Genomic DNA, 142,543 nt, shown 5'->3' on the forward strand with positions numbered 1-142,543 from the left:
AGGTCATATGGTCAGATGCTTCAGAATCAATTATCCAAGTATTGCCACAAGTAAAGCTAGAAATTTTTAAAGGAATTCCAATCTTACCATTACCACCGCGACTTACTGATGCGGTATCCTTACCAACCAAGTTGGTGTGATCTGGTTCTGTCACCGCATAGTAATCTTGGTCTTGAACAAGATGAACGACAACCTTTCCCTTGGGTTTGTTGTCTTGAGGTCGGGGCCTAACAAATTAGCCTGCTGGAAAACCAACCAACTTGTAACAATTTTCTTTGATGTGGCCTGGATTCTTGCAGTAGTTACAAGTCAGATTTGAGGAGAACTCGGAAGGAGGACCTTGAGGAGAGGGACGCAGAAAGAAGGAGGTCGAGAAGGACGCAGAGAAGGAGGCCGATTGCCTGAGAGTGATAGATTACTTGAGGGATTGGATGGCTTCGATTGTATTTCAAGGCCTGCAACTTCTGAAGTAACTGCTCTAGTTCCAGCCCTCTAGGTCTCATCTTTGCAAATATAAGTAAAGGCTTGCTGCAAGGTTGGTGTGGTAGTCCGGTGAAGTAATTCACTCCTTGCATTCTCAAATATTGGATCTAGGCCTGCTCCTCCTTTATAATCTTGACATCATCCGGGCACTTCATGCAACATGGACGCATCTGATCAATTTCTTGTCAAATCCCCTTTAGTTTTGCAAAATACATGGCAACTGGTTTTCCATCTTGTGTCATACGGGAGGCTTGAGTGCTCAACTCATAAACCTCAGCAAAATCCGTTCCGTTAAAGTAGATCTCCTTAAGGCTTTCCCAGATTTCTTCAACTGTATTACATCCCATAATCATCTGTGAAACATCTTCAGTCATGGATTTGTAAGGAATAGAGGTTACCGAGCCATTTGTAATCTTCCATTTTGAATAATTGTTGGCTGCAATTGGTGGTTCAGTAATTGAACCATCAACATAGCCCACCTTATCAATTCCACAGAGGTGAGCCTCCATCATCTTCTTCCAGGTTCAGTAATTAGAGCCATTGAGCTTGACACCTCCATAACTTCTAGTTGAATCATCTTTAACGGAGACAGAAATTTGGTTGGAACCATGAGACGTCTCACCATCTCCATCTTGCTTGATCACGGTCGAAACGTCTTGATCTTTAGGCATGGTGAATACGCAGCGGAAGGAAAAACAACAAAGTACTTGGAAATATAAGAAGGCAACGGTGATGAAAGGATCAAAGGACAAGGAACAAATCCAAGCACAAAGAACAAGGGTCGAGGATCAAAGAACAATGAGTCAGAGTCCATGATCGGATCTCTGCTCTGATACCAAGTCAAAATATAACGAAAAACTAGAGACAATTTTGGCTGAATAATTCTTTATTTCATTCACCTTACAAGAAAGAATTATATACAAATTACAATTGTGCGCCTAATAAGACAAGTACTATTCATAAGGCAAGTAGTAAATTAAATAACACTATAGATATTATAGAATATTACAGATCATAGAATATTACAGAATATCTACATAAAGTCACGCCAACAGTTCTATCCTGCAATATGTATTTGCTTACATGTAAAACAAGATAGCATTATTCAACTTCTTTATGGTATTGCTACACGACGTTGTGGAGTTTCTGTGAAGTCTTCTTTGGTAATGAACATTTGAGCGTTTCTATCCCTCAAAAATTTCATATGAAGTATCAGGGCTTGTCATCTCTGTCCCCATTTCATGATTCAAGCAGACAAGATCCGCGATATGTGAAGAGGACTCACCCCGGGAGTTGTAGGTTTCTAAATTCTCTCTGGGTTGGAGTCTTGTCATGAAAGATATATGCTGAAAGGGAATGCACTAAATGTTTGTGCCATTCCTTCTGTAAAACAAACCAATTAATTGTTTCTTGCATCGGAAGTATGAGCATGAAACTCTTCACAGCCTTAGCACGATGAAGGGACCAGAGAAGAAGAAAATTTGATTTTCTTTTCAGTTGGGTTTGCTTTTCTGTTTTCAAAAGACATCATTCTGCGAATGAAACGAGACTCGCCGGATTTAGTGATTTGAAGACATCCATTTGCCGGATTTAGTGATTTGAAGACATCCAATTTTAAGATGGTCAAACCCACTTATTCAAATGCATGAAAGGTTGCGAATGTTGGTAATACACAACTCTTTAAACCTTGTGCGTCTCCAAAGTAGTACTCTTAATTAGTGCTTCGCAAATGAAAATTGCAACCCTTAAAATAACAACATCAAATTTCATGTAAAATAAGACTACCCGTGTTAGGGCAAATATCAAATTTGAACCATTGATCTTTCAAAACATTCTCTTTGTGATGTTAATAGGGTTTTCTTCTGCTTGTAACATTTCATGTTACCCCTGTTGGATGTTTTGAGATTTGATATGCCTCCTGGTTTCAAAACACGATGTGGGGATTGTGGCCCTTGTGGGTTGTGGTGCAGAATGAGTAAAACCTCAGTATAATAATATAGCTTATCTTCCTCGAAGAAATTTCTAGCTCTTTCAATAATACTCGGGCTGTCTTCACCAAACAATAAAGGCACGTGCTTTTTATGTAAGGAGGGGGTTTAGCTTGTATTGTTATTATCATAGTACAAAATATATTCACTCTTAAATTCATATATATACTATTTCAAAAAAAAATTCAGATATATACTTGGGGAGTTGGGGTTGTGCTACTGCTATATTATCTTTGTAATATTTTCAAGGTTGGTGCTCAAGCCCTACTGGTTCAGCTTTTGTTGCCGCTGAGTCTCCCATTATGTTTCCACGATTGCATATTGAAGAATATGCAGGGAGTTGATATGAACTATTTGACAAAATTTTCACATGGTTCGACTACTACCACCATCACTCAAACTTTGGAGTTCTTAGTTGTTATTCTTATCGATCGAGATGTGGAGATGTGGTGGTTCGACTTTATATCTATCACCGTAGAATTGCAATGAGTGCTGTCGAGAATTCTAAATTTGTGTACCAAATTATGCATGTCATAATGTGTGTTTCATTTTTTTTCTTCTTTTGTTTGAATAGGAGCAACTTAAAGTATTTATTTCCCACAAGCTTTGCCGCATCATTAGATAGTTGCGAGAATGATTGTTGTTATTGACACTTAAAGTTATGGATTAATTTCAGTTTACCTACTCCAACTTTAGACCAATCTTTATGTTAGTCCCTATTCCTCTAAGAGAAAATTAGAAAGAAAAAAAACCCAAAAAATGAAGCTCCTATTAAGAAAAACTCATTTCTATATTTTCTTTTAATCTACACCCATTCACATAATTAAACCTTCCTTATAGGTTTTAAGTCTATAATTAAGTTTTTTCACGTTTTTTTAGTTTGACTATTTTACCCTTCTGATTAAATAAGGAAAATATTCCTCAAATATAGCTGTTTTTTTTTTTTGAATTTAAATATGGCATCAGTTATAAACACAAATTAGAATTTAATACAATCAATTTATTTTCTCTTATTTAAAAACGATTAATTGCCTTAATTATTGCATATCTCTCTTTCTGATTTGATCTATATATTTGCATTTTTAGTAAATATGTTTGTGTAGATATTCCATATCTCAATGTGATTAATCGCCTTAATTATAGTATATAACATTATAACTGATGTCATATTTTAGTAGATATGTTTGTGTAGATATTCCTTATTTAAAAAGATTAATTGCCTTAATTATTGTATATCTCTTCCTTTCAGATTTGATCTATATATTTGCTATTTTTTAGTAGATATGTTTGTGTAGATATTCCTATTAGATTTCGTAGATTTCTCAACGTGATTAAACATCCTTTTGTGGAGATATTCCTATTATTAGATAGCACCTAAACTCTATGTGGGAGTATTCTTTAGCCATCAAAGAACTTGTAGAATCTATTGAGAAACAATAAGAGGAAAAAGAAACATGCAATCAAGAACTTGTAGAGTTTATTATACCTATTCAATAGCATAAACCCTGAAAAATCACAAAACAAATACCTCTTCGTCAGGAAGACACACAGCTATTGAATAGGTAGCAAACACAATGCTCATCAACCGTGCCAATCAGATTAAAGGGATATGCAGTTGAACAAAGGCAACTCACCAACCTCTGATTGTGCGATGCATTTATATCATAATCACAATTTGAAATCAAAAACATAATCACATGATTGTGGAGGAGGTCGCACCTAAACTCTAGGTGGGAGTATTCTTTAGCCATCAAGAGCTTGTAGAACTTATAGAGAAACAATAAGAGGAAAAAGAAACATGCAATCAAGAACTTGTAGAGTCTATTATACCTATTCAATATCATAAACCCTGAAAAATCACAAAACAAATACCTCTTCGTCAGGAAGACACACACCTATTGAATAGGTAGCAAACACAATGCTCATCAACCGTGCCAATCAGATTAAAGGGATATTGCAGTTGAACAAAGGCAACCCACCAACCTCTGATTGTGCGATCCATTTATATCACAATCACAATTTGAAATCAAAAACATAATCGCATGATTGTGGAGATATTGATACCGGCTTTGAATGTAGAGATTAGGCTTTTGAATGTAGAGACTACATAACCACCAACCCAGAGGAAAGTTTTCAATTGTTGGAATCAAGGGTTGAGTAATTACAGGCAACGTCTATGGGCAGCCGTTTCATGACTTCCATCGGCAGCAAGTATTAATCCTATTTAATAGGTGAATGGGGAATTTGATAGTGGCAGCTTTGGTAATTCTTAACAACATTGGATTTTAATATTTATCCTATTTAATAGATTTTTTTTATTTTGAATAAACCTAATTAATTGGTTTGGGTGTATATTAATACACTCTTATGGATGGGTTTATTTTAAAAGAGGTGTGTGAATTTGGGTGTAGAATCAAATTCCCCTTCTTCTAATTTCATTAAGATTACCCCTGTGCTCTCAATTTTGATCAGCCGTGTCCAATTCTCGAAGCTCTGTCCAAATCTTTCTTCAAGTGATGACGTGGCAAGAGACAGAATTGGAAAATTCATATACTACCCCTTGTTAAACCTGAATAAATAAATAAAACTCTTCATTCCTTATGCCCAAGGTCGTCGACATCGACCCCTCCCGCCTTGGCTTCTTCCTTCTCTCCGAGGAGTCCCTCCTCCAGGTCCTCGTCGAGATCCAGCAGAACCCTTAGCTTTGCATCTTGGACTCCCACTACATCACCCACCTCTTCAACTTCTGCTCCCTCTCTCCTTCGCCCCGCTCCACCTTCAACTAGTCTTATCCTGTCTCCGCCCCCAACGAGTACAGCCTCTTCTTCTCCAATTGCGCCCCCGAGACCACCGTCACCATGGATGTCATCACTGAGGTCTAAAATCTCGACCCCGACGGCTCACGTGACTACCTTTCCTGCCTCAACCACCTCCATTCTCTCTTCTCCGTCTTCTCCATCGCCTATCTCACCTTCCTAGGGTTCTAGACCTACATCTGCTACACCAACAAGCTCTCCACCCATCGGATCCACATCCTCATGACGGGTCTTTTCCTCATGAAGGCCTTGAATCTGATCTCCGCTGCCAAGGACAAGCATTATGTCAAGGTCACTGGCACCGCGCACGGCTGGGATGTGTTGTTCTATATCTCTTACTTCCAAATCTTGATCTCTCCCATCCCAAACGAATGGCAGCCCGGCAAGAAGACTATAAACAACCTCAAATTCGTGGCTGAGTCGCTCTATGTAGACGGCTCCGATTCCAAGATTTCATACGGCTTCAATCTCCAGCAAAGAGCCCAAATCTAGGAGATGGTGCTTCATAAATTGAAACAGGAATTGAAGGTGCTGCCGGAGATTAGGGGGATGGAGGAGTCTGATGAGAATCTGGTGGAGGGATTCGGTGCGGCTTTGCTCGCCGGGTATGGGTGGCAACCAGGACAAGGAGTCGGCAAGAACGCAAAGGAAGATGTCGGTGAGGAACTGAGGAAATTGAAAAGATTACATTTTTTTTTTTCCTCATTTGGGTTTGACAAGGGGTAGTATATGAATTTTGCAATTCTATCTCTTGCCATATCATCACTTGACGGAAAATTTGGATGAGCTTCGAGAATTGGACACGGCTGATTAAAATTAAGAGCACAACGGTAGTCTTGATGAAATTAGAAGAATGTGAACTAATATGAAGATTGGTTTAAAGTTGGAGTAAGTAAATTAAAATTAATCTTAAAGCTATTCATTCAACACTCAGAATTCAATGTTTTATCGTTTCCAAATACTGCGATAAGAAGTGCATGCAAAGAATTGAGAGGAGTGCAATTTAACTTTCTAAACGTGGCAATAACATTATTGAATATATATGCTAGCTCGACTAGGGTAAGAGACCACCAAGCCACCATCACAAACGTACGGACGGCACGCATGCTTAAAAAATCAGTGGCAGTGGAAATGCATGCAATGGTAATTGTTGTAGAACACGATGGAAAACCACTAGGTAGCTATATATATATATATATATATTTATGCTCCGACCGTACAAGGAAGTGTAAAGGGGAGGGAAGCTGTAATTTCATACATGAAAACAAACAGAAGTGAGTCAAGTGACTGAATGATGGCTAAACATAAAGCTAGATATGACAGATTTGTAGATGCATATGAATGAGAGGGAAGGGCCACTAACAATGAAGCTAGTGTGTATTGGGGTAGTAGTAGTAGTAGTACTGCTCCAGAAATGAGATCTTTTTGTAAGCTTAGTGCATGCTGCAGATAGCAGATCATCCATTAATGGAGCACTGCTTTTAGTGAGGGTTGTACTTGGTGAGGGTTCTTTGTAACTACTAAAACTAAATCTTCCTCTAACCACATTCCAAACATGAGTGATTAAAGCCACTTTAAATCACTCTGATGACTCACTTGAGTACGTACTTGATCGAGTGGGAAATGCTACTCAGATTTCACTTTTTTCATGATATCAATCACTCGTATAGTCACTTGTGGCGGGGTGATGGAGGTTATCAGTATTCAGTGGTACGTAGGATATCGAAGTACTGTAAATTGCGAATGACCTAAACCCAGCAGAACGAGAAAGATATAATTATATCTAGTATTGTCGACTCGGCTTTTATGCAACATTAGACCCAATATATACTTCTATATTCTTCCTTTAATTGTAAATTTTTTTCTTAGGTGGAAAATTCTTCTTTTAATTGTAGAGATATATATTGAACTTAATGAAAAAAAAAAAAACTAAATCCCCCGGAGAACATGACTGGAGGCAGCTGGAGAAAAGTTAATGCGATTGATATCATCAGTACGTTTGACTTTACTGCTTGACGAGATGAGATTAGATTAGATAACTATAGCTAGCTTAGTGTATCTAGTTCAACCAAACAACACTTGACAAGATGATTGTATTGTTTGAATAAGTAATGTGCACATATAGTCAATCACTGATATTATTTCACTTCTCTTGTTTATGGAGGGCCAGGCTAGTAGTTGCTAGTGGAAAAATATAATGCAATAATGTTATAATTTATCTCTTGAAATTCATTCATACCCAATATATATAGATAGTGAGTACATGGAAACCCTTGCTCTATCTTTGTTTCGATGATAGGATTATACAGCAAGTGACAAGAGGTGGATGACCTTATATAGTTTAAGGCAAGAAATTAACGTGATCAATGCAGGTGGATATTGAGAAATTAAAAAGAGTGCCAAGAGAGATAAAGTACTGTTTAATAAATTATCTGTCTCAAGGAGATTAGAATTTAAACAAAATTCACTGAATATGTAAGACAAACTAAAATACATAACTTCTTTATTGTCTCACTGAAAGAAAAAAAAAAATTTCTTGAATCCATCTCTGTATATTATTATTTATCTATAGCTGTCTATACACTATCTATATATTACGGATTTTTTTTTTCTGTTATTAAAAATGATCAAAGGGTTTCACTCCTGCCCCTCACGGTAACTCGAAAAAGAGTGCCAAGAGAGATAAAGGGTTTCCTGTTTTTACGGATGTTTCTATATATATGCACATGTGTATGGTCCCTATTTTGGTAAGTGCAAAACTTAAAAGTGCATATTAGAATAAGTAAATGGACCACATATATGTAATGCTAAATTTGGCTCTTGCAGTAGCGAGAGAGACCATTCAACTTTCTCAATTCCTTATAGCCAAAGATTGGGTGATCTAGCTAGCTGAGATATATATGAGAATAATAAGATACCAAAGATGATTGTTTTGTCTTGTATGTAAACATGTTGGCAAACAAACTAGCTAAGCTAAGTTTACTCCATAAACAAAATGTCAATTCATTAGATTAGCTACCAAAAGCATTTATAAGCAAAGCATGTATGGAATTTCTAAGTCAAAGAAAGCCCAATTTTCCTTTTCATTGGGAATTTTTCGGGCTCAAAACCAATTCCATCTCTCCATCTGTATCCCAAAAACAATCCCTTTAATTTGTGAATATCAACCTCAAAACCCAATTCTCCTACTACTAATTGACATTCTCATCTATCCATATTTGGAATCATTCATTCTGCTATAAATTCTGCAATTAGTTAACATCTATAATGTTGATGATCTCCTACTCTTATCTTAGTAGAAGGATAAGTTGATAACTACAAACTCGATCGATCTCAATGGCAACAGCAAATCCAGTTGTGGACCATGAAAAATATGCCTTCTCAGTCCACTGCTACCATGAGATTCAGATGACTGACAATTAGGCCGGGTACGTAGAAGCATCAACATATATATCATTAAACTAATTAATATGCATTGCTTCACGGCAATGTAGGGGATGGATCGATCTGTCCTTCTTTGGTCCCCGGCGGTCCTCTTTTAAGTTAATGGATCGAGAGCTGGCCAATCACTTTGTGGTGGGGAACATATTCTGCATCATTTTCACAGAGAGCAACGTTTAGATGCTACTAGCTACGAACAAACTCTCTTAATCCGACATACGTACATACCTACATACGTACGTCGAACTTAGTTGATAGCTAACACCCTTTTTCGTGTGCTTATACCATCCATTGCATGACTAGGACTCTAGGAGGTTAATTTCAAACCGTAAGATCTTTTGCAACGAAAGCTCAAATTCTATCTTAAGAGATCACTGATTTCAAGTTTAGAGGTTAGAAAATGGGTTGATAAACATGTATATTGCTAGATAGTTCGGTTAACCTTACATAATTAACATGCACTTATACTTTCGCAACTTAATGTGTTTTAGATGTTCCAAAACCTTTGGTAGGTGAGCTAGTTAAGTTGCTATAATCGTTATCGGCGTTCTAGTCAATGTGGACCATAGTTGAAGGCTACGTGCAATCATAACCATGCCATGAGGTCCATGATCTTCCTAAATTGAACTCTGAAGATCTTTAGATTTTCCTTTGACGTAGATGATGATGATATAGATTGGCTGCTAAATGATTATGGTCGAAACACAGCCACTTCAGTATATAGCCAAAAACTTTAGGCTGATCCAACATCTAAGAGTGACAAATTAAATTAAATATTTTATGAATCAATGTCATATTCAGTCGGCCAAACTTTATAGTCATGATCTGCATTGGCGTACTATTAATTAATCCTAATTAGTGGAGCAGTCATTTCAACTTGCATGCGGATAACTTATTTATCGTATTAGACAATCAACGAACTCTAAAAAATCTATACCATCGAAAATTGACTATACGTACAATGCATTGGACGACTCTTTCATATACAAACGTACTGGTAAGAAATGAAAATCCATGTGTGTGGTCGACATCTGATTCCCAGTTAGTAGGCGAGTCGTGGAGCGGACCTTTTTCTTTTGCACATATCAGTTTTACGACTACAGGCGTGGTAATGTAGTTTCATACTTGAATTACGTCTTTTTTCGTTCGGCTATCATCCTTTCAATAAGTTAGTCATGTCAAAACCTGTTTCGTTGCCAATATGGATAAAGTGGAATGAAAATACCAGTAATTAATTAAATGGCTAATGATTTCTGATTAAAGGACATTGTTGAAGAAAAGCCTTAGAAAAGAATACTTTCGATCATTAAATTAACTGCATGCTTTGTGAAAATTGCTCAAGAATACAAGTTTTATTTTATTTAATGGACTGACACCCTTTTGCTAAGGAAAGAATACAGGTTTTCTATGTATGAACCCTTTCTGTGTCAGAATTTTAGGCAAGCATGCATCTTACCTAAATTGGGCATAATGCTGGAAAGTTCAATAACCCTTGTTTTCAAGGAGGGCTTTTATACGCAGTTAAGGACCCCATAAAAGCATGTATGTTGATGGAGAAACTTCAAGTATGTATAGCAATCTCATCATGAGCCATCATTTTACCTAAATCAAGGACCACCCTAATTTGCCCAAAATTTTGGCCACTGCCCGTGGCCTCCCAACCATCACGAGAACCAACTTCTTTCTCATCTCCTTTTGCTTTCCGAGTTTTCTTCATTTTTCAGCTCTATAAGACATATCAATATATATGACCTATATATTGTCCACAAAGCATGTGTGGTTGCAAAAAAGTACATTTTTGTTTATCAAGGTCACATGATCAATCAAGTTAAAATCATTAATTGGTGGCCATTCAATTTCTCTTCTTATTAAGAAGTTCACATGCACTAATACCAAATGTTAATTAGCTGCATAACCCTAATTTAAACAATAAGTGAGAATGAGAGGACGAAGTTCCGGATCAATAATATTTTTCGAACGATAGTTAGCTCTTATATCATATTAGATAATTAGATTCCCATCATCTTCTTATATGAATTTATTTCTTTCAATTAAATTTACATAATATAAAATGTTTAATCATTGCTTAGAAGTTTAAACCTTAGAAATAACATGATACCAGAATTTAATTTACACCAATTCTTATATTAGTCATTTTTGTGACTCATGAGAACTATTGAAGTTGGTTAGACATGATTATCAAGTAAACCCAACATATTAGGGTTTACTTTAATAATTGCTATTATTTTCTTCACAACATTCATGACCCAATATCCACCTTTTTCTTGTGTGAGAGGGAAAGAAAGATACAAAGGTGCATTGCATAGTCATTGTCATTCGGGCTCCCCAGAAACAAGGAGGTCCTATGGGAACATTACTAATCCCCTAACAAATTAACAATTTTGTAAGAGTGGTAGGGTTTCTGCATAATGAGAACGATTCAACACCCAAAACACGCACGTGGATCACGTGCCATCTCAGTACTGCTGAATAATGGGCTGCTTCAAAGTTCAAACCAAGCTTAGCTCCTCAATCAGAATTGCCAATAATCACATCATCATTAATTCCTTAATTCAAAGACAATGACTAATTAAAACAAAACTCACCACTTATATATTATATGCAGCTTCTTAATTAATCAGGGAGATAATTATGATTATTTTGAAGACAAATGCATAAATAGGTTGTCTCTTTAACCCTAATTAAACTCTGTTGTTGTTGACAACGTCTTCCCTGAATAAAAACAAAACCAACATCCCATATGCAACGTTGGGCATCTTGCGCGGGGGGGGGGACTCGAATGTTTAGCACTTAGATTTCATGGAGCCAGCAAATCTCTGCATTATGTATACGATGGAAATTTAATCATGGGGTTCTAACTCGAAAAACCATTAGTAATTTTGACATCGGTTATTAGTAAAACCCTTTTCGGGGTCATGATTGATCCAGAAACATTAACAAGCTGCATATGCAAAGGAAAGCCACAAGTTAAAGGAGTAGTCGGTGAAATGAAAACCGTGTTGTGCTAGCAGCTGCAAAGTACGTACAGACGGGTCAAAAGCAAATTGGAAAAGAGAGTAAGATAGAGTTGGGATACATCAAATATGTATATATGGCACCAATCCATTTCATAGTTTTATGGCTCTGATTGAGTTTCCATATAAAAACAACCTCAGCAGTCAAGCTCTCGTAGCCTCTTTATATCAGGAAGGTGATGAAGATTGAAGGGAGCTGATATAATGGATGAGTTAATAATAAAAAGCTAGAGCTATATTTTTGTTTGGAGGGATTTTGCAGTGTCATCACCTCTAAAACAGCCTCCTACTGGTCCACGTGGCGTCCATATATTGAACTTCACCAAGATCATCCTCAGGTCCGTGTCTCACATTTTGAAATGAAATGAAATGAAAATACACAACCAAAACCGATGTTTTGCTTAAACCCAAATGAAGTCTTATGTCTCCCTTGCTCATGAGTCTGCTGTAGTTTTGGCCATACCTGTTGCACAACTACTACTCCACATGGATTTCAATAATGGATCTCCCACCACCCCAACTTTACTGAACCAGAAATGTGCCATTACCATCTTCAGTTTATTGCTCTCTTCCAGTACTGAAGAACTTGTCTGCAGCTGCATTACAGAAATTAAGCTGCCCATGTCTGCCACTCTTTGTGCTCGCGCAACTTGTTCTTCCCGTGTCCATTCCCCCCTTCTTTCTTACCTTTCTTGCTTAAACAAGATAGAAAGTCTCCTTTCTACTTTTTTTACTACATCCGTAACCACCCACTATAGTCCTGCATAGTTAAGCTTCCAGCATATTCTTTTCGAAGTCACAAGCGTGATACGAAAAAGGTACAGAAGATTAAGGACTCCTAAACCGTGTGCTCACCGAAGCCAGTTGGCATACTATTAATACCCCCTTCTTAGTACACTAAACCAACCAAGAAAAAATCTTACATCCCTTTACTGTAGTTCTTCTGAAGATCAATTCAGAAACACAAAGATGTCAGTTTCCTGCACAAAGAATTTCTTCAGGAGGTTTTGTATTGATGAATACCAAATAGATAGTGTTGCTCAGAGCAGCTTCTTCTCTAGTGATCTATTGCCATCTCTTGGAGCCAGAATCAACCAATCAACCAAGCTCCGAAAATACATTATATCGCCTTACAATCCTCGTTATAGGTGATCATCATTGCCACAGCACTTCCCTACTTCTACATAATGTTACTTGCTTAATTATAGTGATGATCATTGCCATAACTTCACTTCATTTTCAGGGCTTGGGAGATGTTACTCATTGTTCTCGTCATTTACTCCGCCTGGATTTGCCCATTCGAGTTTGCATTCTTGACTTACAAGCAAGATGCTCTTTTTGTCATCGACAACATTGTCAACGGTTTCTTTGCCATTGACATCTTCCTCACTTTCTTTGTTGCATATCTCGACAGCCAGTCTTATCTTCTTGTTGACAATCCCAAGCAAATTGCAATGAGGTGTGTAAGCCTTACAGCCTTTATGGTAGCTTCATTCTGCAGATACAACAATATAGTAACTCTAGAAGAAAAAACTCATTTTTCTTGCATACAACATACAGGTACATATCAACCTGGTTTATTTTCGATGTGTGTTCCACTGCCCCATTCCAGCCTATTATTAGCCTCTTTTTTACAAATCATGGCAGCAAACTTGGCTTTAAAGTACTGAACATGCTCCGGCTGTGGCGCCTCAGACGAGTGAGCTCCCTGTTTGCAAGGTCCAATATCAGTAATCCCTGACCAATATGTCTTTCTTTCTTCAAAATTTCCTACAGTTGGAAGTTTCAGAATACAGAATACTTACTAGCAGCTTTGCTTTCCCTTCAGACTTGAGAAGGACATTCGATTCAATTACTTCTGGACTCGGTGCACAAAGCTCATTTCTGTCAGTCCCTAAAAATCCACATACTTTGTATCTTCTTGTCCTTTTAGACATCATCTATATCTTGTCACTTTGAAATCTCACCATATAAGTTCTGTCAAATTACAGGTGACCCTTTTCGCAGTACATTGTGCTGGTTGCTTTTACTATCTGATAGCAGACAGATACCCCGATTCAAAACAAACATGGATCGGTGCAGTGTACCCAAATTTCAAAGAGGATAGTCTTTGGAACAGATATGTCACTGCAATGTACTGGTCTATCACAACACTCACAACCACTGGCTATGGAGACTTGCATGCTGAGAACCCAAGGGAGATGCTGTTCGATATTTTCTACATGCTGTTCAACTTGGGATTGACAGCTTACCTCATCGGAAACATGACAAACCTTGTGGTTCATTCGACCAGCAGAACCAGAATCTTTGTAAGTACTTGGTTCTTCTATAGCTCAAACTAAATGGACCAGAATAAATTTCCAGTCGCAATCAAAATAAACGGTCCACACAGCATATAACACCTGCATAAGACTTGAAAGGCTAGCTTCCTTTATATGTTATGAAAATGTCTTCTCTACCCCACATTTTGACGGTCACAATTCAAATACAGAATAGCCATCTCAGATATTAATTATATGAGGATATATACTCAGCTCTACTAGCTCTTCATAATACTCAAATTGAAACAGAAAAGTTCCTATTTTTGTTCCTCAGAAGAAAGTATTAATGCAAGAAGCTTGGTTTTGGTGTTAATAGAGGGACACGGTGCGAGCTGCTTCAGAATTTGCAGCAAGAAATGACTTGCCGCCAAGAATACAGGACCAAATGTTGTCACACATATGCCTCAAGTTCAGAACAGAAGGGTTGAAGCAGCAAGAGACCTTGAATGTTCTCCCCAAAGCGCTTCGTTCAAGCATTGCTCAGCATCTCTTCTTCCCCATTATTCAAAAGGTCGATATCTTCCAAGGAGTTTCATATGACTTCCTTTTCCAATTGGTAAAGCATCACATTGTCTTTTCTTTTCAAGTCAGTAACGTACCTTTCAGTTCACATTATCATTCAAATTTCTCACAAGCAGCTAAAACCATTTATTGTTTTCACAAAGGTATCAGAAATAGATGCCGAGTACTTTCCACCCAAAGAAGAAGTCATTCTGCAAAATGAGGCCCCAACGGATCTTTACATACTGGTCTCAGGTGCAGTAGTTTTAATATCCAATCTTGATGGGCAAGAGCAAGTAAGTCACAGTTATATGCATGTATTATTCAGTCGGATCACTATAAAATTCGAGGTAATATCTGACTGTAAATGCTCCACACAGGTTGTAGGAAAGGCAAATTCCGGGGATACTTTGGGCGAAATAGGAGTATTATGTCAGAGGCCACAGCCTTACACAGTTCGGACAACTGAACTTTCCCAAATATTACGACTCCGCAGAAATTCACTGATGACCACTATACAAACAAATAAGGAAGACGAGCAGATTATCATGAACAACATTTTTATGGTACTGAAACAATTATCATAAACAAAAAAGTTCAGCTACATGCAGATCACCCTTGTTTTTCAAAGACTGACAATCTGTACTGCATTTACAGAAACTGAAAGGGGAAGATGGCTCAGGCTTTGAATATCCACATACAAATCCAGGCTTAATGCTTGACAATTGTCCTGGAGGAGGACAGAGAGGAGGATGCAAAGATAGCTCACATGAAGATGCAGCAATGCAGGAAGCAAGGAACAATTGCTTTACAGCTTCGCAGGCTAGGAAGAAGAGTGAAATAGGGAAAGCTCAAATGACAGGTGAGAATGGCCAAACTGAAATTCAAGCTGCTGTTTGCCAGGGCCATCTGGAAAAGGTAAAAATTGTGGTTGAAGGAGGAGCAGATGTCAACAAACCGGAAGCTAGAGGATGGATGCCAAAAGGAGACAAGGACATACATGACCTCTTATTAAGTTATGAAAATAGAAGAGAAATGGATGAACATAGAATAGAGTTCATTGAGCCAGAAACATCTGGAAGCACCAGCAATTGTGAAGGAAATTGTAAAACACAGGAAGACCACCAACGTATTCATTCTCACTTGAGAAAGGTAGCCATGAAGTCATATCAGTGCCCGTCTAGCCCTGCAAGTGACAGAGAACAAAGGATCAGATCATACAGCAAGAGAGTAACTATCCACATGCATTCTAAAAGTGAAAATGTGTCGGAAAGGCATCTTGCAAAATTAATAATTCTACCTGATTCCATAGACGAGCTGCTCAGAGTTGCCAGTAAGCTTTCTTTGTTTAACCTCAGAAACATCACTTTCAGACAAACCTGAAAATTGCAATCATGAATTTTTAAGTTACTGACAAACTAAAAAAATTAAACAAAGTGAAGTCAGAGTTTAAAGGAGAAAACAAACATTTTAACAGGATCAGCATAGTTTTGACCTCAGACTTCGTGACATTGCAGGTGATAAGTTTGGAGGCTACAGACCTACAAAAGTCGTGAATGCAGAGAATGCAGAAATAGAAGACATGAGCGTCGTTAGAGACGGTGATCATCTGTTTCTTCTTCATAATGATTGTCAAAATTTGTACTCTGATGTGACCTAATGTTGTTCGAAGATGTGAAGGTAACTTGTAACATTTAATAAGAATTAACATAAGTTTTGATGTGACCACCCAACATTGGGGTTCTCAAAAGCCAGTAATACTACTGGAGAAAAGAAGTCGCTTACAAAATATGGCACTTTATACTTTCAATGGGTAAAACACCCTTCATCTAATAATCAAAATTCGTAAAATAGCAAGAAATTGTCATTATATTTTGCTCCACAAGTGTAGCGACGTCCAGGAAGATTCCCCTTCTTTAGGCTTTTGACGGTAATGTAGAAGAACGCATATTGAATCACCAGTGAATGAAGCGAGAAGAGAAACAACTAAAGCCGCCTCTAAAACCTCAACTAGAGTTTACTGTTTACACCTGCTATCATATGATCTGTCCATACATGATTTCTTCTTAAATGATACTGTATACTGTGAAGTGTTACACCCTCTTGGTAGTTCCTTCAATTGGAATAGGATGAGCTTCAGTGTTAAAAACATATTTATCCAAAGGAACAAGAGAAGTATCTCCAAACAGCAAGTACAGATACTTTAGAGTCTCTCCCAAAAAAAACGTCTCCATCTTGTCTCTTGTATGAGGAGGAATTTTAGTTACATCATCCAAAGAACTGTATCCACCAGTATCAATCCTTGTATATTTCTCAAATGCTTCAAAAATCTGCCAACCCCATTCACGATATCTGTAATGTGCAAGTATATAAGTGAGAGATAACAAAGAGGATATAAATTATCATCTCTTTGTGCGAGTGTCTCTGCATGTGCATCTCAGGGTATACAAGTAACGAACGCAATAGAAAGAAAGAAAGAGCATACTTTGGATCTTCTGTAATACGGTACAAGACAAACAATGATTCAACAGTTTCAGGACGCAAGAGATTATGTCGATCCGCACGTTTGATGATTATGTCATTCAAATATTTTGAACTCTTGTTACCGCCATCAAGACCTCCATCAGAAAATTCCTGCTTCAATTGGAGAAGAATTTAAGGCCCCATAAAACATAGCAATTCAAAAATCAAAATGCTTAAAAGCTATTAGTTTAATAACAATTTTGGTGCCCATACATATCTGGTGGTGGAATTCCTAAACAGCACATGTAAATAACAGAATACAAAACTAACCTCTGTATGAAAGTAAGCAATTTCTGGAGCAAGACCAGTAGATGTTACTGAATACATCTCAAAGCATGTTTTAGCCAGATCTTCTGCAAGTTTCAAATTTTCAAGATCTTCAAAATTTAGCAAATTATCTCTCATTGCTTTTTCCTTGGTAATGCCTTTGGTGGCACCAAGTGCAAGAGTACCAGCCAAGAAACATACCTGAAAAAGGCAATACAAAGTGTCATATTATGAAGTATGAACCATTTTCCAAAAGAGAAAGGATGAGCTTGATCATCATGCTTGATCATCATTCTAGACACAGGTAATGACATTTATCTCTGCTCTGGTGTCCAATTAGACAACCTTTTGCTTAGACAACCTTTTGCTTCTCCACTTTAGGAAACTTAAAGGAACCACAGCATAGACTAGTAACTTATAAGCTGTCAAAATGCCAAAGAGTTGGATGAGTACTGCATACCAGATGATCCATTTTTGGACTAAAATCACCATCAGATCCATAAGGCAATTCCCCTACAAAAACCAATCCATTTGGTATTGATTTCCTAACAAGACGATGCCTAACACCTTTCATTGCTTCCTCATACATATCATAGAGATATGTCAAATTACTTTCTCGATTTGGTCCCTTCTGAAGCCAAACTTTCAGTAGGTATTCATAGTAGCTGTCGCCACGAGATCCCAGTCTTATATTTTCTCCACTAAATTCACCAGTGTTAGGGCTGCATGCAGTATGAAGAAAACATTAACAAATAAATAGATAATAAATACATAATACAGGTAGCAAGTTCTTTGCCGAAACATAATACAGGTAGCAAGTTTAATTCTAGAACTGAGTAAAAATTTAGATATCAACCAATATTTATATCCAAGAAAGAAGAGAAACCAAGCCAATAATGAGAACCTTTCAGCACCCACCTCAAAAAGAATAAACACATTGACCACAGATCACAAAAATACAAAAGAAAAGACAACAGATAATTTAGATAGTTCTTTTACTGAAGTTATCAAGTGTATCTAATGAACAGCCAAAAAATTCCATCTAAGGGTACAGCCACTAGTTGAACAATAGAGTTTCTTGAAAATGAGAGTTAGAGGTACAACTCCTCCACCTTTACTCAGCCAACAGTATTTTGTACCAAACCTATATATATATATATATATATATATATATATATTTTTTTTTTTTTTTTTTTTTTTTTTTTTTTTTTTTGGTAAGACCCAACTATATATGTAAGTTTTTGTAAACCATACATGACACTGGAAAATAATGCAGATAATCAAATAGTCATCATTCAAAGTACAATGGAAATTATCTGCTTTAACCTTTATTGTCATAATGACATTCCTCAATACAAGGAAAATATCAATAAGAAGCTTAGCTTATAAGCAAGAACTAAGAAGAAAAGCATAATGGTAAGACACATACTTTATAAATATAGGAACCAGCCCTTCCACCTTTGGTAGAGTCTTCATGTGTTCTAAGACCTTCATAGCTGCCACAGTGTATTTTGGATCACCAGAAACGGAACTGAGATAGTTGAACTCAAGCTGTAAGGTAGAAACTTCTGAAGTACTGCTAAGACCATCCGGAGCTGGATGCGCTGAAGGATCACGAAGAACAACATCACCATAGGGAATAGCAGTTGGACTTGAAGTAAAACCAGATAGCAGACGATCGGCCAAGTTCTTAGCAGTTTCTAGATAAACAGCCGGCTCAGGTCCTGTATGTGTTGAGTTTGTCCCTTGGTTCACAGAACTGAGATGATATGCACTTAACAGACCACCCAAAACACGTATTGTTGTTTCAAATAAATTAACTTGGCCTTTCTCACTAATCCTATTCGAAAGGTGCTTCTCAATCCATAAGCCTGCTTCAGAAACAACTTCATCAACACCCATTATCATGGCAGTATCAAGGGCATCCACAACAGTTGCACCAAGACCTCCTAACCCATCAACTCCCTGCTTGCTTAAGGGCTTCAACTCATCAAAACCCATTGCATACCTTTTATACCCGGACCATGCATGAATAAAAGCTTTCTTCACATTTTCTTGCCTATCTACCCAATTTGGTCCAAGTTTGCCGCCACTTCCTATTTGGTCAGGCGTTAGTTGAGGAGGAAGCCTTGGTGCTCGTCTGAAAAGATTTGGAAACCTAATGCCACCGCTTATATTGTGCTCATATGTACCATTCCCACTACCATTCACTAAACCGTTCGAAACAGAACCGGGGGAACTTGTATGTGTCAGCAGAAGACACGCTATACCGAATATCATTAGCAACACTAGAAACTTTCCTGTACTACAACTCGTACAATGATGCTTTACGTTACTGGTGAGTAAGGTCTGATTTATCACCTGGTCAGCAACATACAGAAATTCAATACAGATAACAATGCCCGATCAAGTTACTACATCCAAACAGGTAAAAAAAAAAAAATTCAAGTGAAGGAAGAATAATTTAGGTCAATTATTGATTTTGATTTATAATTTGGCGTCCAATTCATACTGTTGATGCTTCAGATTATCAAGTTCAAACTGTTGAGAGTTGATTTCCAATCCATATGAAATCGATATCAGAACAAATGTGAGCAAAAATTCAAATTCAGCTATATGAAAAAACAAGAAACTCAATGAAATTTGCAGAATTGGGATGAGTAATCAATCAAAGTGATCAGAATCAAAATGAGAGAGATCTGAGTGCAGAATGGAGGACCTTGAAGACGGAGCGTTGGCGGAACTTGGCGTTGTCGTAGTGGATATCTTTGTTGGAGTAAGGAAGAGTCTTTGACGACATGATCGGCGATCCGATCGCCGCACGCCGGGGTCACTGCTGAGCCGGAGCTCCGTCTCTGGCTCGGATCGGAATCTGAGAGAGATTCCGGTCAGATTCCCGGTTAAGTGATCGAAACGGTTTCGATTTCGGGTTCGGGCGGTGGAATTGGATTCGCGGGAAGACTGTGAAGGGAGGAGGATTGGGGAATGGCGACGTTGGAGTTGAGGGAAGGGACCTGAAGACTGAGAAGGCTTTTGGTTTTTGAGCAACGATACGGCGTCGTAGGGGAGCCTGTGCACGTTATTTGTTTAAGTATTGACTTTTGTGAGAGACGCGGAAGAGAGTTTGACTAATACTTGCGCTAACTAGTGAGTCCACGTGCTTTTTAGACAAGTTGGTTCATTTTAAGAATATTCATAAGTGCTGATGATTTGATCTAAAGGATTTTTTTTTATAAGGGATTAGATGATATTAGCTCATTTAAGGTAAATAATATAGAGAACATATCCAAACCTCAAATCCGAAATCAGAGAGTCTAACTCACTCTAGAAACCCACCGCCTGTCCTTTTAAATCGTAAACTCTAAGTTGGAGGAGAATAAATCGTGATAAAGCAGTAAAGTACAATCTACTTGTAAAGTAGTCATAAATGTATATGAAAACAAAAAAGAAATTTTTTTTTTTTTTTTTTTTTTTGGATTAGAGAAATTATTAGAACTGTTAACCTATTAGTACTTTTGTTGTGATGCTGTTTAATATAAAGTTAGACTCTTGCAAAGAGTTAAAATACTTTTGGATTCAATTTCTTGTGGAGGGAATCAATGGTTGTTTTTTTAAATCACCCTAAAATCCCAACATTTCTGATACCAGTAAAATTCAAAGCCGTGACCTTACATTTACAGTGTGTTAGCACCAACAAGTCATTTTTTAAATTATTAAACGAGTATTGCCACAATTCTTAGAAGGTACTTAATGGAAAAATCCCCTAAAACTAAAATCCTCTAAAGCTTTGCTAGCCCACTAATCCATTGGGCTTCCGCTAATTTATAAAATTTAACCCGGGCCCGCAAAAGAGATTTCAATCCCTGACCCGCGGAATAATCACCTTAATTAATCCCTAGCTATCCAAGCTGACTCTCCCTGTTCTTGGGATTAATAACGGTACACCTCTCATTACTCTCGGGAAATTTCCTCAAGACTGTAACACTTTCTGCACCAGAAACCAAAACCACTCTCTCTCTCTCTCTCTCTCATGGGTACTTTCCTCAAGTACTTCATCCTCTTCTTCTGCACCTTCCTCTTCTTCGCCTTCCCCACTTCTTCTTCATCACCCGACGATCAAACCCGTTCCTCCTCCTCCTACACCGCCACCACTACCACCCAGTACCAAGTGTTCTACGTCAAGAACACGACGCCGTTTCTCCTCGACCGCCAACAACGCCGATTAACCAAGAACCACAAGAAACGGGCCCGTAAGAGAAACAAGAATCCGACCAAGAAGTTCAAGAACAACGGGCCTTTCTCCGTCATGCTTCCAAAGGGCTTCGTCCCTCCTTCTGGCTCGTCGCCTTGCCACAACGGAAACCCCAACGCCGCCGTCGTCTTCTGCGACCTAGCTAAACCCTAGATCACCGATTTGTTCATGCGGTAATGGATTACTTTTTGTGATCGCTGATTTGTTTGTTTTGTACTTTCTTTATATATGAGCTTCTTGGTGGGTTTTGTTTAACTCGACCGGATCTTTTCCGGGCCATCTTTTTGTTTTGTTTTTGTTTCATCGGAAAGGTGGCATGAGAATTGTAAACACCATTTTCTTGATTAGTCATGTAATAGACGATTATAATAACCAGTGGTAGATATATATAGTAAAACTATACTATGAAAGAATAAAAATCATCAGATAGAGTTTCTCTCGGTTTTTCCTTTCATGTCATTCCGAGTCATTTAATTAATATATATCAGTTGCTATGAGATGTATCATGTATGGATCAGTACGTAGATTTGGGTATATATCTTTCTTAAATGAGTTTTGAACTCAAAAAAGTCAATGCATTGGTAAACTTCTCTGATCAGTGTGATTGACTAATTGTGGAGCCGGAAAATAGGAAGAAAGGCATGTGAATTTGCATTGGAGCCCCAATTTTTGGTGCATGGGTTGGGTTGAGATCTGTTTTCGTAGCGTGCACTCCATATATATGCATGGAATGGAATGGGAATGGTATGGCTCTCGATCTTTGCGATGTGCATTGGTGCGTGTAAACCTATATATCTACACATCCATCCATATTCCCTTGCATACAGATCAATAGTTCATATATGTTCATTAGTACAGATATGTTCATTATGTCGATTGAATAAGTTGTTCTGCAATACACAACGTGCGTAGCCTATCAATATATTACATACCGTTCAAACGTATTAGATTTAGATTTAACTTCTTTGAGTAATGAGAAGTGATAACTTTTATTCCAAATAAATCTCGATTTTTTAATTGAATGTCTAACGGTCTATTTTCAATGTATGTGAAACTTGTTTTTATTATTATTATCATCCATTGAGTTGATCATTATCATTCTTTTGAAATTTTGATTCACATTCGATTAGGACAGTCATGGGTCTAGGCGTCTAGCTCGCTGTACTAGGCAATTGCTATTATAATTTATTCTATCAGAATTTTGTTTCGGTCTCCGACCTCCTTTATGTTTTCTAGGATTTTCCTTCAAAACTTGCGGGTCTGCATATCCGGGGGTGGTGGGTGGTTCCACGTTATTATTTGGCCCAGTACCAGGAGAGGAAGGCAAAGCCCTACAATCCTACATCATAGTATTTCAATCATTAAAATCCAAAAGTCCTGCATTCATCAAGAGCCAAGCCACTTATTAAGGGTTCTATCAGCACATTGTAGTTCTCCACAAAATGCCCTGTATCGTCTGACTTGCCCCATAAGTAAGTAGCCCGGGTACTAGAGCAACTAGAAGTATTTTTATACTGTAATTTCAATGAGGATTGAGGGAGAAGCAATTTGTAGATATTTTTGCTGAAAGAAGTAGCACACCATTGTCCCCGGCCTTGACCATTCTCCGGGCAACTAGCTTTAGCCAACAAGTCCTTATTCACAGTTGCGGTCTTATCGATACCTCGACCTAGGGATGATATTTTCAACCGAGACAAACCAACCAACCGAATCCGAGCCGAACTAAAGAAGTTGGTAACCGACACTGTCGGTAACCGAACTCTTGGTACGGTACAACCGTACCGACTCCACATACATGGTACAGTAATGGTTTCAATTTTTGTATATACATGGTATACCGTACCAACCGAACTAATATATAATTAATTAATTACTCATGTTTTTTTAATTTTTTATTCTTCTTACTTCTTCTTTTCTCTTCTCTTTCTTCTTTCTTCTAGTTTTTTATTCTCTCTCCTTCTTCCTGGACGGTCACTTCTTCTTCTCTCTCATCTTTCTTCTTTCTTCTAGTTTTTTATTCTTCTCTCTTCTTCTTTCTGGACCCTCTCTTATTACTCTCTCTTTCCTTTCTTCTTTCTTCTAATTTTTTATTTTTCTCTCTTCTCTTTCTTCTTCTTCTTTCTGGAGACACTCTTCTTCTTCTCTCTTTCTCGTTCTACTTTCTTTTTTCTTCTTTCTTCTTTCTGGACTCTCTCTCTCTCTCTCTCTCTCTCTCTCTCTCTCTCTCTCTCTCTCTCTCTCTCTCTCTCTCTCTCTCTCTCTCTCTCTCTCTCTCTCTCTCCGGCACGGGCCCTCAATTCTCAGCCTCTCAATTTCTGGGTTTTGGATTCAGTGATTCTTTAACTCTTCACTCTTGTTAGAAACTCGATTGGAGGACCAACCAACCGATACCAACTGAGCTTCTCGGTATACCGATATGTTGGTATACCGACTTCTGTGGTAATGGGAGAAGATTTTGTATACCAAACTAGTTCGGTACGGTAGCTGGTTTTGGACTTGCAGTTCCGGTACCGAACCGAACCCAGCCCTACCTCTACCACCATATATAAGAGTCATTTTAATGATGATCACTATAATGAGAACTAGTTGAAAACTTTCTAATTAATGGTTTGGGAGACCCACTTTTCTATTACATTACGGCAAATCAACAGTTAGATATTTACGTATATATGAGTAGATCACTTCTGAAAATTTTCTTTCAAATTACTAATCGTTAAGGTATCGAAGTAGATCAAATCAATGAACGAACCAAATCTGTCAAACATGAACTGTTCATTTTCATAATTGATAAATCATGATTATGAATGTCTTAATGATTTTCAATTTGGTTGAAAAATTGCATATGATCTACATAAATATCTAAACATCTAATAGTTGATTTGCAAATTTTTTTTCGAAAAGTGAATCTCACAAATAAGTCCTCAACTATTTCTCATTTTAGTAGTCCTCATTAGAAGCTCTCCTCACCATATACTTATAGCTTGGCTATATATGTTAACCTATATACATTTATGGTGATTGAATGAGTTGTTATTCAATACACGTAAAGACGCGTAGTCACAGAATTAGTGATGTTGAGTTGAAACTTGAAACAAACATACTAAACCACTGTGAAAGGTGAGAAGTGACAACATTATTGTTGCGGAGACTTACTAGTTTACATGAAGTATCTCATGATTGAACGTATGTTCTCATGTATGTGGAGATTTTATTTACCACGAACGGTGTTTTGTTTTTGTTGAACCACACAATCCCAACAGTAACTACTTTAGTTAAATGTACCAATTCTCATCCCTTGAGTCGTAGCATCATCATCAATTTTTTAAACTTCTATTCACTTTGACTTAGGAATTCAGGATCGTCATAAGTCTAACTCACTCCACTTAACTTTTCAGTAATTCTAACTCTTAAGTTACCGTGCGGATGATGATAATTTTGTTTTAGTCTCCGTGCTTCTTTACATCTCTAGGAATTTTCTTCAAAATTTTTGGGTGCATATTTCAGAGATGGCTAAGATTTGGAGTCTGTTCCATGTTATTCTCATATTCTTCCTAGACCTCCACCCATAAGACTTTAGGGATGCTGAATTTGGCCCACCACCTGGAGAGGAAGGCAAAGCCCCGAGCATTGTTATATCCGAACCATATATGAAAACCCTAAAAACCCGAACATGCATGCATTTTAGGGTCAACAATATATTAGGATCAAGACTTCAAGAGCCAAGCTACTTAAGAGATCGATGATCCATTCACAGATCATTAGTCATTCTCAACAAAATGGCCTGTCTCATAAGACTTGTTTCATAAATAACTAGCTAGTCCGGGTACTAGAAAGATTATTATACTTAGGGGTCATCATGGGCCGGGTTAGGGTCGGCCCGACCCTAAGCCCTAAAAATTTAGGGTAGGGCCGGCCCGACTTTGACCAAGTCAACAAAACTTAGGGCCGGGCCGGGTTGAAGCTTCAATATGTAAACCCTTACCCGCCCTTAAGGCCCATTTCGCAAGGGTCGAAAAGGCCAGGCCGGGCCTTTCTCTGTTTAACACTTTTTAACTCAAACTCTCAAAGTGAAATCTAAACAAGGAATAACATCAAATTTGAATAACTGAAATCACTGAATGTCTTCAATATTGTAGTCTGAAATCTCCATATCATCAATTACAATATTACATAAACTAAAGTTACTAAATGATGTAGCCTACATCAGTCCAAGAAAAAAAAAAATAGGAAACGTGTCATTCTTGAACACTTCCGTGGTCAAGATCCAATAATCCTCTCTTCCCATGAGTCTGTTAAAACACAATACAAAAATATGTTAAAAAACAATAAATTAAACCATCTATAAACCATCTACAGCAGACCATCATTACTTATGCACATAAACCCATCTATAAGAACCGTAATGTGCAGTTCAAAACAATACACCAACCTCTACTCAATATTTGTGATTGACTCGTTCACAGCTGAGTTTGATTGAGCACGTTCAAGGGCAAGCATCCATTCCTGTCCTGCTAACTGTGCATTTCGTATCTCTTTAGCTCGCTGCTCATCTTGCTCCCTGTCTTGTTGTCTAGCTTCTGCTAGCTTCCAATCTTTTACACAAATCAATGCTTCAATTGTGTTTTGGGCTCAAATTTGCTCTCTTCTCCGATACGACACCCCCCCGCGGCACTAAAAGCTGATTCTAATGCTACCGTTGAAGCTGGAATGGACAGTAGGTCACGAGCTATCACATATAGGACATGATACACTTCTTCATGAGATCTCCACTAACCTAAAAGGTTAAATTCCTGTCCATAAGCAATTTCAAGTGGAGGCATATCAATATAATATTGTAAATCAGAATTTAATGAAGAGCTGGAAGTAGAACTTGCTGTCTTAGCCTTTTTTAAGACCTCCTCAGCAAAGTCCTCATCTTCATCAATAGGTAAAACCAGAAAATCAGAAGAAGATACAGATAATTGAGAGGTTATACTACAGGTTGGAACCGAAGGCACTATATTTTCCTTGTACATATCATGTAATTCAACTGATTGATGCTTTAGAGAAGATATAGTAGTTTTGATTTCCCAATCCTCAACATTCATACTTTTCATCCATTAACCAATTGCAAAAAACGTATACCTAGGATTCATAGCAGCAGCAAGACAAAATACAGTAGGAAATGTTTTCCAATACTTAGCAAATTTTGCCTTCATGGCAGTCAAAGCAGCATCAATTACAGCATATCGAGAATATTTATTAAAAGCTGCATTAATACTTACTAAGCAAGGAATAACACGACATGATGTCGGATAATACACACCACACAAGTTTTTTGTTGAAGAATTTTTTTTTTTTTTAAAAACGACACACAATTGTAGCTATTAACCAATCTTCATCAGTGGGAGGTACTAAAGTGGAATGACGAGTAGATTGGTTTAGTTTTTGAACATATCGATTCAAAACTAAATTATACCTTTCAGCTAATTGCAACAGATCATATGTGGAATTCCACCTATGAGGAACATCAGGGCCGGTCCTAAGTTTTTTAAGGCCCTGGGCAAAAAATAACATAACTTGTATATTCATCAATAAAATGAAATGAAAAAAAAAGTTTTCAATAATTGAGATCTCTAAAGAGAAGCCAAATATAAGTCCGCTAAACTTTGAATGTAAATACTTGCATAGAACAATAAAACATGGAATCAACTTTGTTCCTTCTTGTTTTTCCTTTTCTGATCGAGATCGACTTGCAACTCCAACTTCCAATTGCACCTAATATTGAAAATTGAAAACGAATTAGCAGGTTGTTAGAAATCAATAGAACTTAAAAATCAAGTAACCCACTATCAAAATTGAAAAACACCCAATACCTATTTTGATTTATATATACTTCAGCCTACATTGATGGAAAGTTGAAGAATTCGTATGAACACCGTAGAAGAACAGAAGCATAGAGAAGAGAAAGAGTGGGTGATGATAAATGATGAAAAGAAATTGAAGGATTGAATAACCAATGAAACCAATTTAAAGAGAATTTTCTTGATTTCAAGGTTTGGGAGAGAGTTAGAGACACTGGAATAATGATGTCGTGCGTGCAGTTGGAAGAAGAAGAAAAGATGCAGATTGTGTCTAGAAATCTATGTTTTTTTTTTAAACGTTCTGTACTTATCTTTCTATATATATATATATATATATATATTAAAGGATTAAATTCTGTTTACTACCCTGTACTTTCAAGGGTTCGTCAATTCAGTCCCTGCACTTTTAATTTAATCAGAAAAGTCCTTGCACTCTCCAATTTCATCAAATCGATCCATTCCGTCACTATTCCGTCAATTTTCTTTGTTAAGGTGCTGACGTGGCACTTTTTCACAGGGAAATTCCCAAAATACCCCTACAAGTATAAACACAAACTCTCCTTCTTCTTCCAACTCTTCTCCTTTGAGCTCACTTCCTCTTCTGACAAACCCTCTCTGCCACCCTCAGACCCAAGTCCCTCAAATCCCCCTCTCTGGATTCCTCACTTCCCTCCAAGCCCACCTCCCAATTAATTTCACAGTAAACATACTGAGACCAAGATAACAATATCACCTTCCAGCACAACAAGTTTTGCCTTTAATCAATTTGTTCTAACCTCTTTGCTATACAGAGTTCAAAGTCTAATTAACAAACTTGACCCGAACTCAAAGTTCAAATGTAAATCACCCACTTCAGTAGCAAAATTCAAGATTTCACTGCCAAGAACAATCATAACATATTTAGAATTCCAAAGCCAATTCAATGTAATTACATATCAGTCCGTACTCAATTTTCCAATCAGTTTCCATCCAACCAAACTTTCAACAAGAAATCTCTTGAAGAACAGTTTCATTCCAAGAACTTAGATTTACCTTTGACAATCAATTTGAATATCAATTCCTGTTCTGTGACTAAGCCAGCACCATAATCGAACCAAAAATCCGGAGATGCCGCCGTGAATAGTAACCTCAGAGGAGACCAACAATACCCAACTCCTCATTTCAGCAACTCTTCTCTTCTTCTTCTCCTTCTTCCAACTCTTCTCCTTCTTCACCTCCTTACTTCCTCTTCCAACAAATCCTCTCTGCCACCCTCAGACCTAATTCCCTCAAATCCTCCTCTCCGGATTTCTCACTTCCCTCCAAGCCCAACTCCTCATTTCGGCAACTCTTCTCCAAACCTCATCACACCCATCATCAACACACAATTACAATGAACCCAGAACCTTGTGAATCAGATTCTCCAACTTCGTCCGGTCCAACAACGCCAAACCCAAAACGGAGTCGGCGACAGAGTGCTCTAAGGTGGAGCAGCTCTCTGGAGCTCAGATTCGAACCCAAAATCGAGGCCAAGAAAGAAGATGATCCAATCCAGGGAGAAGCTGATCCGATCTAGGGAGAAGACAACGAACGAGCTCCGATGGGCTTGGGGATGTTCTTCGGTGGCGGCTGAGCGAAGACGACGTCGGCGGCGGTGGTGTTGTCAATGGCGGATTAGAAAAGGGCGCGGGAGGCTAAGTTGGAGAAATGAGTTTTGGAGAGAGAGGCGGTGGGCTTGTTCTGATTTGGGTGGTTACTAAGGGTGAGGGAAGGACGGAGAAGAAGTGGGAGAGAGAGGTAGAGAGAGGTGCTTCTGCAGGAAGAGGCTTTGAGTAAGGGTATTTTGGGAATTTCCCTGTGAAAAAGTGCCACGTCAGCACCTTAACAGAGAAAATTGACGGAATAGTGACGGAATGGATCGATTTGATGAAATTGGAGAGTGCGAGGATTTTTCTGATTAAATTAAAAGTGCAGGGACTGAATTGAGGAACCCTTGAAAGTACAGGGTAGTAAACAGAATTTAATCCTATATTAAATCTTATTTAAAAAATATGGTGCCCTCTTCTCTATTGTGCCATGTGCGGTCGCCAACGCTGCCCAGCAGCAAGGCCGGCCCTGAGGAACATCATCGATATTCCTCTTTGGCATATTCAAGTCATTACAACAATTAACCCATAACTCATGCCTCTTAATAGATGAATTCATGCTACGAACAATATTTGTGATTTTCTCAATTGATGGAGATAACAAAGTCAAACCATCTTGAACAATTAAATTTAAAATATGAGCACTACATCGCACATGAAATATCTTCTTAAAGGCAGAATTCAGCATAAGAAACTCAGGGAGTAATTCAGCGACAACATCATTATTGGTGGCATTATCTAAAGATATTGAAAGAATTTTTCTATGAATGCGCCAACAAATCAGCTCCTCATTTATGTGATTAGCAAGTGATTCACCAGTGTGTGGGTACTCTATCATTTTAAAAGTAATAATTCTCTTATTCAAATTCCAATTTTTATCAATAAAATGGGCAGTAAGACACATATATCCCATCTTTTGACGCGACGACCAGCAATCAGAAGTCAAACAAATTTTTCCTTGAAAACTTTCAAACAATTTCAGCAACTCTTTTTTTCCTTCAACAAAAAACTTCATGATATCCCTTTTGCAAGTAGAAGCTGACGTTCCCACAAATTGAGGACAAAATGCTCTTTGTATCAGTCCCTTAAAATCATGTTTGTCTACAAATGTAAAAGGTTGTTCAACCCTAATGACATAGTCTACAACTTCCTTTCTAGCAACATCCTTGTCATAAGACCAATTAAACACATTCCCACTAGAATCTGATCCTAATTGCATTTGAGTCCTAATATCAACTGATTGACTACTAATATGACCCTCCTAATGCCTACGTAAATGGCTAGTGCCATAACTTCCTCCACGTACCATCAATTGAGAGCAAATACTACATTTAGCATATTTCACAGCAACATTACCCTCAGTGACTTCAACCTTTTCATAGAAGTTCTAAACAGTTTCCTTTTTATCTATTTGCTTTCTTTGTAAAGGAGGTTTTTCGAAGTTTGTTGATTAGGTAAAGGAGGTTGTGAATTTGTTGGGTCTATGGAAGCAACATTTATTGAACTAGTTACTGATTCAGCCATTTCCTCCATCACACTCGGGAGAAATCTTAAGTTAACAAAACGACACTAAGTGGAACAACAATACAACTAGACGTCTAGACTCACACACAATACAACAACAAGTGCACTGAACTATAGAAAGGTTAGAGTTTACTGGAAACTTTTATAACAAATTGAAGAGACACTCGAAAGCTTGAACATAATACACAAAGCCCTCCCCATCCTCCTTGCAAGTCTGCTAGTGCTCCATCTGTTCCACTGTAAAATACACACACACACAAAAAAACTTGATAAGGATACTGAATACTAAATTGTAATCAAGAGAAAAATAGGTTAATTGAAAATACTGATACTCTTACTAGTAGTTCAGAGCTGGATACTAAATTGATGTTTATGTTTGGAATATCAAAATAAGTTGACGTTTATGTTTATTTATAGAGATCAGACAAGGAAAAGAGGATTGCAACGACCATATTCTGTCTAACGGTAACTTAATTTTTTTTTTTTATTTTTTAGAATGACGGTAACTTAATATTTACGGGTGTGTGAACAACAGTAAAAAAAATCTCTATATAGACTAACCCACTGTCCCACGGACCCACTTCATACAAATTGGCTAGTAATTCATGTTTCAACCACCAAATATAAAGAAATTTGCATGGAACAGAAAAAAGAATAAACGCTAAATTCACCATATTAGTCTTATTCTGTTGCTGGCATCTGAGAGCTAAACCCAACCACAGAGTCTTCTTCTTAAAATATGGGAGTCTTCTTCTTCCGTCTCTCTCTCAACCCAAATAGAAAACCAGAAAACACCAACAAGTAGGTCATCAAATTTGAACCGTAACTAGAAAAATTCTTTGTAAAACCAAAGGAAATGTTAAATTGAGTAGCTAATTGGCGTACCTAGACAAACAATCGGGTGATTTCACTACCCACAGTTGTGAAACTCGAAAGCTTCAGTCTTTATTCTTCAATCTCCATCATCATGCTACCCAAAAGCAAAAGCCTCAGTCTTTATTCTCGAATCAGTCGAATGCTTGCGCTTTATATTGGTAAAGGCGTCGGGGAAGGGGGGCGACTGGGTCTCGGGATCGGCGAAGGGCGGTGACTGGGTCTCGAAGTCGGCGAAGGGCTGCGACGGGTCGGACTGCAGGCGGAGGAGGATAGCCATAGGGGTCGGGGAAGGAGGATGGGTCTCGAGGTCTGCAATGGGTTGAACTGCAGGTGGAGGAGGATGGGTTTACAGATCGGAGAAGAAGGATGGGTCTCGGGATTGGCAAAACGAATCGGGGAAGGAGGATGGGTCTCGAGGTCTGCGATGGATTGGAGTGCAGGCGGAGGAAGAGGGCTTTACGGATCGGAGAAGGAGGATGGGTTGCCAGATCGGCGAAGGGCTGTGACGGGGTCTCAGGGTCGGCGAAGGGCGGCTACGGATCGGACTGCACCGTCGCCTACCTCTCTCTCTCTCTCTCTCTCAAATGGATAAGATATGGCTGATATGTGAATTGGGAAGTGTTTAGGACTTTAGGTCGAGTGACTCTAGTCAATGACCTAGTTGACAACACTTTGGGTTTTGGGTTCAGTATAGGCAAAACGGGCCTCATAAATCAATTGGGTTTGGCCATTTAGGACAGAAGACAGAATATTACCCATTCTCTAAAATAGCAGATTTCTTATTTCCTTTCTATGTAAATATGTAATAGAGAAAATAAATATAAATAAAATATAAATTTTAGGGTTAAGCTGGGCCGGGACGGGACGGGCAGCAGGGTAGGGTCGGGCCGGGCCACAAGGTAGGGCCGGGCTTCACTTGCATAACTCATACCCTACCCTATTTTAAAAAAGGTTGGGCCGGCCCGCCCTAATGCAAGGGCCGAGTAGGGCTTTGGCCCTACGGGCCGGGCGGGTTTAGGGCCAAATGGTGAGGCCTAATTATACTTTTTGAGTCAATGAGGAAGAGACATTTTGGAGATACTTTTGCTGAAAGAAGTCGCACAACAGTCCCTGGCCTCGACCATTCTCCGACCAACTAGCTGTAGCCAAGATGACCTTTTCAATCTCCACATATACCTAGCTTTAACCTATAGATTGTGAATAAGTGAGATCAATTGAGTCTTCCTCCTTTCATTAGTTACTCCCCTTAAAAACATTTTTATTGAGTTTATCAGGTTTCTCACAAGGACGCATAAGAATTTGGCTGTTTGTATTGCATACACAAGCATAGAGGATGTTATGACCGGCAAGAGAGTTACTGTATCAACTTTGCTTTATGTTTTACTTTTCCAGCCAGTCAATCTTCCGTGAACGTTGTTAAACAGACTAATATATCAACGGCATCACTTGAATAGGGTAAATTTATCATGTAATTTTTTTGTTACCCTTTGTAAGTGTCTATATATATCTTATCTTAATTTCGACACACATGCATTGTCTAAGAATTTTACTTGATTCACGTCTTCTGAAGTGATTTAAATTTATTACTCGAGTAAGAAGAGAGTTGTAAATGAGATGGTAAATATTTGTGGACTGATCTAGCTAGGCTACTGTGGAAATCAACTCTATATGGTTTCAGGGTTTAGGTTTTAAAGAGACAAGTTTTAAAATTAATCCATGCGTAATGAACCAATTCATCTTAGCAAAATGACAACTTGTTAATTACGTACAGAAGTTGTACTGGGTACTCTTAGTAATTCATTGTTATTGTATATAAACCATGGATTTTGGAAGGCCCTTGTCGGAACTTGGGACATACTTTAGAAACTACTCTCTTACTCTTTCACAAAATATACAAAAACAGAGGTAGCTTTGGAAACTAATTTACAGCCAGCTAGAGCATTCAAGAATTGTTGGCTACCTCTTTACTCTTGGATCCCCAGAAAAAAAAAAAAACAAAGCAGCCAACAATTATAAGATAAATGGAGAGTATGGAATGCAAATAAATCTTCCAGTTGTGTAAATCCTAAAAGCAAGAAAATTTGAAGTTTGTACAAATCGTTAGTCCCTAGCTAGTACTGATCTTCTGATACTCTGATATTCTCAATAAAGACAAAGATATGAAGTAATCATTAGCTATAGCTAGCTACCTAGCTAGCTTGGTCCCAAGCCGTAAGTTTTAAAAGACTGAAATGATATCATGATACGAATCAGAGATGTATCGTCTGTTCATAATTCCCTAGCCAGCTTAAATACCGATCTCTCTTTCATTCTGTTTCTCTGCGGTGGTTTTTAATTTGAGTTCTCAGAGTTCGCAGGGTTCAGAGAGAGAGAGAGAGTTTTAAAGTGAAGCCGATCGGGGAGCAATGATGCTCTCTCGCCAGTTAGGTAGGAGGATACTTGGCACATTACTAACCGTCCCACGCGCTTGACCCACTATGCGCGCCAAGACTTTCCTTTTTTGGACAAAAGTAAGCTTCGGTGGGGACTGGGTACGGTAGGTCATCATGTGTTTTTTTCTATTATAAAAAATAATTTTTCTTAAATTAGATTTATTTATGAACTTTTTACCATTAACTACAAAAAGACCCTATTATTTATCAATGACAGACTCTAAAATCAATATCCCGTGCGGCAGACCATTGTAAAGACAAAAACTCAAATATTAAGAAAATTATTAAATATGCCACTGAGATTCACAAAACTAATTTCTCTTAAAATTAGAACGGTTCCAAAATCGAAACCGTTCCAAAAATCCAGATCCTCCCTAAATCGATCTAGGGCTCCAGCGAAGCAGCCGACAAAGCGAGCTGCGAAGCATTCGATGAAGCGAGACTGCGAAGCTAGGCCTCCGACGAAGCAGCGGGAGAAGCGAGGGCACAACCTCGGTGGCAAGGATTCTGTGAAGCTAGGGCTAGCTTGAAGGTTAGTAGAGAAATTTGTAGTTGCTGAAGGTCAGTAGCTATAGTCTGATTATGCATTCAACACTGTTGAAATTTGATAATGCTTAGTAGCTTTAGCTGAGAAATTTTGGTTGAGAAATTCTGAGGGTCAGTAACTTCAGCCTCGTGTTGTCACAGGTTTTGGGTAAGCTATAATGGACTGTGTGCTATTTATTTGTTTTGCAATTTGGTGGAGCTGTACTGATCTTAATTTATTTTTTATTTCTGCAGGACTCAGCAACATTTCATTTGCAGGTCAGTAGCTATAGTCTGATTATCAGTTTTGTATTGAGGGTCAATAGCTTTAGTTTTGTGTTTATGTTACTTTCTTATTGGATTGGTGGTGTTGTGTAATGCTTTAGTTTTGTGTTTATGTTAGTTTGACCAAAAATTTGTTACTTTTTTTTTGTTCTGTGTTCTTGCAAGTTCATGCATTAGTTGCAAAATTTGCTGCTTGAATCATCTACTTCCTTTTATTTTTTCTTTTTCATTTTTTATCTTGGAAAGAAATGGAAGAAACTATAGAGATTAGGCTCCAAGTTTAGTGATAGTTCTTATGTGTTTGAATGCTATGATTTTTGAAGAGAAAGGATTAGAGTTGTTTCAACATATTTGAAGATAAATGATTAGAGTTGTAATCACCAAAGCATTTTTGGGCACACTTTGTCATCCCTTATGCTCTGTGTTGCAAATTGACTTGCAGGATAGAGCTAATGAAAGCAATGCTAAAGTGAGCAAACGCGAGAAGGCCAGGCTAGTATACTACTTGGGGTCAAAATACTACTAGGGATCAGTACACTACTGAGGGTTAGTATAGTACTGGGGCTAGTATACTACTAGGGGTCAATATAGTACTAAGGGTCAATACTCCAGGAAATCCAGCTGGAGAAGCTTCTCACCATGAGAAGAGGTGAAATTCAAAGCAACTTATATGTGAAAGCAACAAAGCTCGAGATAAATGATATAGTGTTTAAGTTTCATACTGTAATATGTATAAATAGTTTTTGGGATTATTAAATAAATGAGTTGTTTCTAAGAAAAACAAAGATGGAATGTAGAAATATTCTTTCTTCATAATGCTACTGACATTTAACAGTGTTAATCCACATTATCGAAACAACAAGGGCAGTTTTGTAATTTATTTGTCAATAGAAACAATTTAAAAATAGAAGGAATCTGACTACAAGGTGTAATACCTTGCGCATGGGCCTTGCACAGTAGCACATGGGAATTCAAAAGGCAGGTCTGCTGATGGTAATATTTTTTTTTTTAAAGGGGTTTGGAATCTAGCTTAGCTGGGAGGCTCAGCCCCATGCCCGGTTCCATTTATTAAATTAATATTAAGATTTTGCATCGGGGGGACATAAAACCTGAACCCCGAGCTATAGTAGAACTATTACAATAATCCTCGTAGAGTACATCTTGAATAATAGCAGGAGTCCATCTAACCAAACATCATCAATAAAAGATAAACTAGCAAGGTGTGCAAGCCTATGTGCAACACCATTTGCTTCACGGTAAATATGTCGAATTTCCACAGATTGAAAAGCAGTTTAGTACTCCTTACAATCATCAAAAACCCGACTTACCTCCGAGAAATTCTTCTCCTCATTCTTGAGTATGGCAATCAGGAGGGCAGAGTCACTTTTAATTTCTACTTCCGTCCAACCTTGGTGTATACCAAGAAGAAGACCAACTCTACACGCCTCAGCCTCCATTTTAATAGCCGAGTGTGCATGCAGAAAAGGTCTAGCAATGACTAATAGTAATTTATGGACTAAGAATGTAGGTAGTGGTAATTTGCTATTTATTTATAATGCTCCTACTTCCTAGCACTTGTAATAAGACCGCGCCCAGAGTGCGGCTGCATTGAGCCTCTCATTGGCTCACTTGAATCGTAGTAGAAGAGTCGTAGTCATTTTTATTATTGGTGTGATTATTTTATTTTTTTAGATCTTAACGAGGTCATGTTGTCCTTTAGATTTTTATTAATGTATGGAATCTTTCCAATTAAAAACCCAAAAAAAAAAAAAAAAATTATCCTTTTATACTAACATCATTACCTACCGAGGCTTTCATTTTTCTATTATAAACGGTAAAACAAAAATTTGAGACAACTATAACATTTGGTGGAAGTTTTACTATATATGTTTACGGATCACTTAAACACAATTCCGTTTATTATGATAAGTCATGTATAGATCTAATTTGATTATCGGACATCCACATTATGCACAACTTTGGACCCATAAGACTTGGTTTTGCTACGTGAAACAGGTTATTGTATCACTTGATCACTCTCACGATAAGTAGCGCACTTATGAGATCAACTAATGTGAAGCTACTACAGGTCTACTGTCCAATAATCTGATAAATAGTCTTCTCTATTTAACCGTCCTCTGTTTCAACATAAGCATTGACCTTAATACATACGACGGTCACTAAGAATATTGCTGTGTGTTTGTGTGTGTATATAAATGGTCCATGTTACCATGTACTTTGATCTTTCATTGGCACGCAGTTGAAGTAGGAGGAATTGTTAACGAGTGTACTTGAAGAATGAAGAGACGGCATTTCTGATTCTCTTGAAGATAAGGGATTAGCAAACAAGAACTAATTGTGTTCCCATGCGAGTAACAATGAGATTAATTCTTCCTTGGAAAGAGACTGGAAATTAACTATGGTTTTAGGTTTTGAGGTTTAAACAAGGCATGCCCGACCTCGCTTGAACTCTGGAGTTCTTCTTGCAATAACTAAAATCTTCTCGAGTGCAAGTACTGTTTCTAGAAGTTATTTAATTTAAACATATATGCGCAAAAGATACAAAACAGAGGTAGCTTTTGAAAGTAATTAATCAGCATCCATCGATCTCTAGGATCCCCAGAACATAGTAGCCAAGAATTAAAAACACATGATTACTATGGAACTCAAACAAATTGTGATGTTGCACAAATCCTAAACCCCAAAAGCAAGAGAATTTGATGCAATTACAAATAAGTCTTTAATATCTTTTACTGAACTTCTGATAAACTGATCTTCTGATCTTCTTATTAAACACAAAGATATGGGAGTAACTAACAGCAAGCTACCTAACTTGGTCCTAATAAACCTAGCTATATATATCAATTTGATTTTTGAAAACTGAAATGGCATTCACTGCGGACGCAGAAATGTTTCATTATGAGTTAGATGAAAAGACATAAATGAATCCCTTACTTTCCCTTGCTATTTAAGCAAGGCACTCTCCTAGAGCCAGGTATGTTTTGGGAAGTGAAGTGTGAGCAGGTTCCTAGCTAGCTCATTTCTCTTGGCTTCCTCATTAGTATTTGTATCTGTATGTGTTTTTTTGATATCTAAATACATTTCTCTTGTGTTCATAATTCCGAAATTACTGATCTCTTTCTGTTTCGCTGTTTTTAGAGCGAGATGTCGAAGCTTTTGAAGTCCATGTCATGCAAATTGAGCACGGCTGCAATTGAGGGCATCGTCAACAAGGAGGCTTCCACCAGCAAGAAGGGGAAGGAAAAAGTAATTGTTGACGTCGACGAGTACAGGAACACACCACAGCTTAGAATGAGAAAGAAGAAGAAGGAGAAGGAGAAGGCAAAGCCGGTACTGAAAAGGGAGGTGGCCACGGGCAAAAAGAAGAAGGAGATTTACGCTTATTGGAAGAAGCTTGCTGCCAACATTAATGTTGTAGGGAAGAAGAAGCCGAAAGTCAAGGTTTCGAGGACTGGTACTTCTACTACCACTGCTATTCAAACTGTTGGGGATGATGATCAGTTCAATGATCCTGTGCAAGAGCAAGAGGCACGTTATGGTAGCAGCTCCTCCGTCACTGTTCCTGGAGCGGCTTCTGCGGCGACTGATGAGCTGGCTCCAACATCTGGGAACACTACTCCTGCTGCTACTTCATCACGGAGCACCACTCCGTCATCATCAGCTGCTCCATCTCCTCGTCGTGGAAGACGCTGCAAGGTTGACCGTCACGGCAACCCGATCCCACCAAGGTCAGTAGTTGAGAGGTGGTTTTTCCCCCATTAAGTGTTAATGATCTGGTAATTAGCAGAAATCGACTGGCAGGAGGATTAATTTACATCTTTTATGATATAGCATCTCTCTAGTTTAGTTAATGTTGTGGTGGATCCATGTTCATCACTTCATCTGAGTAGCTATGTTCTTTATGTTTCGAATTGATTAGGTTCTGTAGTAGTTGGTTGTATGCTCTTTATGACACTCTAATGATGAAGGCATTTAAAGAAAATAATAACTGTGCGTTAAATTGTTAAAGAGTTTCAGAACGATTCTCCATTTCTGCATCGTTCAGTCAAAGTCATTGTCAAGAAGGGTAAAAACCAAATGGAATGTGTTTGAGCCCAAAATAACATTTTTTCCGGCATGGGGGACTTGAAGAAGACCGGGCTAATAGCGGTGACCCAAGCTATATATTTTCGATAAGCTCGGAATATATTGTTTAGAGGCTAAATAAAGCCTACTTGGAGGCCAAGCAATCTTGGAGCAAATCTGAATATTCTTTGATTTATTATTAATTATCAAGATATCTGATAATTAATGGTGATTTGTTTGCTTGATTGCCAAGTACTGTGCAAGCGAGCAGATTGGGTTGATCAATCAAGAAAGGAAACAATGATCCTTCGTTGTCCTTTAGTACCAATATACATGCAAATAGTTAAGATTCTCATGCAATTGATGGCATGGTGGACGTGTATAAGGAGCATGCAATGGCAATAATCAAGGAATATATATACAAGCTACATGAATCAAGGCCAATACGTGGCTATTTCACATATATACACATGCATGGTAGAAGACAATCAAGGAAGAGATAGCATGGTGGGCCATCAACTATTTGCAGCCAATAAGATGCAAGGAACCAAGTTTTCCCATGTAGTCAAGCAATTAAGGTGGACATGAAACACTTCAAGGGGATTGCAATAAATAAGGGTGATATAATTATGCATGATTGCATGGCTACAGAGTCCCTGCGAGAACATATACATATAATTAATGCATATCCTGCCGCATCCAAGAGGAAGATTACGTCCAGGACTCACAGAGGCAATTAATCCTTGCCTATATTCTAGCGGCGATAGAGGCGGATAATTATTAATTATCGCCTACGATAATATCAAAACTATTAAGAGTTTTGATTTGATTCAAGGCCAATAACTGTGGCCTAAAATATAGTATTTCATTCCTTTAAGGAAGGTGAATCTACAAACAGCCTATATATAGAGGCTAAAGACGATACAGAAAAGGACCTCTCTCTTTCAGCAATCAATCCTAGCGATTACAAAGCCTCCCCAGAGCAAACCCTCAACCTCGTTGAAACCCGGTGACCGCCCGCCAGTCCTAGTCTCCTCGCGAGCCGACTGTCAGCCTCACCAGATCAACTCGGCGACCGTACTTCCAGTCCCAGTCTCCCCAGGAGCCGACTGCGAGCACAACCGCCACTGTTACTTCCAGCGAAGCAAGGGTAACGCCCTCGCAACCCAGCGAAGCTAAAGTCACGCTTTAGCAAACCCGTGTTCCTCTCAAATTTCCCAGTGATTGCTCTGCTCAGCTTTCAAGTTGAGTATCGATACGGTGAAAGAAAAGAGACCACAACCAAAGCCCTTACCCGCGTAAGGCAAGAAGTCCTTCTCCGGAAGGCAAGAAAAGAACCCTGTGACGAGGTTGGTGCTCTCCTCGTCCACAGCGCTTGAAGAAGAAGTCCGGTCACGGGACTACCCCAACGACTGCACCCCGCGGTGCTGGCACGCCTGCGCAACCACTCGCCCAAAAGAGACTGTTTGCACACCAGCTGGTTTTGGAGCCAAACAGAATGTGTTTTGGCCATGGTTATCATCTGCCACAAATTAGTATCGCAAAAGTGAAAAACCAAAACAGATTGCTGATACACTGCTGGTTTCGCTCTATGACGAATCTTTTGTTTCATACCAGGAAAACAATCATACATGCATTTCCTTGTCCAGTTTTCAGAAAAAGAATTTAAGGTCATGTACATGTGAGACTGGATTCCTTTGCTGAGGACTAAGCTAACAAATAGGGTTTGTAAGTTTTTGAACATAATAAAAAAGAGGAAAATTTTGAACCTTTCTTGAAATATAAGAAACCCACAGGCAAATGACACTCGGTCAGTTTCTGTTTAATATTTACTTTTGATCTCTCTGTTTCAGTTCCCAATCACATCCAAAAAAACATATTAACTCAAGACTCATTTCTACAGCCTTTTACAACCACAGTAGTAACTAAACTCCCTACTAATGAAGTAATGATGAAGATAACTCCACCACTAACTTATCTGGCCATTTAGGATAATATTGTCACTCATTTTCTAAATGAGCATCATATAACACAATTTAGACACGCAAAGCTTGAAGATTCATTGTCACTTCACTGGTCCTTTTGATCCTCCTAACCTTCTTCGCTTGGCTCTTCTTTTTCATCCTCTGGACACGGGGTGCAGGAGGCACATCATAAGCTATACAGTCTTCCACAATCTTCCTTATCGTCTTTAATCCATGAAGTGAACCCAGGACAGCAATAGTGTTTCCCTGTTCATTCAGAGGCATATTATAATTCATAAACAATAATTTTAGTTCACATGCAGGCCAGAAGGGGAGGACCAGAAAAGGATATGTCAGACATAAGGTTAAAAATAACATTAACACTAACCTTGAGAAAAATACCACAATCCGTCAGATCAACTAGTCCCTGCATCCCATTATATGTGAAAAGTTAGAGAATAATCATAATAGCATCAATAGAATGGGAAGATAGAACAAAGCATGATTTAATTTAGATCACAATATGCACCTTCATGACGCCACCCATGAGAAGTGCTCTCCGTGCAAGAAATTGCTCCTGCAGACAATAGAAGAAATCAGAAAGGCCACAAATTGAGCTTTTGCATATCTAGCACTACAAAGAGGTTTGAGGCAGACTCAAGTCACTCAACAGGCTCATGCACATATTACCTTCACAGCGATTCATGTTTCACTGAACCCTTTCTAACATCAAACAACACCAAGTTCAACTCATACCCTTATATTGTATTATCTTCACAAATTGTTTTCTAAACCTTTGCATAATCAAAGAGAAGAGAAGCTTTATGTATACATTGCCAAAACATATAGGAATCCTTATATTAATCATTATATCTTTTCAAAGAGTGTGGTTACTCTTGACCTTCCTTAAATCAAACAAAAGCTATAATAGTTTTCACTCCATTTTGTAACACTTTGATTCTTCTTTAACTTCTACTGGATTTCTATCCAAAAATACTATTCTTTTCAAAAGAACCGCCACAACATCTTCCCTATAGAATTTTGTACAACACATTTCCTATTTAGATGAGAGTGTAAGGGTTAGTTTTGGAAAGAAGAGTACCAAGGTATATTAAAAAGCATATGGAAGAAAGGAGTTTACAAGTCAGATTTTGCTTTCTGAACCCAAAAAAAGCATTTGGAATAAAGTAATTTAATAAGTCAGATCTCTTACAGCATGAAATGGGAGACAACTGCTACAGGGCCACAGGGGAAAAAAAAGAAGAAAAAAAGATGGAATAAAAGCTATGCAATACCAACCTTAATGATCCCAAATATCCTGCAAAGACCGTCTTCTTGATTCCCAATCTTAATGATGTCATGTTGGCAACTGCAATCTAGAATCTTTATTGCCTGAAATTAAAAGGTTTATACAAAATAGCTCGTCAGCTCAAACTAACAAATTAAGGAGACTGATAATCAGTTCCATGCAGTTTCTGAGTAATCTTAAGTTGAGGTAGATAATGAGTATAATAAAAACATATATAGCCGATCAGGATTCCTTCTGCAACCATTTTTTGCGGTTTCCTTAAGAGAAAAATAAATAAAGAATCCTCTACCAGTGCTACATTAGCAACTACACCAAATCATTTGAACATATAGAATAGCTCATTAATCATAAGTTAAGAAAAAAACAAAAAACAAAGAAGTTGCCATTATTACCCAATCTGCTGGAACACTTCTTGACAAAAGTTCAAGAATATCAATAGCTGTGAATATAAAATCTGGATCTGAAGCCATTTTGGTTGTGGACACTCTCATATAACCCTTCACCTGACAGAAATACAACAATTTAGTATGTGCATATCAAATCAAAACCCCTTTTTACAACACACACACACACACATTTGTGTAAAGAAAAAGAAAAAGAAAAACCAGTGATGAATCCAGAGAAAATTTAACAATGATTGTCAATTAATATACTGAAATTTGCAGGATAGTTTTCATATACCAGATCTATTATGACACTTACCAGATCCAGAGTGCACGAAAGGCCATACTCTTCTAAGGCGGATTCCACAATAGGCCATGTTCTTTGCAGCAAATCTGTGTCTGCACAACACAATTCAAAGGCTCATAATCAATAAATGGAGCTTTCCACTCCTATATAATGAACTGACTATCTGAAAAAACGCATATAGAAGGATGAATGTGCATAGGCATTCATTCAGTAACTCGAGGCTCGTGTCAAACAACTAAAACTTCAAAATAATAAAGCAAAAATTTTGTTTCCCTGAATTTAAGCATAATATAATAAAACAGCTGGGCATGCCCAACCTATACTATTCCACAATGAGATTACCAAAGAGACATTACAATGAGACACAACATTTCCAAATTTTACAATTCCATTTAACACACTTCCATCAAATTCTGCTTCTATTTTACACTTTTCTGTTTCACAATGATGAATGTGATCATATTTATTCAGTAAACCAAGGCTAATGTCAAATAAATACCGATACAAACAAATATCTGATTGACTGGAATTGAACCATTAGTTTAAGGAGAAAATCTTGTGTAACGAAGCAAGGAAGAAGAAGAAGGAGAAGGAGAGGAAGGTAGGTACCTAGAAATTCATCGTAGAAGAGAGTGTAAGAGACGAGTTCAAAGTCAGTCTGGAGCTTCGGAATGTCAGACTCCTCGATTTCCATAGCATCGTCGTGTGGATCCTCCTCCAACGGCATCTCGCTGCGGTGGTTTTGAAACCCTAGAGAGAGAGAGGGTCAGGTAAACAGTGTTTTCTGGTCCGAAAGAGTAAAGTTATGATGAGGCCGAACCAGTTTGGAGCGTTGGGGAGGTTTTTATAGGAGGAGCAGCGATGACTCTCTCTCCTTACTTAGGTAGGACTAGGTGGATACTGTTCTAACTGTGCCACGCGCTTGACCTATTATATTATTAGTACGCGCCAAGAATTTCCTTTTTCATTTATAGACGAAAGGAAAATACCAAAACAGTCCAAATAACGTTGGGAAGAAAAAGTAAGGTTTGATTAGGGGACCGGTAAGTATTTTAGATTTGGACTCCTTAGTTATTATAGAGAGCATGTTTAATTTTTTATGAATTTTAGCCATAAAGAACATTAGAGCCCGGTGCCATAAAGAACACACAACCAACCTATTTGAAACAACATTAGCTAGCTAGTAGAGTCCAATAGCTAATTAGATAGGCAGAAACATAAACAACACTAGTACGTGATCAACAACATTAACCGAACACCAAGTCAGTTAAACAGATCAACAGTTAAAAAACGTCCTCCCAACTAATGATCTTGAAGGCCTCGGATTGCCTTGACTGTCATACTTGGGCTTTCTTCCACGACGACTCCCACCAGGAGATGGAGTAACCGATGATGATGGCGTAGCAGGAGATGATGACATTGGGGAAGCAGAAACCACTTAAGCTATCTCCTCCTCTTCCTCCTCTGTCCCGTCGCCGCCGCACCCGTCTTCGACACCGAACTCGTCTTCGAAGACACCTCCAGTACCCCCTCCAGCTGGCTGTTCTGTCTGGACCACAGACATAGCTCTCTTCTCTTTCTTCTTCTTCCTTAGCTATGAGTTTCTTCAACTTATGATGCAGACCTCTTTTCTTAAAGTACTCAGCAAAGGAAAGGCCCTCCTCTTCCTCCGTCATGTCCCGAAGGTCGAACCTTGCTTTGTGTTTTGGGCCGGAATGAAAACCACCGGAGCCCTACTGGTCTGTAACGGAAATGGAACCGCTACCCTTGCATGAAAATGATCTCATAAAGCTGCCTGACATCTTGTTCTGACTCCTGAGAACACACAAACAGAATGAGAGAGAGAGATCAGTAAGTGAGCTAGGAATTTTGAACATTAGCAAAGAAAAACAGCTATAGAAACTAAAGAGATCTTGTTCTGAGAACACACAAACAGAATGAGAGAGAGAGAGAGAGCTAGGAATTTTGAACATTAGCAAAGAAAAACAGCTATAGAAACTAAAGAGATCTTGTTCTGAGAACACACAAACAGAATGAGAGAGAGAGAGAGCTAGGAATTTTGAACATTAGCAAAGAAAAACAGCTATAGAAACTAAAGAGGAAGCTGGAAGAAGAGAAATGAGCTATCTTACCTCCTCACACTTCACTTCTGAAACAGAAACCTAGCTCTAAGGGTGTGGGTTGTTAAATAGCAAGGAGAATTCATTTATGTTTTCATTATGAAGTATATCTGCCTCTCTGCAGAAAGAGCTAGGAATCATGCAATGACAGTAAATGCCACTTAATTCGATTATATATCAAAATCAATCAATTCATATATCTGCTGCATTTTTACAGATCAGAGAACAAATCAGTTCATCTATTAACTGATCTATACCTACGTTTTCTTAGGACCAATCTATATGGTAGTTACTCAAATATCTTGGCTTTCAGTAATAAGATCAGAAGATCAACTGATGAGAAGTTCAGTAATAGACATTTAAGACTATATATATATAATCTGTTCTCGCATCAAATTTCTTGCTTTTAGGGTTTATAATTTGTGCAACATTAAAATTAGTTTGGATTCCGTAGTTTCTATGCATGTATATTTAAATTGTTGGCTACTTTTTATGTTATGGGGATCCAAGCAGCTATAAATTAGTTTCCCGAAGCTACCCCCGGATGTTTTGTATCTTTTGCGGTAGCATGTATATTCAAAACAGATTCCATAACATTACTTACACTCGGAGAAGATTTTAGTTAATGCAAGAAAAAGCGAGGTCCGGCATGCCTTATTCAAGACCTAAACCCTAAAACCATAGTTAATTTTCAGTCTCTTTGCAGGGAAGAATTAATCTCATTGTTTGTCGCATGACATTAATCCCTTGTCTTCAAGAGAATCGATCAGCAAGGCCGTCTCTTCATTCATCAAGTTCACTCCTTAATCTAAAGCCTGCTACTTCAATTGCCATTGAAAGATCAAAGTATACATGGACTTTTTATATACCAGTACTCTTAATGCCTATTAGTGTATTAAGGTCAAGGCAACGAATATGCCGAAACAGAGGATGTTTAAATAGAGAAAGGGACATGAGATACCATATCTTCTCATTTATACTTTCTCAGTGAGTTAGGAAAGACTATAATTAATGCTGGTCTCAAGTTTTCTCTTGGTCATCGAAACTGATCCGGTGGAAGTCGATCTTAAGGATCCGCAGTCGTGCACGAATGTGGATGTCGATAATCAAATATATATATATATATATATATATATATGGCTTTTATAATAAATGGAATTGAATTTAAGTGATCCGTAGACAGATCTAGTACACACAGTAAAACTTCCACCAAATATTATAATTTGTCTCAAATTTTTACTCTACTGTCTATGATAGGAAAATGAAAGCCTCGAATAAATCAATTATTTTTGGGGTTTGTTATTGGAAAGATGAATTTCACTAACTGAAATATTAAAAATCTTAGGAACTATAACAACGTGACCTTGTTAAAAAAAATAAAATAAAAAAGAGTAACCGCACCAATAATACAAATTAAAGACTACATCTCTTCTACTATGACTGAAGTGAGCCAAATAGGCTCAATGTAGCCACACCATGCATGGGCGCGGTCTTATTACGAGTGCTAGGAAGTAGTTAAGTTTCTTAGGACCAAGCTAGGTACCTAGTTGTTAATTACTCCCATATCTTTGCTTTTATTAAGAAGATCAGAAGATCAGTTTTTCAGAAGTTCAGTAAAAGACATTAAAGACTTATTTGTAATTGCATCAACTTTTCTTGCTTCTAGGGTTTAGAATTTGTTCAACATCACAATTTATTTGGATTCCATAGTTTCCGTGTGTTTTTAATTGTTCACTACTGTTAATGTTCTGGGGATCCTAGAGATCGATGGATGCTGATTAATTAGTTTCCAAAAGCTCCCTCTGTTTTGTATCTTTTGCGCTAGCTAGCATATATGTTCAAAATCAACCAAAAACATAAGTACTCGCACTTAAGAAGATTTTAGTTGTGGAGGAGGATTCAGTGCACCGACATGCACTTGACATAAATGGATGGTTAGATTATATTAAATACACTCTTAGGTTATTAATAAAAATATTAATTATAAATATCAAGGATTGAGATCATCTTATAAGTATTGGGTCATTTACACCGTTGGTGCATAAAATAATTTCTATTTAGTTATTGCAAGAAAAGCCCTAGAGTTTCGTTTTAACCTCAAAAAAACCATTGTTGATTTCCAGTCTCTTTCCATTGTTGTTACTCGCATGGGAACACAATTAGTTCTTGTTTTCAAGTTCCTTATCTTTAAGAGAATTAGAAAGGCCGTCCCTTCATTCTTCAAGTTCACTCATTAATAATTCCTCCTACTTCAACTGCATGCCATTGAAAGATCAAAGTACATGTTTATCTACACACACACCAATATTCTTAATTCCCGTTGTATGTATCAAGGTCAAAGCTAGAAACGAAAATGTTGAAACGCGGAAGGTTAAATAGAGAAAGGGACATGAGATCCTGTATCTCCTCATTTGTCATCGAAATTGATCCGGTGGAAGTAGATCTTAAGCTAATAACAGATTGTTGAGCAGTAGTAGCTTCACCTTAGTTGATGAAACCGAGCATTGTTTGGCCTAGTGATAGTTGCATAAGTGCGCTACTCATCTTGAGAATGATCAAGTGATACAATAACCCGTTTTAAGTAGCAAAACCAAATCTTATGGGTCCGGAGTTGTGCATAATGTGGACGTCGATAATCAAATTAGATCTATATATATATATATACACGTGACTTTTCATAACAAATGAAATTAAATTTAAGTGATCCTAAACAGATATAGTAAAACTTTCACCGTTGTCTCAAATTTTTGCTTTAGCGTCTATAAGAGCAAGTTCACCGGGCAACCTTATGCCCGGGCACCACGTCAAAAGGAGGCTGGGGGCCTTGATTTTGGACTGTTCATCCTTCCACCGGTGATGGGGCAAGACTACAGGGATCGGCCCAGGGCACCATCTCGGGCACCATGGTGACTGAGCCCGTGACCCATGCTGCCACGCTGGCCCAAGAAGAAGAGGAGAGGGGAGACGCGCGTAGCCGAAGAAGTGAAGGCCAACCGCGTGTCTTCTAGCGGCGACAAGACAGCAGGCGCGTAGCAGCCAGGCTTTTGTCGTGTAGTGGCATGGGGGTGCGACGTGGCGTGTAGCCGTTGGGCTACTTTGCATTTTGAATGCAACGGTCCACAGATCTGGACCGTTGATTTTGAGCCTTAAAGGGATCTGACGGCTTCCATTCTGGTACAAGAGGTTTAAAAAAATAATAATAATAATAATAATAACCGTTAGATTACAACATTAACAAAAAAAATATAACCACAATTTCCTATAAATACCTCACCTCCTATTTTACTTCTCACACCAAAAAAATCATCTTTCTTCCTCAAAAATTTTTGTTCCTTCTCCTCATAGCTTTCATACTCTACAATTTTTTGATTCCAATATGAGTGTACGAGGCAAAACGATTGTCCAACCCGTAGGAGATCCAAGTATTGACGGGACACGTTGGCAGACTATTGAAGACATTCAATTGTGCAAGTCTTGGAGGGCTGTTAGCCAAGATCCGGCAAAGGGTACGGAACGAAGAAAAGATGATCTATGGATAGAGGTACGCCAACACTATGCCGAACATTGGGATGGATATGTCCAATCATTGCAAGCTTTTCAAGGGAGGTGGAAAACCTTGAAAGTCGAACTTTATGCTTGGCATTGTGCGTTAAGGCAAGCGAAAATTTGGTACAAGAGTGGTGCAAATATGATTGATGAGGTATGAATTTGTAGTGTAACACAAATTTTAATTTTTATGATTCTTTTAGTGTATATTACAATTTAATTAGTTGATACATCTTACTTTAAATTATTAATTGAAATATTTTGTTGATAATTATACTTTAAATTATTAGTTCATATATTAAAATTTAGTTGATAATTATACTTCAAATTAGTACTTCATAATCATACTTTATACTTCATTTTATTTAAATTATACATTATACCAATTTATACTTAAATAGTTGATACATTGTACCTCGTTTATATTTGTACTAATAGATTTATACTTTTTTGTTTAAATTAAATAGCGACGTCAAGCACAAGATTTGTGGAGAGCTGCGATGACCAAATCAAAAGGAAAAGAAAAAAAAAGGTGATTTCATTAGTTTAGAATGTTACGAGATTGTTAAGGGGTTTCAACAATTTGATGACATTCCAAACCATTCCTCTTCGGCTGGAGGAACCTCCAGGGGAGGAACTGAACGGATGCACACACAACAATCCGTTCCTGATTCTCATGTCCAGTTGGACATAGATGTAGATGAGGTAAACGCCGATGCAACTCCCAATCCTTCGGTGAGGCCTCAAGGAAAGAAGGCTGCCAAAGAAGCTCTTCGGAAAGGAAAGAAAGCATCTAATGATTCCAGTCCTCTGACAACCACTGTGGAGACTATAGCAACCAACCAAACATCAATGATGTCTGCCAAGGAGAAATGTGATGAGGAATATGCTCGACATCTCCGTGACCAATAACAACAAGATTATATACGCTTGCAATTGGATATTCAAGAGAGGGAAGAGCGTATTATGGAGATAGACACAAGTAAGATGACGCCAACCAAAAAGAATTACTGGCAAAGAAAAAAAAATTGTAGAGAAAGAAGCTGAAGATGCAACCCGTTGATCTAACATCCCACAACCACCATTCCCCGGTGGGTATTATCCACAATCTCCTTTCTCCGGTGGCTATCCACAACCTCCTTTGCTCGGTGGTTAGCCACAACCACCATTCCCCGGTGGATATTATCCACAATCTCCTTTCCCCGGTGGCTTCCCACAACCACCATTCACCGGTAGTATCCCTTCCCCACCTTTCTCTTCGGGTGAATTCACCAACCCCAACCATATGGATGACCCCACAAACACAAATTGGATTCCTAATGAAGATGAGGATTAGGAAAATTAGGGAGTTATATATTTTAAATAATTGTATTGTTATGATTCCAATGCTTGGTTTTTGACTTATGTAATATTAGATTGATGAAATTAAAATTTATTTGAATAATACCCTTACAAATGAAAAGCTAAATGAAACCACACAAACATAATTAAAAACATTAAAACTAAAGTAGAAGCCACACAAACATAATTAAAAACATAAAAACTAATAGAAAACACACACAAATAGCAGATCTAGATACTCCTATTGCCTTGAAATTCCCAAAAGTGTTGAATGAGGTCTTCCTGAAGGTTGGAGTGACTGTGCTCAGATCTAATTTGTTGGTAGCGGTCCATGAATCCGTTCATATGATGAGCATATCTACCAACAGGATCAAAGTCTCTACCGGTTGGTCCCTCCCATACCTCAGCAATCCTGGGCCTCATATTGTTATCCTACTCATCATCGGACTCCAACTTATCATCGCTGTCTTCAGGTCGTTCATTTTCGACAATTATGTTGTGTAATATAATACACGTCAACATAATGTATCGAATGTCCTCTTTATGCCACCCACGAGCAGCTCCTATAACAATACCAAACCGTGACTGTAATATACCAAAACATCTTTCTACACCCTTCCTATACCCCTCTTGAGCCTTTGCAAACTCGATTTCCTTGGGGCATGTAGGATTTCGAACAGTTTTCAAGAAAGTCGCCCATCGAGGATAAGTACCGTCGGCGAGATAGTACCATAGACTGTGAGCTCTATTGTTAACTTGGAATTGGATCAGAGGTGCTCTACCAGCAGTAAGCTCATCAAACAACGGAGACTTTGCCAAGACGTTCAGGTCGTTGCATGCCCCAGGCATTCCAAAGAATGCATGCCAAATCTAGGTGTCGTAAGATGCGACTGATTCCAGGATGATAGTGGGGATCTGTTTCCTACCACTATATTTTCCAACCCAACCTGTCGGACAATTCTTCCATTGCCAATGCATACAGTCGATGCTCCCAATCATTCCTGGAAAACCTCTCCTCTCAGCTTTGGCAAGAAGTCGTCTGAGGTCGGCTGCAATAGGAGCGCGGAGGTATTTTGTTGAGTAAAGATCAACAATTCCTCGTGTAAAGTGCTGAAGGGCTACGACGGAGGTGGATTTCACCATCTGACAATACTGAGCACATTGATTTGCCCCTGCACCTTACGCAAGCATTTGCAAGGCAGCTGTCATCTTCTGCTCCGGAAGCAGTCCGACTTTGCCGGTAGCATCTGACCTTTGAACAAAGTAACGATCATACTGGCAAAGGTCAACAGATATATGCTTGAAGAGATTGAGACTCATCCTATAATGTGTTCGGAACTCCGGATCTTTGAACACTGGCCAGTCGACAAAGTAGTCGGCCAACATACCTTTGCCCCTTTCTTCTCTAAGTCGTTTCTCATTTGGTGCACGACCCGGATGAGAACCGCACCCTCGGTGTTGGTTTGCAAATTCTTCTGCGACTGCAGTGATGACAATGGCTTTGGTGGCCATCATCTCTTCATCATCTTCATCCTGAGACCGTCGAATTTGATCCCACAAATTGTTCATTGCAACGAGGGAAATTTAGGAAATATGTAATGCTAGAGATATGAAAAGGGTGAAGGTTTGTTAAGCTCGGATGGTGTGTGTATGTAGTGAAAACATCATGTCTATTTATTGAAATTTTTCACACATAAAAGTGTCGGTGGGTTATCACTCACTCATTTCAAAAAAATTGTCGGTGGTGTGCATGTGATAAAAGTGTCGGTGGATTTTTAAATTTTTTCACACTTTTCAAAAAACTTGTCGGTGGTGTGCATGTGATAAAAGTGTCAGTGGAGTTAAAAAAAATTTCACACTTTTCAAAAACTTTGTCGGTGGTGTACATGATAAAAGTGTCGGTGGAGTTTTAAATATTTTCACACTTTTCAAAAACTTTGTCGATGGTGTATATATGATAAAAGTGTCGGTGGAGTAAAAAAAAAATTAAAAAAAAAGTGTCGGTGGACATATAATTTGTCTACCAATAAAATTTTCTTTGGTTGCATTTTCAAATTGTTTATCAATACTATTTATTTACATCATACATTTCTCATTTTCCAAAAAAAATAATAATAAAATATTTGATGAACAGTAACTGACTGGTGACCCTGACCTAACGGGTGGAAGCAAAGATCCAGTGGCAGTGAATAGTTTCCTGCCCTGGTGACCCAACGGGTGAACTTGCTCTAATAAAATGAAAGCCTTAGCGGGTACTAATGCGAGTATAAAACAATAAATTTATAAAAAAATTATTAAAAAGATTTAATAAAATAAAATAGAGTATCACACACCAATGATACAAATGACTACGGCTCTTCTACTATGATTCAAGTGAGCCAATAAGGCTCAATGCAGCCACACTATGGGGCGCGGTATTGTTACGAGTGTTAGGAAGTATGTTATTTATCCAAGTATTTTTTTATTTAAAAAGACAAAAAAAAAACACATGGTGACCTACCCTACCAGGTCCCCACCAAATCTTACTTTTGTCCAAAAAAGGAAAGTCTTGGCGCGCATGACTTTACGAACTAGCAAAGTAATGTGCCAAGTATCCTCCTACCTAACTAGCGAGAGAGCATCGAGGAGCATTCACTTTCAGACCAGAACGTACAGATGAACTCTTACGGCTGGCACCAAGCTAGCTACCTAGGTAGCCAGCTAGTTAATTACTTCATATCTTTTGTTTTCATTGAGAATATCAGGACATCAGAAGATCAGTAAAAGTACTCAAGTTGACAAGGACTAACAATTTGTACACACCTACAAATTTTCTTGCTTTTAGGACTTATCTCTCCCGCCTTGAGCTTTTAACGATCATACTGGCAAAGGTCAGTAGATATATGCTTAAAGAGATTGAGACTCATCCTGTAATGTGTTCGGAACTCCGGATCTTTGAACATTGGCCAGTCGACAAAGTAGTTGGCCAACATTCCTTTGCCCCTTTCTTCTCTAAGTCGTTTCTCATTTGGTGCACGACCCGGATGAGAACCGCGCCCTTGGTGTTGGTTTGCAGATTCTTCTGCGATTGCAGCGATGACAATGACTTTGGTGGCCATCATCTCTTCATCATCTTCATCCTGAGACAGTCGAATTTGATCCCACAAATTGTTCATTGCAACGAGAGCAATTTAGGAAATATGTAATGCCAGAGATATGAAAAGGGTGAAGGTTTGTTAAGCTCGGATGGTGTGTGTATGTAGTGAAAACATCATGTCTATTTATTGAAATTTTTCACACATAAAAGTGTCGGTGGGTTATCACTCACTCATTTCAAAAAAATTGTCGGTGGTGTGCATGTGATAAAAGTGTCGGTGGATTTTTCAATTTTTTCACACTTTTCAAAAAACTTGTCGGTGGTGTGCATGTGATAAAAGTGTCGGTGGAGTTAAAAAAATTTTCACACTTTTCAAAAACTTTGTCGGTGGTGTGCATGTGATAAAAGTGTCGGTGGAGTGATAAAAATTTTCACACTTTTCAAAAACTTTGTCGGTGGTGTGTACATGATAAAAGTGTCGGTGGAGTGATAAAAATTTTCACACTTTTCAAAAACTTTGTCGGTGGTGTGTACATGATAAAAGAGTCGGTGGAGTTTTAAATATTTTCACACTTTTCAAAAACTTTGTCGGTGGTGTATATATGATAAAAGTGTCGGTGGAGTAAAAAAAAAAAAAAAGTGTCAGTGGACATATAATTTGTCTACCAATAAAATTTTCTTTGGTTGCATTTTCAAATTGTTTATCAATACTATTTATTTACATCATACATTTCTTATTTTCCAAAAAAAAAAAATATTCGATGAACAGTAACTGGTGACCCTGACCCAACGGGTGGAAGCAAAGATCCAGTGGCAATGAATAGTTTCCTGCCCTGGTGATCTGGTGACCCAACGGGTGAACTTGCTCTAATAAAATGAAAGCCTCAGCGGATACTAATGCGAGTATAAAACAATAAATTTATAAAAAAAATTATTAAAAAGATTTAATAAAATAAAATAGAGTATCACACACCAATGATACAAATGACTACGGCTCTTCTACTATGATTCAAGTGAGCCAATGAGGCTCAATGCAGCCACACTATGGGGCGCGGTATTGTTACGAGTGTTAGGAAGTATGTTATTTATCCAAGTATTTTTTTATTTAAAAAAACAAAAAAAAAACACATGGTGACCTACCCTACCAGGTCCCCACCAAATCTTACTTTTGTCCAAAAAAGGAAAGTCTTGGTGCGCATGACTTTACGAACTAGCAAAGTAATGTGCCAAGTATCCTCCTACCTAACTAGCGAGAGAGCATCGAGGAGCATTCACTTTCAGACCAGAACGTACAGATGAACTCTTACGGCTGGCACCAAGCTAGCTACCTAGGTAGCCAGCTAGTTAATTACTTCATATCTTTTGTTTTCATTGAGAATATCAGGACATCAGAAGATCAGTAAAAGTACTCAAGTTGACAAGGACTAACAATTTGTACACACCTACAAATTTTCTTGCTTTTAGGACTTATCTCTCCCGCCTTGAGCTTTTAACGGCACATGAATTACACGCGTCGTTAGTTAGTCTTTGTCGGTCAAGATGTTTTTGATACGAAGACCAAAAACTGTAGAACACTGTAAATCATTTTTGCATAAGAAGACCATCAGTGATCAGACGTCCCTTATCTTTAAGACTATAATACCAATGTTCTTTATGCCTATTAAGTAGTGTGTTAAGATCAACCAACGAATCTGCTGAATATATAGATGAATGTTAATATGTTATATAGAGAAAGGGATATGAGATCCCTAATCTAATCATTTATGATTTCTTCTCGAAATCTCAATATCTTCTCATCTCATTACTTTTGGTTGTTACCTGGTAGCATAGTACGTGCTTAATTTTAACTGGTATCAGCCAACAAATATTTACTATCTCATTTAAAATTCTCTTTTTACTCAAGCCATAAAAATAAACTATAAATCACCTCAGAAGACTTGAATCAAGTAAATTTCTTAGGCTATATAGTATATATGCATGTGTGTTGAAATTAAGAAAGGGTATATGGCTTGCTATAGTAGTCTTTATGGCTATATGAAAAGCACGCAATAAGATTAGATTAGAGGACAAGCAGCCTTCACAGATGCGAATTTTCAGCTTTCTCAAGGCTTGGATTCGCTTTGCTGCTCCTTACATGCCAGGTTATTCGAATGGTTTGGTAGACTCTCAGTTTTGTGTAGATGTGGATTTGCTGCAAGCAAGTTGGCCGAAAGTGGAATCTTCTTCAGTAGAGTTTGGCGTTTTATGCACCCTAGCTGGATGTGGTATGTGTCATGACTTATGAATCTTTTCTAATAGAACGCTTTCTTGAGTTTGTAAATTTGTATTGTTTGGCATATTATTAAGTTATTTAATTTCTAACTATGCTTAGGTTGAGGGTAAAATGAAAGTTGCAAGAGCCACAAGGGATCAAGACCCAAATATTATTCTCAGGGCTATGGATGTTTTGGAGCTTTTGTCAAGAAGTGTTCCGGCAGAATAGGTAAAATGGCTGATCCTTTGCTATCTTGTTATATGTTATAACTAATTAGCTGTTTTATATATTTAAATGATTTGATGTAAAGTTGTTTATATGCTTAATTTTCTGTTAGAAGTATTTTTAATTCATAGCTCAGATTCAAGATACATCTTTAAATAAAATATGATACATACGACTACTTTTACTGAAAAGTGAAAATTCAGTGAAGTTGTTTCTTTAGTTTGAACCTATTTGTATTGATTTTCTGATTTGAGTGGACACCCTTTTGATTCAGACAATACGAGTACTGGATTGCAGTTTCCAGTACGACATCATCAAGATTGGGAATCAAGAAGGGGGGATTTGCAATATGTACGGGATCACTAAGGTGGGTATGGCATAATTTTGCTTCTAATTCTTGTTTTCCTGTAGCAGGGTGTCTCTTGATTCTTCTTGAAAAGCATTCTCTCTACTTGTTAGGCGATACTACCACTTGAAACGCTAAAGTGGTTATTATAACCTTTATTCGAATAAGGTTTTGTGTTGGTTAGAGTTTTTCTCACGAGATCATGACTAATGCGAAGTTAGTACGTATAATGATATTTGCAGACCCTTGAGTTTTGGCATTGTAACGTAGAAAGTACAGCTTTTGTGTTAGAAAGGGTTTAGAGTTGATTAGTGAAACATGATTTTGTATACATGTGAGGATATTATAATATGAGTGGCCTTTTAGTTCAGCTGGTAAATTTTTCTTTGATGTTAGAAAGGGTTTAGTGAAGTAGGAATAAATCTGAAGTCAACATGAGGAATGAGTGTACGTATAAGAGGAAAATAAATTTTAGCATTGTAATGTTGCGAGTAAAGCTTTTATGTGATGTTAGAAAGATGTAGGGTTGGTTCGGATTTAGTGACACTGGAGTTATCATGAAGCTAACATGAGGAATATTAGTTTGGTTATTCTGCTGCCTAGTTGATGATGTACCAGACTAAATCCTATTTGTAGTTCTAAAGATGTGCCAAAGCTCTGTCTTCACTTTTTAGCCTTTTTCTGATTTCTACTATTATTTGCAGGAGCAATTTCTTGCACGGAGGAATCTTCTGGCTGGCTATGTCCTAAAGGTGCATAATATTTTCTGAAAATCATATACATGTTTAACTGATCTTCGCACTCTTGTAAAGTTTAAAAGATAAATATAAATCTCTAGGCAAATATCCTTAATTCTTTATTTGAGCTGTTTTGCTAATATTTCAAAATGAAATTCGGATGCAGGTACTGTTTAAACATACAGATTGTGGAATTTTTCTTAAGGTCAATGTTCTTTAGATATTTTGATGCTTATGATTGACATTTCTTTTTGCTGAGGGTGAAGTGATAATTCGGAACTTAACTATTTTTAATTTGGTTTATAATTGAGTAGGGAAACACCATTGTTGTGATTGATGGTTCACTACAAGGAATAAATATAGTAAGGAGGATTGTGGAAGACTGCATTGCTCATGATGTGCCTCCTCTACCCCGGGCGCAATTGATGAAAAAGAAGACTCAACAGAAGAAGGATGAGATTAATAAAGTGACAAGTGAATTGATGATAAATCTCGAGGGTATGCGGATCTGAACTGTGGTGTGTACTGTTGTAGGCTTCATGTAAATGTTAGCGCATTGACTTGAGACTAACATATAGGGCTAATATATATATATATATATATATATATATATATATATCTATGTTTTGTGAGACTACATTTTGATTTTTGTTGTTATCAAGAATATCCATCCTTGAAAAGTGAGAAATATGAATACGAGTGGACTGAAAAATAAGCACAATTACTTGAGACTTCTAAGAGCTAACTTTAAAAAACTTGGAAGCGAAAATTTGAGTGGCAAGTCAAGTAAATTTAGGTGCAGTCACTAATCTTTTATCATTTTAGTCTGACAAAATAATCTAGACATGACAACCAAAATCAATTAGTAATAGATGAAGAGGCTCAAATTTCTATAAATATATTTACAAAAGTCATAATTTTTGAAATTGTAATTCAGATTTATTGTGTGCAAGTATATTCGTCTACGGTCTATGGATCACTTGCATTCAATTCATTTGATATGTAACCTCGAAAGCTCCTCTCTACTCAAATTGGTCCTAAGAAGCCTAAGAAGAAACGCCAAGTGAAAGATTTCTTGAATTCTACAAAATGGTTCGAAACCAGCTGAAGATAAACAAACTCGTTACGTATGACGGAAAGATGAGCAACCCCATTCCCGTCCATGAAGATGATGAGTAGATGAACTCTAGAGCAGATTTCACACATCCTCCACAAGAAAACCGATTGTCGAATGATCAGAGGACGATGATGAAACTCACCACATCAACCACCACAGACAATTTTATGACTTGCCATTTTTTAATTTTTTCTTTTGGCAAATATGACTTGCCATTTTTACTAGTAATAACTATAAAATATATCATCCAGGTCATTTGGGATCATTCTGCACTATACTTAAATTCATATTTCTCACTTCAAGTTTTTCCAAGGGATAGATATGATATACAATATCCCTAAAAAGTACAAATGTCTCTAGTCGTCGAGATAATTTTGTCATGAAGCCGTAGAAACTATAGATGAAATTATGACATTTTAGACATGAAAAGCCTCGAGACTCATCATCACTTCACTTGTCATTTTAATTCTCGCATCCTTCATCAGTTGAGTCTTCTTTTTAATCCTCCGCACACGGGGTGCAGGAGGCACATTATGAGCGATGCAGTCTTCCACAATCTTTGTTATCGTCTTTATTCCTTGCAGTGGACCTATAACAGCAATGGTATTTCCCTGATCATTTAGAAATCAAATTTAAAAAATTAATTTCTTCTGAACTCTCACTTCACCTGGAAATTGGAAGGGGAAGACCAGCAAAAGGAAATGTGAAGGATCAAAATAACAAGAGAATGCTAACCTTAAGAAAAACGCCACAGCCAGTAAGTTCAAAAAGTCCCTGTGTCACAATATTATGGTGAAAAATCAGAAAAACATCTGGCATAAAGAATTAAGCAAGTAAGGTGTACCGAGGCTATTTGCCTTGAGAAGTTGAGATTCATCTTCTTAACCCATTTTAACATCTTCTTAACTATTTTGTACCTTCATGACACCAACGATAAGATTCCTCCGTGCAAGAAATTGCTCCTGCAGACAATGTAGAAATTATAAAAATGCAGAAAATTAAACTTCATCTCTAGAACTACAAAAAGGATCAAGCCTAACTCATAAATCATAATGACGTAGGTAGCAGAATATCCGGCCAGACTCATATTCCTCATGTTATCTTCAAGATCACAAGTCCTGTGTCACTAAATCCGGACAAACTATAAATCTTACAAACATTACACAAAATGCTTTGTTCATTACAATGCTAAAACTACAAGATCCGCTTATCCCTCATGTCATCTTACATAAATTCCTGTTTCACTAAATCATTTCTAACAGCAAACAATAGCTTTATCTACTGCATTACAAGCTAAAACTAAAAGGCTGCTCATTGATCTCTCTGTTCTCTGCATTGATACTAAATCTTGTTTCACTAACCAACTCTAAACCCTTTCTAACATCAAACAAAAGTTCTACTCCGTGTTATGATGCTAAAACTCAAACTCTGATTGTCAACAAAATTCATCATATCATAAGTAATAATTCCTATTTCAGAAAACCCAAACCAACTCTAAACCTTGCATCAGAAAAAAAGTTTTAATGACCACATTGCAATGCTACAACTAGTCCCACCTAACAAGGGAGAGTGCTCAAAAAACATATAATACAACACGTACATAAATCAAGAGACACCTGCTGCAGAAAAGGGAAGGAAAAAAAATAATAAAGAGAGGAAGGAAACATGTAATACCCACCTTACTGATCCCAAATATGTTGCAAATCCCCCCTTCTTGATTCCCAATCTTGATGATCTCATGTTGCCAACTGCAATCCAGCGTTCGTATTGCCTGAAATCAAAAGCCTGTGCACTGAAATCAGAAGGCCAACACAACATAGTTGAAATTAAGATGAAAACTTAATAACAACACAAAATTAAGCATTTTCAAGATCTATTACTCCTGATACCAATATTATTCACATATTTTCTCAGAAGGAGAAATAATAACAGTGAAAAGAAAAATACATAACCAGCTTATTAGTACTAATTTACATCGAATCATTGAATATATACAATAGCTAATTAGTTATAACATGAAAAGGGCTCTGCCATTTTTACCCAACGTGCTGGAACACTTCTCGACAAAAGCTGCAAAATATCAATTGCCTTGAAAATTATGTCTTCATCTTCAGCCCCTTTAGTTTTAAAAACCTTCATATTACCCTTAACCTGAGCATAATTAGAAAACCAACGATTTAATATGTGCATCATATATATCTTACAATGATCGATCAACCAATCCGCATTAATATACAAACTCCAGAAGAGTTGTTGTTACAGACAAGATTGATAACACATACCAGATCCAGTGTGCACAAAACGCCATGCTTGCTCAAACACGACTCCACTATAGGCCAACTTGTTTGCAGCATATCTGTGTCTACACAAAATAATGCAGAGGCCTATTCGATGAGAAGAACTTTTTAATGATGCAGATTTAATAATAAAGAAGGTAAATTTGGTTTTCGAGGCCTGGGCGCAGATTCAGAATCAAGCTTAGCTTAATTTGCTAAAACGTGCGGTAAGTCTGATCTACCAAACCATAAATACCTAAAACTTGCTCAGAAAAATTCTGATCTTAGGGAGGTACTTACCAAGGAATCGATCGTAGAACTTGATGTAAGAGACGACTTCAATTTCATCTTGGACCATCAGAGCCTCCTCGAGCTGCAGAACAATGGCGTTTGGGTAATCTTCCGACATCGCAACGGCTGTGCCAAACCCTCGAGAGAATTTCAGAGATGGAGGAGCTAGCAAAGAGTGAAGTTACCAAACGAGGAAGAGAGCGGGGGGTTTTTATAGGAGGAGCAATAATTACCATTTCCTATGTTAAGTAGGATTAGGTGGATACTTTACTTAATCTCCCTTTTACTAATCTTCCCACGCGCTTCACGTTCTACGCACCAAGACTTTCCTTTTTCAATTAGCAAAAAGACGCAATTGAGATTGGAGATTTGGTGGGGACGGGCCAACTCTAGGGTGACACGTGTTTTTTAAACTTAAATTTTTTGTTGTTTTCGATAGAGAGATCTTCGGCTATAGCATCGAAATCATCCATAATACTTCAAAACTTGCACATGTGGCGAGTTGTTATTGGAGATTTGGCCAAATCTAATAATTTGATATTTTGATTTTAAATATGAAATGAGGATGTGAAATGATCGATATCAGTATTTAGATTAATATTTTAGTTCTTCCCAATTGCAGGTCTTTTTACTTGAATAAATGAGTTAAAAAGACTTGAGAGTAGAGTAAATTGAGTGTCGAAAATATCGAATGAATCTAAATCACAATTTAAAAAATTGTGACTTTGTAAATGTATTTAGAGAAATTTGAGCCTCTTCATCTATTACTAATTGATTTTGGTTGTCATGTGTAGATTATTTTGTCAGACTACAATGATAAAAGATTAGTGACTGCACCTAAATTTAGTTGACTTGTCACTCAAATTTTCACTTCCAAGTTTTTCAAAGTTAGCACTCAGTAGTCTCAAGTAATTGGGCTTATTTTGAAGTCTACTCATATTCATGTTTCTCACTTTTCAAGTATGGATACTCTTGATAACAACAAAAACCAAAATGCAGTCTCACAAAACATAGATTTATATTAGCCCTACATGTTAGTCTCAAGTCAATGCGCTAACATTTACATGAAGTCTACAACACTACACACCATAATTCAGATCCTCATACCCTCGAGATTTATCATCAATTCACTTGCCACTTTATTCATCTCATCCTTCTTCTTTTGAGACTTCTTTTTCATCAATCGCGCCCGGGGTAGAGGAGGCACATCATGAGCAATGCAGTCTTCGACAATCCTCCTTACTATATTTATTCCTTGGAGTGAACCACCAATCACAGCAATGGTGTTTCCCTATTCAATTATAAACCAAATTAAAAATAGTTAAATTCAGAATTATCACTTCATCCTCAGCAAAAAAGAAATGTCAATCATAAGCATCAAAAATATAACTAAAGAACACTAACCTTAAGAAAAATTCCACAATCTGTCAGTTCAAACAGTACCTGCGTCCGAATTATTTTGAAATATTAGCAAAACAGCTCGAATAAGGAATTAAAGATATTTGCCTTGAGTTTTATATTTATCTTTTAAACTTTATTAGAGTGCAAAGATCAGCTAAACATGTATATGATTCTTAGAATATATTATGCACCTTTAGGACATAGCCAGCCAGAAGCTTCCTCCGTGCAAGAAATTGCTCCTGCAAATAATAGTAGAAATCAGAAAAAGGCTAAAAAGTGAAGACTGAGCTTTGGCTCTTTAGAACTACAAATAGGATTTAGTCTGGTACATCATCAACTAGGCAGCAGAATAACCAAATTAATATTCCTCATGTTAGGTTCATGATAACTCCTGGGTCACTAAATCCGAACCAACCCTACATCTTTCTAATATCACATAAAAGCTTAACTCGCAACATTACATTGCTAAATCTTTTTTCCTCTTATACGTACACTCATTCCTCATGTTCCCTTCAGATTTATTCCTACTTCACTAAACCCTTTCTAACATCAAAGAAAAACTTTACTGGCTGATTTACAATGCTAAAATTCAAAGGCCACTCATATTATAATATCCTCACATGTATACAAAATCATGTTTCACTAATCAACTCTAAACCCTTTCTAACACAAAAGCTGTACTTTCTACGTTACAATGCCAAAACTCAAAGGTCTGCAAATATCATTATACGTACTAACTTCGCATTATTCATGATCTTGTTGAGAAAAACTCTAACCAACACAAAACCTTATATCGAACAAAAGTTTTAATGACCACATGGCAATGCTAAAATTAATAGTATCGCCTAACAACTAGAGAGAATGCTTTTCAAGAAGAATCAAGAGACACCTGCTACAGAAAAACAAGAATTAGAAGCAAATTTATGCCATACCGACCTTAGTGATCCCGTACATATTGCAAATCCCCTCTTCTTGATTCCCAATCTTGATGATGTCGTACTGGAAACTGCAATCCAGTACTCGTATTGCCTGAATCAAAAGGGTGTCCACTCAAATCAGAAAATCAATACAAATAGGTTCAAACTAAAGTAACAATTTCACTAAATTTTCACTTTTCAGTCAAAGTAGTCGTAGGTATCATATTTTATTTAAAGGTCTATCTTGAATATGAGCTATAAATTAAAAATACTTCTAACAGAAAATTAAGCATATGAACAACTTTACATCAAATCATTTAAATATATACAACAGCTAATTAATTATAACATATAACAAGATAGCAAAGGATCAGCCATTTTACCCATTCTGCCGGAACACTTCTTGACAAAAGCTCCAAAACATCCATAGCCCTGAGAATAATATTTGGGTCTTGATCCCTTGTGGCTCTTGAGACTTTCATTTTACCCTCAACCTGAGCATAGTTAGAAATAAAACAACTTAAGATGCGAAACAATACAAATTTACAAGCTGAAGAAACCGCTGTATTAGAAAAGATTCATGACACATACCATATCCAGGGTGCATAAAACGCCATACTCTTCTAAAGAAGATTCCACTTTTGGCCAACTTTCTTGCAGCAAATCCACATCTACACAAAACAATGCAAACGCCCAAATGTGAAAAAGTATTCTTTGAATTAAACTATTATGGTACAAATATAAAAAATCAAGAATAGAATAAGTTGGACTTTATTGGTTTGAATATCCATGTAGAAACGACTGGACATGCTGGAATTTCATAATTCCCCAATCAAGCTTAGCTGACAATCAACATTTAGTATTTCAATATTTATAGATACATTATAATTTTGTTGACCGGATTTTGGAAAAAAGTATAGAGACAGAGTATGATGAATGTGCATATACAACTAACACTAACAGACCCTGGCATAGTGTTTTTTTTTTTTTTTTTAAGGATAAAAACTTGAACAGCAAAACAAAAATTAGAAAGGAAGAAGGAAGGTACTGAGGAATTCGTCGTAGAACTTGGTGTAAGAGACGACATCAAAATCATTCTCGAACTCAGACACTTCCACCTCGATCTGGTCCGCTTTTGGGTTGCTGTTCTCCATTGCAGATTTGCAGCTGTTGGTTTTGTCTGGGTGTGAAACCCTAGATGAGTTCAGATCGAGAGGCGAGCTAGAAGAGAATGTGTGTTTCAAAGGGTAGAGTTCTAGTGCCGAAGAAGAAAGAGAGGAGGGGTTTTTATAGGAGCAATAATGATGAGGAAGACACTTACTTAATACATTACTAATCATGCCCACGCGCTTGACCTTGTACGCGCCAAGACTTTCCTTTTTCAATTATGAACAGTAATAAACAAAAGACAAAAAAACAGTCCAAAAATACATTAGGACAAAAACAAAAGAGAAGAGATTTGGTGGGGACTAGCGAGCAGTAGGGTAGCTGGGTGGGTGACCACATTTTTATATTAAACAAAAGAAATCGAGCTCAATATCTTTTAATTTGTTAACCTAAGTCTTTACAATCATGAGTTCGACTCATACAAGATTAATTGTTGTAATTATAAAATAAAATAAAAAAATAAAACTATTTCGAAGAAATTCATATTAATGCATTAGATCATACTGTCCATATTAATATTTAAAGTAAAATTCATTAGGTCGTAATGCATAAAGGCGCCCCCCCCCCAAAAGCGTCATGAATTAGAGGCTTCACTGCATCTGCCAAAGAGCCTCATACTCTAACTATATAATTGAATTCACGGATTACTCATTAGTTGAATTAGATTATTATTATTTTTTTTAAGATTAAAGAAAACTATCATTAATAGTTGCCAGAAATGGCGGATTATATCAACTCCACAGTTTGGATCATGTCTCTAGACCAATCAAAATAAAAGACCTAATTAACACAGTTCGTTAGTTCCACTAAGCTCGTTTATTCATAACAAACCTATAAGTAAGAAAACAACCAAATATCTAGAAAGTTGAAATTCAATTTTACAAGCTACAAAACTAAACTAAGAAAGCTATTCTCACTAAACCCGATAAGGCGCACATAGTGCATCGATTGGAACAAAACCCAATGGACCTACCGAAACATGATAAGGAAAAACTAGAAGGTAAAGAACTAAACATAAAGGGAAAAATAGAGGGTAGTAGAGACTTCAATGATATCGTTGGAGAAAGACAAATTTTTTTTTTCTCTCTTTAAAGTCAAACACAAAGTATGTGTATTTAGTAATTACATTAATAATTTCAAAGTTCACCGCAAAAAAGAAAAGCATTGAGAACTGATCACTCTGTTCAGTAATTGCATTCTCTCATAAGAGTGTGTTTGGATGAGCGAAAAAATGATGGAATTTAATTACAAGTGAGGATTTCATAATTCCTAAAATCCAATTCCCTTGTTTGGCATTATCAGATTCGAAATTTTAAATTTCTTTGTGGAAAAAAACGAAGGAATTCGTTATTTAAATTCCTCACTTCAATTTCCACCAAAATAGGTGTCATTTACGAATTCCTTTGCGGTATTCAATTTTTATTCCCAAAACAAGATTTATTTTTATTTTTATTTTTATTTGTTTTAAACTTTCTGAATTTATTACACATTTCAAATCCTAAATAGATGCAACCAAACAATAGAAATTGCAATTAATGAAATTTTAGATTGATGGAGTTAAAGATTCCATCATTTATAAATTCTTACAAATTTTATAATTTTCTCATCCAAACGCACCGTAAGAGATATCAAATTGTTCTTAAAAAGCAAATCTAACACAATAAGTTGTCTTGCATCCAATAAGGCAATGCATAAACAAATGTTTTCCTCTCTAGTTTTTCCTTCTTCTACTCTCGCTTGAGCTGCTTGGGTTGGCGGCGGTGGGAGGCGCCTCCTCATCTCCAGTTAGGTTTGCAAGTGCGGCTTGAGCGGGCAAATTTGTCTCTGGTTAGGGTTGTGTCCCATTTATTAGGCTGGAGCTTCTTTCATTTGGGCTTGGGTTCTCGTGGTTAGGCTTGGGCTGCAAGTTTAGTTTTTTATTTTTCCTTTTATTTTGTAAGAATTCCTTTTATCTTCAAGAAACAATTTGTAGGTCTTCAGGATTGAGGAATGTCGCCAGGGTCCCTTATGCATCTTTGCAAATTTTAACCATTGCCGACGTCCACCTTAGATTGGGGTTGACACACACACACACACACACAAGGCCTTTCTATTGAATGAACAATTTTCTTAGCTATTTTAAGGGGTCCCAGGATCCCTTGTGGGACTCACTTTTTGATCACATATTAGCATCTTAACCATTCATTTTGTAGGTCTCTATTAGTAGATCACTGATGTAAATTTTCAGTTAAATTAATAAACGTTAAGACATTTATAATTGTGTCTGACCATTTTAAACATGAAAAGTTCAGGTTGGACAAATTTTGTTCTTTCATTGATTTGATCTAGTTCGGTACCTTTAAGTCATCAATTTGGCTGAAAAATTTACATAAGTCATCTAATCATGGAGACCTAAAAAATGAACGGTTAGAGATGTTGATATATGATCGAAAAATGGGTCTCACAAGAGATCCCTTAAAATAGCCAAAAAAAAAAAAAAAGGAATTTAGGGTGTACACACACACAAGACCCTTCCACTAAGGGATCCTTTTTTTGGGTCTTTTCTAGGGATATGACATTAGACTAACTTTTTGATCAGATTTTGGCATTTCAACCGTTCAGTTTTTAGGTCTTAATGTGTAGATCACTTCTGCAAATTTTCAGTCAAATTGATTATTGTTGAGGCATTCAAAACAACGACTTAAGATTATAAGTATGAACGGTTTAAGTTTGACAGATTTGGTTTGTCAAACCATTTGATGGTATACACTAGTTTGGGCTCAAACAATCACCTTAGCAACTACATCAAACCATTTGATGATATACACTAGTTATAAGTTCATAAAACAAAAACAAAGGATTTGCCATTACTATCCAATTTGCTGGAACACTTCTCGAGAAAAGTTCAAGAATGTCAATAGCTGTGAAAATAAATTCTTGAGCCGAAGCCATTTTGGTTGTGGACACGTATGACCCTTCACCTGAAATAAATACAAAAATGTAGTATGTGCATCAAATCATAACCCTTTTTTTTTCTTCATAATATTACTTGTTAAAAAAAAAAAACCACCGATGAATCCAAAGAAGATTAAAAAATGATTTTTTTTATAAATATTTTAAAAATGATTAACAACTAACATATTGAAATTTGGCAATTGAGTTTTCATAGACAAGATTTATTATGACATATACCAGATCTAATTTGCATGAAAGGCCGTAATCTTCCAAGGAGGATTCCATGATAGTCATGTTTTTTTTGCAGAGCACAACAAAATTCAAAGGCTCGCAATTCCATGCTTTCCACTTGAATATAATAAATTGACCGGCTGAAAAAAAAAGGGGGAGCATTCAATGCATCGACGTGCACTTACACCGACATAAATAGATGGTTAGATTATATTAAATACACTTTTAGGTTATTAGTAAAATATTAATTATAAATATCAAGGGTTGAGATCATCTTATAAGTATTGGGTCATTTGCACTGTCGGTGCATAAAATAATTTCCACCTAAACCCTAATATTACTATTTTTGTGTTTTGGCCTCCTCCAAGTTCACACGTTTTAATTCCATTTTGTTTTCCTATGTGTTTTGGGGATAGGAAAGTTTTATATGCCTCCATCCCCATCATACACCTTTTTCAGGGACTTGCCTCTTCATTCATTATTTCCATCCAAAGACCACAACTTTAAACAAAACCCACAATAACCAAGCCCAGAAGAACTTGAATCAAAGCAATAATCAGATGTAGGTGCAATTCAATTTTAATACACAATCATGAACTTGTATGATAGTGGAGTTTTTCCTGAAATTCATTCACAGCAAGTAACCTAGCTATGTGTACATTTCAGTATTTGAATGGACAGTTAGTCCTGTTTATTTTGTGTAAACGAAGTTTGGATGGAATTTGGTTGTGTACTGATTATTCTAATTCTCTTTAAATTTTGCTTTGTCTGATTTACTCTTAAACCAGTTTTAGCTCATTCAAGTTTCCTATTTTGTATATTCATATCAAGCACTACTTGCTATGAATTTTTGAGAAGACCCCTCTTTTTCCCTGTATTTCGAAAAGCTTGAATCTCTGAGAAGACCCCTCTATTTCTCTTTGTTCTTTTAGGAAACCTGAATCTCAGAGATAGTCCCTCAAGATGGAACAAAGTGACATACCAAAAGACGACACTGGTGCAAGGAAGCAAAAGATGGAGTCTTTGAAGTCTGAGATTGAAGCTTTGGAGATACAACTCGATGCTAAGAGGAACGAGTTATGGGACCTTTACGTCACTGCAGCGTTGTACAATTTGAGATTCTATGGTGATAATTCTTCTTCTGATGACTCGTCCGACTCTGATCATGGGACTGAACACTTTTCTTATACTAATGCAGACCAAGAAGGTCACTATACTTTTGAGACTCCCATTGCAGTCCGTAGTGAAGGTATGAATCTTTATGCTGAAGTAGCCTCATCTGCAAAACAACATGTGAATTTCTCTGAGGGTTCTTCTTCTGGTGGTTATATTTCGGTTGTGCTTTCTACTACATTTGGTACGTACTAGTCCTCTAACTATTCAACCAACGGTCTTTGTGGAAAATCATGCGATGCTACATACGTCTACCTCTAATCCTGTTGTTCAGCCACTGAACTTGTCTTCTGGTGATCATTATTTTCTACATCCGGCTATCTCTGATCATGCTATTCAGCCACTGAACTTCTCTTCCGGTAATAATTTCTTGCCACCTTCAGCTACATCTAATCTTGCTGCTGAACTAGTGAACGTGTTGGGGGGTTCTTTTTCCCGTGATCAATTGGTCCTACCTCAGGCTAGCTTTGAATTTGCTGTTCAGCTCGTGAACTTGATAGGGGGACCTTATTCTGGTGATCAGTTCTTGCTACCTCCAACTAGCTTTGAGATGGTTGCTCAGCTAGTGAACTTGATAGGGGATTCCTACCTTCGATCTTGCTAGTGTGGTGAATTTATCTGGGGGCTCTTCTCTTGGTAATGATATGGCAGCCTTTGATCCGATAAGATTAAGGTTCAATGAAACCCACTAGCATTCAGTGGTTCCTTAGGAGCCTCTTGATACGCTCAAAATGAGTGTCAATTTAAACCCTGCATCAAATTGTAGTATGAGTAAGTAGGGTATCGTTCTAAGCCGGAGCTTGGGGTATACTTCTTGTCAAAAATGTTAAACAAATTAGTATTATTCACAAATTATGAAACAAAAATCAAACAAAATATATTTATAGAATAACAAGATAGGGGAATTTATAAGTTTATATTCTAATTTAACTACTAAATATGATAAAAGTGATCAATCAACCATGAATCAAAGAAAAGATGGGCGGATAATATGTAGGGATGTAATTAACAATTATTTACACAAAAACAGGCAATCTAACCATAAACCATGGATCAAAATATGTGAATGAAGAAATCAATCAAGAACAGAGATGAACGCATACAAAGTTCTTATTCATTCCCTTAATTAAATTAACTAGATGAACGCACCTTAGTTAATCCTATTAAACATGCAATGCTAGTCATAGAACGCTACTCACTAACAAAACATATTTAACACATTAAACACTTAGACAGTTTGATTGATTTAAGCCAAGAACACAAGTTGGAAAGCCATACAAGCATGCAAGACTCTTCATTGATTTACCTAAGGAATTATAGGTTTTCCACTTAGCAATTAAGACCTAGAACACTAGCAATCTTAATTTAGATTCAATTACATGCTCAATATTCTAAGTTTGCAACCAAAGAACACAAAACACATAAAAAGTGGGATTGAAGCACAAAATTAATGAACTTACATAATCACATATTAAAATCGCAATTTATGAATTCTAGAAACCTAAAATGTTTTCATGCTTCATAATTATTGGAAACTAAACATCAATATATAAAATTTATTCTCACAAATATTCGAAACATCCATTTGAAACAAAAACCTAGAACGCTAGTATAATTGTTTTTAACGTTACAAAACAAAGAAACCAAAAACAAAAGATAGAAGGACATGGTTACACTTTTGAAGAACTTCAATGACGTAAGATGATCTTCAAAAGGATGGAGGACGTTGATGATGACTACGGCAAGGAGATGGAGATGCTTCATGACTTCAATGCTTGAACAATGGAGAAGGATCAAAATTTAGAGAGTAAAAGGAGAGGATTTGCGTTTTGATTTTGATTCTGGGTTTGATGATGATAAAAACGTTGCTCAATGCTCTCTATATATAAAGGAAGCTTTAGACGTCAACCCTAGCTCTCCTTCTTCAATTCTGATTCACTTTCCTTCTTTGTGTTGATGTAGATTTTCTCTTGAATTTTCTCATTGGTCCATGTCATCATTAAGGTAAATAGGGTCCTCCTACCGATTGAATGGTCCGGTGAAGTTTTCGGATCTCGGCAACGTGGGCGGTTTGCTGTCTGCGACGTCACGAGAAGTCCATTGAACCTTATCATTTAGAGGAAGGAGAAGTCGTAACAAGGTTTCCGTAGGTGAACCTGCGGAAGGATCATTGTCGAAACCTGCCTAGCAGAACGACCCTATTTACCTTAATGATGACTTTTTTCTAGTTACCTATTTTACTCTAACGAGGACCTTATTTACCTTCATGAGTGCTTTTTTTAATTACCACATGAGTCCTCAAAGTGGTAAATATTACCTAAAATAGTATATGTGTGAGAAATGTTAACGTACCATAACTTTACCCTAAACTTATATATATATATATATATATATATTAATTACATTTTTATAATTTATCATATAACAAATTTTTGGGTAGCAGGTTTAATGTCGGCAACGAAAGCTGTTGTGAGTGAGTTGTGACTGCTCCCCAGCCAATTCTGAATGCAATCTCTATGATAAATGTGTAAGCAAGGTAAGTGCATGACTCTCTTAAGGCCAGTCATAAATACTCTCCAAACAAATAACACACTCCTCCTCATCATCATCATTAAACTTCCAAGCTATCAAATCTCACTTTGTTTGAACTTTCATCCCCACATTGTGCTTTTACACAGTCACAATGTCCTTCATGTCCATGCAAATATACCGGAAGGGGATGGCGACTTTTAGGGCCTCGAATATCCTTGCAACAATTGTTGGCTGCTCATCAATCTTGTGGGGGGTCCTTCTATTAAGGGATCCTTTTTTTTTTGCCATTTAAATGGATAATTTATTAAACCCACTTTTCGATCCGCATCTCAACTGTTTAGTTTTTAGGTCTCTATGAGTATGAGTAGATCACATCTGCAAATTTTTGATCCGCATCTCAACTGTTTAGTTTTTAGGTCTCTATGAGTATGAGTAGATCATATCTGCAAATTTTCAGTCAAATTGATAATCATTAAGGCATTTAAACCTATAATTTACATTCATAAACATGAACGGTTCAAGTTGGACAGGTTCGGTTTGTCCATTGATATATATATATATATATATATATATATTGGCCATTTTAAGGAATCGCTCATTAGACTCACTTTTCGATCACATATTCACATCTTAAGTGTTTAGTTTTTAGATATATATGAGTAGATCATCTCTATAAAGTTTCAGCCAAATTGATAATCATTAAGGCATTCATAATTGCGATTTACAATTATGAACACGAATGGTTTAGGTTGAACAGATTCGGTTCGTCCATTGATTTAATCTAGTTCGATACCTTAAATGTCAGTAATTTGGCTGAAAATTTGCAGAAATGATCTATACATTATGACTTAAAAACTGAACAGTCGAGATGCTGAAATACGAACGAAAAGTGGATCCCACAAGGGATCCCTTGTTGGAAGGGCCCTGTATGTATGTGCTTGTTTTAGAGAGGACCACATTTTGCACCATATTTTCTCAATTTTGCCCGCCCTTTTGAATTAATATTTTCAAAATTATGTTTCACTTAAAAAAAGAAATCTAATATGTTAAAATTCAACTCACTTAGCATAGCACTTGAGTGACTTGACCATATTTTTCATGCAGTACACCTCAACATGATATTTTTACCAGTCGGGTACTAGTTGGTTTAGTAGCATTAGTCTCCTTTGTAGGTGGAAGGTTGTGGGTTTTTTTGGTAATTATGAAAGAATTGCTTTCTTGTTTCGGTTTAGGTTGTTTTTTTTTTTTGGTACAAAAAAGTTTAGGTAAGAGGGAAGCTTCCCTACACTACCAGGGTCAGGGCAAACCTACGACCTCAAATTTCGGTTTACGTCGTTACTGCAATATCTCGTCCTCTCGTTTTGAAATTCAATTCACATTTTTTGTGGTATTTAAAGTGGAATTCGTTCAAGTAATCAACTTCGGTATAACTTTGTGCCTTCCATTTTCGACATTCTACAACTTGTATTTGGTGAAGAACTTGTAGACTGTTTCAAGCAAAAGGCTTTTGCGATTTCTACTACGGTTGTTAAAGAATTATCGGTAGTGATAGGAAATAGATCTATCACTTGGGCCAATAGAGTTCAGCGGGGATGCTACGGGACTCTAGCCAGATTTCAGGCCATGTTCCAGCATGAGAGTGTTTGTTTTTTCAAATATTAGTCAACCATTCTAGTTGATCGATTATTGAAATAGTTAAAGAGCAAATCTTCGTTTTGTTTTGAGTATACTTGCACTTCTATCTCATGCGCCATCGTCACATTTCTTGTAAGATCGACGTGCTATCTTATTCGCGGATGTTGTGCTTCGGATTGGTGTGTGCGTCACACTTCTAATCTGATAATATGAAATTTTGGAGACGAAATTTTTGTTAAGTAGGATGGTAACTAAATGATTATCAGTAAATTGGAGTGAAAACAATTATATATAAAAAAAAAAACTGCGAGTCACGCCACTTGAATATAATGAGAATTTGCCAATTTGGACCGTATGTACTATATAGCAAGGTTGCTGTACTGGTTTAATCTTGCCATCCCAATCACATTGAACTGGCATGGGAAAGGGCACCGCACACTCCCTCCCTCGCTTCATCTTCTCACTGCGACCTTTCGTCGAGCATCTGGTGCGCACCTCCCATTTTCCCAGACCTTCAAATTTCGCCCGCGCTCTCTCTTCTTCCCTCATCGCCCCACCTCCCCTGAAAGACCAGCAAGACCCCTACGCCCTCCTCAAACAAGACCCAATTGAAATCTGCTCCAATCTCTGGGTCAAAGCCTTCTCTTCCCCACCATCCACCACCTTCCCCAACCTCACCGGCTTCCTCTCCAAATTCGACCTCTGGGTCCTCGCCTACCAGCGCTGCTGCGCCCACGTGACCGGCACGTTCCCTCCCCGCAACGCCGTCCACTCCCACGTCCTCCACGACCTCCTCTCCCTCCGAAACGCCGTCGTTAAAGGAAACTATGCCTGGAACAAGAAGACCCACCAGTTCATTCGGAGCCCCAACGAGAGGCCCAGCACCGAGGTCGTCTCCAAGCGGAAGCTCCAGGCTATGCTCGACTCCGACGAGCCTTGCTTTCAGGATAGGATTGTGCAGGAGGTGTTGCTGATGATCATTGAGCCGGTTTTCGAGGCCCGATTCTCGCCGAAGGCCCATGGGTTTCGGCCCGGCCGGAATGCCCACACTGTCATTCGGACCATCCGGAGCAACTTCGCCGGGTACTTGTGGTTTCTGAAGGGAGATATCAGTGAAGTTTTCGAAAATGTGGATGGAAATGTCGTGATGGGTTGCTTGGAGCAGGCAGTGAGGGATAGGAAGATATTGGGTTTGGTGAAATCTGCACTCAGAGCACCGAATCGGATACAGAGCAGTGATGGTGATGAACACTGGCCGAGGAAGAAGAAGAAGAAGAAGGTTTTGAAGAAGAAGAAGATTTTGAATGAGAAGGAAGCGAAACCGGACCCGTATTGGCTCAGAACCTTTTTCAATTTTGCACCTGAGGAAGCAGCTAAGGTACCTTGTTATGGGAACTGTGGAATTTTGAGTCCTTTACTTTCGAATGTGTGTCTGAATGAGTTGGATCAAGTTATGGAAGAGAAGATAGTTGAGTTTTTTAGGCCATCTGAGAGTGATTCTATATGGAAAAATTCGATTTATGATGGTTGTCATAACCCGGCTTGGCCGGAATTTGTGCCTGCGAGTGGGGATGAGAAAACTAGGAAAATGGACTACATTAGGTATGGGGGTCATTTCTTGATTGGTATTCGAGGGCCTAGAGAGGATGCAGTGGATATGCGAAAGCAAATCATTGAGTTTTGTGAGAGAAGATTCGGGTTAAGGTTGGATAACTCTAAATTGGAGATTGAACACATAACTAGGGGAATTCAGTTTTTGGACCATATAATTTGCAGGAGGGTTATACACCCTACACTTCGGTACACAGCCACTGGAGGTAATGTTGTGAGTGAAAAAGGTGTAGGGACTTTGCTTTCAGTTACTGCTAGCTTACAACAATGTATTCGCCAATTCCGGCGGCTTGCATTTGTTAAGGGTGATAAAGATCCCGAGCCATTGCCCTGCACTCCGATGCTTTACTCGAGTCAAGCTCATACTAACTCCCAGATGAATAAGTTATTGGAGACCATGGCTGATTGGTACAGATACGCTGATAATCGCAAGAAAGTTGTTGGTTTTTGTGCTTATGTGATTCGCAGCTCTTTGGCTAAACTGTATGCTGCGAGGTATAGACTAAAATCAAGGGCCAGAGTGTATAGTATAGCTACCCGCGACCTCAGTCGTCCACTGAGGGAGAGCAGTAACAACTCTGCACCTGAATATTCTGATCTATTAAGGATGGGACTTGTTGATGCAATTGAAGGTGTTCGGTTCTCGAACATGTCTTTGATCCCATCTTGTGATTACTCGCCATTTCCTAGGAATTGGGTTCCAGATCATGAGCGGCTCTTACGAGACTACATCAGACTTGAAGACCCAAAGTTCTTCTGTGCCTTACATAGATCAATTAAAAAAGATGGTTTAAGTTTGCCTCAAGATGAGATATCTGAACTTCTGTGGCATTTCAAGTCCGTTGGGGTTCGGAACTATCTGCTAAAGGAGAAAAGGAAACAAAAACATGATGTCGTGGAAATGCGTGGTACATGATGAAATCTTTCAGTGAGCGGAATATGAAACTTCCTCAAATTGTTGACCAGGCAGAGACCTGCTTGAAATGCTAATGGCCATTGTCCACTTCCATGGAAAGGTCTGTGAGCTAAACATAATGTACTTCTTTCAGTGTCTATTTGCTTGTAGCTGTAGGCCTGTAGCTGGACTGAGAAGGAATGACCGTGATTTGGGATTTGAATATTACGCATTAATAGCTGGCCAATGGTTTGATGACAGTTCCTCAAATGGTCTGCCGCCAAGTACTGTTTTGCTTAGCAAGAAATCATTTCAATGATTGAGGCCCTGGTTTTGGGGGGTTTGATAGAGGACACGAGTGAAGATATTTAAGTTGATTCTATGGATAGTATGCTTCAAATGATCAAGAAAGGAGTCCAAAGTAAGCTTTTGAATATTTGCTGTTGCGACTTTGGCATTTGTAGGGAAGATAAGTGATCACAGTATTATACTACAACCAACTTTCATGCATCACTAATCATAGAGAATTCATAAATCTAAGATAGCCTTGATATTCATATATAGCATTTATCCATCACCAACTGATACAACCTTATTATAAGTATATTTGATGCTTAGACTTCTCTGAATCCTTGAGTGGTACAAAACTACAGACTTCGGTGCTTGCTTTTCTGGTTTTCATCATCCTTGTCCTGAAATCCTGAAGCTGGGTATGTTCCTGTTAGGCCGGTGGGAGTTTGAATGCAAAGCTTCTCTAGAGCAAGATCTTTGAAGCAGATTTAAAAAACAGAGATCCGGAAGAGCATGTCCTTGTTGGCACAACCACTGAGTTTCTTGATCCTACCTTTCTCAACAAACATTGTGAGCTCAGGATCGTAGACGATAGTCTTGCCAATGCTCCTGAACCTGTGCTCCTTCCTTCTTCTGCTTCAGCGAAACAAAGCCTGGAAGGTCGGTGGTGCCCTATCTCCTCAATGTCTGATTGTAGGACGCCTTTGGGAAGACAACTCTTCCCACGGTTCATGGAACTTCTGCTTGCAGAGAGCTTCACCCTGGTAAATCTCCGTGTCATTTCTGCAACTTTTGATCAGTTCAGAAGCCATCTTCGATACTGGAGGAATTGGCAAGAATTAAGAGCTACCTAGAGAAAATTGTATAGGGTTGGAGCAACAGGATCTATCCAACTAGAAGCAGAAAAGTTGCAGCTACTTGTACGCAACACACTTTAATGTGGGTCATTTAGCATGATGAATTCAATCTGAAGCCGATTCTTCTTCATGGTATGGTAGTAACCTACTTGACTAGGGGTTTCTCCCAATACGTATCATTTTCATTTCAGCCAACCTATACGTATATAATTATTAATTAACAAATGAAGTGATTTCTATATATTGAGAAGTCAACAACTATTGACCATAAAATTATCCCAATCAAAATGTATATTCGTCTGACTCAACATCCTAGTAGTGTCAATTTGTCCTTAATTTGTGCTTGATAGCCAAAGTCAGGCTATAAGGACCCAATCGAAAAAGCTTATGTAATTGATTACTTGCAGAACAAGAATACTTATTTATTTCATAATTTAATTAAAATTAATTACTTATTTTCAGTGATAGATTCCTGCTCAAACTTCCCCTAACAACTCCGAATGAAAATAACAGCCAAGCAAAAACTCCTTACTATAAAGTAAAATAAACTTGACCAAGGCTTCCTTCACCCTTTCTCCCCTCCCCCTAAGCAAACCCTAATAAACTGTTGCTCCCTTCTCCACGTCATTTTGAAGAAGACAGCAGCGCCACGACCTCTCAGCTTGTAAGTATATTGAACTAGCCTCCATTACGGTGAATTGTTTGCTTCAGTTTCTTTAATTAGGGCACAATATATATAGGGTTTATGGTATTTTGTTTCATTCATCTCCTCATACTTGCTTTATTTATCTTGATCATGAACCTGTTTTCTTCTCATTCACAAATTAAATCTTATTAGGATGTATAAGAACTATACTAAGCTTACTGTAAATGGCCGGTTCAATAGTTAGGCTTGAACAGATGCATTAGTTCTGATTACTGATCTTATTTAATAAAAAAATGCTAGCTGATCTTCAACCATGTCTACCGAGAGACACTACTTTCTTAGTGAGGCGCGGCAGGAAAAGACAATTGATTTCTTAAATGAAACCCGAAGAGGAATGGTTCTGCTCAGATTGCAGCTCTACAAGCTTACCGGGAGTGGTTGGATGGATGGAGACGCCTATGACGACGTTCCAGTTGCAAGAGATGTTACTTATGAAGAATCTCCCATCTGGACAGAGTCTCACTTTTGGATCAGCCTCTCATCTCTCAAGCACTTGCCGAAAAGGAAGAAGCACACTGAGCTTTTTACAGAGGTTCTAGAGGATTGGAGTGTGCCAAAACCTCAGCAGCCAGCTATTATTGCACAATTGTTTCAAGTGGTTGATGGAGCTTCCCCCAAGTTGTCCATCATTGTTGCCGTGCGCAGCCTCATTCTGCGGTTGCGCATTGTGAGTAGCTTTGGTTATGATGCAACGGAGCTCAATCCTACAGCTGAATCATCCACATTCGTTGAGGAGGGTTTGGAGAAAGTGGGCCTTGAAAACTCGGGAGCTACAGAACACAAGAAAACCTCTTCATGTGTTTTGTGCATGGAGGGCCTTTTCGAATCTGACAACGGTGCTCAACAACTTACTCGCTTGCCCTGCTCGCACTCTTATCATGGACGCTGCTTACTTCAGTGGCCATCAGAGATAAGTAGCTCGTGTCCCTTGTGCGAAAAGCCAAAGTCGAAATTTCATGCTTGTCGGCAATTTTGGGTTCGGATGGTGAGGAAGCACGTGGGTACTGTGATATCTGCTCTGATTTTTTGCCAATTTTTCAAGCCTACTCTTCAAGTCCAGCCTACTCTTCAAGTCCAGCCTTTAGAGACCTCCCCTGCCCGTCCTAAAAGCTGGAAGCAGAGTCTGCTTGAAATGGATGAAATGATGACCATGACGGCAACCAAATTGGTAAACGATTTCCAATCCGGCAAACTATTGAAGCAAATTAAGAAAGAATGGTGGAATTCAAGAAGGAATGCGAAACCAAATGTAGTCAGACATTAGAGAAAAAAGAAGTGCGTGGTTCAGAAGCTACCATCTCTAAGGATAGAAACTCTGCACAGATGGCCAATACCCCAATCCAAGGAAAGAATCGACATATGTGTCTCTTCAAACCTTTTTCGTTCGTGAGGTGATTCCAATTCTTCAAGCTTTGATTGATTTGTTTCTCTTGTTTTTTACTCTTACGAAAGAACATCCAATAGTTGTTTACTCTTATGAAAGAACATTCAATGTCCCATCTCATGTCTAGAAAAATAATCAAAAGATCACCTAAAGAAATAGCCTAGCTAATTCAAAATCTGATATGCAAAATGGCTAACATTCAACATTCTTGTTTAAAGTAATCAGCAGTCAATCAAAAACTAAGATAACCAAGCACTCAATATCCATAATCATTCAACAGTACTGGTATGGTTCAACATGGTATAACAACTCAATCATCAAACAAAAAAGAAATTGACAACCCATTTGACCCTTGAAGCTAATTTGAATCTAATATTACCATTTCCAAAATCACAATTAGCCTTTACTTTTTGCCATTAGTACCATTTCCATCTTCACCTTCTTCAAGTTGAAACGCCGTGATCGGGAAGGACCTCGAGATTCCGGTGCCGTTGGCGAAAGTGATCTTATCGGGATCCGTACTCGGATCCACATAGATATCCGAAATGGACACCCAGATCAAAATCTCCTTACTCTTGACCCCGCTGAGACGCCTCATCCGATGCTCCTCCACAAACCCCATGACCTCAGTGTCGTATGAAACCGTGCGTCCCACGGCATGGAACCGGTGCTCCTTTCGCTTCTTCTGCTTCAGCCACACGAACCCCGAGGTGGCGTTGTAGCCGAACTCGACGACGTCGTCTAGAGGGAGGAGGCCGCACGGCAGATGCATCTTCTCGAGAAGCTGGTGGGACTTTTGCTTGCATACGTCTTCGCCGTGATGGATCTCGGCGCCGTCTCTGTGGGTCGCGATTAGTTGCTGGCTTGACATTGTTGGTTGGTGTGATTAGAGAGAGAGAGAGAGAGAGAGTGTGTATGTGGTTATAGAATTTGGGAATGGAGATGGGTGTTTCTGGTTGATATATGCGAATTGCATGCATGAGGAAATGGTGTGTTCTTATAAGTAATGACTTTTTCAAAAGGTTTTGGTGAGGGAGATGGGAAGCGTTTTTGTTTTGTTTTGTTTAAGGGTTAAAATGAGTAAATGACCCCTATTGAGAAATATTATTCACACATATCCATTTACTTGCTAGATACACACCTCCAAAGTGTATTGTCCATCTTTTTCCTTTGACTTTCTTCACTGACGTCTTCTTCAAAATATAATATTACCAACAAAGGAGTACAGCTACGGTCATAGAGTGGCTCCCAACCTCCTTTAAACCCAGATACTACTCCTAATTTCAAGCTTACACTTCACATCTTGCATTTCTCTTAGCCAATATATAATCAAGAGATGATATGCCTAAGTGCCTAACCATATACAAATTGAATCTCATCAATAATGAACTACGGAACCAACATCATGCAGCATCATTCACCAATAATGGGTGGTCTTCCCTCAAACCAGAGACCCAAACTTCTCCGGCTACGGTATTCTCTGATCACGTTGGGAAAACCAAGAGGCAGACATGGGTTGCAAAGTTGATTAGGTCTTGAATCCTTGTTATTGTGATTGAATAGAACTTATAAAAGCTTTGGATCAAATATTTAATACCGTAGTGATGTTATAGTCATATAATTGGTGGGATTGTAGTTAAGGAAAGAAGGGATTATTATTTGGGATATTAGATGCTGCGGTACTTTGCAGCTTGTGATTCCTACTGTTGTAAGTAATTCCTTTAACAGTAGCTCTGCGTCTTGTTTTACAAAAGCTTAAGCTCCACAGTCATTATTGTGAATGTGTTCTATTCTCAAATTCAAAGTAATATTATTAGAGTGAATGGAGAAGAACATAACATGCGAAAATGTCATTGACCAAAATTTAAGTAATATAAAAGGAGTTGGCCTTTTTTTTTTTGAATAAATATCATGCATGTCGATATTATATAAATTTTTTAAGCCAGAATAGTCTATTACATATTCTCCCTCTACCGACTATGGGTAGATAAAAAGTCTGTGGACAGGCTAGACATTAATGCCCTATGGCCACAGCCATGATTTCATGGCCATTGATGGTATTAGGGACAAATTACTGTGCCTATTGGTCTTTAGCCACAGATTTCCTGTCCGAGACGACTTGTACTAACTCCATTTTGATATTTTCCCATTTGGGCACCACAAAAGCTGTCCGTGGTACATGAGACTTCAGTATTCATGCGCTGCTCTCACCTGATTCTGACATTGAACAATTTCTCTTCTTATTTTATTACTTTCTATTAACCATTGTTTTTGGACTCAGTGGCTAATGTGCACCCACCTATATTTTAATATTTATCTTTCTTGTCCGTGCCCATATTGGTTCCATAACCAAAAAAAAATTTGCTCCGACCCATCAGGCTCGGCACAGTTAAATGCAAGCCTAGCAAAATAGAATTGTCTTTTACTTTAATAGTCTGAATTGTTATAATATTATTATGTCAACAAAATGCAAATGGAAGCTCACGTGCCCAGCAATCAGAGAAACATATAAGCCAAAGGGGAAAAGAAAAAAGTATACCATAAATTCCTCACACAGCTAAAAATCAAACACTTGGCCTTTCAAAAAAAAAAAAAAAAATCAAACACTTGGACAAAAACTAGTAAAATTATTTACCTATCCCTAACTTTGGAAACTCTATTAATAAGCGGAGATCTTCAATGTCTTCCTTTCATTGCCTATTGTTCTCAGAGCTTTCAATCAACGCAAACAATATAAGCTCCTTGTCTCCCTGCAAGCATAATGGACTTCTTATACACAACAAAAAATGCATTACAAAGGCTCATTGATGAACAAAAAGCAACAAAATATTACCTGACCAGAAATGATCTTATCAGATCCCACATATGACAAAATACAATAAATGAGTAGTTAGAAATGCATCACAATACATTTCATTTATCCTGTTGACAACCTCATTCCAAACAAATGATGCACTATGCATGTCCCATCCTAATACAAGAAAATCAAATTGTCAGCACCTTAACTCAAAGGTAAGGGGACCATGTACTAAAGTTGCAAGGTAAACTAAGGAAGAAAACTTGCACTGCCATATCTGACAATGTATTAGAAAAAAATCAGAGAAGTCTTGCACCAAGTCAATAAGGCAGAGGTAGGGGATTCAAGCATCCAACAATATATAACTTCTTAAAAACATACATATTCACACCTGATAATAAAGCAGGCAAGGTAGCAGAGATCTGATTGAGTCTCTATAGTGTGCTGGATGTATCTCAACAATTTCTTCATCTATCATCTTTGTTATCTGCTCTAGTAAAACTCTAATATTTGCACCCATGTAAGAGTCAGGACTATACCATATCTTTAAATATGGCAGTTGTGAGAAAGCCTGTAGAAGAGAAGTGACTTAGAATTAAAGAGAGAACACATCAACAATTGACAATGAATAATAATAAGATAAATTGACATATGATCAAGATTTTGGGATGAATATTGTAATACAACCAACCTGCATAATGGTTTGGACAACATTTGAAGAAGTATAGGTGATTGTTGGCACAAGCTCATGTGCAAAAGCTTTCATTTCAACAATGTACTTAAACACAGAGAAATTAATGATCATCAAAGAAAGAATGTAAGATCCCGCGTATAAGAGAGCATCACTGCAAGAACAAAAAATTGTAAAGGATGTGACTGAATACATGTGGATCTTTCCACATTAATTAGTAATGACTGAATACATGCAGTAAGTGTCACAATTTTAACCTCTATCAATGGTTTGCCATATTTTGTGTCTGCGAGTAAAGTAACTAGCACGAACCTTTAGCAATGATCGATGCTCCATAGGATGACATACATTTTTGTTGTAATCATCTTCCAGAAGGCCTATTAAGGAAATGTAGTTAATTTTAATGGTAGCTCTAACTTCTATTCTAGAAAACGCACTACATCTAATTGTTCCAAAGTTCGACATACAAAGATAGATCAGTTTCTCCAATATGCCAAAGGAATATCCACTCTCAAAAGCCGAATACAAGTTACCTAGTAGCTGAAAACAGGTCTTGCCATATGAATCCTTCCGATTTGTCTGTATGTGGTATTCTGGTTTTACTAACTCCAGAGTTGTTTCTGCATCACAAACTCACATAATACACTAAGTTATTTACCCAATAACCATCTAGTAAAATGATACATCATATCATAACAATAAATAACAACATATATGTTCTTTTAATAATTCTAGAGCTGTTCCTGTATCAAAAAGTCACATAACACATTCAATATATTAAATGATACATCATATATATTAGCTCTAACAACAGAATGATAAAAGCCATATATGTACCATACACTTGTATCAAAATTTAAACAATCGAACAAATTAAATCGAATGAAAGAGTGATGAGAGACTACCAAAGTAATAGCAGCCAATAGCTTTGTGAGGCATGGTGGAGCGGAGAGATGCGGTATGATTGGAATATAGCCTCTCATGATCATCAGCATGCTCCATAGCATCTGCATCTTTCTTGAACTCCGTCGCCAAATGCTTGATCACATTGGTGTTGCCGTATCATATCAGATGACATGGCCTTAATTATGTAAGAGGAGAATATAATCCAGTGATAAAATAAAAGCCACAGAGAAAAGCAATAGCATATCCTTATCTAAATCCAAATCGTAAATCAGAAATTCAAAAGATATCCATATCCGAATACCAAACATGTATATCAAGAGAGGTGAGATCTAACAAGTTACAAACCTCAAGCAAATGAACAGGTCATGCATGACTCGAAGACAGAATCCAATGTTAACTTTTGGCTAGGGGAAGTGCCTAGAGTGCAACGATCACCGACTGACAGATCTGACGACAACCAATATGGCTGTGCAACCGCGATAAAATACAATTAAAGATTTAGTGGTCGAGATTTTGTTCACCTTCCTCCGCTGCATCAATTTGGTGGGTAAGTTAACACTCGCTGTTGGACGGAGGGTGACTATGGCAGTGGAGGGAGGAGAAGAGGAGGAAAGAGAAAGAAGGACTCTGATGCACAAAACTCTTATGTCACAATACGAAACCAGTGGGAAAAATTAGTGGGCGACGGACGAGTTTATTTTTATTTTAATTATAAAAATATTAAAAATGAATATTTAATTCAGTTTGTGTGGACCTGCTTGAGATAAACCCCCTTTTGCGACGGATTCTAAATTTGTCCGTGGTTATTTTGTTCCCCAAGCCCCCTTATGGGATTAAGGATGTAGCTGTTGTGCTGCTATACTCTAATATTGGTGGGCAACATCATATTTGCTATTGAAGACTAGCAATCGTCCTATTGAACTTACAAAAGCCACGAAAGGTGCGTCGTATCCAATAGTGCTGTGGCCATAGGCCATATTTCTAGTAGTGACTAGACCCTATTATTGCTTGGAAGTCATGTTGTGGGGGGGGGGGGGGGGGGGGGGGGGAGGGGTTGGGTCTAAAGAAACTTGTACTTCTTAATCACTCATTCTTATTAAAGAAGTGTTGGGAGATTTATTCCTCTTCTTCAACAAGTTGTGATTTTATTCGAAATAGATTTTGGCGTAATGGATCTTTGTGTAGCTCTTCTTATGCATGCTCTTCCACATGGTTAGGAGAGTGAAAATTCTTGTCCTTGGTTCTTGAAAATGCAAGATGGCTTATTGGTTCTGGAGCTTCAGTTTCTTTTTGGCAAGATAATTTCTTGGGTAGGCCTATTATTGATCTTTTCAGTAATCATCATGGCTTACTTCATTCATTGGAAGGACAAGTGGCAGAATTTATTCAAAATGGCTCTTGAAATTTTCCTCACTTGCTACAATTTCATTATCCAAGCCTTTGTGATATGATCAGTAGAGTTCCAGTGGCTGTGGACCCCTTGAAACATGATAAGCTTATTTGGTCTGCATCAAAATCTGGTGTATTAACTTGCAAGGAGGCTTTTTAATTTCTACGCCCTCACTCTCCCGTTCTTGATTGGGGAGGATTAATTTGGTGCGAATTCATTACTCCCAGAATTTCATTACTAGTTTGGAAGGTGTTACAGGGCTGGGTAATTTCAGAAGACTTTTTACATAAACATTTTCTGGGGTTCACAGTTCTAGCATCTAGATGTGTTATGTGCTGCTTAGATGGTGAGTCGTTGCTCCATATTTTTTTTCACATGCTCTTTTGCTGATTTCATATGACAGAGATGGCTCTCTCTTTTTCAGTTGGTTACTCGTCCAAGCTCTTTGTTGGATCTGTTGCATGCTGGAAGAGGGAATGATTGAAGTCCTCAATTGAAGGAGCTTTGGTTAAATTATTTCTATACGATTTTGTGGTTTCTTTAGCAAACACGTAATAAAGTCAAGTTTGAGGATTATGCTTGTTCTCCATCTCATGTTTGTCGTTTAATAATGGGGCATCTGCGGGCTTCCAGTTTTCTTGCCTCTGGTTGCATGAATAATTCAGTTTTGGAGCTTTATGTTTTATAGTGCTTTGATGTCCCTTGTAAGCCTAGAAGAGCTCCCCGAATTGTAGAAGTGAATTGGGTTCCTCCTATCCTTGATTGCATCAAGATCAATACCGACAGGGCTTTCAATCATGATTCAGGCAAGGCTGGTTTTGGGGGAGTTTTCAGCAATTTTAGGGGTGAGTTTATTGGTGCCTTTGCGTGTAATCTTGACATCCCTTGTTCAGTAGACGCGGAGGTGATGACTGTTTTTAAGGCAATTGAACTAGCTTGGGTGTAGGAGTGGAAACATATTTGGCTAGAAGTTGACTCTTCCCTTGTTCTTAAAATCAATTCCCCTCAGCTTGTTCCATGGAGACTTCGTGTGGCATGTGATAATTGTATGTTTCATGTCTCTTAGATGCAATTTCGTTGTGCTCATATATTCCGAGAAGGAAATCAAGTTGCAGATGCTTTAGCAAACGTTTATTTAACTTCTTCAAGTTTGGTTTATTGGGATTCAATCCCCCAATTCCTTATTGACCTTTGTCATCGGGATAAACTTGGCTTACCTCATTTTCGTTTTCTTCACTGATATTCTTTCAGTGCTGTTAAGTTTTGTATGTAGGTTGCTTTGTTTTTTGGAGGGGTTTTGTTTTGCCCTGTCCCTATTGTTTTGACATTCTCTCTTTCTAATAAATAGAGCTCTGCTCCTTTAATCCAAAAAAAAAAAAAAACATAGACTAGACCTACACATTTGAATATTCCCATGCTCACTTATTTCAGAGAGCCTACATACTAAGCAAAAAAAGCAAGCAAATAGGCAAAGTTTAAAACATAAAAACTTAAATTTTCCCCTTGCCCTAAACAGTACGGCTAGGAGGTTGAGTAAGCAAAACATAGCAGGCTTCTTGTGCTTTCTCAATCTTCTTCCCGGAGGGTTGCTTGTTCCTTGATCCTAGGGGCCTTCCCCGCTTCTTCTTCTTTGTCTTAGCTCCATTCCCCTCCTTTAGGACAATTAGATAGCCTGGCACCTCCACCAAGGATAGGGATTTGCTAGTAAACTTGGATATGAACTTTGGATGCTTCACCTTTTTAGTAGGAGCTTCAGAGTATGCAGGTAGGGCAAGCAGTTTCGGGAAACCCTTAAGCTTTTTTGGTGAAGAGAGATGAGAGGTGGGACGACCTCGTTTTGTGACAGTGGTGTTCATGGGGACATGGGCTAGCTTTGTGTTGCTGCATTCCCCAATATCCTTTGAACGTATCACATGCTCTCAAATAATAATAGGTTTTTGTGTCTGTTCTTTCTGGCCAAAGAGCATGCGACTTATAGGAGGAAGGACATGGGTTTTAACTCCTTGGAAGGTGAAAGTGCCATTGACGATCAATGGATGTCATCTCGTTGCTGTTGACGGACGATTTGCCGTTGCAGTTGATATTGGAGTTTGGATGTTGAGAGCGGTGTCTTAGGGCTAAATATAAAGGAGTTAGCCTTGTTGGCTGAAGGCTAGGGGTAAAAATGTATTAAATAAATATTTAAAAAAAAGAGCTGTGTATTAAGAAGGTAGATATGTGGATGGAGAAATCAACCCTAATCTTTCTCGCAACGCTTATTCTCACGCTCCCTCTAATGCCGTCTCCTGTCGGCGATGCATACAGCTGTTCCGACCGACTCCTAAGCCCAAATTTTTTGGGTCCGATCTCTGTTACCTTTGCAGGTGATGGAAATAATCCTTCTTGGAAGAGTAGATTTCTACTCGAGGAAAGCCTGAAGTAGTGGTCTGATTTCCCGGGCTATGGTAGGGGCGGCGGCGAAGCGGTCTGGCTGCTAAAGACCTCCCAATCTCTCTCTATGTTTTCAATGGTGTTATTGTTGTTGCTTGAGACGCAGATGACAAAGGGTACTGAGTGAAGGTGCAACGCAGAGGTTACAGATCTGGCATGGATGTTGAATGGAGCTTGGGTGCCCCTGCAGACGTGGTCAAAATTGCAGGTGACTTGCCGATGGATAGAGGTGTCCAAATCAATAGGGCATGACTGTTTTTTGGCTCATACTCTAGCCCAGTTCTCGGTGATTCTGATGATGATGGCCCGGTGGTGTTCTTTAAAAGCTACGTTGGTCTCGAGCGGTGGTCCAGGTGGCTGGGTGACTCCCTGCGACGGAGATGGTGGTGGCTGTAGCAGAGAGGTTACTGCCTTCGTGAGATTGGGTTTGGGCCCAAATGGGCTAGGGCACACTGTTGGGCCCGTGCTTAAGGCTGCTGTTGTGGACCAGAAAAGGAAGATGCAAGAAGAGGGTGATGGGCTCGGGCTATTCCATAACAAATCCATTCGGATCTTTAAGAGTTTGGGCAGCTGTGGGGCCCACTTCACAGTGCTATTAGGCCCAATCTCTCTATGGATAGGACAACTTTTGTGTTCGACAAAATCTCCTAGCCCTACCTTGAAGGGCAAGGAAAAAATATAGATAGGTGTGGTAGGGGCCTATTTACTATGTCTTACTATTCTCCATAGTTTATAGGCTCACTTTAAATAAGTGAGCGATTAGTTCGAATATAGGTGGTCTGTTTCTATGTATCACAGTAGTTCTTTTACTACAATTTCTTGATCTGTCTACTTGAAGGCAGCATAAGGATATGTAATGGTCATCTTGACATGCGTTAATGAAATCCACATTTCTTTCAAAAAAAAAAAGAAGAAGGTAGATATGTGTAAATAAAACCACTCTTTATACAAATCTTCAAAATTTTTATGGGATCTTATATTGCAGGAACTCCCAAAGTTTTGTGATTTTCCAAATTTCAAATGTCAATCTTATCACATTTATTGTTAAATGATAGTCATTTTATTAGGGGAGTAATTTGTATTTTCAACAATTGAAATTAATAAAAAATTAAAGAAATTGGAATCTGTAAAAAGAGATCTTGTCCCTTGAACATAAAAAAGAAAAAAGAAAAAAGAAAAAAGAAAAAAAAAACCGAGCCACTTATAACCAACAAATGAGGCAGAGGAGGTGGAAGAAGCAAACTTTGCTGCCCTCTCCTCTTTTCTGTCATTTTCTCCTCTTATCTCTTATTTCGGTGCATTAGTTTTGATGAATAATAAGTTTTCTACAGTGACTTTATCTAAACTATGTTCAAATTCTTTCAACAAAAAAAAAGTATGTTCAAATTTGAGTTGAAGTAATACTTAAAAAATACAATGCCAACACTACAAGAAAAATGACATTCTAAAGACGACTCAAAGCATAAGCAATCAGAGGTATCCAAATGCTCAAAGTGGAACATAGAGCGGAGTGCAATTCATATCGAATAATAGGCATCATAGTATTTACAATATGTCACTAACTTTAAAAGGCTTGGACACACACAAGGAACTAGCTTGCACACTTACAAAAATAAATATGTTCTTTGGGTTATTGGGGACTTTATCTCCCTGTAGAGAGCTTATCTTTATTTTTGTTTCAAGCACTTAAAATGACTCTTGGATCACAACTACAAGTATGAAGTTCTTTATCTAAAAATTCGAATGAGACCTCATATCTGAAATGAATGGTATATGACTTCAGAAAGTAGCCAATAACATTATAATAGTATTTTTAAGGCTAAATATTAGTTAGTACCCTGTGGTTTAGGTCCAAAATCAATTCAGTCCCTAGACTTTTAATTTCATCAAAAACACCCCTGCACTTTCAATTTTGATCTAATAGATCCAATTCGTTAATATTCTGTTATGGGTTCAAGTTATAGTTGGATTTTTTGTTGAAAAACTATTTATTTTTAATAGTAGGACTCACTTCTAAATTGACTATGCAGACCACATTGACACCACATCATAAAACATAGGCTATATATGAGCCACATTAACAAGTTAAATAACTCAATTGTCAGAAAACTAACAAATTGGACCTATTAGATCAAAATTGAAAGTGTTGGGGTGTTTTTGATGAAATTAGAAGTTCAGGGACTGAATTGATTTTGGACCTAAACCACAGGGTAGAAATTTGTATTTAGCCCTTTTTTTTAATTTCCTCTAGTTTCTCATTTTGAAATCATTGCAACATAAGTACACAAATATATCTATGGGAAAATGATCATTTACCCAATTTTAGCTTAAAAATTGCATACTTACCCAAACACTCTAAGAGATTATTTTCCTAATACCCAATTAAGTATTTTTTAATTCATTTTTATTTATTTTTGAGACAATTTTGCCCTCTCCTTCTTTGTCACTTAGAGAAAGAAGTCATTGGAGACCTTGCTTGACTCCGGCGACCGGTGACGGACTCCGGCAACCAATAACAGGAATCAGGCGACTGGTCACCGGAATCCAGAATCAGGCTACCGGTCACGGGAATCCGGAATCTGGAATCCAGCTACCAGTCACCGGAATCCGGAATCCAGCTACCGGACTGGTGATCGGATTCAAGAGTCTGAATTTATTGCCCCCTAATAATACCCAGTAACCATATTATTGCCCCCCAATAATCATATTATTGCCTCCAGTGAATTGCATAAACTCCGAAAACTAAAATAAATACACTACAGGCATAATTGATCAATTTATATGCATATTATTGCCCCCCAATACTCATATTATTGCCTCTCAATAATCATATTATTGCCCCACAATAGACATGTATAACTACTCAATAAAACTTTTTTTTTCATTCTTCTTTCTTCTTTCCTTATAAGCCTTCTGCCAAATTTACGAAAAAAGACAAAACAGAACGACGCCTTCCGAGCCCTGCCAGAGAAGTCCAGACCCGATTCTGCCGGTTGCAATCGCCGCCGCATATAACCCATATGCACTCCGAGTTGCCGGGCCATCAGGAAATGCACGACCATCCGCCACCGGAGGTTCATTTTCAACAGGAGGTGAGGAAAATGGAGACTCACAGAGTTGCTCTAATGAACAAGAGGGTGAGAATTTCATGGAGGCCTCACAGCAACTCATCTCCGAAAGTGATGTCCGGAAAATTCGCAGCGGAGACTAAGGCGAGCTTATGCAATACTTGTTCATCAGAATCGTCAAGGAGTGTGGACTCGCTCCTAACTAGAGCCCCTACATCAAGGTCAAAACATAAAGCCACCTTGTGAAGTCGAAAATGGCAGTTCATCGGTTGATCTAGAAGATAAGGTGGAGACAATCTGAGAGAGAAAGAGATGGAAGAGAAGGCGGAGGCGATCTGGGAGAGAGAGAGAGAGAGGCGAGCTTTACCAGTGGGACTGGAGCTAGAACCGCTTATGGGATCGTCGAAGTTGAGAGGGAGAGAGATTTAATTGAAGTTGTAATTTAATAATTGAGTACTCGGCCGGGAAGGGAGAGAGAGAGAGAGAGAGAGAGAGAGAGAGAGAGAGAGAGAGAGAGAGAGAGAGAGAGAGGGATGAGTGTAATTTATTAATTACAATGAGGGCAAAACTGTCTGTAGATATTGGATTTGGTAAATGGGGTTAAAAAACTCTTAGTGGATTAAGTGGGCAATTTTTAAGCTAAAATTGGGTAGGTGGTCATGGCCCATATATCTATTGGGAACACTTTTTTCTTCATTTATAGTGTGGTATCACGTTGATACAATTTTTGATGAAAATCATGCCAATGTAATTGAAATTTTTGTTTATAGCAAACTAATTTGTTCACATATTTAACATGAAAGTTCAGTTGTTTTTGCTAAACATATTCCCGTCCAATATGACAAATAGATGGTGCATGCTTTATTTGTATATATTTGAAAATTGTAGAACTGATCGTATATAGCAGATAAAAAACAGGTTTTTAGAAATTACTTAAAACTTACTTGTAGAGTTGTAAATTTAGGAGCACGGAATATATGAAATAGATTACAAAGTATTTGTTCTAGTAAAATCCTAATTTGTGTTTGACCCAAACTTTAGGTCACTTGACCTAGTGATAATAAGGTTTAATTTAGAAGAATCTAGAGATTATGTTTCCTTGTATGATTCAGACTCTATGCCTTATAATCCTCTATATAAAGAGGCCCCTATTATCAATGAGAATACACAACGATTTTCTCTCAATTCCCGTTTCTCAAAAACACGTTATCAGCACGAGCCCTAACCCTAGCTTTAAAAACCAAAACCCTAAAAGCCGGAAAAAAAAAAAAAAAAAACTTCACCGGATTAGCCTCACCGGTGCTACCACTGTCTCCGCAGCCCCCGCATTGCAACTCAACGCTAACCCTACCAGGTTAGCCTCGCTGCCCCTGCAGCGCCCACAAGCCCTCCTTGCCTTCTGCCCCCGTGAATACTTGGCTTTCCCCACAAACACTCGGCTTTCTCCACGAACACTCGCCTTTCCCCACGCACGCTTGTGGCATCTCCGCAGCATCCTCGACGGCCCCACAACCTCGACTCCTCAAACCTGCGCCCTCGCGACTCTGCGAACCTGCTGCCTCGCGACTCCATGACCACGCTGTAATCCTACAAGTCTACTCGCTTGCACTAGGACTGAAGCTCGTCTCCAAATCCTACGACAAGGACCAAATACATTCTGCAATCCTAAGAGGAATGGATGAACTACAATGTCTCGTGGATAGTGCGACTACGCACATCATTCTACGATATAAACAATTATTCTTGGAGATGTTGCCTATATATTCCTCTATGACTACGATGGCTGGGCCATCAGGTTTAGTTTAAGGACATGGAATGGCCAATTCCTATTGCTAAATGGCATCTTGATCAAAGTCATAGAAGCTCTCTACACTCCTAAGGCAAATCGAACCTTATTAAGCTTTAAAGATATAAGAGCCAACGAATTCCATGCGGAAACGCATAATGAAAACGAGAAAGAGTTCATTTGCATTACCTTTAATGATTGCGGATGAAAGCGCATCTTAGAGAAGCTTATGTGTCAATCTAGTGGACTTTATGTCACTACAATTTGACCAATTGAATCCAATAATGTAATAAGAGAAGATCTCTTGGATTCTGACACATACTGTCTATGGCATGACCGATTAGGACATCCTGGTCGTGATATGATGCTCTGTATACTAAAGACTTCACATGGACATCCATTCTTCAGAGTGAGAAGAAGCAAGAATCGAAAATTGATTCCAGGACTTAGTAAGACAGCAGCCACCGCAACATCTGGCGCTGCAGCTGTCTTGGGACTCCATATGGTAGCCTAAGTCCTTTGTGATGACGCCATAAATGGCGCCAACCATGAGCATGACGCCATGGTTGTTCCTCCCAATAGCCATGATGCCATACATCCTAATTCCCATGGCTCCAAGGCCATGATGAGAGATGTAGTCACACACTTTGCTTCTAATAGCGCTACAGACGCTCATGCCCAACCAAAATCCTCATTGGTTACCTCTAAGGCCTCTCGCTCATTTTGTAAAGCCTGTTCGTTCGGGAAATTAGGACCGAGACCATCCTACACAAAGGATCCTAAAATACTCATTTCGTGCTTACAGAGAATCCAAGGGGATATTTGTGGACCGATTCAACCATGATGCGGACCTTTTAAATACTTTATGGTATTTGTTGATGCGTCGACAAGCTAGTCACAAGTCGCGATGTTGTCCACTCGAAATGCTGCTTATGCTAAACTCCTCGCCCAGATTATCTGTCTACGGGCTCACTACCCTGACCATCATATTAAGTCAATTCGACTTGATAATGTTGGGGAGTTTACATCGAAAACGTTCGATGACTATTGCATGTCACTAGGGATTGATGTAGAGCATCCAGTTCCCCATGTTCATACCCAAAATGGTCTCGCAGAAACTGCTATCAAACGACTACAGATGATGGCAAGGACATTGGTATATGCAATATTGCATGCAGCGACGCTAATTCGTCTACGACCCACTGCAACCCAATCTTACTCTGAGTTACAGCTAGTGACTGGTTACGAGCCTGATATCTCGCACTTACGCATTTTTGGGTGTGCTATTTATGTGCCTATTACGTCGCCACAGCGTACCAGGATGGGTCTACAACGACGAATGTGCATCTATGTTGGCTATGAATCTCCAACTATCGTCCGCTACCTTGAACCCTTGACAGGCAATCTCTTTACCGCTAGATTTGCTGATTGTCAATTTAATGAGACAGTCTTCCCATCGTTAGGGGGAGATAAGAACATATATGTTCAACAGGAACGACAGGAATTATCGTGGTCTGTCCCTACTATGTCTCATCTCGATCCCCGTACCGCACAGTCCAAACTTGAACTGCGACGAATAATCGAGCTCCAGAAAGTAGTAAATACTCTGCTTGATGCGTTTTCTGATGTTGCCAAAGTAGCGAGATCACACATACCTGCTGCACCTGCAAGGATCGATGTCCCAAATACTGGACATCGCTCTACTCTTGTGACACTAGGAGATGGCGCTATTGCCTAGTATGGCAATGATGTGGCATCTATGGTCGCAGGTCCAACAAGGAAGCGCGGTACATCGATTGGTTCAAAGGATACTTGCCCTAGAAAGAGAGCAAATGATGCATAAACAAATCCTTTGATCATCGATACTCAAAATCCGTCCCATGAGAATGTTCCGGATTATGGTTATGTTCAAAAGACATCATTGGGGGACGCCTCAATGTCAGAACCTATCCCTGAGAACGTAGAGATCTCTGTGAATTACACTAGTGTACATAAGACGTGGGAAAGAAGCTTCATTTCCATTGATGATGTATTCACGTATTCAGTGACGCGTGAGATTATTGAGATCGATGATATCGAACCACGCTCCGTTGATGAATGCCAACGTAGAGCTGATTGGCCAAAATGGAAAGATGCGATCCAGGCAGAACTTGATTCTCTAGCGAAAACAAAGGTATTTGGACCAGTTGTGCCAATACCGCCCAACACCAAACTAGTTGGTCACAAATGGGTATTCGTTAGAAAGCGTAATGAGTGAAACAAGATTGTAAGGTACAAAACTCGCCTTGTGGGGCAAGGCTTCTCACAATGCCCTGGAATTGACTACAAGGAGACCTATTCTCCCGTAATAGACATAATAACGTTCCGCTACCTTGTTAGTTTGGTAGTTTCTGAAAAACTAAACATGCAGCTTATGGATATGGTTACTGCGTACCTATATGGGGATCTAGATACAGAAATATACATGAAGGTCCCAGATGGACTTCAGTTACCCAAATCAATAGGCTCTAAACCACAGAGAGCATTTGCAATTAGATTGAAACGCTCACTATATGGATTGAAACAATCCGGACGGATGTGATATAATCGTCTAAGTGACTACTTGATTGGTAAGGGATATGTCAACAATGAACTATGCCCATGTGTGTTCATAAAAAGGACAAGTTCCGGATTTGCAATAGTAGCGGTTTATGTCGATGACATGAATATAATTGGCACCCTTAAAGAGCTAAGGGAAATCGCTGAACACTTGAAATCCGAGTTTGAGATGAAAGATCTTAGGAAAACATGGTTTTTCCTCGGTTTGGAACTTGAGCACCGTAGAGATGGTATCCTGATTCATCAATCAGCTTATACCCAAAAGATGCTTAGGCGTTTCAACACTGACAAGATTAAGACTTCAAGAAGGATCCATTCCATCCAAAAGATGCGTAGTCTTGATCCAAAGAAGGATCCATTCCATCTAAAAGATGAAGTTGAAGAAGTGCTAGAGGCAGAAGTGCCATACCTAAGTGCAATAGGCACAGTATTGTACTTAGCGCAATGCACAAGACCGGACATCTCATTTGCTGTGAACTTGCTAGCTAGATATAGCTCTACGCCAACACGACGCCATTGGACTGGTGTTAAAGATATCTTTCGATACCTAAGTGGTAGGATTGATACGGGCTTGTTCTATCCCTACAGAGAGAAGACAGATTCGGACCCATTAAGTGCCATGGACGCCATAAATGGTGGACTACGTCCCCTCTCCCCATCCCAAAATGATATAAGTGTTTTGGAAGGTTTTGCTTATGCTGGGTACCTCTCTGACCCACACAAAGGTCGCTCCCAAACTGGTTATGTTTTCAACATGGGAAAGACCGCAATATCTTGGAGGTCTACAAAGCAGACCTTAGTCTCTACCTCTTCGAATCATGCAGAGATTATTGCTCTTCACAAAGCAGTTCGTGAATGTATATGACTTCGATCCATAGTTAAGCATGTTCGAAACAATTGTGGTCTGAAGTTTACCACAGATGAGCCAACAAGCATCTATGAGGATACTGATGCTTGCATTGAACAAATGAAGCAAGGCTACATCGATCAAAGGTGACAATACCAAGCATACAAAAGCTCCTCAAGATCAAAGTGAACCAGGTTCGATCTGAGGACAATGTGGCAGACTTGTTTACTAAGTCATTGCCCAAATCCACGTTCGAGAAACATGTGGCAAGAATTGGCTTGCGGAAATTATCTGAACTCCCATGATCGTAGTCATCAAGGGGAGACGTAGACATCAGGGGGAGATGTCTACATGTTCACCTCGAAATGTGAAGGGTGTGTTGTGCTCTTTTTCCCCTTCAACCGAGGTTATTTTTGTCCGACTGGATTTTTGTTACTCGGCAAGGTTTTTTAACCAGACAACGAGAGAAGCATCGCGTTTAGGCAACATAAGGGGGAGTGTTCTAGTAAAACCCTAATTTGTGTTTGGCCCAAACTTTAGGTCACTTGACCTAGTAGTAATAGGGTTTAATTTAGAAGAATCTAGAGATTATCTTTCCTTGTATGATTCAGACTCTATGCCTTGTAATCCTCTATATAAAGAGACCCCTATTATCAATGAGAATACATAGCGATTTTCTCTCAATTCCCGTTTCTCTAAAACAGTATTAGAATTAAAAAGCAATGCGAGAATATCCTAAAACGAGATAAAAAAATTATTGAATTCAAATGCAAAAAGCACGTGTTAAGGGTGGTTTCAGAGTAGGGCTGGGCACGGGCCGGGTCCAACTATAATTTCACTGGGCCCGGACCCGGCCCGTTTTTCACTGAGTCCGGACCCGGCCCGCTTTGACACAAACAGGGACCGGCCCGGGACAGGCCCGTTTCACTTCGGGCCGGGCTTGATGGATTTCGGGCCCAAAAACCTGTATTTTACCTTGGATATCTACTTTGCTATGTACCAGATTTCATTCATTTCATTTCAACTTGTTCAGATTTGAATCAAAACACAATATCAACATATCAAGATCCAAAGTTGAAGCTGCAAATTGAAATATCCAAAATACATAAAATCCAAATTCAAATACAAGTCAATCACAATACCTGCAATTGAAAGTTTGAAATACAATGACCCAATTTAAATATGAAGTCCAAGTTTGAAATACAAATATGCAATTGAAATAGAAAGTCCTAATTCAAATACAACAATTTAGCAGCCCTTTTTCCAATTCTCTATCCAGCAATTCAACAGCTACCATCCATCAATTGGCTTCCACAGTTTTGCTTTTGCCTACAACAACCAATCATAAAGAGATTTAGATAACATAGAAGTGAGGACTGATGAACTATTCAAGCTGCAACTTAACTAGCACTACACACAAAAAAATGCAGCAAGCAATACACCAAAACTGCAACTCAAGATAATCAACCATTGAAGCATATTTGTAGTCACTAATCGACATCATTTTCTCAGCAAACACTCAAAATACAAAAACCAGTGAACTAAACAAAATACAAAAAGCAATGAACTGATCAAAAACCCAAATCCCAGTTTAGCTACAAACCAAATAAGCACAAAAAGAGATCAAATTTATCAATAAATTGAGGAACCCATGAAGCTAAAACAAGATGGCAGACCTGAAGAACAACGGGCTCCTATTTTGGTGTCAAAGCCTCACAGCTATGGCAGAGGAGAGGGAGAAACTGAGAGACGGAGGCGACCTCTGGTGCGATGTGAACTTTCTCCGGTGAAGACGGAGGTGACCTCTGGTATGATGTGAACTTTCTCCGGTGAAGACGAAGACGAAGACTCGAAGACGCTGCGAACTCAGACGAAGATCAGAAGATGAACTCCCACTTCTTTGAGTCTCGGCTTTGGAAGAGAGTGAAAGCGGCAGATCGGTTTAGAAATGAAGGCTGAAGTGAGTGAACCCTTCGTTTCTCTGCAGTTGAGCTTCGGATCGACCACCAAACACATTTTTCTTCGAATCTGCAAATTCCAAAACAAAATAATTTCAAATCGGAGCACACAAACAGAGAGCAACTAAAGAAGAGAGTCAAGAGACTATGGGAGTACCTGCTGGATTCTCAGAGAGGTCTGGCCGTCTGGTGGTTTAAATCGGATTAGGCCGGAGGAGGGAGGACTATCGAAGAGGAAGAAGAAGGAGGCGGGTGCTCGAGTGAATGAATGAAGGAGATTAGGTTTGGGTCTTAGGGCTGAAGACGCTAATTTAGTGTGTCCGGTCCTAGGATAAGAATTTTGAGCCTTCCTCTGTAACCACTCATATATAGACACATGTATACTTTTTTATGTAATACGGGCCTTACGGGCTTTTGCATTTCTAATATTCAAGGCCCGGGCCCGGACCGTTCTTTGACTTCCAAGGCCCGGCCCGGACCGTTTGGACGGAAAAAAAAATAGGGCCCGGCCCGTTCGGGTCGGGCTTTGACGGGCCGGTCCGGGTTTGCGGGTTTTCGGGCTTAAATGCCCAGCCCTATTTCAGAGTTAAGAACAAAAACTCATCAATAAAAGTGGCACTTATATTGCAGCAACTAGATGTTGGTAAAGATGCAGGATTGTGCAAGCAAGCAATTAATATGACAAATTAATGATGAATTTATAATAAATATATGTGTCAAGCCTATCATCTCACTATTGGATGGTGTGATTTAAATTTTTTTGGCCGAAAAACTAGATGTATTTAGGAGATTTCTAAATCCTTTTGATTTCCTCCCATATCTAATTTTAGGCTCAATGTAGTACTCTAATGTGCATAGTAACCTATCTAGCCTGATTTAATGTGAAAAGTATACATCTCAAATGAGAGCATGAGACCTCCAAGTACCAAGTCAAAAGATACCAATCAAAGCAGAAAAAGGTAGATATATTAGAATGGCAAATACCATTAACACTTTGTATTTAGTTTCCTGCATTCCAAAATAAATTAGTCTCTAACTTTTTCTGCATCTTAACTTTCTCCTCCACTTCTACAACACGACTCAAGAGTTCAAATATATTGGCCGCATTAAGCTGATCTCTACTCTTATTTGATATCTCAAGGGACCCTTGCATGATTTCTCTAAAGATTTACATGACCTGTCAACAATACCTACCAAAAGAATAATCACATTTAGAAGAAAGAAAAAGCCCCTGTCAACCTGTCATTGTATATGTTGTTGCTTTCAATCTGTTAAATGCCTCCAAAGTAGTTGCTTGGCCTTTGTTTTATTTTCTATTCTTTCTTTAGTCTATCCTCTCCCTGCTTCTTCCTTCTCTGTTTTATTCCTTGTCTATCACCTTCTTTCTGGCACAGACAAAATCAACCAGGGGATTCCCCCCACATCTCCAAAAGATACCTCTGACACTTGCTGCAACAGCTGCCATTGACATACAACAAATCATTGCCTGCCCTTTTGGTCTTTTTGGTTTTGGGTCCTCCCTTAGATTCACCTCCACTGGTCCCAACTCCAGGTTTAAGGTTGTGCCTATATTCCACAGCAATTTGCTCAAACACTTCAACTGAAAACATGTTCAGCTTCAGCCTTGGGCTCATGAGGTCTCTCACATATGCAAAGGCTAATTGGTCTCTTGGGTTGAATGCCTCCATCTCATTAAACAATAGGCAGGAGAATAGATTGCTCCTCAGTCCATGTTTCCTCAGAATCAAAGCACTATCTGGTACATCTGCCAAGTACCAAGAACAAAGTGATCATTTGTATGAAAAGATTCCGAGTATACAAAGGGAAAAAATAAGCAAATTTGTTATGGATTCTTAATGGTATGTACTAGGTTTTTTAATTATTTTGATCCCACTTGAAGTTTGTGTATACAACTCTTTTCGTGGCGCAGTGAAATAAGGAAACCACCCACCTATACAAATTGACAGGCAGTCTTTTCTAATTGAATTTACAAGTCATTGGATCTGTGAATTTAAATATCAACATTGAGGATGATTTGGTTCAAAGATGCCTGTGAAATGCATCTGCATTTTGACGCTAACATTACGAAGTGTTGTAAATTGTGTTACTACGCCATGAACTGCAAGTAGCTTTAATAGGGCCAACCTTAATTATAATATCTGGACCACATTGGACCACAAATCTTTCTAAGTTCTGGACCAGCTATTACCCAGTTTAATTGCATCTAATTCCTGAAAACAATTTTCGTGTTTACATTGTGAAACCGATGCAAACAGAAGAAAATTACCACATTTCATCTCTCACAAGAAGTATAATATGTCTCCTTGAAAGAAAAGAAAAAAAAAATCCAATTTTCTTATAAAACTGCCAAACTCAGTTACTACTACCTACTATCTCAGATTTCTCAGGCTTGAATTTTGTCTCCTTGCTCAGAAAAGAGCTTACTCTCAAACACTAAAAACCAAAGCAAGCGACTGGATCAAACACAACCCCATAAAATGTAAATTATACTATAAAATACCTGAGGGATAAGGAAGCTTATCAGGAGTCCAGGGGAGCAAACCATTTTCACAATATGTCTCCATTTGCCTCTTTAATCCATCAACGTCCCACCATTTCTTCCACCTCGCCGTCGCCATTGCTTCTTCCATAGTATGAACATAGTAAGGATGCTTTGAAATCGCCATGTCGGCGTTCTCATTCACAACAAGTGTGTGAATCAAAAGTAATGGATCAACCATCAGCTGCATTTTCGCATCCACCCAAATGCTGAATTTGGCGTTTGGGAAAAGTCTATGAACCAAGTACTTTGGTATCACACCATTCATTGCCGGATTCTCATACAATCCCTTGCTCAAAACCTTGACAACCCTCCATGCACCAATCTTATAGTTTTCAGATCTTTCTGGAATCAAATGATGCTGGTAAAATCCTTTGAGGGTTATCTCATCTATAAACATAAAGAAACATACATTCTCAAGGGTTTTTGATCCAATCCCCTTGGGTTGTCGAATTTTATCATGATCATTGAAGATAGCCGAGACTACTACAAGTCCTCTACACTCTTCCATGACAATTCTATCTGTATAACACATAAACAACAGTGTCTTAGTCCTAAATTGAGCTTAATCTACAAGGGACAATAAAAAGATTGAGACTTTTTCACAGAGCTTGCTTGGGTACCAATTAAACTAACCAGAATCACTAACTGGAAATTTCTTCAGGAACCCACAAGGGATTTCAGTGCTCTCATTGTAATGAACAAAATAGGAAATCCTATTTTGGGTACTGAAATTCCCTCCAAAAGTCTCAGACTTTCCCTGCATATAACTCAAAACCGATGAATTCCACGAAGAACTCTTGCACAAATTTTGGATCTCCTTCAAGACCTTCCAATAATCTGACCCCAAAAACCAAAACCCATTTACCAAAATCCACAGATAAAATGACCAAATTCCAAAAATGAAGAGAAACAGAGCTAGAAAAAAAAAATTGATGGTACCTGAGAAATGGACAGGGGAAGAGCAAGATTTACGTTGGGTTGGGATTGCATATTTGTGTTCTCCATAATTGGGAGGGTAGGAGAAGAGAGGGGGCTGAATTGGGTCGAAAGGTGAAGATCTGAAGAGGCATTTGGTTTGGGAGAGAGAGGTGTAGAGAGCTAGAAACAGAGAGGTGAAGAGGTAGAGCAGAGAGAAACAGACCAGCTTTGATTGAAAGAGCAGAGGAGTGGACGTTACTTTCCCCATGACACATTTCTTAAGGATGCTCGCCTTTGATTTTATACTCTTCTTTATTCTGTTCACAATGTCACACATTTTAGCTGTTTTCTAGTTGCCCAAATTGCCCTCTTTATTTGTAAATGGAAAAAAATTAGGCTCTCCGGTAAATTTGCTTATCAAATTGCAGAAAATTTTACGACACCGAAAATGAGTGGTGAGTTCAATGTGATTTTCAAAAATGAGGTCACATCTTAAGAGAAATGTCAATTAAGTTATTTATTTTGAAACTGTGTTCAAAGTCGTGAATTTAAGGATATATGATGATGTATCAAGTACTGTATTGGTAAAAAAGTCTCCTCGAATCATGCATGAATTAATGAGGTGTATTAAACATGTAAAACAGATAGATTCTCTTCTATTTTGAAAGGGGTAACAGGTTGATTCTCTTAGTCAGCAAGATTTGGTAAACAATTTAATACAAGTTTGATCCATGAAATACAGGAATAGAAAGAAGAAGCTGGTGGATCTATTTCTCTTTGCGGTCTTTCTTACCTTTCTGGTGAATCAATAACAGAGTTCGTGATCACCATTAACCAGCATAACCACATGCAGGAACGGCAGAGCTAGCTTGCTAGTTAGGTCACGAAGGTCTAAGAATACAAGTACATTGTACATACATACAACTCATGTGATCTTGGACTTTTTCTTCTCTTTTGGTTGATAAAAAAGTTCTTGACGTTGTGACATAGGTAGTTTTGTACACAAGGAAACTTTAGTAGTCGAACGTCAGCGTGCAGATTTTGCCAAAAAACCACATCGTTCGTTGAATCGTTGATGAAACAGTGAAACACCATTGTTCGAACATCTTTTCTATTTTCGGAGGAACCTTTGAAAACTGCCTACTCCTAAAAGTAGAGTGGCGTTTAACTTCAAAAGTCTATTTTGCTATGAAGTGTAATCAATAAAGGAGCCTAGCTAACTTCAAATTGAAGTCTAATTCCATTTTCTAGTAACATCTTAATTAATGCTGAAACGATTATGACCGGTAGAAACTAGTGAGAAATGGGAGGGGAATCATGAAGAATTGAAGGCGAAAGATAAAAGTGTCCTCGCTCAATAACAAATAGTCATATACTAATCGAGTTCCTTCTCAAACAAGGTAGGCTTGTAACCAAAAAAAAAAACAAGGTTAGGCTTGATTTGATAATCAATGCATATGCAGGTGCGATTTGCACACTTATTATGGTTTATGCACGATAAATAAGTAGTGATAAATTTGTACACAACTTTAAAAAGAGGGTGAATCCCTAATTGCACAAACATTCAATGAGTTTTAGCTGATTTTTAATCCTTGCACCATTAATATAGACACCGCCCGCTTATGCTTAGCATATGGGCTGCATATATAATCCGATTTTGGGAAAAAAATTATCAGACCGAACTAACATAATCAATAGAAAGTGAAAGACTTTTACTTTGAGCTTATTGATCTCGTTGGTTCGACAATTTAACTTGGGTGTTGTGCACAACCATAGTAAGGGCTAGTTTGGAATTGCTGTGATTTAAAAAAAAAAAACTGTTGTTGCTGTGTTGTAAGAATAATTAGCTGTGAATTAAAATAGTTTTGTGTTTGGTAAGTACTACTTTTAAAAATATTGTCAGTACATAAAACAACTTCAAAACATGTTTTAATAGAAAGCAGCTTCTAAAAGCAACCTCTGGATTGCTTCTAAAATCTGCCGCCAGTAATTTATAATTTTCAATTAAAACTGTTATTTATTTATTTATTAAACACGATAAAATCTAAAATTTTAAACAAAAGCTGATTTTTTAGAAGCGAAACAATCACAAACGGGACCTAATATGAGTGGACATAGTTTAGGGCATGTGAGAGGTTATGTGCAACTATATTGAACATGATAGGAAAACAAACTAAACTCTTGAAGTTTATAACTAATCCATAAAGAAAGGCTATAAATGTGTAATAGTAATCTACTAATTTTGAAGGAGTACCTGCATTTTTTAGGTTTTAGAAAAAAAAAAAAAAAACGAAGTATTGTCTTACATTATTCCATTGATAGGTTTAAGAAAAGGAAAATACAAAATTTCCAAAGAACCATGAACATTTATTCCTAAAATGTACATGGTGTTGAAGGAAGTTGAATTCTAGTGTGCCTCTTCAAACTAGGGTTTAGTTCTAGAGTTGTAATAGGAGAAGATTCTAGATTTCCTAATTGTATTCAGATTATATTACTTTATATGTACTTTGTAAATCCCTATATAAAGTGCTTCTATTATCAATAATTGAACACACAATTCTCTCTGCAAATCATATTTTCCTTAAACACATTATCAGCACGAGCCCTAACCCTAGCCCTAAAAACCAAAAAGCTACCGCAAACCCTAACACCCGAAATTTCTTTAACCAAAAACTGCCGCAAGCTCCTAGCCCTTGCTAGCCATACCGTGCGCTGCTCCTGCAGCCCTTGTGCACCCGTGTGCTGTCTACTGCCCCTGTAGCATCGTCGCATGCCTACTGCCCCTGCAGCACAGTAGCACGCTCGTTCCTGTGCAGATTAGCCTGTTTGTACGCCCCGCAAGGTCTTGATCAGGACCTTAGATCAAAATCCTTCCTTCATAAAAGTTGTTCGTCTCTGTCTCTTTTATCTGACCTCCAAATTTCAGTCCTATTGGAGTCATTTTGAGACTTGTAAACCATTCGAAGTAGGAGCTATTTAGAAGCGAATCTGCTCCGAATTTCAACAAGTAAGTTTTTGTGATTAAAGTTCCTTCTTTCTTGTCTTTTAAATTTCTTTATTTGCTGCAGGATTTGCAATATACGAACATGGGTTCGATTATTTAATAAGCGGAATTGTGGGGATTCACGCTAAATGAACTAAGAGTGTTCATAATAAACGGACTAAGAGCGTTCGTAATCAATGAACTAAGAGTGTTCATAATCTTCGGACTAAGAGCGTCTGCAAGCATCAATTTTTGACCATATTAAACATCAATGTTTCGGTCTAATCCAAATATTCTTGGAAATCGATTTCTTGGTAGCATAGCTCGGAAATCTTATTATTATTAGTTTTCGTGGAAGTTTAGCTCCGAAACTAATTTGTTCTTTTTTCACCCTTTTTCAGGATATGTCAAACTCAAACATTCTCGATTTTGTTCCATTGGATTATGCAGGGAAAAGATACCTAATGTGGGCTTAGGATGTTGAGCTCCACCTTATTGCCCGTGACTTATTGCATACAATCCAAGAGCTTTATCATAAAGGAACTGCTCCAGACCCTCAAACTGAGATCGACAATTCTAGGGTACTTGCCCTAATGATGCGTCACATGGATAGGGACCTCATGTTTGAGTTCATGAATGAGGATAGCACTATAAAGCTATGGCAAGCGCTTCATGAACGTTATGGCAACGTTTGTGACTCCATCCATTCGAATTTAGAAGCAGAATGGAATGATCTTCGCTTCTCTGACTTTGATAAAGTCATACAATTTTATTCGGAAGCTCTCCGTATCACAGGAATGATGCGCTTCTGTGGCAAGACGATCACAAAAGAACATTTGATTGAGAAAACCCTCAATACCTTCCCTGTCTATGCTATGAGGTCCTGTGATTTATTTCGGACTCATATAAATGTAAGACGGATCACAAGCTTTCAACAACTTATTGAACCTATGGAAATTGCTGAAAGGCCAGGCAACAAGCTTGTGAGAAGGGAAATTGATTGGATTCAAGATAGCTATGCAGAGCATTGTCCCATGGCTAGAGAAAGTCGCCATACACGTCATGATTCATATGATTGAAATGCTCATGAAGGTAGTCGCCAAAGGCGACAATCACGCCACCGTAGGAGTCATGACTTTGAGAGACGAAGGGTTGGAAACCATAGAGCCAACGTTGGCCATGGTCATAATTTTCCAACGCCTCCGGTCCTAGGGACCATGCACATTGGACCAATGTGCCTTAATCAAGGGAAAATCCTCTTCATGGTGTCTATTTCTGATATGGAACGTCTGATCAATGGACCTAAATTTGCAATGTACCTAAGAAGGTAGCCGCATCATGGTGATCAAGACATCGAGTTCAAAAAGACTTTAAATCTGGCGATGAAGACAAAATGCCGCAAATTTTTATTTCGAATAGTCTTTTATTTTTCCAAGAATTATGTAATGGCAATTATGACTTAATCAATAAATGACAATTTTGTATTAACTCTTTCTCAAGTGGCGCATCCAATGAAGTATGATGTTTAGGAAAGTAATTGAGATTAGTGGTACTTAAGAGAGCCTCGCTCCACCTACATCTCTCTCTACTTCCCTGGTCATATTTGATTGGAGTTACTAAACGGATTGAGTGACTACGATTTGTCTAAGTTTGATTTTGGATTAGACTTTGGTTAAAGAAACTTTGATGTAATCATTGGCTATTAATAAAGTGTCAATTCTTTAATGTCTTGGACATACCTTAATTCGAACTTTATTAGTTTAAAGATATAAGAGCCAATGGGTTTCATGTGGAAACACATTGTGAGAATGGACAAGAGTTCATTTGCATCACCTCTAATGACTACGGACATAAACGAGTATTAGAGAAACTTATGTGTCGTCAAACCATGTCATGAGAGATGATTTATGGGATTTTGACACATATAGGCTTTGACATGACCGTTTGGGACACTCAGGTCGTGATATTATGATCCGTATATTAAAGACTTCACACGGACATCCATTCTTCAAAACGAAGAGAAGTAAGAACCAAAAATCGGTTCAAGGAGAAGCACATATGCCTCACGGCTCCAAGACTGTGCATGACAGGCCACTTAGGGCAGGTGCCGTCTACCCCCTACGACAACAGCATGGCTTTAACGCCATAGACTCCTCTTTGACTCCTTTTTCTACTTCTAAAGTCGATCAATTGTGACTTCGTGGCTCAACCAAATTCTTCTTTGGTTGCTTCTAATGCCCATCTTTCATTTTGCAAAGCCTGCTCTTTAGCAAAGTTAGGATCGAGACCATCCTATGCAAAGGACACTAAGGAAATAATTTCATTCTTACAAAGAATCCAAGGGGATTCTGTGGATCGACTCAACCAACTTGCGGACTGCTTAGATGTTTTATGCTATTGGTTGATATGGGAACACGCTGGTCACGTATCGCACTATCGTCCACTCGTAATGCTGCTTATGATAAACTCCTGGCCCAGAACATATGGCTAAGGATTCACTACCCAGATCATCCCATTCAGTCAATTTGACTTGATAATGTTAGAGAGTTTACATCAAAAATTTTCGATGACTATTGCATATCATTGGATATTGATATCAAGTATCATATTCTCATATACACACCCACTTGGTCTTGCGAAAAAGCCACCATTAAAAGACTATAATGGTAGCCTGGACATTGGTAATGCCCACCAATATTTTTGCTTGGGTTATGCAATATCGCATGCAGATATGCTAATTCGTCTACAACTCATAACAGCCACTCAACTTTGATTTGCGTTACAGCTAGTGACTGGGTTCGAGTCTAATATCTCGTACTTATGCATATTTGAGTGTGCGGTTTATGTGCCAATTGCGCCGCCATAGCGCATCAACATGAGTCATTGCAACGAATGCATATATATATATATATATATATATATTTGTGTTGGACATAAGTCTCCAACTATAAGTCCGCTATGTAGAACCCTTGACAAGCGATCTCTTTTTTGTTGGATTTGCGGATTGTCACTTTGATGAGACAGTCTTCCCGTCGTTAGGGGGATATTAGAACGTCAACGTTCAATAGGAACTACATGAATTGTCGTGGTCTGTCCCCACTATGTCTCATCTTGATCCCCTAAAAGTGACAAGATCACATATACCTGCTGCAAACATATCTGTAAGGATTGATGTCCCCACAAAAGGACATGGTGCCAGCCAGAGGAGATGGGTACGGCACCACTACCATGGATGGTGGTATGGTGATCCCACAAGGTGGCATAATGGAGTCATTGGCCATGGGTTCTGCTAGAGAGCATAGGAGACCCATAGGTTCGATGGATTCTCGCCCTAGGAAGAGAGTGAGTTTGGCACAACTTGATCAATTGATTATTGATACTCAAAATCCGTCTCATGAGAATATTATGGATTATGGTTATGTCCAAGAGACATCGTTGGGGGACGCCTCAATGTTAGAACCAATTCCTGAGAATATAGATATCTCTACGAACTACACTAGTGTACATAAGGACGTGGAATTATTGAGACCAATGACATCGAACCTTACTCCGTTGAAGAATGCCAACGTAGAGAAAATTGGCCTAAATGGAAAGATGTGATCCAGGTTGAATAGGATTCACTTACGAAGAGGGAGGATTTCAGGCCTGAGATGCAACACCTCCTAACATAAAACCTGTTGACATCGATATGTCTTCGTTAGATAGCGTGATGAGAAAAAGAGATGATAATCTCACCTTATGGCGCAAGGCTTCTCACAAAACGCCCTGGAATCGACTACGAGAAGACATATTCTCTCGTAATGGATGTCATTACACTCCACTACCTTGTCAGTTTGGTAGTTTCAGAATAACTGAACATGCAGCTTACGAATGTGGTCACTACGTATCTCTATGGGAATCTAGATACTGAATATAATGAAGGTTCTTGTGGACTTTATTTACCCAAATCAAGTGGCTCTTGACCACGGAGCGCGTTTGCAATGAGGGTGAAACGCTCACTAAAGTGACTACTTAATTGGGAAGGGATATGATGAACTATGCCCTTGCGTTTTCATGACAAGTTCTGGATTTGCAATTGTCACAGTTTATGTTGATAAACATAATTGGAACCCTTGAAAGCTAAGGGAAACCGCTGAACACCTGAAATCCGAGTTTGAGATGAAGGACCTTGGGAGAACACGGTTTTTTCTAGATGTAGAACTTGTAACCGTGTCAATAAATTCTTTGCATTTTGATAAAGTCAAAGATGCACTCCCATGGTCGTCCGTAGTCTTGACCCTAAGAGGGATCCGTTTCGTCCCAGGGATGATGACGAAAACGTGTTAATAGCAAAAGTGCTTACCTGAGTACAATAGGCGCATTATTGTACTTATCACAATACAAGACCGGACACCTCAATTGTTACGAACTTGTTGGCTAGATATAGCCTCGCGCCAACGCAACGTCATTGGACTGGTATAAAGACAATCTTTCGTTACTTAAAATGTACGATAGATATGGGCTTGTTCTATCCCTATAGAGAGAAAAGAATGACGAAAGAATGAGAATGGATCTCATTAGCCCAAGAGGCGTCGTCCAAGACTCCATGATCGGCAAAGCTGCCACCGTCAAGGGTGGTCGGCGTCATCCTCCTCCCTTACACTAAAACGATGGTGATGTTTGCTGATGCAGGGTATCTCTCTGACCCTCACAAAGGTCGCTCCCAAATAGGTTATGTCTTTACCATGAGAAGCACTGCGATATCTTGGAGGTCTACAAAGCAGACCCTTGTTGCTACTTTCTCAAATCATGCAGAGATTATCGCTTTACACAAAGCCGTGCGAGAATGCATATGGCTAAGGTCTGTAATTAGATATATTCGAGGAACTTGCGGTTTGAAGTCTACCACAGATGAACCTACATGCATTTAAGAAGATAATGCAGCTTGTATTGAGCAAATGAAATTAGGTTTCATCAAGGGCGACAACAAAGCATATATCGCCTAAGTTCTTTTACAATCTGCAACAACAAGCACTTCTAAATATTGAAGTGAATCAAATCCAATCAGAGGATAATGTAGCGGACTTATTTACTAAGTCGTTACCTAAATCCACCTTTGAGAAACATGTGAAGAGCATCAAGTTGAGAAAGTTATCCGAACTCCCATGATTGTAGCAATCAGGGGGAGATATTGACATCAGGGGGAGGTATGATGTCTACATATTCGATCTCGAAGAGTGAATGACATGTTGTGCTCTTTTTGTCATTCGACCAAGGTTATTTTTGTCCCACTGGGTTTTTGTTACCTGGCAAGGTTTTTAGTGTGGTAACGATCAAAGCGTCATCACCAAGTTTGAGCGGCACAAGGGGGAGTGTTGAAGGAAGTTGAATTCTAGTGTGCCTCTTCAAACTAGGGTTTAGTTCTAGAGTTGTAATAGGAGAATGTTCTAGATTTTCTGATTGTATTCAGATTCTATTACCTTGTATGTACTCTGTAAATCCATATATAAAGGGCTCCTATTATCAATAATAGAACACACAATTCTCCCATCAATTCTCTCTGCAAATCATATTTTCCTTCAACACATGGAATAAACTTATTTTGATTACATGCAATTCCAGTCTTAGTTGACTCCATCTCATTCTAACATTCATCAATTTCGTTCTTTTTACTTTCTCTGCTTGGCTTGCGCCTCTGTTATATCATCTTTGAGTACTTTGACAACCTTCTCAAACTCTTTAAAGTCCGAAATGAGGTTATGGAGTTGAGCTTCTTCCAAGCTCTCTTTCTCCAAACTGGGTTCACAGTGGAATGCTTGATTCAGCTGGATAAATTTTTCCCACTGATCTATGGCAGGCTGCTTTGACGATGACATAATGTAAATGATGGCCTGCCAATATTTTCAAGAAAATCTGATCATGTTATTCCATATTTTGTTTGATTGGCTGCTAAGAAAATAGGAGGGAAAAGGTTTCCGTACCTTGTAGAGTGGTCGCCTTGCATCTGAGATCTCTTCATGACTCAAGCAATCACATTTGAGCGCCTTCTCGTAATCACCCTGCAGGAGGGAAACAGACGAAGACTGCATTAGAACCTCGAGAATGTTTGTAATTAATCCTAAAGCTGATTAGAAAATTGAAGTACCAAATTTCTCAATTTGAGTACCTGAATACCTTGTATATAAGCATTTCCACTAGTAACATCTCAGTTTCATATGCTTCATGCCATTTTTGTTCCTTTTTCGCCTTTATTCTTGCTTTCTCTAATATCTCGACTGTCTCGGCTTCTTTTCCACTCATCTCAAGCTTTGCAACAATCAACTACACTTGAGCAAAACAAAAAGATATTCGAAATGTTATGAACTGTAAATTGATCATGCATGACCAGATATTTACACATGATTCGTCATTACAGAATGAGCGGAATGATGATAACGTAGCATCTCAGATCGTGACTGAGAAGTTCTTATGTTTACTTTTGTCAGTAAGATTTGATCCCATGATCTCCACAGTACGTGTTACTTAGGCCTGCTAAACAACCGGACCTAACTCACCAGCGGAAGTACTCTTAATGATTAATTATCTTAATTTCAATTCAGAATAGATAATGCTTTGAAGTCGACAGTAGAAAAGAAAAACATGCCATTATAGACAATGTATATGATGAGATCCCTAACCTGCAGCTTCTTGTAATCAGGGCGTTTCTCACTAAAAAGTTGAGTCTTCAACTCACATTCAGCTAAATTCAGTGCACATTTGTCTGCTCGAGCTCCATGATAATCTAGCAATCTCTTCAAGGCCAGCTTCCCTCCATGGAGGACGGCCATGGACACAGACCTCATGAGTTTTGGGGGCGCCTCTTCCTTTCTCCGAGAACGTTCACGAACAAAATAAACCCCTGCAACAAAGATACTGGCAAAGACGGCTGACGCCATTGCACCATATTTAGTTGTCATCTTAAGGTTCACCATGGCTGTTCTGTTGAAGGCTTTGTTTCAGATGGATTCTATGCTTGTAACATGTGAAGGAACCCAAGTGTACTTGTAGGGTACACAGGATATTGGTAGCATGTAATTGATTAGTTATTTACAAAAGATGAACTTGAAAGGCTGTAATTGATAATTGGGAAAACTATCAAACAATTCCAATCTATTTCAGTCTTTGCAGAAAGGGTGAAGATCGAAACTGATGCTTTTCTTAGGGATTTTAAGTTCAAGCTGTCAGAATGGTTCATTCTTGTCTTAGATAAGAAGCAAAACTACTTCCAATATTGTTCGCTCGGTACTTCTATCTTACAAGCAAAGCATTTTGCCAATTTTTTAATTAGTTATTCATAATTGTAAAACTTCAAAAGAACAAGTCTAAAACAAACAGGGACCAAAGACAAACTTGTAGAGCTGTATTTTCTTATATTTCTTGAAAAAGAGATTACAATTCGATACTTTACCATACACAGGGAAGAAACCCTTTGGGAAAAACAGCAAGTCTATGGAAATACAGCTTCTTCCTTACACCCCTTCCGTGTGATCATGTGTTTCACACGTAAAGAAATTCCATACTACAAGGACAAAAATTTGATACCTTACTTCAGCACACCTTAAAATATTCTTCATATTTTCAGTCATTGTCTCATTTCAGACTATGATTGACCAATAAATACTTGTATCCTTAACCCTTCAATTTCTAGCTAGAACCCTAGATCCACGGTTGTGAGCACAAACTGGTATGATGGACTCTGCACTTTTTCTCCATCGTGGTGCTCTCAACATTCCTTCCACCACTAGCCGTGCAGCCGGATTAGCAAGGCCTTATTCTAGTTTCAGACCTTCTTCTCTTTCACTTTTTTCAAAGGCTTCCACATACCCCACCCTATCGCGACACACCTTCAATAGTCCTGTGATATGTGCACTTAACAAGCAGCCCTCGCCACCTTCGCCGAATTACGACAAAGACAATGGTAAAAAAATTGTGATGGTGGGGGGTGCTTCTGAAGTTCTGGCTTGTGCCCCTGGAGTCATCAACTACAACTTCAATTTCAGTCCCACAGCCATTGCCTGCAAGAATAATAGTTCTTCGTCCTCAACTGAAGAAGACCCACAGGTTGTCTTGCCTGCACCGAAAAAAGTGTTAGATTCATTTTTGAAGTTGAATAGACATATAACCACACCCAAGAGTGGATATACACCGCAGCTGTCTATTTTTGACTCTTTTCCGGACATGCCAAGAGAGCACGACTATGACAATCTTGAGGTTCTGTTCGCCCTTTACACCCAGTATCTAAACTTTGCTATTAGTTTATGTAGAACTAAATTTCTTTCTCACAGTCTGAGCTTACTCTCTGCCGATATACGTATATCCCTTTTTCCATTGTTAGACATATCTGTTGTAAATGATAATGACTATTCATGCAATAGGTATTGCTTAATGTATGCGATTGACAGACTCGTAATGTATGCGATTGACATACTTGTAATGTGCGATTGATTAGTATAGCTATTATGTATTGCCTTTTGTATACATGATGTAACCCTATATAAATCTCATGGTGAGATGAATACAACACAATTATCCAATTTTCTACAACAATATCTTTATTCCCAAGAAATGCTCTTCTTGACCGATACATCTTAAATGTATGGAGATATATTTGTTGAAATATCCTTTAATATGAGTGGTGATATATCCGTGCTGATGATATTTCAAACCTGGCCAATGACGGTTGTAGATTGCAGTAGCGGATTTAATCAAGTCCGGAATGTGCAGTGAGGCAGAGAGACAACTTATTAATCTATACAACAAAACCTCTAAGAAAAAAGGGCCTCATCAGGCAGAAGATGTGGAGATGGAATTGGTACTAGTTCTCATTTTCCAGGTTTGTTCTACAACATACAACTTGCTGTTTTTTTTTTTCCAAATCTTGGGGAAGAGGGCATTCGAAGCTACAACTAATTCTCCTGACTTACGGAAGTCCAATGCTAGCTCTAAGAGCTTTACTAGACATGAATATTCAAATATCTGACTTCTTGTTCCCAAATATGTATGGTTTTATTTCGGGCGAAGTCTTTACATCATATTATTTATAAGATTAATAATTCCTGACCATCATAGTTAAAAAAGAAAAAGAAAAGAAGAACCCATGGGCTAAAACTATAAATCCAGTTCACTTGGGCATTTGCAATATTAGTCCTAACCTTCCGATAATAAAGGTATGAAGAAAACAGAACATCTTGAATATGTGTGTGTGTCTACAGGGAAAATACAAAGAGGCTTCGGAACGTGGTTGTCTCAAGTGTGAACCCATGAATAGTTCGAAAGGTCTAGTTCATTTTTACAAGGTGCTTCATTGAATTAACTAGTTAATTTTTTTCTTCGAATAAATCCTCTTTTTGCTTCAGGTAGTCAATTAGCATGCGATTAATGAAGTTTTGGCGCATGTTTCAAATTTGCAGGCTATTATCTACACCATGTTGGGCGATCAGGATGATAGAGCCAAGAAACACTGGGACATATTTTTATTATCCTTTAACAGTCCTAACTAGAAGCCCTCAGGTCATGAATCAAAAGCAAACTAGAGGCATGAGATAAAAGTTATTTATTGGATAATTGGTACCCTCAAAGTGCATTCCCTACAGCTAGCCCAAACTTCCATTAGTTTCCATTCCCTATGAAATTGATCGCATGCAGATTCTTTCCTTTGAATAATTGATGAATGTCGTTAAAAATGTGTACTTCAAATATTTTGGTAGCTGGGAATATGTTATATCACTCGATCAAAAAATAAAAAAATGCTATATCACTACTAGAAAATACAAGCAATTCATATAGATTAAACTCATACATATTTTAAAAAATTACAAATATTGTGTAAATTAGCAATACATACACTTAACTGTGTAAAATGTTTATAATTGGGCCCACCGGAGTTTATGCAATAACAATAGCTAAAAAAATGTAAAATTGTTGAAAGAAATTGACTTATGTGTGCCTAATGAAACTAGGATTAGTTCCATGATTGTAATAGGAGAGAATGTTCTAGAATTCCTAATCCTATTCGGAATAGTTTTCCTTGTAACATTAGAACATGTACTTTGTAATCACTATATATATGGCTCCTATTCTTAATAATGAAACACACAATTCTCTCAATTTCTCTTATTCTTAAACATGTTATCAACACGAGCCCTAACCACAAAAACCAAAAACCCAAAACAAAAAACCTTCTTCAAAAATCAACCCCACAGCCCCTAGCTCGAGCTAGCCAAGCCTTCACCGCAGTCTGCCCCGCGCTACGTGCCCCTGCGCTCCCTACTGCCCGCCTGCGCGCTCATGTGCCTGCAGCCTTGCCGCAACGCAGCTAGCATTGCTAGCCTATGGACGTCTGCCTGCTACTCTCGGCCACATCTTCTGCAGCTACTACTTGCTACTGCCCATACACTTGCCACACACCACCGAGCCATCCAAAGCCCCCTCCATTGATAACAATTGTCCAAGCTTCCAAAAGTTCAAGAATTCAAGACTCAAGGTTTCAAGCTCCAATTTCAAACAAACAAGTATTTAAATTAAGGATTAATTTCAGTTTACCCCCCTGAGGTTTGGGGGTGAAATTTCACCCCCTCTACTTTCAATTTTGAATTTTTACCCCCTAAACTTTTCAATTTCAATCAGTCTTGTCCAATTTTTACTGTTCCGTCCAAATTAAACGTTAAGTTTGACTTTTGAGGGCTAAAATGGTCATTTCAACATAAAAAATAAAAAATAAAATTTTTTTTTTTTTTTTTTTTTTTTTCTGGTTTTTAGTTTTTATTTTTATTTATTTTATTTTATTTTTTGTCTTCAACCTATACACCACAAATTATAATAGGTTTATAAAAACAAAAAAATATTTTAGGTGGTTGAAAGCCGCTAACTGGTCTACGATATTTGTAATATATCTCCGATAAAGTGAAGAATTTTAGAATATATCCCCAATAAAGTGAAGAAATATCTGTAAAAAATAATTTTACATTTATCTGTAAATAAATATCTATATATCCCCAATAAAGTGAAGAAATATCTGTGTAAAATCATTTTTGGTCTGCGATATTTGTGATATATATCCAATATTTATCTGAAAATAAATATCTGTAAAAAATGATTTTATACAGATATTTCTTCACTTTATTGGGGATATACAAATATTTACTGGATAAAGTGTAAAATCATTTTTTACAGATATTTCTTCACTTTATTGGGGATATATCCTAAAATTCTTCAATTTATTGGATATATATCACAAATATCGTAAACCAAAAATGATTTTACACAGATATTTCTTCACTTTATTGGGGATATACAGATATTTATTTACAGATAAAGTGTAAAATTACTTTTTACAAATATTTCTTCACTTTATTTGGAATATATCCAAAATTCTTCACTTTATCGGAGATATGTCACAAATATCGTAGACTAGCGAGCGACTTTCAACTACCTAGAGTATTTTTTTGTTTTTATAAACCTATTATAACTTGTGATGTATAGGTTGGAAATAAAATTTAAAAAAAAAAGAAGAAACAGAACCAAAAAAAAAAAAACAAAGAAAAAGGAAAAAAAAAAAACTAAGAAACAGAAAAAAAAAAAAAAAAAAAAAAAAAACTTAAAAACAGAAGAAAAAAAATAAAAAAATTATTATTTTTTTAATTTTTTATGTTGAAATGACCATTTTAGCCCTCAAAAGTCAAACTTAACGTCCAATTTGGACGGAACAGTAAAAATTGGACAAGACTGATTGAAATTGAAAAGTTTAGGGGGTAAAAATTCAAAATTGAAAGTAGAGGGGGTGAAATTTCACCCCCAAAACTCAGGGGGGTAAACTGAAATTAATCCTTAAATTAAAGTTCCTGCTTTTGAAATTTAATTTCTCCTTCTTTTCCTTGGAGCTTGCAACCTCCCTTCTTCTACATCCCACCTTTCTTATAACGTGGGTTTGATTCTTTGAAAAGCTGAATCGTGGGGATTCACGCTATACGAACTAAGAGCGTTTGTAAACCACGAACTAAGAGCGTTCGTGAGCATCGAAATATTACTGACTAAGAGCATTCGTAAGACTTCGGACTAAGAGCGTCTGTAAGCATCGATTAATGACCATATAACGTCATTGTTTCGATCTAATCCAAAATTTCTTGGAAATCTATTTCTTGGTAGCATAGCTCGGAAATCTTATTATTTATTAGTTGTCATGGAAGTTTAACTCCGAAACTAATATACTTCTTCTTCTTACTTTTAGGATGTCGAAGCCGAAGCTTGACTTTCCTATACTTGACTCAACTGGCTCAGAATATCATAGTTGGGTCACGGATGTTGAGAACCATCTCACTTCAAAAGAGATCCCACCTGTAATTTAGGCACCAAACCCTGAGCTCGTATTTGAGCGTACGGTTACGAATAATGCCACCGCCCTCATCTTGATGAGACGCTACATGGATAAATCACTCCGATTGGAGTACATGGCGATCAAGGATGCTAAAGAACTATGGTTTGCGCTAGAAGAGCTATTTGGCAATGTCAAGGACTCCCTCCTCCCTGACTTGAAACTTTAATAAAGCAATCTACGATTCGCCGACTTCAAGTCCGTAGCTAAATATAATTCAGAATCTCTACGCCTCAAAACCATGTTGGGGTTCTGTGGACAACCCGTCACGGAGCAAGAGCTAATTGAGAAAACTCTCTCCACCTTCCCCCGTCTCAGCAATTTTGGTATCAAAGCAATATAGAGGTGAATACAATGATGGACGGATCACGAGGTTTCATCAGCTAATTAATGTTATGTCTGTAGCTGAAAAACATGATAATATTCTCGTGAAGAATTATAATTCAAGGCCTGTCGAAACTAAGAGCGTTCAAGAGGCGAATTATAATAATTCACCCAAAGGAGGGCGCAAGGAGCGGAACCCTAAAATTAAGGGACAAAACAGACATTTTGGTCCATACAACCGCCCTACAAAGGAAGAAAACAGCCAAAATGGAGCAGGAACACGTGGCAACCAAGGCCAACGTGGGAGAGGAAGACACAAGGCCACTGGCCATAAGGGTGGCGCCATTGTCCAACAAGAACGTCAACCTCGTCCTCATGCACAAGATGCATCTCAATTCAAGGGAGAAAATCGTAATGATGCATGCCATAGATGTGGATCTATTGAACATTGGTTCAAACAATGCAATACAAGCAACAAGTTGGCTGCACATTATAAACCATATAGAGAAGCAAGAGATCAAGAGGCACATTTTGCCGATGAAGAAGAAGATGATGGTGATGATGCCAACGTCAATCTCACCATAGCGGACTTCAAATCTGACAAAGGATTGCACAAGGATGCTGCAGATTTTGATTAGTTTAGTCCTTTATATTTCCAAGAATTATGTAATGGCAATTATGCCTTAATCAATAAAATGACTTATTGGATTCACTCTTTCTCACCAGGCTCATCCAATTGAGTATGATGTCTAGGAAACTAGTTTGAGATTAGTGGTATTTAAGTGAGCCTTACTCCACCAACATCTCTTCCTACTTTCCTGGTCATATTCAATTGGAGTTACCCAACGAATTGAGTGACTACGATTTGTCTAAAGTTCGATTTTTCTTTTGGATTAGATTTTGGTCACAAAACTTTGATGTAATCATTGGCTATTTTATTAATAAAGTCTCGATTTATTTTATTCAATGTCCTGGACATATTTTAATTTCGAACTTTATTATTTTTCAGTATGTTTCCTAGAGAGCTAGAATGCCTCGTGGATAGTGCAACTACACATACTATTCTTCGAAATAGGCAATTATTCCTATGGATGACGCCTACTCAATCTTCTGTGACTACGATGGCTGGATCATCTCAATTGATTCATGGTAGATGACCAGCCCAATTTATGTTGCCAAATGGCACGACTTTAAATGTCACCGAAGCTCTTTATGCTCCTAGGGCAGGAAGAACCCTATTGAGCTTCCAAGATATAAGAGTCAATGGTTTTCATGTGGAAACACATTGTGAGAATGGACAAGAGTTCCTTTGCATCACCTCTAATGACTACAGACCAAAAAAGAGTCTTAGAGAAACTTATGTGTCGAACTAGTGGGTTGTATGCAACCACTATTTGAATAATCGAATCCAATCATGTTATGAGAGATGATCTACGGGATTACGACACATATAGGCTTTGGCATGACCGTTTGGGACATCCAGGTCGTGATATGATGATCCATATATTAAAGACTTCACACTGACATCCATTTTTCAGAACGAAAAGAAGTAAAAATCAAATTTTGGACCCCGAATGATCCCCTGCGCCTCACGGAGCCCTTCACCCTCAAAACCGGCCTTCACCGGCAAGCGCCACCGTCCCCCTGCTGTCTAAGGGTGGCCTTGACGCCACCAATGCTCTGTCAACTCCAAATCCTACTTCTAAAGTTGATTGTGACTTCATGGCTCAACCCAAATCCTCATTGGTTGTTTCTAAAGCCCATCATTCGTTCTGCAAAGCCTACTCTTTAGCAAAATTAGGATCGAGACCATCCAATGCAAAGGACAATAAAGAAAATATACCATTCTTGCAAAAGAATCCAAGGTGATACTTGTGGACCTATTCAACCACCTTGCGGACCATTTAGATATTTTATGGTGTTGGTTGATGCATCGACACGCTGGTCACATGTCATGCTATTGTCCACAAGAAACGCTGCATATGCTAAACTCCTCGCCCAAATTATTAAGTTAAGGGCTCACCATCCTGATCATCCTATTAAGTCTAAAAGATTAGACAACGCTGGGGAGTTTACATCAAAAACTTTTGATGATTATTGCATGTCCATTGGGATTAAAGTTGAACATCCTATTCCTCATGTTCACACCCAAAATGGTCTCACAGAAGCCGTCATTAAACAACTACAAATGGTCCCTACAGCATTGGTAATGCGCACCAATCTCCCTATTTCTGCTTGGGGCAATGCAATATTGCATGCAACTGTGCTTATTTGTCTAAGGCCCACTGCCACTCAACCCTTCTCTGCGTCCCAGATGATAATTGGGTATGAGCCTGATGTCTCACACTTACGCATATTTGGGCGTGCAGTTTATGTGCCAATTGAGCCGCCACAGCACACCAAAATGGGTCCTCAACGACGATTAGGTATTTATGTTGGATATGATTCTCCAACTATATATTAGATCATGTGATAATATTTTCTTTACTAGCTTGTGTGTGTGTGTTCGAGAAGTCTATTACCTATTACATGTAGACTTGTGAGGAAGCTAGTTTTACTCAATTGGTTTAAACATTTTCGGATGAGACCTTATAAACCCAATCAATGAATCTCTTATTAGTCATTGTTCGTATCCAAGTGTGAGTAAGTATTCTATTTGAGTGATTATGCAAAGTTAGGAATTATAGGTATTGATGAACCTGTAGACTAAGCTAGATAGTAGCTTGAGGTGGCATCACTCAATTTATAGCTCAAGCTCTATTTATCCATCATTAAAACTTCTAGTCTACTGCTATCACATGGATATCCCCAGATTGTAGAAATAAAGCTTATCTTCTTCCTATATGTTTTTATATATAACCTTGGTCATTAAGTTATAAAAGAATAAGAGCTTTCATACCTATCTCTGCAATACTTACTGATAAAGGTTTCTATTAAGAGATAGGATTGTACAAGTATATCTATTGAATGCTTAGTGATTAAGTCATTAAGTGATAGGTATGGACAAACACATCTATATGCAGATTTTATTATAATTGTTTTGCTTGATGGCCAAGAACCTGACTAGTATAAATAGCAGCTAGATACTTGTTTCATATCCATACTACAATGAGAGCAATAGGAGAACAGAACGTGAGTGAGGGAGATAGAGAGAAAGGAGTAGGATAGAAAGAAAGAAATAAACAGAAAGGAAAGGAAACAAAAGAAAAGAGACACTGGGAGAAAGAAAAGGATATGTGAGAATGAAAATAGAGAGAGAAGAAGAGGAAAGGAAAGGGGTAGAAGAAAGAGAAGGGAAGGCATGATTACAAAGATTAGTTTCGGAGACTTAGAAATTTGGGATTCAAAGGTCTGTTTCGATCCTAAAATCTATTTCTATTTCTGTGGAACTTTGTTCATGTGTTTTGCTCAGTTCTTGTCTAAGTTGGCTTAATGTTTTCTACAGTTAATAATGTAAATGATTTTCAAATAGAATGTAAACATAGAAACAAATCAAGATGATTAGAGAAATGGTTCCATAAGAATGGGTGTCCTGAGAAATTCTTAGGTTGCTGTTTGGGTTAGATTTCTTATTTTGTCTTAACAACAAGAGGTTAGAGTGATCAAAGAACCTATATGCATCAGTTTAACAACCTTAGACTGAGCAGTAACCTCAAACATTAGTTTGTAGGCATTGGAGAAAGCTAGAACAAGTTTCTGCATTATAATCATTTAGTTAACTTTGAGCAACCATATCCTTTGATCTAGGCTTTCATTTTACAAACCATTTACATGTATTGAAAGCTTATAATGTAAGCTTGATATCTGTACAGTTTCATACAATTTCATGTAAGATTCAGTGGTTAATTTTGAGGCTAAAAACAGAGGTCTGCAATCTGTTGTTTTTAACCCAGTTTTCTTTTTACTAAAAACTGTACATTTCGGCTGGGTATTTGAAGTTGGTGTCTTCATGAAAGTTTCAGTAGACATCTCAAAGATCATTTCAGAATTAAAATCTCATGAAAAAGACTTTTCTAGAGTAAGTTATGATTTTTCGAAGTTGAGAGTCTGCATCAGGAAACTCTGCAATTGTCACAACGTTTCTGTTTGTTCTGTTTCATTTGAACAGTACGTTATCATTATTCAAACTTGTTTCGGTCGACCACCAACTGAACATAGATATTCGTATCTTTTCAACAAAACCTGTGACACCATTTTCCAAATTCATTTGAGATACTTGTGTCGTTGTGAAATTTGCTAGCCATATCTGTTTTTCGTCATAACAAATCTATAAGACATTTTGGTTGGTCAGTTAGCACTTCAAATGAAATCTAAATGGCTTGAGATTTTAGGTACCATTTTCTTAAGACATAAGCTTGATATTGAAGTATGTTCTTAAGGCAGAATCATAGCTTTGTGTTTAAAATAAATTATGTGCTTATGCATAGGAAATGTGAATTGTACTTGGATATTTACTTTTTATGCAGGAACATATATCTATACAATAGCTTGGAATGCAGGTAGGGGGATCTGGGAACCTCTACTCAATTTTATTGTATGCATATATATTGCCTAACATGTTTGTTGTGGAATGAATGAATATTTGATGCAATTACATTGCGAAGTATATGTTATCAATTGATGCATCATTCATTGAGTACATATGAAGTATAAGGGTGGTGATGGTGATATGTGTAATGTTATTGATATAAGAAAGTTTGAAATTTATCTTTTCCGTAGTTAAGTCCATAACCTCAGCAGGTACCAGATCCCAGGTATGCCCATTGTTAATGCGCAATTAGTATATGATTGAAAGGGGGATTCGGGACTGGCGAAAGGGGCATGGACAAGATGACTAGCAAAAGAGGGTTAGGGGGATTGATTTTGGGTGGGGGTTAGTTCATATAGTTGAGTACTCTGAGTCACCTTCATGGTAAAATACATGGTATGGGACATGTAGGCTCAGTTTATTCTGCTGTGTGAATTATCGAGAATAGAACATGCATTCATGCATACCATATGATGATTGTTTGGTTATCTTTTGTGTGAAGAGAAATAGCTCCCTACTGAGCCACAGGTTGAGCTCACCCCTTAACAGTCTTGCAGGTTATCAAACATAAGAACTATGAAGATTAGTGATCGAAAGCAATTAGAGTTAGTTGGAGTTTTGCTTATGTAAGATCATTATTCCGGAAGTGAGTACTCTTAGTGATCTTGAGTTGGATTTATCCTTATACCGAAATGAGAAGTCAATTCCATTATCAAAGTGTCGATTTTATTTTTCCATTCGTTTATTTTTTTAATTTTACTTACACCTTGAATTTTCGGGAAATATTTTTTAAAAAAATTTGACCTGGATTTGGGGCATGACAAGAGAGAAGAGGAATGACGGAAGAATGGGATCGGACCCCATTAGGCATGGCGCCACCGTCCACCATAACACCGTGGCCGGCCATATTGCCGCCAGCGCCGCCACCACTAAAGTTGGCCGACCTCACCCACCTCTCTAACATCAAAATGATGGTGATGTTTTGATGGGTTTTGCTGATGTAAGGTACCTCTTTGACCCTCATAAAGGTCGCTCCCAAATGGGTTATGTCTTTACCATGGGTAGCACTACAATATCTTGGAGTTCTACAAAATAGAGCCTTGTTGCTACTTCCTCAAATCATGCAGAGATTATTGCTCTACATGAAGTCGTGGGTGAATGTATATGGCTAAGGTCTATAATTAGACATATTCGAGGAAGTTGTGGTTTGAAATCTACCACGGATGAACCTATATGCATTTATGAGGATAATGCAGCTTGTATTGAGCAAATGAAGCTAGGTTTCATCAAAGGCGACAACACCAAGCATATATCGCCTAAGTTCTTCTATAATAAGCAACAACAATCACTTCTAAATATTGAAGTGAATCAAATCCGATCAGAGGATAATGTAGTGGACTTATTCATTAAATTGTTACCTAAATCCACCTTCGAGAACATGTGAAAAGTATCGGATTGAGAAAGTTATTCAAACTCCCACGACTGTAGCAATCAGGGGGAGATATCGACATCAGGGGGAGTTATGATGTCTACATGTTCGATCTAGAAGAGTGAAGCACGTGTTGTACTCTTTTTCTCCTCCTCGAGCTTGTGTTTGTTCCACAGGGTTTTTCACTCGAGCAAAATTTTTAACGAGGCAACGGATGAAGCGTCACCACCAAGTTTGAGCGGCACAAGGGGGAGTGTTGAAGGAAATCGACTTATGTGTGCCTAATCAAACTAGGATTAGTTTCATGATTGTAATAAGAGATAATGTTCTAGAATTCCAAGTCCTATTCGGAATAGTTTTCCTTGTAACATTATAACATATACTTTGTAATCTCTATATATAGGGCTCCTATTCTCAATAATGAAACACACAATTCTCTCATCAAACTCTCTCAATTTCTCTCATTCTTAAACAAACATAACTTTATTTACAGATTTTCAGGTGAAAGTTGACAATTTTTGGCGATCAGCCACACTTAGACACTCGTCATGCTATCCATTTTTTTGGATATGAAATTCAGATTCATGTACAACAGCTTTTTCTTCTCAACTTTTCTTTCGCATTTGCCCATAAAACCACTCACTATGTCACTTCCCATAATCCCATTCCTTCTTTCTCTCGACACCACACGTAATATGGTTCTTGCTGGACTTATTATTGCCATTAAAACCACTTCATCGTTGTCAAGTTCATCCTCATCATCATCCACAGAAGGAGGCTCTTATTTTATTCCATCTCTGGATCTTCCATAACCTCCTGGGTACTAAGAATTGGGAGGTCCGGTTGGGGACTTGCTGGGTTTTAGTTACGTTGATGCTTGTGCTTTCATGGCAAAGTTGTCTTCCTGAATTCTTCTAGAGATAGATCAAAATTAAAGCCCACTAGTAGTGATCCCTGTATTTTTGTCTTTGGTTTGATGGACCATTATGCTAGAGATATCGACTACTGAAGATTGAGACCAGCAAATGAGAATTACCTCACATGCACAGATTTACTTAAACAACAGAAAACTCAGAACCCAGTAGCAGCAATAGCAAGAAAATCATAAAGCAGGGTGTTTAATTATCAGTGATATTTAGTCAGTGATAGAGTTCCATAGGTTAGTGCCGATGAGTTCTTGTAAGGGATTATTCAATAGATTGGGTTTGATGTTGGGTGGGTTCTCTCACAATTGAACTCTTTGTGGGGATCAATCTGAGAGCAGGTCTAAAACAAACAGGGACGGAAGACAAACTTGTAGAGTTGTATTTTCTTATATTGCTTGACAAAGAGATTAAAATTCGATGCTTTACTATGTACATAGAGAATAAATCCCTTGCGTGTGATCACACTATGTCAAAAAATGCTTCATACCATACCCCTCAGACGACAGAAGACGTTTTTTCTGTTGTCTGATTTTTTTGAACGTCTTCAGACAACAGATTTAACTGTTTATGTCGTCTAAATGGTATCAAAATCAACACCAATTCAACTTTTTCAAGTTTGTTATATTTAGAAAATTCAGACAATAGATTCTGTTGTCTGAGTAAATAGAAAAATATTTACCCGTATTTGGACAAAAAAATTTTTTGGTTGAACTAAAACTTAATGTGAACTAGATGCCTATACCCCGAGTTTTCTCAACACTTAGTCAAAAAAACAGAAACCTTCTTTCCCTCTCCCTGAGCTAGACCTCGAGCAACTTCAGCTCCCCATTTTGGTTCTTCTCCCCTAATCAGAGACATTCTTTCCCTTTCCCAATTATGGTTATTCTATCCCTGATCTAGGTTTTCTACACAGAAGAGTCTCATCAACCTCTCCCCGATCTAGGTCAAGAAGACACTGTTGGTGGAGTTCTTCGATTTCATAGTAAGTCTTATTCTTCGTCTTAGGGTTTCGACCTTGATTTGTGTTGGGTTTTAGTGCTTCCTTGGGATATTGATTTGGGGTTTTAGGGTTTCTTTGGGATATCGAATTGGTAACGATTTAGAGATGGGGTGATTGAAATAGAATTGGGTTTTATTCTGGTTTATGGATTTGGGGATGGTTTATGGTTCATTTCGATTTGGGATGGTTTATGGTTATTCAGAATCTAAGGCTCTGACTCCTCTCCAATAGTGCTCCTCCCTCTCAATCTTCAGCCTCCATGACTCTATATCTGATGCCTGAGATTCAGTTCCTCATTTTTTCAATTGGGTTTTCTGAAATTTTCTCTTCTTATTGATTGGGACATTGGGTATATGAAATCTATGTTTGGGTTTATTGATTGGATGGTTGCTGGCTTACTGCAATTGCTTATTCTTTGGAATTGATGCTTTATTAATGGAGTGATGGTTGTTTGACGTTTATTTAAACAATTGCTGATTGTTTGATTGTTTGGATTATACATGCGAGTCTGTGAACTTGTTTATTCAGTTTGATTGTCTGGGATTATACCTGCGAGTTTGGTTTATATGAATCTCATTTTGTTTAGCTTTGTAAGTTTAGTCGTAGCTGGTGGGACAATTCCTTAGACTCCTTGCTTCTCAATTGCAATTTGAGGTTATGCTTGTCCCCCCATCAATTTTTCATTCTATTAACTTTGTTAGCTGGACTTTATTACTTGCAGTTGATTTTCATGAATGGAACATTACGTCTTTCTTAATTTCTTGGATTAATGTAGGCTCATATTCTCTTTCTTTTGCTTTTCTCAAGTGCTTAGCCTTGGATTCTTGTTTTGTTGCTGAGAAATTTAATTGTCGAGATTCAATCATCTATATAAGTCGTGGTAGTTCTGTTTGTGTAAATCATGGAAACTAGAATAAGATGAACATACTTCATTTGGATTTGGTTTTGTGTTTTCAATTTTGGTTGGCAGAAAGAATAATTTAGTTATTTGTAAAACTTGGTTTCTTCTCATTTATTCCTTGGTGACAAGTGAAAACAGATCATTAAGGAATCAATTTCTCATCACTTTGAGCTGTAGCTCAGACCTTTCTCTGGTATGTGTCTTGATTTGGGTAAAAGAACTTGTTTGCTTAACGCAAGAGGCATGAACACTTCCTTGCCTTACAACTAGAACTGAAACCTAGACAGAAGGTTTGCCTTCTCAAGTACTCAATGTAACACAGATTATTAAGCTGGAGAGATACTTTAGTATTTGGTTCAATATGTTGACTTGGTTTTTGGTATCTTTTGGTGCTAGGTTTTGGATGTACGTTGTGGAATTGGAGGACCACTTAGAGAAATAGGACGCTTCATGTGAATGCCATTTATTTATTTTTACTTTGGTTGATGTGGCCTGCCTTGTTATGGCTATGATATTTTAATTATGAAATTGCACACGTCTAGAGGGCAGACTATGCTATCAAATGTGCTTTAGCTCCCTTATATGCATTGTTCTTTATAAATTTTGAATCTGTACTACTATTGCCTAATAATATATACTACGTACATTTAACATTGATTATTAGGCCATTTGCAATATTCTGCTACAATGGGTCTATACCAATTGTGCCTCATTGTGGAGGCATTATGATTCTGTGTCGAGTCTATTTTGGAGGGTTTAGGGTTTTTGATTGATGCTTTTGGAGAATGTGGTTATATGCAAGTGGCTTATGGTTTGTGTTTTGCACTTAAACTCAGTGATGAGATTGGATTTGTTCATCCATCCCTGTTTGTCAACTTGAATGAAGAGGCATCCTCATCATCTGATGGTATTACTAATGTGGTGTGCTCAGCAGATGGGAGTGCAGTGTTTTGGAATAGGGCTCATAAGTTGGGAATTTCGACGGATGTTCTTATTCCATTATATAAGGAACCTAAGCGCGCGCTGATGGCAGCAAATCGACAATATAAGGCAATTAATTGCGTAACTGGGGTTGAGACCTCTGTATGTGCCTCGTTATCTTTGGATAAGGTATTGAAAGTGAAGTCACGAAGCATAGTAGGGTTGTTTTGTTAGTGAGTTTTGATTTTGGCACTGCTTGGCATTCCAGGTATGTTCCTTTATATCTTTGGTCTTAAGTCTTTTTTCTCTATTATATTTCCCTACGGATTATGTTAGCACTGTTTGCAAGAGAGTGACGTTGTATATGTGACACAGGAAGATGATGTTGTTAAAGAAGCAAGAGCTCTCAATTTTATTGGATGAACTTGTATTCTCAGCGCTTGTTCTTTCATATGCACCTAAATCTGAGCATACTTAGAGCCACAGGTAACATGTTTGACAACGTCTATTTTATATGCATTCAAAACATTCACTAGTATGGCTGGTTATGCATTATGGCTACCACCAGTACAATCACATTATTGACTTAAAGAAGACATGTAGGGCATATCTTTTCTCCTCAACTAGCTGCATTACTTCACACATACACATCAACACACATGTTTACCAGTACGATACTTATAGTTTCGTATTTAAGAGTGTTCAGATTTGGTGTTAAGCAAGTCCCTTATTATGGTTATGCATTTTTTTCTTCCATGAGGATTTGCAAAGGTCAAATTTATGAGCATATTAATCATTGGCAGGCGATGGGTCATCAAGTTAATTGCTGGAAAGTGTTCAACTCTGCAAGAGATCGTCACCAAAGAGTCTGAGCTGGTGGAGAAAATAGCTGAGGTTTATATTCAGTTCAGGAATTGCGTACTTTTAATTTGCAAAGGTTTATTTAAACTTTGAAGTCAAATTTCATTTATCACATATGTTGTCTTTTTGTTGTTTTCTGTGTTGCTCACCTAGAGAAAACAACAAATTTCACACCAATTACTGTAGCAAAGTAGCTTATAATAGCTTTGGTTCACTCCTCCTTTGTCCAACATACTGCTCAATTTTTGTGATTTTTGTTGTAAAACTATAGTAAACGAATTTGAGAGAGAGAGAGTATAGACGTAGAGAATAGAATGTGTGTCTTATTCATCTCACCATGAGGAGCCTTATATAGGACTACATGGTGTACACAAAAGGGTAATACTTAATTACAATCCAATCACTCCTACAATTACAACCTATCAATCACCAATCTATAGGGATAGGCACCTATTACTCATCATCTATTTACATGATTATCCACAAATATTTACAACATTTCCCCTTGGATATTCCATGTCAATAGTGTTGCATAGGCTGAGCGCTTCTAAGTTGCCTCGTCAAAAACCTTGCCAAGTAATAAAAACCCTATGGGAAAAAAACAATCTTGGTCGAAGGAGAAAAAGAGCACAACATGCTTGAGTATGGAGTAGCAGTATCACAGCTTTAGAGATAGGTGAAGTCTTCTTATCAGCACCATAAGTAGGTAGTATGTCTACGAGAGGGATGCATTAGAGTTGCTACACCAAAACCTTGCCCGGTAAACCCAGTGGGAGAAACCCGTGGTCGAAGGGAAAAGATGAGCAAATGCATGTATATGTCGAATCAAAGCATCTTCAGAATGTAGTATAAGTGGGGTGACCATGCTAAAGATGTGCCTCGTTAAAACCTTGCCAGGTAACAAAACCCAGTGGGACAAAATAACCCTGGACGAAGGACAAAAAGAGTACACGATGGTCAAGTGGGTATGCTTCAAGATACTCCCCCTGATTTCGACTCCCCCTGAAAAATTACATGTTAGGTAATTCAGATAGTTTACATAGACCAATACCTTGAACATGCTTCTGGAATGTAAACTTTGGTAGTGACTTGGTAAAGAGGTCTGCACGATTGTCTTCAAATCAAATATGCTTAACTTCAATCTTCTGATGCTCCTGTTGTTGCTAATTGAAGGAGAACTTCGATACAATATGTTTGGTGTTGTCTCCTTTGATGAAACTCATCTTTATCTGCTCTATGTAAGCAGCATTATCCTCGTAGATAATGGTTGGTTCATCAGTGGTGGAATGCAGTCCATATGTGCTTCGAACATGGTTTGTAACGGCTCTTAGCCATGACATTCACATATTGCTTCGTGAAGAGCTAGTAGCTTATCATGATTCGAAGAGGTAGCAACAAGTGTCTATTTTGTAGAGCTCTAAGAAATTGCAGTATTCCCAATGGTAAAGACATAACCAATTTGGGAACGTGCCTTGTGCGGGTTTGATAGATAGTCTATATCAGCATATCCAACAAGGCAAGCATCATTCTGAGGATCAAGGGGGTTTGATCCATTCCTTGATGCGTAGGGATAGAATAAGCCCATATCCGCCTTACCTCTAAGGTAGCAAAAAATGTCTTTTATGCCATTCCAGTGGTGGCGTGTTGGCGCAGAGCTTTATCTAGCTAACATGTTCACATCGAATGAGATGTCCTGTCTAGGGCATTAAGCCAAGTACAATAATGCGCCTATCGCACTTAGATATGGGACTTCTGGTACCAATATCTCTTCGTTATCATCTGCAGGATGATATGGTTCTCTCTAGACTTCAGACGACCATGGGTGTGCTTACTTTTATCCTCATTAAAGCATCTTAACATCTTCTGGATGTAATTTGGTTCATGGACCAAAATTTCATCTGCACTGCGCTCGGGCTCCAGGTCGAGACAATAATTTGTTCTCCCAAGGCCTTTCATCTCAAATTCCAACTTCAGGTGCTTTGCGGTTTCCTTGATCTCTTCAGGAGTATCGATCAAATTCATGTCATTGACATAGACCGCCACAATTCCAAACTAGGAACTTGTTTCCTTAATAAACACGTATGGGCATAGTTTATTATTCACATATCCCATCCCGATTAAATATTCACTTAGACGGTTATACCACCTCCGTCTGGATTGTTTCAATCCATAAAGTGAACGCCTCAAAACTAATGAAGAGCGTGTTCCGTGGTCTAGAACTATTTGCATCGGGTATATTAAGTCCTTCTGGAACTTTTATGTATATCTCTGTATCATGATCCCCATAGAGATAAGCTGTGACCACATTCATAAGCTGCATATTCAGTTTTTCGGAAACTACCAAACTGAAAAGGTAGTGGAACGTTGTGACATCCATTACGGGAGAATACGTCTCCTCGTAATCAACCACAGGGCGTTGAGAAAATTATTGCGCCACTAGACGAGCCTTGTGTATCACAATCTCGTTTTTCTCATTACGATTCCTTACAAATACCCATTTAAATTCTACGGGTTTAACATGGGGAGGTGTAGGAACAACAGGTCCAAACACCTTTCTCTTTATCAAGGAATCTAATTCGACCTGGATTGCTTATTTCCTTTTTGGCCAGTCATCTCTTCGTTGAATTTGATCAACAAAGCAAGGTTCGAGGTCATCGCATATTATAGTTTCGGTGGCCACCACAAATACTAATATATCATCGATGATAATCTCAACCCGATTCCAAATCTCACTAAATTTACCGAGATTTCTCTATTCTCAGGAGTGGGTTCAAATGTTGGAGCGTCCCCCAACATCGTCTCTTCTAGGACAGACCCATAATCCGGATTTATCTCATGAGATGGATCGGTTTGAGATTGCGATGTTAAGGGGATTCATTTGTGCCAAGTTTACCCTCTTCTGGAGATAAGAATCCTTCGAACCTAATGATCTACCTCACTTCAGGGCAGGGACATATGACTGGTTAGCCGCCATGGTCGTACCTCGTCCATCTGGGACCACACATTCTACAGGGACGTCTATCCTTGCAGGCACATTTGCAGCATGTATATATGATCTCATCACTTTAGCTAGATCAGAGAAAGCATCTGGCATATATTGGGATACACTCTGTAGATCTAGAATTCTCCACACTTCATTATCACATTGTGCGGTTTGGGGATCAAGATGAGACATAGTGGGGACATTCCACGTTAATTCACGTTGTTCATCAGGAACGGTAACGTTCTTATCTCCCCCTAACGGCGGGAAGACTATCTCATCAAAGTGACAATCCGCAAATCTAGCGGTAAAGAAATCGCCTGTCAAGGACTCGAAAGAGCACATAATGGATGAGATTCATAATCGACATGTATGCCCATCCTTTGTTGAGGACCCAATTTTGTACGTTGTGACGGCACAATTGGCATGAGGACTGCATACCCAAATGTGCGTAAGTGCGAAACATCAGGTTCGTACCTAGTCACCAACTGTAATGCAGAGTTAGGTTGGGTAGCAGTGGGCCTCAATGGGACCAACATAGCTGCATGCAAAATTGCATAGCCCCACACAAAAACTAGGAGCTTGGTGCGCATTACCAAGATTCTATTTGCGAGACCATCTTGGGTGTGAACATAGGGAACTACATGTTCAGCATCAATCCCAAGGGATATGCAATAATCATCGAAAGACTTCGATGTAAACTCTCCGGTATTATCAAGTCTTATAGACTTTATGGGATAATCCGAGTGGTGAACCCTCAATTTCATGATCTGGGTGAGAGTTTAACAAAAGCAGTGTTTTCTTGTGGACAATAGTGTAACATATGATCACTTTGTCGATACATCAACCAAAACCATTAATATTTAACTGGTCCACATGGTGGTTGGATATGTCCACAAATTTTCCTTGCATTTTGGGCAGAAAAATGGTGGTGTATGTACTAGTCTTTGCATATGATGGTCTAGTATGGCATATACAAGACCCTTATTCAGAAGGGGGTGCACCTGCGATGAATTGAGGATACGGTGCATCATAATTTGACCTGGGCGTCCCAAAAGGTCATGCCATAGCAAGTAGTTGCTTGAATTAATTAGCTTCTAGCTAACAGATTTCAATTTCTCCAATGTACGTTTCTGGCCGCACACTCGGAGGTTTATGCAAAGATATTCCACGCATTTTTCTCTGTGGTTTCAATGTGGTAACTGTTGGTTCGAATATCCTTAATACTCAATAACGTTCTTCTGGAACGTGGAGATTATAAGGCCTCATTAATGGTAGGTTCAGTACCATTGGACAACATATAGTGGGTTTTGCCATAGCCCTCTATCAGGTTGGATTGCCCTAATACGGTTGTCACAGAGGTATGAATAGACAATAAGTTTGAAAAACATCTCCGATCTGGGAGTATGGTGTGTGTAATAGCACTTTTAACCAGACAACAAACTTCCCCATAGAATATGTCTATTCATTTATTTAATTCAATGGATCACATATATAAATACGTTTATTGAATTAAATATATTCGAACATAACCACATTTTCATAATCCAAAATGATTGAAAACATAAATCACCAAAAATAATCCGAAGATGTTTCATTCATTAAGATGAAATAGATATGACATAAGTGACCAATTATACCCATGTCTTCGAGTTCTAATCCTCGGTATGTTCAGTAACTGCCTGAAAATCCATGATCTCTAGTGTGGAATCGATAGAAAATTACCCTTCAATAAAGTTGGTATTTCGAGTTCCGCGACCGGCGTAATACTCATCTACTGCTTCGGCTATCGCACAACAGGTGCGGGACCAGCAGTCAATTCCTCCACATCAATAACAAAGATCATGCTGATTCTGGTGGCAGCGGGCCGGACCAATGTTTCTTTCAACTCAGGCTTGCTGAGTTATGGAATCATGGTTCCTACCATGTAGAGCCTAATTACGTGGCCTCTTAGACTTTGGCCAAGTGGCAGACTGTCATATGGATTAATTTCGTTCTGCCAATCATGTCTTGCTTCAAGCAAGAAATTGTCATTTGATGGTGAAAGCGCTCTTCCAAAGCAACCCAAAGAGTCTGTGTATCCTCTTAATCGGATACTTAACTTGGAGTGCTCTCTCTATATGTTTCTTTATGAACATTATGGAACTTGCCTTAAAAGCCTCAGTGATGACATTGTCAATATCGATTGTTGATCTCATCTTCTTTGCAGTCAGATGAATTTTTACATCTTGAGTTCACTTTAGATAGTTTCTTCTGGAGACCTCCAAAGCAACAAAGTCAAACATGTTGAGATTTGACATTTGTTACAGGAAAAAAACAAATAATATTAGTGCTTTGGGTAATATCATCCATAAGCAAGTAATGAGAACTTCAGGTTCTATAACATGGTATGAAAAATCGGATTAGACATGTAAAATCTGCTGGTTTTATCATGTGTGGTGAATTTATGAAGGAAACTTCAAGTTTCTTAAACGGCATTATCGAAACTACAAGTTCGATATATGTATGAACTACTGGTTCATTTGGAACTTCTAGTTCATTAGGTACCTGCATTTTCTACACATATATTCTAGTGCGAAAATTTAGACAAGTAACACAATAATATTGAATTGAGCAAATTGAAATAATCTCACAAATTTGGATAAATAAAAGTCACAAATCAATTGAGATATTAATTGCATGCTACTAATTTAACATATTAACTATCACACAATTATGTGAATAAATGCTTCTGGCAATTAATTACACATATTAGATATGGTGAATCTATTTACAATATCAAATCATTTTTCCTTTTATTTTTGATTCTGCTGGACCAAAGAAGGAGTGGGCTTGATAGTGAAGCCTATCGGGCTTAGTCTGCGGGCTTGTGACCCGGGCTTTCATGCGTAAGTCAAATGGTGTGTGAGGCCTGCTGGGCTGCTTGGTCCCACGGAGGGAGAGTGGGCCTACTGGGCTCAAGCTGGTCTGCCAAGGAATGAAAAATTATTACTCAACCCTTTCGGTAACTCCAATTGAATACGACCGGGTAAGGAAAGATGAGGTTTAGGTGGAGCGAGGCTCTCTTAAGTACACAACCTCATTTGAACCTTACCTAGACATCGCATCCAACTGGATGAGCCTACTTTGAGAAGATGCATAACTTTTGTCATGGTAACATGTAGTGAGCTGCTATTCTGGCCTTGCAACTTGGGCCTGAGCTTCTGGCTCGGATTTGTTGTTGTGACTTTGGGCTTGATTTGAGCTTCTGACTCAGCCACATTTAATATTCACAATTATAACATAACCAAATTCAATATATGTTATTAAATCATAACGTAAATAAATTTATGCAGCGGTTATGTACCTAAGGAAATGGGTTCAAATCCCATTAATGCTTCTGGCATTATGTACAGGTAATAAATTTGGCAAAATGCTTCTGGCACAATGTTTATGTAATAATCGCGTAATAATTTAGCCCATAATGCTTCTAGCATAAAGAATTATAATGGCAGATTCAAATTTGTGTAACAAAAAATTAAGCCCATAATTCTTCTATCATAATTCACACAATAATTCAGAATTGTCTCAATGTGATAATGAAGTGATTGTGATAATGAGCATAAATTACAATGGCAATTGCTTTGGATAAAATCAATCAAAATCAAATCACGAGTTGATCAATCACCAATTAATTGGCCTCAAATCTGCTTCTGGCAGAATTAATACTATAGAAAATTACATAGTAGCACATGACCAAAGATGTAAATACAGAAAACCCACTTACTACAAGATTTATACAAATAAGGACATGAGCCCAGGCCCAAAAACCAAATGATACAAGCCTGATTCCCAGTTTTAATAAAAATGACCAAAATGTTCTAGTTTCACCACAATTTACGACACTGCCACTATCTAATACCCAAAACCGTAAACCGATCTAAACCCTCAATCTGGGTATTCTAAAAGAATAGCATGGTCTCTGTAATCTCGATGAGAATCCGACCTTGGGTATCGATACCAGTGTTCCGGCGACCATTATCACCTGTTTTCTCGGTTCCGGAAAGGTGGGTTTCGATTTCTCTGCTTTTCATTGTGTTTATGCAATCTGGGTTTTGATCACTGAGAAAGGGAAGAGCGGCAGCGAAAAATGCCGAGTCCATTGAGAAAGACGCCGTGCATGCCGGAACTAGGCTCGCCGAGATCCGAAACATTGGTGCAGGTTTCGAACTTCATTGCTGATTCAGAATCGTCTTTCGATCTCCACCACCTTGCGACTCCGGTGATTTCTGAAGAAGATGGCGGAGAAAGATTCCGTCGCGGCTCCATGTGGTGATGGAATTGTAATGGAGTTCCGGATTCCGAAACCTCTAAGATCGAAGAGTGAGAGTACTGTCGGATTCGCCGAGAAACTAACCTTCGATTTCACTGCAGAGACCTCAGCCATACTATACTCATGGTCATCCAACATTCACCGTTGTCACTGCAATCTACCACAAGATAACAAGCTGCACTATATTGAAGCTCAATAATGGAAGGCTGAAATTTCACTTGGGCATTTTCTCGAACGCTGGGTGTGCATGGCTACTCGTTATTATTCTTGGGCTACCTTGGCAGGTAATTAAAGAGATTAGAGCTGTGGCATTGAGTTTAGAAATTTGAGACAAAGCTGCTGTAAATTGCTGTGGAATTGTAAGAGTGATCGCAATTGGAGCAATTGGGAATGCACAATACTTCAGTGGCGGACGCAGGAATATATAGAAAAGAGTAATTTAATTTAATCAACGAAGTCATCGATTTGGAAAGTAAACTAGAACTAACCTTCAAGATCGTCAATCCAAGACTGAGTTGCAGAAGGGCAGAGATTGCATGAAGACTCAAAGAGTCGAAGTCGGACTAAATCGAAGAAAGTCAGGAAGTATTGAGTTTGTTGTTTGGGGATTGGAGATTCTCAGTGGAACAAAAACAATGGGAAATGGGGTCGTATGGGTCTCTGGGAAAGGCAAGCTGCACGCCTTCAGCCTCTACATATACTTAATTATATATGATAGTGCTTTGGTGAAACAGAATAGCACCATATGGCCATACACATCAACAATCAATTATCTATTATATTATTATATAAAAATAGCTGACATAAAATATAAAAAAGAATCTCAGTTGCCACATGTCAAAAGCTGACTGGGGCAGTAGCCCCTACTCATCCCTACGTGTGTCTGTCACTGACTGCACTAGTAGTGAGGTCATAACAGTAGCAGGATTGAACAAGTGCAATAGGAGAACACGAGTACGAGGGCAGTAGCAGAACTGGACAAGTGCAGTAGCAGGATTAGGTGATGACGAGTAGCAAAACTGGACAGTATGAGTGCCACGAGTGCAGTAGCAGGATTGGACAAGCACAATAGCAGTAATGGGCGATGACGAGTAGCAAAACTGGACTATATGAGTGCAGCGAGTGCAGTAGCAGGATTGGACGAGTGCAGTAGCAGTAATGGGCGATGACGAGTAGCAAAACTGGACTATATGAGTGCAGCGAGTGCAGTAGCAGGATTGGACGAGTGCAGTAGCAGGATTGGGCGATGACGAGCGCAGTAGCAGAACTGGACTAGTATGAGTGCAGTGCAGTAGCAGGATTGGACTAGTACAGTAGCAGGATTAGGCGATGATGAGTGCAGTAGCAGAACACGAGTACAAGTGCAGTAGCAGAACTGGACGAATATGAGATTATTCTCAGAAAAAAAAAAAAAAAAAAAAAAAAGTAACATAAAGGGATTAGAAGTAAAAAAAAAAGTAATTAAGGGTAAAAAAAAAAATTAACCCATGACATGTGACAAGTGTAAAGCAGATTATCCTTATTTGTAAGATTTAATCATTATAAAGGGATTAGAAGTCAAAATAAGTAGTTAAGGGTAAGAAAGTAAATTAACTCATGACATGTGGCAAGTGGAGAACATATTGTCCTTATTTGTAAGATTTAGTCCTTATATGTTTAATTTAATCTTTAAATGATGTAATTGTTAAGTAATCTTTTGTCAATAACTTATATGTAATTTGTTATTAATACTAAATAGTGTTAACACATACTAACTTGCCATAGTGGTACAACGGACAACATGTTGAGTTGGTACCTATTTTAGCTGGGTTCGAATCCCAGCAACTGCATAATCTATTTTTTTTTCTTTCTTGTTGAATTGATGTTACTGATATTGATTTGGTACTACTGGACCAAGTACTACAGATATATACTTGCAGTCCATAAATTTTTCTCTTTTCTTTTCCAATCAAACAATCCCAAACACATGAACAAATATATACAAATACGTATACCAAGTAAATAAATCATGTAGGATTTGCTAGGGCTCATGCATTATGGTGATTTTTCATATTCAATCAATAGGCTCAATAAGCAAGAAGCATGAATATAAAATTAGGTTTTGGAAAACATTACTTGATGAAGGACGGATAAATCTTCAGCTTATGCCAATCCAAGAGCTATTCGCCTCTTCTGGACAGCTCCCACTTCGAATGGTGTACAGGTCTCAAAACGACTCCAATAGGGCTGAAATTTGGAGGTCAGATAGAAGAGGCAGAGACGAACAACTTTGATGAAGGAAATATTTTGATCTGAGGTCCCGATCAAGAGGTTTCGGGGTGTTCAAACAGGCTGCAGCAGGGGGTTTTTTTTTCTCTGGCTAGGGCTTGGGTTAGAGCTTCGTGCTGATAACGTGTTGTAAAACTATAGTAAACAAATTTGAGAGAGAGAGAGTATAGACGTAGAGAATAGAATGTGTGTCTTATTCATCTCACCATGAGGAGCCTTATATAGGACTACATGGTGTACACAAAAGGGTAATACTTAATTACAATCCAATCACTCCTACAATTACAACCTATCAATCACCAATCTATAGGGATAGGCACCTATTACTCATCATCTATTTACATGATTATCCACAAATATTTACAACAATTTTGATGTTTTCAGTTAAAAGTATCAGTGAGATCCTTTACAAGTTTACATAGAAATATATGTTAAATCTGATACCTAAAATTTGTACCTTTTAGGATTATTGTATTTAAAGATTCCATATGGCACGCTATACATATATCATGATTTCCTTAGGTATTTTGGGAGGCAAATTAGAAATTTCTATGTTGTGGTTGTCTTTGTTATAACTCAGATTCTATCTTTACAGAGGTCAAAAATGAATTACCGTGCATGGTATCATCGTTGCTGGTTGGTGACCTACATGACAACAGAGTTGGTTAGACGTATTTCCTCAATCCTCTTGTATTTAATGGGGAGTTCTCCTGTTACCTTCTAGGACTTTGGATATCCATTTTGAATTCTCCTTTAGTCCTTATGGTCCTTGGTGAATTCCTTGCAGTCTCTACATGAATTAAAGAGATCTAAAAACTGGGCTGGCTTGCATGTTGCTGACCATAGTGGGTCTTTTTATTCATTTCAATATGATATCAAGATTTTCTCAGACCCTAGCAATCATCCAAAAATTGAGGGTAATAATGGACTTGCTGCATTTGCTTCTCAAATTTAATGAACTTTATTATGTCCAAATCTAAAATACGCCTATAATATGAAATCTGATTGCATCATAATAACTTGCTGCATTTGCTTGTTTCAATGGGAAACGAAATCAAATCTTGCTTACACACAGAAGGATATTGATGTGGTTCGAGCTGAATGGGCAAATCATGTTATGAAGTTCTAACTTTGGTTCTGTTTACGATAGATGAGTAGCACTAGGAACTGCTTTTGTGCATTTATATATAACTGATGGAAAGTGTTGATGAACCTAAATTATGCATGCAGATGCTCTGCCTAGCTACTCTTTCTTTACCTTATAGGTTTTTGACTTAGTGCAATATTAGGTAAATGATCGAGATAAGATGGTTTTTTGGTTCTCTCGATCATTATGTAACTGTTGACTAGGTTTAGAGTTGGAACTATGGATTGTATTTTGGATGATGTTGATGCAATGAAACGTAGGCATCATTTTGAATGTTGATTTTAATCCAATTTTATGGTTTTGATGATTGTAAATGAATGATGTTGAAATGGTTGAAAGGCAACAGATATATGCAGGTTTCACAATTTATGTTGTATCAAGAAAATAGAAACAACAGAAACAAATGATCATCTGTTGTTTCTACCAAGTTCAAACAACATAAAAGCAGAGTTCAAAGAGCTTTCAGACAACAAAAATTTGAGTAAAAAACTAAAAATGTAGTTGGAAATCAAATCTAACCACAAGAATCACAATTATCTGTAGTCCAAACAAATCTCAAACAACATAACTCAAGGTATAAATGTTGTTGCATACGAAATCAGTCGACATATAACTGTCATTGTTCTTTAAATCAGACGACAGAAGCATCAAGTAACCTTAATATTGGTTCAATCAAACGACAGAAACAACAAAAACTCCGTCATCTTACATTAACTACATCGACAGTTATTTTTTGAATATGTTGATGAAGTGAATTTCCAACAACATAAATATGTAGTGGTATGATGTTTTAGACGACAGATAGACCCAGATTCTTCAATATTAGGTACTTCAGACGACAGTACCTTAAACTGAATCTGTCGTCTGAGTGCATTATCAACGACGGAGAATATCTGTCGTTTGAGTGGCTTAGAGACGGCAGCCACCTAGACAACAGATTTTTACTTCATCAGACGACAGATATGTCTGTCGTCTGAAGGCTTTTTTGACATAGTGTCATGTGTAACACATTTTATCTTTTCCGGTACATATTCACATGTAAGGAAATCCCATAATACAAAAACGAAAGTTTGATACCTTACTTCAGCACACCTCAAATATTCCTCATATTTTCAGTCCTCGTCTCATTTCAGACTATGATCGATCAATAATGCTCGTATCCTTAACCCTTCAATTTCTAGCTAGAACCCTAAATCCTCAGTCATGAGCACAAACTGGTATGATGGACTCTGCACTTTGTCTCCATCGTGGTGCTCTACACATTCCTTCCGCCACTAGCCGTGCAGCCGGATTAGCAAGGCCTTATTCCAGTTTCAGACCTTCTTCTTTTTCACTTTTTTCAAAGGCTTCCACATACCGCACCCTATCGCGACACACCTTCAGCAGTCCTGTGATATGTGCACTTAACATTCCCTCGCCACCTTTGCCAAACTACGACAAAGACAATGGTAAAAAAATTGTGATAGTGGTGGGGGTGCTTCTGTAGTTTTGGCTTGTGTCCTTGGAGTCATCAACAATAACTTCAATTTCAGTCCCACAGCCATGGCTGCCCGAAGGGAACGAAGTATTTCTCCCACACATGAAGAAAGCGCAGTGGGACTAGTCCTGACTAGGCCGAAAGACGTGTTAGATTCAATGCATCTAATTCCTGAAAATAATTTTGATGAAACCGATACAAACAGAAGAAAATTACCACATTTCATCTCTCACAAGAAATATAATATGCCTCCTTGAAAGAAAGAAAAAAGATCCCATTTTCTTAGAAAACCGGCAAACTCAGTGTTACTACTACCTACTATCTTTGATTTCTCAGGCTTGAACTTTATCTCCTTACTCAGAAAAGAGCTTACTCTCAAATACTAAAACCAAAGCAAGCATCCGGATCATATATAGCAATCTTCTATCAACAAGAAGTTGGCTTTAAGAAACTTTTGATAGATATCAAGTTGCTCCTAGACAGAGAATACCAAAATGTGGTTGGCACCCAACTCTATAAATTAAAGACCACACATATTCAGGCGCCTAAGGTAGTTCTGCAGTAGAATTTAAGCAAGATTCACACAACCCCATAAAATGTAAATTTTACTCTTAAATTACCTGAGGGACAAGGAAGCTTGGAGTCCAGGGGAGAAAACCATTCTCACAATAATTCTCCATTTGCCTCTTCAATCCATCAACGTCCCACCATTTCTTCCACCTCACCGTCGCCATTGCTTCTTCCATAGTATGAAACTATGAACATAGTAAGGATGCTTTGAAATCGCCATATCGGGGTTCTCATTCACAGCAAGTGTATGAATCAAAAGTAATGGATCAACCATCAGCTGCATTTTCGCATCCACCCAAATGATGAATTTGGCGTTTGGGAAAAGTCTATGAACTAAATACTTTGGTATCACACCATTCATTGCCGGATTCTCATACAATCCCTTGCTCAAACCCTTGACAACCCTCCATGCACCAATCTTGTAGTTTTCAGATTTTTCTGGAATCAAATGTTGCTGGTAAAATCTTTTGAGGGTTATCTCATCTATAAACATAAACAAACATACATTCTCAAGGGTTTTCGATCCAATCCCCTTGGGTTGTCGAATTTTATCATGATCATTGAAGATAGCCGAGACTACTACAAGTCCTCTACACACTTCCATGACAGTTCTATCTGTATTACACATAAACAACAGTCTTAGTCCTAAATTGAGATTAATCTAAAAGGGACAGTAAAAAGATTGAGACTTTATCACAGAGCTTGCTTCGGTACCAATTAAACTAACCAGAATCACTAACTGGAAATTTCTTCAGGAACCCACAAAGCATTTCAGTGCTCTCATTGTAATGAACAAAATAGGAAATCCTATTTTGGGTACTGAAATTCCCTCCAACAGTCTCAGACTTTCCCTGCATAAATTATTAAGAAGAATTCTTGCACAAATTTTGGATCTCCTTCAGGACCTTCCAATTATCTGACCACAAAAACCAAAACCATTTACCAAAATCCACAGATAAAATGACCAAATTCCAAAAATGAAGAGAAACTGAGCTAGAAAAAAATAATGGAGGGTACCTGAGAAATGGACAGGGGAAGAGCTAGATCTACGTTGGGTTGGGATTGCATACTTGTGTTCTCCATAATTGGGAGGGTAGGAGAAGAGAGGGGACTGAATTGGGTCTAAAGGTGAAGATCTGAAGAGGCATTTGGTTTGGGAGAGAGAGGTGTAGAGAGCTAGAAACAGAGAAGTGAAGAGGTAGAGCAGAGAGAAACAGAGAGGTGAAGAGGTAGAGCAGAGAGAAACAGACCAGCTTTGATTGTAAGAGCAGAATGGACGATGTTACACATTTTAACTGTTTTCTAATGGCCTAAATTGCCCTCTTTATTTGTAAATGGAAAAAATTAGGCTCACTTTTGCTTATCAAATTGCAGATTTTTTTTTTTTTTTGAAAATGGGCTAAGTGCGGCTGCCCTGATGTCTTGATTAATGAAATCGCATAATACAAAAGGGGGGGACATAGAGTCTAAACCCCAGATTACAATAAGCATAAGATAACATCCTGAAATAATACCAAGACTCTCCACAAAATCTATATATTGTAACAAGCACCAGTTAACAAATAGTGCACAAATGGCGGTGACATACCGGAAAGATAATTGTATCACGAAGAAGCATAATTACGAATAGCACAGCTTCCCCCCTCCTTGAAAATGAGTGGCGAATTCAATATGATTTTCAACAATGAGGTCACATCTTAAGAGAAATGTCAATTAAATTATTTATTTTGAAACTGTGTTCAAAGTGGTGAAGTTAAGAATATATGATGATGTAGCAAGTGCTACATTGATCATGTTTTTTGGGGTATTGAAGTAGTTATTAAAAGGGTAAAAAAAAAATGGTAAAAAGTCTCCTCGAATCATGCATGAATTAATGAGGTGTTTTAAACATATAAACCAGGTAGATCCTCCTCGAATCATGGATGAATTAATTAGTGGAGAATCCTGGTATTATTTCAGGATGTTCTCTTTATGCTTATTGGAATCTGGGGTTCAGGCTCTATGTCCCCCCCCCCCCCTTTTGTATTCTGCAGTTTCATTAATCAAGACTTGAGAGCAACCGCATCAAACCCCCTTTCAAAAAAAGAGAGAGGTGTTTTGAACATATAAAAAAGGTAGATTCTCTATTATTTTGGAAGGGGTAACAGGTAGATTCTCTTAGTCAGCAAGAGTTGGTAAACAATTTAATACAAGTTTGATCCATGAAATACAGGAATAGAAAGAAGAAGCTTGTGGATCTATTTCTCTCTACGGTCTTTCTTACCTTTCTGATGAAATCAATAGTAGAGTTTGTGACCACCATTAACTAGGATAACCACATATGCAGGAATGACAGAGCTAGCTAGTTAGGTCAGAAAGGTCCAAGAATATAGTACATTGTGCATACATAAAACTCATGTGATCTTGGACTTTTTCTTCTCTTTTGGTTGATGAAAAACTTCTTGATGGTTGCAATGACCAAAATATCGAATATCGAGGAAATATCGATTGTTTGAAAAATGAAAATTTTGGTGGAAATATTGAGAAAATATCGATGTTGGTAAATATTCGAGAAAAATGATGAAAATTTAGGGAAAAACATGGAATTTTTGAAACTTTAGAAGATGTTTATTTCATCAATTATCTACTATATTTCAAATTAAAATGTTGAACCTACATTACGACATAATGAGTTATAATAATTTAATGTGAATACTAGTATATTGAGTCACTAACAGTTCTAATAATATGATTTAATAATACTTTGTTATAAAGTAGAAAGAAGATAAAGAGAGAATAGTTGGGAGGAAGTAGAAGTATTATCATTCAGTCTCATTAGCCTCCTTTATATAGAGGTAGATTTTACATCAAAGTACATAACTAATGAGTATTTACATGGACATCCACATAGATAATAATATTTACAACACTCCCCCTTGGATGTCCACCAATGAATGATGGTATTGGACGCGCTTATTGTTGCCTCGTTAAAAACCTTGTCAGGTAACAAAAATCCAGTGGGACAAAAATAACCCTGGTCTAATGACAAAAAGAGCACAACACACATATGTTCTAGGTAGCATGCTTCTGGATGCTCCCATTGATGAGAACCTCCCCCTGATTGTTGCAAGCCTCATTCATGTATGCGATAAGCTACATGTACCATGTATGGTAGTTTGATGTGTCTATCATTGAAGTGAGACCATGTGTGCTTTACATGTAGGGGCTCATCACAAATTTTCATACCTGTAAAGTTTAAGAAATACCAACAAAGCTAGACGATTTTAAATAAATCTTACCTCATATGATAAGGTTAGAAACAATCTCATATGCTCAAATTCATACACAAAGTAATAGCTAAACAATATAAAGAAATTGACACATTTTAACTTTGTATAGTTTAAAACATTGAAAATTATCATGGCATACCTAACCATACACATCAATATCTTTGTGTATTGATACGTTTCATATAAGCTCTTCAAGAGCTCTAAGTAATTCATAACTTCGCGAAAGTTAAAATATGTTGCAACACTATAATCATAATTCGAATTCGATAGTAGTCTCGTCATAGTACTCATTAAGGAAATTTAGATCTCGTTGACTAGAACGAAATGAGTACATATGAGCTAGCTTTAGACTCTTTGATTCCATGAGTGAGCTTCAAGCTCTTTCAACCTTTCATGGACTTGCATTTGAATCATTCATGTATTTGAATCCCTTGAGCATTTGATAAGCAATATGCTTA

General features: G+C 38.1%; 14 protein-coding genes, 3 long non-coding RNA genes and 1 pseudogene across 24 annotated transcripts; 7 read left to right on the top strand and 11 right to left on the bottom strand.

Annotated features, from left to right (window-relative positions):
- The first annotated feature begins 12,717 nt into the window (after positions 1–12,717).
- On the top strand, positions 12,718–16,310 carry LOC112164534 (potassium channel KAT3). Its single transcript, XM_024300750.2, has 10 exons — positions 12,718–12,911; positions 13,007–13,222; positions 13,324–13,482; positions 13,592–13,649; positions 13,755–14,072; positions 14,401–14,640; positions 14,750–14,881; positions 14,966–15,151; positions 15,243–15,918; positions 16,103–16,310. The coding sequence occupies exons 1-10, from the start codon at positions 12,733–12,735 to the stop codon at positions 16,243–16,245; spliced, it is 2,307 nt and encodes a 768-aa protein (XP_024156518.1). The 5' UTR covers positions 12,718–12,732; the 3' UTR covers positions 16,246–16,310.
- Positions 16,178–20,489, bottom strand: LOC112164535 (mannosyl-oligosaccharide 1,2-alpha-mannosidase MNS3). Its single transcript, XM_024300752.2, has 6 exons — positions 20,095–20,489; positions 18,805–19,736; positions 17,836–18,097; positions 17,379–17,576; positions 17,071–17,219; positions 16,178–16,937 (listed from the first exon to the last, which is right to left on the bottom strand). Exons 1-6 carry the CDS (start codon positions 20,173–20,175, stop codon positions 16,679–16,681), a joined length of 1,881 nt encoding a protein of 626 aa, XP_024156520.1. The 5' UTR covers positions 20,176–20,489; the 3' UTR covers positions 16,178–16,678.
- Positions 20,490–21,405: 916 nt separating this feature from the next.
- Positions 21,406–21,780, top strand: LOC112203085. Its single transcript, XM_024344105.1, has one exon. The coding sequence runs from the start codon at positions 21,406–21,408 to the stop codon at positions 21,778–21,780; it is 375 nt and encodes a 124-aa protein (XP_024199873.1).
- Positions 21,781–40,618: 18,838 nt separating this feature from the next.
- On the bottom strand, positions 40,619–43,728 carry LOC112202550 (KRR1 small subunit processome component homolog). The gene is made up of 7 exons (XM_024343559.2): positions 43,396–43,728; positions 42,799–42,878; positions 42,489–42,599; positions 42,087–42,179; positions 41,317–41,364; positions 41,176–41,214; positions 40,619–41,054 (listed from the first exon to the last, which is right to left on the bottom strand). The coding sequence occupies exons 1-7, from the start codon at positions 43,511–43,513 to the stop codon at positions 40,860–40,862; spliced, it is 684 nt and encodes a 227-aa protein (XP_024199327.1). The 5' UTR covers positions 43,514–43,728; the 3' UTR covers positions 40,619–40,859.
- A 6,497-nt stretch (positions 43,729–50,225) lies between these two features.
- On the bottom strand, positions 50,226–50,642 carry LOC112203086. The gene has a single exon (XM_024344106.1). It carries the CDS (start codon positions 50,640–50,642, stop codon positions 50,226–50,228), a length of 417 nt encoding a protein of 138 aa, XP_024199874.1.
- Positions 50,643–50,972: 330 nt separating this feature from the next.
- LOC112203087 lies at positions 50,973–51,362 on the bottom strand. Its single transcript, XM_024344108.1, has one exon. It carries the CDS (start codon positions 51,360–51,362, stop codon positions 50,973–50,975), a length of 390 nt encoding a protein of 129 aa, XP_024199876.1.
- A 3,590-nt stretch (positions 51,363–54,952) lies between these two features.
- On the top strand, positions 54,953–56,943 carry LOC121049140. Its single transcript, XM_040505709.1, has 5 exons — positions 54,953–55,066; positions 55,241–55,336; positions 55,623–55,715; positions 56,399–56,446; positions 56,746–56,943. The coding sequence occupies exons 1-5, from the start codon at positions 54,953–54,955 to the stop codon at positions 56,941–56,943; spliced, it is 549 nt and encodes a 182-aa protein (XP_040361643.1).
- Positions 56,944–57,789: 846 nt separating this feature from the next.
- On the bottom strand, positions 57,790–60,283 carry LOC112202551 (KRR1 small subunit processome component homolog). 3 transcript variants are annotated; one of them, XM_024343560.2, is made up of 7 exons: positions 60,125–60,283; positions 59,831–59,910; positions 59,589–59,699; positions 59,227–59,319; positions 58,466–58,510; positions 58,284–58,322; positions 57,790–58,159 (listed from the first exon to the last, which is right to left on the bottom strand). In XM_024343560.2, the coding sequence occupies exons 1-7, from the start codon at positions 60,231–60,233 to the stop codon at positions 57,965–57,967; spliced, it is 672 nt and encodes a 223-aa protein (XP_024199328.1). In that variant the 5' UTR covers positions 60,234–60,283; the 3' UTR covers positions 57,790–57,964. The 3 variants fall into 3 exon arrangements, with proteins under 3 accessions (XP_024199328.1, XP_024199329.1, XP_040363017.1); XM_040507083.1 differs by having other exon boundaries at positions 57,976–58,137; XM_024343561.2 differs by lacking the exon at positions 59,589–59,699.
- An 833-nt stretch (positions 60,284–61,116) lies between these two features.
- LOC112201630 (KRR1 small subunit processome component homolog) lies at positions 61,117–63,671 on the bottom strand. 2 transcript variants are annotated; one of them, XM_024342533.2, is made up of 7 exons: positions 63,482–63,671; positions 63,025–63,104; positions 62,817–62,927; positions 62,453–62,545; positions 61,708–61,755; positions 61,520–61,558; positions 61,117–61,406 (listed from the first exon to the last, which is right to left on the bottom strand). In XM_024342533.2, the coding sequence occupies exons 1-7, from the start codon at positions 63,585–63,587 to the stop codon at positions 61,209–61,211; spliced, it is 675 nt and encodes a 224-aa protein (XP_024198301.1). In that variant the 5' UTR covers positions 63,588–63,671; the 3' UTR covers positions 61,117–61,208. The 2 variants fall into 2 exon arrangements, with proteins under 2 accessions (XP_024198301.1, XP_024198302.1); XM_024342534.2 differs by lacking the exon at positions 61,520–61,558.
- Positions 63,672–72,503: 8,832 nt separating this feature from the next.
- On the top strand, positions 72,504–77,963 carry LOC112166480 (nuclear intron maturase 1, mitochondrial). 5 transcript variants are annotated; one of them, XM_024303341.2, is made up of 2 exons: positions 72,504–75,891; positions 76,706–77,963. In XM_024303341.2, the coding sequence occupies exon 1, from the start codon at positions 72,524–72,526 to the stop codon at positions 74,630–74,632; it is 2,109 nt and encodes a 702-aa protein (XP_024159109.1). In that variant the 5' UTR covers positions 72,504–72,523; the 3' UTR covers positions 74,633–75,891; positions 76,706–77,963. The 5 variants fall into 5 exon arrangements, with proteins under 5 accessions (XP_024159109.1, XP_024159111.1, XP_024159112.1 ...); XM_024303343.2 differs by lacking the exon at positions 76,706–77,963 and having other exon boundaries at positions 72,504–75,032; positions 75,265–75,896; XM_024303344.2 differs by lacking the exon at positions 76,706–77,963 and having other exon boundaries at positions 72,504–75,032; positions 75,337–75,896.
- Positions 77,964–78,066: 103 nt separating this feature from the next.
- On the bottom strand, positions 78,067–78,886 carry LOC112203088. Its single transcript, XM_024344109.2, has one exon. It carries the CDS (start codon positions 78,718–78,720, stop codon positions 78,253–78,255), a length of 468 nt encoding a protein of 155 aa, XP_024199877.1. The 5' UTR covers positions 78,721–78,886; the 3' UTR covers positions 78,067–78,252.
- A 1,497-nt stretch (positions 78,887–80,383) lies between these two features.
- On the bottom strand, positions 80,384–81,950 carry LOC121049087. The gene is made up of 6 exons (XR_005799293.1): positions 81,871–81,950; positions 81,650–81,714; positions 81,338–81,491; positions 81,038–81,217; positions 80,683–80,820; positions 80,384–80,599 (listed from the first exon to the last, which is right to left on the bottom strand). It is a non-coding gene; the product is annotated as an uncharacterized LOC121049087 (long non-coding RNA).
- A 15,314-nt stretch (positions 81,951–97,264) lies between these two features.
- LOC112166324 (probable hexosyltransferase MUCI70) lies at positions 97,265–100,099 on the bottom strand. The gene is made up of 4 exons (XM_024303143.2): positions 99,823–100,099; positions 99,517–99,720; positions 98,842–99,402; positions 97,265–98,085 (listed from the first exon to the last, which is right to left on the bottom strand). The coding sequence occupies exons 1-4, from the start codon at positions 100,067–100,069 to the stop codon at positions 97,721–97,723; spliced, it is 1,377 nt and encodes a 458-aa protein (XP_024158911.1). The 5' UTR covers positions 100,070–100,099; the 3' UTR covers positions 97,265–97,720.
- An 8,188-nt stretch (positions 100,100–108,287) lies between these two features.
- LOC112167551 lies at positions 108,288–110,089 on the bottom strand. Its single transcript, XM_024304580.2, has 4 exons — positions 109,441–110,089; positions 108,938–109,084; positions 108,745–108,822; positions 108,288–108,654 (listed from the first exon to the last, which is right to left on the bottom strand). The coding sequence occupies exons 1-4, from the start codon at positions 109,732–109,734 to the stop codon at positions 108,433–108,435; spliced, it is 741 nt and encodes a 246-aa protein (XP_024160348.1). The 5' UTR covers positions 109,735–110,089; the 3' UTR covers positions 108,288–108,432.
- A 342-nt stretch (positions 110,090–110,431) lies between these two features.
- LOC112167626 lies at positions 110,432–112,530 on the top strand. The gene is made up of 4 exons (XM_024304668.2): positions 110,432–111,013; positions 111,489–111,635; positions 112,015–112,098; positions 112,213–112,530. The coding sequence occupies exons 1-4, from the start codon at positions 110,489–110,491 to the stop codon at positions 112,300–112,302; spliced, it is 846 nt and encodes a 281-aa protein (XP_024160436.1). The 5' UTR covers positions 110,432–110,488; the 3' UTR covers positions 112,303–112,530.
- Positions 112,531–118,607: 6,077 nt separating this feature from the next.
- LOC121049579 lies at positions 118,608–120,736 on the top strand. The gene is made up of 2 exons (XR_005800810.1): positions 118,608–118,845; positions 119,963–120,736. It is a non-coding gene; the product is annotated as an uncharacterized LOC121049579 (long non-coding RNA).
- Positions 120,737–126,001: 5,265 nt separating this feature from the next.
- Positions 126,002–136,469, top strand: LOC112201480. The gene is made up of 3 exons (XR_005810618.1): positions 126,002–126,095; positions 136,218–136,286; positions 136,410–136,469. It is a non-coding gene; the product is annotated as an uncharacterized LOC112201480 (long non-coding RNA).
- An 833-nt stretch (positions 136,470–137,302) lies between these two features.
- Positions 137,303–140,071, bottom strand: LOC112203089 (annotated as a pseudogene).
- Positions 140,072–142,543: the final 2,472 nt, after the last annotated feature.

Source organism: Rosa chinensis, chromosome 5 (genome assembly GCF_002994745.2).
Source record: "Rosa chinensis cultivar Old Blush chromosome 5, RchiOBHm-V2, whole genome shotgun sequence".
Classification (NCBI taxonomy): Eukaryota; Viridiplantae; Streptophyta; class Magnoliopsida; order Rosales; family Rosaceae; genus Rosa; species Rosa chinensis.

Bases quoted from the DNA above. Each gene is read 5' to 3' on its own strand.
- LOC112164534 (XM_024300750.2), top strand. From the start codon at position 12,733: ATGTCAGTTTCCTGCACAAAGAATTTCTTCAGGAGGTTTTGTATTGAT. The intron at 14,882-14,965 runs GTAAGTCACAGT...TGCTCCACACAG, and splicing joins ATCTTGATGGGCAAGAGCAA to GTTGTAGGAAAGGCAAATTC. The intron at 15,152-15,242 runs GTACTGAAACAA...CTGCATTTACAG, and splicing joins TCATGAACAACATTTTTATG to AAACTGAAAGGGGAAGATGG.
- LOC112164535 (XM_024300752.2), bottom strand. From the start codon at position 20,175: ATGTCGTCAAAGACTCTTCCTTACTCCAACAAAGATATCCACTACGAC. The intron at 18,098-18,804 runs GTATGTGTCTTA...TACTGCATGCAG, and splicing joins CTGGTTCCTATATTTATAAA to CCCTAACACTGGTGAATTTA. The intron at 17,577-17,835 runs GTATGCAGTACT...TGCCTTTTTCAG, and splicing joins GTCCAAAAATGGATCATCTG to GTATGTTTCTTGGCTGGTAC.
- LOC112203085 (XM_024344105.1), top strand. From the start codon at position 21,406: ATGGGTACTTTCCTCAAGTACTTCATCCTCTTCTTCTGCACCTTCCTC.
- LOC112202550 (XM_024343559.2), bottom strand. From the start codon at position 43,513: ATGCCGTTGGAGGAGGATCCACACGACGATGCTATGGAAATCGAGGAG. The intron at 42,879-43,395 runs GTACCTACCTTC...TGTGTTGTGCAG, and splicing joins CTTCTACGATGAATTTCTAG to ACACAGATTTGCTGCAAAGA. The intron at 42,180-42,488 runs GTAATAATGGCA...TTTTAATTTCAG, and splicing joins GAAGTGTTCCAGCAGATTGG to GCAATAAAGATTCTAGATTG.
- LOC112203086 (XM_024344106.1), bottom strand. From the start codon at position 50,642: ATGCCTGGGGCATGCAACGACCTGAACGTCTTGGCAAAGTCTCCGTTG.
- LOC112203087 (XM_024344108.1), bottom strand. From the start codon at position 51,362: ATGAACAATTTGTGGGATCAAATTCGACGGTCTCAGGATGAAGATGAT.
- LOC121049140 (XM_040505709.1), top strand. From the start codon at position 54,953: ATGCGAATTTTCAGCTTTCTCAAGGCTTGGATTCGCTTTGCTGCTCCT. The intron at 55,716-56,398 runs GTGGGTATGGCA...TATTATTTGCAG, and splicing joins ATATGTACGGGATCACTAAG to GAGCAATTTCTTGCACGGAG. The intron at 56,447-56,745 runs GTGCATAATATT...ATAATTGAGTAG, and splicing joins TGGCTGGCTATGTCCTAAAG to GGAAACACCATTGTTGTGAT.
- LOC112202551 (XM_024343560.2), bottom strand. From the start codon at position 60,233: ATGTCGGAAGATTACCCAAACGCCATTGTTCTGCAGCTCGAGGAGGCT. The intron at 59,700-59,830 runs GTATGTGTTATC...AATTATGCTCAG, and splicing joins TTTTGTGCACACTGGATCTG to GTTAAGGGTAATATGAAGGT. The intron at 58,323-58,465 runs GTACAAAATAGT...ATTGTGACACAG, and splicing joins TTATCGTTGGTGTCATGAAG to GGACTTTTTGAACTTACTGG.
- LOC112201630 (XM_024342533.2), bottom strand. From the start codon at position 63,587: ATGGAGAACAGCAACCCAAAAGCGGACCAGATCGAGGTGGAAGTGTCT. The intron at 62,928-63,024 runs GTATGTGTCATG...AACTATGCTCAG, and splicing joins TTTTATGCACCCTGGATATG to GTTGAGGGTAAAATGAAAGT. The intron at 61,407-61,519 runs GTTAGTGTTCTT...ATAATTGAATAG, and splicing joins ATTGTGGAATTTTTCTTAAG to GGAAACACCATTGCTGTGAT.
- LOC112166480 (XM_024303341.2), top strand. From the start codon at position 72,524: ATGGGAAAGGGCACCGCACACTCCCTCCCTCGCTTCATCTTCTCACTG.
- LOC112203088 (XM_024344109.2), bottom strand. From the start codon at position 78,720: ATGTCAAGCCAGCAACTAATCGCGACCCACAGAGACGGCGCCGAGATC.
- LOC112166324 (XM_024303143.2), bottom strand. From the start codon at position 100,069: ATGGGGAAAGTAACGTCCACTCCTCTGCTCTTTCAATCAAAGCTGGTC. The intron at 99,721-99,822 runs GTACCATCAATT...TTTTGGGGTCAG, and splicing joins TTCCCCTGTCCATTTCTCAG to ATTATTGGAAGGTCTTGAAG. The intron at 98,086-98,841 runs GTATTTTATAGT...GGTACTTGGCAG, and splicing joins TAAGCTTCCTTATCCCTCAG to ATGTACCAGATAGTGCTTTG.
- LOC112167551 (XM_024304580.2), bottom strand. From the start codon at position 109,734: ATGGTGAACCTTAAGATGACAACTAAATATGGTGCAATGGCGTCAGCC. The intron at 109,085-109,440 runs GTTAGGGATCTC...GCTCAAGTGTAG, and splicing joins CTGATTACAAGAAGCTGCAG to TTGATTGTTGCAAAGCTTGA. The intron at 108,655-108,744 runs GTACGGAAACCT...AAATATTGGCAG, and splicing joins CAAGGCGACCACTCTACAAG to GCCATCATTTACATTATGTC.
- LOC112167626 (XM_024304668.2), top strand. From the start codon at position 110,489: ATGATGGACTCTGCACTTTTTCTCCATCGTGGTGCTCTCAACATTCCT. The intron at 111,636-112,014 runs GTTTGTTCTACA...GTGTGTCTACAG, and splicing joins TACTAGTTCTCATTTTCCAG to GGAAAATACAAAGAGGCTTC. The intron at 112,099-112,212 runs GTGCTTCATTGA...TCAAATTTGCAG, and splicing joins GTCTAGTTCATTTTTACAAG to GCTATTATCTACACCATGTT.